The sequence below is a fragment of the Clarias gariepinus genome, chromosome 5 (genome assembly GCF_024256425.1).
Source record: "Clarias gariepinus isolate MV-2021 ecotype Netherlands chromosome 5, CGAR_prim_01v2, whole genome shotgun sequence".
Classification (NCBI taxonomy): Eukaryota; Metazoa; Chordata; class Actinopteri; order Siluriformes; family Clariidae; genus Clarias; species Clarias gariepinus.
Window position 1 is genome coordinate 33,495,354 of NC_071104.1, and position 144,179 is coordinate 33,639,532.

At 38.0% G+C, this 144,179-nt stretch overlaps 3 protein-coding genes across 8 annotated transcripts; 1 reads left to right on the top strand and 2 right to left on the bottom strand.

Moving 5' to 3' along the window:
• Window positions 1-4,740: 4,740 nt before the first annotated feature.
• frzb (frizzled related protein) lies at window positions 4,741-17,235 on the bottom strand. 2 transcript variants are annotated; one of them, XM_053496845.1, is made up of 7 exons: window positions 16,603-17,234; window positions 14,655-14,693; window positions 12,174-12,230; window positions 8,272-8,334; window positions 7,990-8,194; window positions 7,771-7,834; window positions 4,741-5,685 (listed from the first exon to the last, which is right to left on the bottom strand). In XM_053496845.1, the coding sequence occupies exons 1-7, from the start codon at window positions 17,069-17,071 to the stop codon at window positions 5,623-5,625; spliced, it is 960 nt and encodes a 319-aa protein (XP_053352820.1). In that variant the 5' UTR covers window positions 17,072-17,234; the 3' UTR covers window positions 4,741-5,622. The 2 variants fall into 2 exon arrangements, with proteins under 2 accessions (XP_053352820.1, XP_053352821.1); XM_053496846.1 differs by lacking the exons at window positions 12,174-12,230; window positions 14,655-14,693 and having other exon boundaries at window positions 16,603-17,235.
• Window positions 17,236-24,728: 7,493 nt separating this feature from the next.
• nckap1 (NCK-associated protein 1) lies at window positions 24,729-85,890 on the bottom strand. Of its 5 annotated transcripts, none has more exons than XM_053496169.1 (32): window positions 85,552-85,890; window positions 75,002-75,019; window positions 70,714-70,824; window positions 64,436-64,522; window positions 64,239-64,295; window positions 63,364-63,506; window positions 62,393-62,483; window positions 61,000-61,137; window positions 60,109-60,157; window positions 59,718-59,874; window positions 59,526-59,582; window positions 58,230-58,326; window positions 57,968-58,074; window positions 57,745-57,877; window positions 56,217-56,298; window positions 54,982-55,040; window positions 51,096-51,241; window positions 49,829-49,961; window positions 43,990-44,109; window positions 41,157-41,296; window positions 40,594-40,725; window positions 35,809-36,027; window positions 35,409-35,539; window positions 35,142-35,239; window positions 32,421-32,514; window positions 32,043-32,125; window positions 30,252-30,332; window positions 30,082-30,175; window positions 29,372-29,488; window positions 29,101-29,210; window positions 26,342-26,431; window positions 24,729-25,764 (listed from the first exon to the last, which is right to left on the bottom strand). In XM_053496169.1, the coding sequence occupies exons 1-32, from the start codon at window positions 85,657-85,659 to the stop codon at window positions 25,648-25,650; spliced, it is 3,399 nt and encodes a 1,132-aa protein (XP_053352144.1). In that variant the 5' UTR covers window positions 85,660-85,890; the 3' UTR covers window positions 24,729-25,647. The 5 variants fall into 5 exon arrangements, with proteins under 5 accessions (XP_053352144.1, XP_053352143.1, XP_053352146.1 ...); XM_053496168.1 differs by having other exon boundaries at window positions 64,436-64,528; XM_053496171.1 differs by lacking the exon at window positions 75,002-75,019.
• A 2,976-nt stretch (window positions 85,891-88,866) lies between these two features.
• Window positions 88,867-95,478, top strand: dusp19a (dual specificity phosphatase 19a). Its single transcript, XM_053497282.1, has 4 exons — window positions 88,867-89,089; window positions 92,643-92,689; window positions 93,076-93,228; window positions 95,257-95,478. Exons 1-4 carry the CDS (start codon window positions 88,867-88,869, stop codon window positions 95,476-95,478), a joined length of 645 nt encoding a protein of 214 aa, XP_053353257.1.
• The last annotated feature ends 48,701 nt before the right edge of the window (window positions 95,479-144,179 follow it).

Genomic DNA, 144,179 nt, shown 5'->3' on the forward strand with positions numbered 1-144,179 from the left:
GCAGTTGGAAATAACTGCAGAATAATGATCATGGCCTTGGGGGTCAATGAGATGTTTTTGTTAGAAAATAACTGTGTTAGGATTTTTATCAAGATACGTGACGACTCTGGTGTACAGCGAGCACAGGTTTTTATACTGTATGTATAAAGTCAAAACACGCTTATCGGGGTGAAATCTAACCTTAATTTAAAACCCTAATTCAATTTGCAGTGTATATGATATTTGATCGAAGATATGCGAGAAACATTGGGTAAGTTTTTTCAAGGGGAAAAAGGGAAAAAAAAAAACATTTCAGAGAAGCATTCTGACTTGAAATGTAAGACTTACTTTAAAACAACCTACGCTCGATATATGATCATCATGAAATTACAGGTTTGGGCTTCACTGCACACCTCAACTCCGAGCCCAGGACTCTGGCACATTTCAGCATATGTTTCTGATTGTGGCTGCGCACTCATGAAACCACAGAAAACTGAAAATCTCAGAAGTGCACGTCTTTAAGAGCTGTGTGTATATATATAGCTACTTATGGAAAGGTCAGGTGTGTTATGGTTGGGTCCTGGAGTGCCAGAGTGAAGCAAAATTGGAAAATACTTGAGGTTTTAGGTGAGCAAGGTGTTTAAATACTCGGTGTGTAAATGTATTTGTCATGTATAGTCCTGTATAGTGATTAGAATAAGAGAGATTTATGCAACGTTAATGCAAAAACCCTCCCAATAAAAAAAAGTTAAACTTTTTGAATTAAGACCAAAATCTAAATATCGACTTCATCTTGATTGCTTTCTTTTAAATCCATTGTGATGGTGTGCAGAGGGAAAAAGTAAAAGAAAATTATGTTGTTGTCCAAATACTTATGGACCCTACTGTATGAAATAAGATTTATTTATGCCTGGAGCAAAAACAGCGCAATTTTTTTTGCACCTTTGCAATGCTAGTGCTTGCACTGAGAGCATCACAAAAAACAAACAAAGCAAAAAACTAAACAATGCATGTCTCACAAGTTTGCGGACAAAAATCTTCTCACTACTGTTTGTTATCCGTCTATGATGAAATGATGAGGATTTCAAAACAGCTGTTGTTCACTGTTTGCGGATGCCACAAGAAAATAACAATAAAAAAACAGCAAACAGATGATCCTAGAGTCTATTATTTTGTAAAAGTTCTTTGTGATGCAAGCAAATACCCAATAGACCCATGGTTCAGAGGGAATTCTTCTGTGTTTGACTTCAGTTGCATTGATGTAGTATTTTAACAATAGACATTGTCAAAAAGTATCTTTATCTTCATCTTCTATACTGCTAAATCTGTATGTCTTTGGACTGTGGGAGGAAAGAAGAACACCCGGAGGAAACCCACCAAGCACAGGGAGAACATGCAAACTCCACCCACAAAGACCATAGGCTGGAATCGAACCCGGAGCCTGGAGGTGCAAGTTCCCCAATCAGCCCTTACATTAAACATGTATCTGCCCAAAATTGTGTTGGTCCTACTTTTGCCACCAAAACATATCACTCTGACACATTAAGGCACAAGACTTCTGAAGGTGTGAAGGTCTGGCACCAAGATGTTACCAGGTTGATTCTTTAGGTAACGTAAGCTGTGAGATGGAGCCTACATGGATTGGCTTTGTTTTTCCAGCACATCCCACAGACACTTGACTGGATTAAGATCTGGGGAACTTGGAAGACAAGTCAACACCTTAGACTCCTCAAACCATTCCTGGGAATTAAGTTTCCATGAAGTGTGGTACTTGGACAGAAACAATGTTTAGGTAACATCCACATGAATGGCAGGACCCAGTGTTTCTATGTCTTCAGACATCTAACTACTGTATCATATCCAGCATAACTCCCTCAGCAGATTGTGCTCCACCAGCTGTTCTGTTGGATTGGACCAGATGTGAGTCCCATGACCCTGTCGCTGGTTACCCGCTTTTCCTTCTTAGGACCACTTTTGGTAGGTACTAACCAAGTTCGGACAGGAACACCCTACAAGACCTGCTGTTTTGAAGTTTCTCTGACCCTGTCATCTAGCCAGCACAATTTGGCAAAGTTGCTTAGATCTTTGAGCTTGCCCTGCTCAAGAGCTGAATGTTCACTTCCTGCCTAATATATCCCACTCCTTACCAGGTACCATCAGAATGAGATAATCAAAGTTATCTTCTTCACCTGTGACTGGCTTGTTATGAACGTGGTTTAGATTGAACTTTGTCCTTAATAAGCAGCCCTGAAAAAGTCACAAGAAGAAAGAGGAACTCTGAGAGAACCCCACCTTACCAGGGTAACACTGGATAATGCAATTATAGCTATTACTTATAAGCTTTATTATATCACTGTGAACTTATTTAACGGGTTTGGTGTTTGAGACTTGATAAAGTGAACACAGGCATTAGGACCTACCCTTAGGGTACCCAAGGCGACTGTGATTATGACTCCCAAACGAGCCCAGAATCAGACCTAGGTGAAGATCTGAAGCAGATTTTATTAGGTGCCTAATATCACCTTCATTGAAGACACTTCAGTTTAATATGTCCGTAATATGAATCGGTTGGATACAACATTTTAGGATGTCCGGGAAAATAATCTTGCACCTTTAATACCATTTCGAAATACAAAGAGTACAAAGAGTAATAAGAGTTTATGGAGTCGTAATAAGCGTCAGGACGCTAGTGTATGGAGGAGAGAGTGTTGAATCCTCCGACCTCTGAAGGAGAACAGGAAGGAAAACAGGAGGGGTACACTTCCACTGCGGCCTTTTTGCTTACGTCCCACATTCAGCGCGTTAAACAGATTGATGGTGGAGGCTCTTCGCCAATAAGGCACGGTGGAGAAAAACATTGAGGTGATCACTTACCAGGGGAGCCATGAAACGAGGCAGGACGGCCAGTTAAACGCCGTAAATCCTCCATTTCGTGTTAATTCTCCCATAAACTCTGCAGTAAATGATTGCACTGGCTGACTTCCTCGTCACATAAATCAGGTGGGGTATAATTTCCGAGCCATCTCTCCGGACGGATAAATACAGAGCATAAACCGCAGCTCCTTTTCCACGGTCAACACAGGCCGTGGGAAATGCATGTCTTAGGGAAACAAATGAAAGCAGGATTTTTTTTTTGAAAGAGAGAGAGTGAAAGATTGTGGAAGCGGATTCATGTCCAGGTTTTTTGTTTTATGATGTTTTATCACTGTTTTTTTTTTGTTTAGAGCGAGCACGTACACAAGGTTCTGGATCTAGGTTAATAGGACGCTTACCAACGCGACCATAAATGGGCTTCTTTTTCGTGTGAAGGGTGCAGGAGAAGGCACTCAGGATGTGTTTATGTAAAACCCCCTGAGAGATTCTGAACAAGACTTACTGTGCTGGACACACACACACACACACACTCAGACTGTGTACAAGAAATATTCCACACATAATGAGCATTGACTGCAGGTCCACAGAGAAAAAAGGCTATTTGTGTATTTCTAAATTAAACTCGGAATTTAGCAAAAATATCACGATAAAATTTCAGATTAATCAACCACATTCCTAAAACATGCAAAGCACTTACACACACCCACACACTCTTCTGTTCTTTTCTTAGCAACTCTTCTACTGTACGGACTCTAATAAGGTTTTTGATCACCGGGTTAGTTAAAATGATTCACTTCTCAAATATATACATATGTACATATACAATTTATGGCGTGGATTATCCTGCACAGAGCTCTTTGGGATGGAACACCGTGCTTTGAAGTTTCCATCACTGGCCAGATCCTGACCTTGACACTAGGTTAGTATAACTAACTAAGAACCATCAGTCAAACACTGTTGGGAAGGTTTTGTGTGTTTGTTTGTTTTCTTGTTTGTTGCTGTCTGGACAACTAGAGGAGGTTTACTCCAGCACGTTGGGCCCAAAACAGAAAACCTCAATCCCTGAGAGATGGTACCATAGGACCAGGCCAGCAGTGCTGGAGGATCGGAGAGAACGTAACGCAGTGCGCGTTGTGATTAGAGCTGAGTAGGGTACACGGGTGCTGGGCCGCCTTTAGCATTGTACTGTAGGCAAACATCAGTGTTTTGAATTTGATCCAGGCAGCTACAGGAAGCCAGTGCAGAGAGCGGAGAAGTGGGGAAGGTTAGAAAACGAGACGTGCAGCTGCATTCTGGATCAGCTGCAGAGGACAAACGGTGGAAAGATGCAGATCTGCCAGGAGTGACTTGCAGTCGTCCAGTCTAGAAATTACAAGAGACTGAACAAGCAACAAAGCATCACTTTGCACCTCCAGGGTTTGGGTTCGATTCCCGGCCAGGCTCGATTCCCGTCTCTGAATGCATGAAGTTTGCATGTTCTTCCTGTGCTTGGTGGGTTTCCCCTGGGTGCTCCGGTTTCCTCCCACAGTCCAAAGACATGTAGGTCAGGCTAATTAGCGTTGGTAGTGTGTGTACAGTATGTGTGTGTGCCCTGCGATGGATTGGCACCCTGTCCAGGGTGTGCCCTAAGCCTCCTGGGGTAGGCTACAGGTCCCAGTGACCCAAAGTGGTATAGACGATGAGGGAGTAAGAGTGAGTGACTGAACAAGCACCTAAGTAGCCAATGTCGGAAGAAATGGATGAATTCTTTTGATGTTGTAAAGAAGATGATATACAGTAACTTCAATGTAAAAAAGTAAACAAACATCACACACCAGGCATGTTTTGAAAATTTGTAAAATTGGGTAAATTTATCCAACTCCATTTAACACACGTTTAACATGGAAGTCAGTTCACCAGTGCGATATGTTTAATAGCGAATGTAAATGTGATAACAGAAAAGTTGAGTAATGGTTTGAGCAAGGCTAAATCATCTTGTATCAATCAGGCTGATATAAAAACAGCTGTCTTTAATGAACTATGGCATTCATGCTATGTATTATGCATTCGTTCATAAACGGCATTCTAACGATGATGAGTATCAACTGTGTGCCTAAAAGTTACAAAACCAGAACTACAGCGATATTATGCAGGAAAAAATATATATATATTTATGTATAAATTCCATTTAAATGAATGTAATTCATCAATGCTCAACATTTTTGTCTCTGTCACTGATGCAATGAAATCATTTCAGCGATTCAGTTATGTCCTTGCGTTTGTGTCACATGCCAAGTGACACATCCTCCCTCCGTTTAGTTTTACATCCAGCATCAGGGAAGCTTCAGGACAGATGCGCGTTCACGTAGAAGGCTCGAGGGCGCGCTGCGTCGTGTCCAAACGCTGTTTCTCATTTTCCTGCTCCTTGAAAACAGTCATCTGCTCTTGTATAAGCTCCCTCATGCCTCATTGACTTCCCATCATCTTCCATTCCAGCACAATCATGAATCAAGTCCCTTAGCCCCCCCCTCCCCCCCCCGCCAAAAAAAGTCCACACAAAAACACACATATGCAGCAATGTTGAAATGAACATTTTGTTCGTGCAAAGGCAAATTAAAAAAAAAAAAAAAAAAAAGAGAGAGAGATATTGTTAAAAAAAAATTATATTACAAAGCAACAACTAAAAACATCTCTGCTACAACTCCTTACACATTAAGATGAACGTGCATTAGTGCAATTTCTTTCAGGTTCCTCCGATACTCCTGTGTGTTCGGGATCGGCCCGATGTGGTCAGGGTCGAGGGCGTCTGTCCATTTCCGGTTTATTATTTTTGCTAGGGAGCGTATTCCAGCGCTGGAGAGAGAGAGAGAGAGAGAGAGAGAGAAAAGGACCACAAGGTTATGTCACTCAGACTCGCAGCACACATGCAGAACACACTTTGTCTATGTCTATGTCAAGTTCCCGAATACAGCAAGCTTTTTGTCTTCGCACAACAGACCATTAGCGTATACTTCAGAATGTTTTTCCCAACATGAGCACAAAATTTTGCACTAGTTTGTCTCCGCCAGTACTCGCTCTGGGTTCTCAAGGAATAAATTGTGCCGCGCACGAAGAGAGCGGAATCGTTTATAAAGGCTCCGGCACAAAGCTTTCTCTGACAGACGATTTCATTTCCCACCCAGCACTGTGTCACCGGACAGAGAAGAAGTCATTAATATCCGAGCGGAAAACCCGGAGTAGCTGTGGGGGGGCTGAGACTTTTGTAGGCTGTGAAAAATGGCTGTCCATCAGTGAAGGACAACAAAATTAGTGTGAGAAAGCACTAATTTACTTTGTGCCTTATACCTGTTTATTTCTTGGATGGACAAATAACTGATACAGTAGTTCTCTTATTGTTGTTGTTGTTTGTGGCTGTTCATGCAAGCCAATGTAGCGGGACATTTGATTAATAAAGCCTTACCACGCTATAGCGGGGGGGTAGGGGGATCTACATTAAAAATCCCCAGCTAGTGTAATCTGATTATTGTCCCTAGAAATTAGAGGGCCCTAAACAAGGAGACTAGATGAAAGCATGGTTCTCTCTTAGTAATTAGTCATGGGGTGGAGGCATGTGGTTCATATTCGTGCAGTAGCATCTTGAAGTCCTGAAGTGATTTACGTTACAATGGTATGGTTACAAATTATTTCCATTAAAGGTTGGGGACAATGTGTTTTTAATGTTGCACTCCCTGTGTTCTTTTATAAAACCCAATTTCTCTTTATTTCTCTGTAATGACAAAAACTAAAATGCAGAAAAAAGAATCTCTCCTAACAAACCCATCATTGTTAAATTTATTTATTCATCCTCTATACCACTTCATCCTGTTGACAGAGTCACGGGAGGCCTGAAGCCTATCCCAGGAGACTTTGAGCACAAGGCGGAGTACACCTTAGACAGGGTGTCAATCCATTGCAGGGCACACGTACATACATCAGTTAGCCTAATCTGCATGTCTTTGGACTGTGGGAGGAAACCGGAGTACCTGGAGGAAACCCACCAATGACAGGGAGAACATAAAGACCCTGGAGGTGCGAGGCAACAGGTCCACCATGCTTTCCTAAGTATACAAATAATGGTCAAAATATTTTAATTTAGAATTAATTATCCTGTGATTCAAACTAGGGTAGAGTACTGCAATTAAAGTACTTTATACAACAACAAATGGTTCTCTTGATCAGGAAATTATCAAATCATTCCGGTTTAAAATATCAGCTTTTCTGAGATTCTGGTGTTAAATCCGAAACAGCATAAAGCTAGTACACTATGTAGTGAGTTGAGTCCCTTGTTGCACAAGTAGTTCCCTTGATCAAGGGTTAAAGAGGGATTCAGCCTTGGCCAGGGGTAGCTCAGTGGTTAAGGCATTGGACTACGGTTCGGAAGATCCCAGGTTCAACCACCAAGTTGCCACTGTTGGGCCCTTGAGCAAGGCCCTTAACCCTCAACTGCTCAGCTTAAGACTTGCTATAATCAGATGATTTTTTTTACACACACACACACACGCACAATCAAATTAAAGGACGGGGCACTAACTTTTACACATGACTGTATAACTGAATTTTAAATGGCATCATAATGGCATCATTGCATGTGCTGGCAGAGCAAAATAAATAGTTAAATGAACAAACAAATCATAATCTGTTGATGATAAATGCGGTTTGTAGAGCTGTTGTAGGTAAGCAACGTCACCATGCTGTTGTAATGAATATAAGCACAGCTGTGATATTTTCAGCATTCCGGGTACGCCCTCATGCTCACAGCCATGCTGATGTTCAGTAAAGCACCCTTACCTCTCATGTCATATTGCTTACTTACATACTTATTCAACATCTTAAGATGAATGAGTTTTAAGTATTTAACAGAAATGTGGTATTAAATACAATTGAAGTATTTTGTGATACCTTCACTTTGCGTCCAACTCGATCTTTCCATTTCTGGGCAATGGACCCTTCAATAAGAAGCAATCTGAATATGAAAACAAAAATATAAAATGATATTTAAAATGGCTTCATAATCATTTTTACTATGATTCCTAATATTACAAACAGTAGCTAGTGTTGTTGTTGCTGCTGCTATTATTATTATTATTATTATTATTATTATTATGAAAGAGGCAGTACCGTGATCGTTCCTCGTTCTCGTATCCCATGATGATGTACTCCTCATTGGGCCTGAGTACGGGACAAAGACACCCAGAGCTATAGTGCAGTGTCACCGTATCTCGAGGAATGTGAACCAGAGACGACTTCAGCACATCCTTCACTTCCACCACAGCACTGAGGTCGTGACTGCGGCTTTTTATCTCTTTCACCCGTGCACGTATTACTGTGGAAGAATATCAGATTTTAGCCTTTCATTTGCTTTCATATATTATTAAAAATCTGCTTGTATCTGAGACTTACCATAATTGTAATTGTTCTTTATGTAGGTCTTTTGGCAAATTTTTAAATTCTTGCACTTGCAATCTGAAACAGCAAATACATGAACCACATGAATACATGACCTACAGTATTGGGTGCTTACACACAGTATAAATATATTAGGGCTGTCAATATTAACGCATGTGATTAATCTAGAAATTTTAATATGTTGCTATTTCCTCAAGGCAGATTAATTATATGCCCAAATTTGACCCTAATGGCTTCCCATAATCGAATTGCGGTTAGCCGGCTGTGTGCGATAATGTCACATTTTGCCTGCCATGTGAAAGGCCTAGGTTAAATTCTCAGCCAGTGCCAAAACCCTAGCCACTGAATGCAGTGCCGGTCCTAAGCCCGGATAAAACCGAATGTCCTTCCTGCATCAGGAAGAACATCCTGTGTAAAACCTGTGTCTAGCTAGTATGTGCGGACTGGATGGTCTGCTTGCCTATGGCGATCCCTTGCCTAGGGATCCTAGCATAGATGTATGTTTGGATAAAACCAAAGTTGTGTGCTCAAGCTACCTTCAAGGAGAACTATTTTCACATGAAATACATTTAACATAAGATGTGGGAGTGGTGGCTCAGATGGCTAAGGCTCCGAAAGGCTGAGCGAAAGCGTCCGAAGCGACATGGGCAAACTCAATGACTGAGCGATGTGCCGCGCCATCTTGTCCCCTTGTATGCTTTCTGGTTCCCTAGTGCCGGTCGCAGACCGAGTGTGCATGACACAAGTTTGCCGCAAGGCCTAGTCATTTAAGCGCGAATGAGAACCGTTTCGCAGGGATTGATGGTCACGGGAATATTCGAATCTCAAAAGGAAAAATCGAATGCCATCCCTCCAAATGAATATTCAAATATTCGAATTTTCTAGTCCAGCCCTACATATTACCCAGCCATTGCATCCCATGTTAATGTTTAAGATATTGTAAAACTGCATACTGTAATCTCTTTCCTCTAGCCAGTTCGTCATGCATTTCTTTATTCCAACATTGCACATTTATAATACAAGTAAATCTGAGTATTTTTAAATTGTGATTAATCGTGATTTATCAAAGCCCATAGCTGATTGACTGGATGAAACAATTTAATCGATTGACAGCACTAATATATATACTGTAAATTATATTCTATATTGTAATATTATTCAAATAAATGGTTAATAGAAGCTGATAATTTCACGTAGGACATAAATCATCTTACTTTGATTAAACATGCTTGGCAAGCTCTTTTTATTTTTATTTAGAAAAGCATCAGTCACATCATTAATGACATTAATAAGAGTAATGTAATACAGGGAGTCTGCAAGTGTCCTCAGGTTAAACTGAGTATTTTTTTTTTTGAGTAAAGCTTAAGACAAGATTTTAAGTTGTGATGCGCCAAAAACATTCATCTGAAAAACTTAAATAAATACTCAGTGCTTCAGAGCTGTTGACAGGCCAGTTTGAACTAGTGATTTTTTTTGGCTTTGTCCAGCCACTTGTGGTTGAAGATGTGCAGTGCTTAAAAAGTTCCATTACTCACTGTTACTGGCATTTCTGTATTTCAGCTGTTTGAACTCTTACACTAGGGATTTCTGGTTACTGACACTAATAAGCTCAGGGTTTTCCACGTCACCCATGCTAGCCACTTGAGTGTAATTTCTGATTACACAGTAACTCTGGATGGCCTTTCTGGTTCAGTATGAGAAGCAGTAAAAGACCTTGATGTGATTATCTTTTATTTGAAGGTCATGTAGATTATATTACAATATTCTTTCATCTCAGAAATATTGCAAGGATAACAAATATAATGTCACTTTATGATGCAGAAGAACTGCTTTCATTACTTCTAGGTTTGATTACTGTAATACCTTACTATCTAAATGTTATACTAGGTGCACCGGAGTCCTTACTAGATCTCACCAGAGTCCTTACTATCTTATCCAAACTGCATTTGCTCCAAAAGAAATTTTACATTCATTTTAAAACACTACTATTGACTTATAAACCACTGAAAGGTCTTGTGCCTCATTATCAGCATTGGTTGCTAGTATTTTATGATCCAAAACACCTATTCAAAAGGTGTAGGCTATTTGTTGGTACCTCGCATAATTAAAACTACTGCAAGGGGCAGAGCTTTCTCTTACAAAGCCCCACAATTATCGATTAGCCTTCCAACTTCAAAACGCTACATTTTCTTCCTTAATCAAGCTATTTCTGAATATTTTTTACAAAGGTTAAAGAGCAGACCTGAGTAGTTCATGAATGTAGAGGTTTATGTAATGTTCGAATGCTGTCTTCCAAAACTCCTACGACTTCACTCTGGTTTGTTGACGGTGAAGTAACTGGTTGTTTCCCTTCCCAGGGTGCCCTCATAGTTAGTTTGTTGAGCTACTTCTAAGATACCAGTGGTCTTGACCACTTCTGCTCTCCAGAGTTACCTGAAATGATCTATCATGATACCTTGGGCCTCCTAATGGCACAGTGGTAAAGTGCTCGCCCTATCATCCGGAGATTACAAGTTCGATTCCTGGGTGATGCTGTAACCTCTCGCAGCCGGAGGTCTAGAGCGAGCTGATTGGCCGAGCTCTGTCAGAGGGGAGGGATGAGAGGTACTTAGTGCTTCCACATTAATTAAGGCTCTACAGCCAATCAGGGGCGTCTGTGAGCTCACGCAAGCAGAAGGAGCGGATAGCACTGTCCTCCGAGTGTGTTACTCCACCCCAACGATGCGTAAGCGAGCAGTTCGAAAAGATGCGGTCGGCTGGCGTCACGTGGTTCGGAGGAAACACGTGATATTTTTCGGCCCTCCCGAATGAGTGGTAGTGCCTTTATGCGGGAGCCCCCTAGTGGCGGGGAGGAATTGAACATGGCTAATTTAGCGAGAAAATTGGGGGGGGGGGTGGAACAAACGTGAAGATGGCTTTGGACTGTATTGATTCTAAATGTTTTGCTATGATTGCTTATGACAAAAATTGCTCTGGTATTTTTAGAACTGAAATCGCAGTGAGCTGTTTTTTCTTAATCAGCAATCGGCAATCATTTTTAACCTTGACAAATGAAACTCATATTCATCCTCGTGTTGACATTTAAAACATTCCGTTATACAAATGCAAACTTCACCATATGCAATATGAGTTGCATTTTGAGTCTGGTTTGTCTCAGCTTGTTTTTCCTTGCCATAGTCACCACTGGCTTGCTCAATAGGGACAATTTGATAAATCTATACATTTATCATTATTTTTTATGTATATTTATTGTACATTATTTCTGCAATTCTGACCGCTATACACAATAAAATGTAATTAAATTAAAACAAACGTCAACATGACAAAAAGGACTTTTAAATGTTTTTCAATTCAAGCACTGATTGTGTTACCATACACACCAAGTGTTACCCGATGTTTGTATCAAGTTGTACAAACATCAGATTTTCATTAACTCAATTTCTAATCGCATGCAAGTTGAAATTTAAAGCAAGTTAGTGAGTACAGTGAAACCTTGGATTGCGAGGTTTGCGAGTGTTCCGCAAGATGAGAAAAATTTTTTAACTAATTTTGACTTGAAAAACGAACAAGTCTTGGTTTATGAGTACCGAGTATCATGTATCACGCATGGGCTTATTGTTTTTTACGCCGAGCGTCACATGATCAAATGGGATTTCATATGGGAAAATTCAATTTGGTTTACGAGTGTTTTGAAATATGAACCTGCTTCCAGAACGAATTATGCTCGCAATCCAAGGTCTCACTGTACTTTAGATCTACATGTAATTTCAGAAAAGGCCGGTAAAGGACCCACAGACACCCTGTAATACACACAGTATTTCTGCTACACAGTATGATACTGCTAGGTATCAAATGCGCATGCAAAGGTGATAAAGAGAAAAAAATTTTCGAAGTACCACTGACTCCTTGACAGTTGCCACTGTTCACCTCTATCTCGAAGTCAGGGTTCATTTCTACAATGAAGAGAAAAAGTGAGCTTTTCACTCAAAACCTGAGATTTTTCCCAGTTTAATCCTAAGATTTTTCTGCAAAGTTAACCTGTGATTTTAGCCAGCATGAACGAAAGATTTTACCTGGCACAAAGCTGGTTTTCACCGAGCGTAAACCTGAGATTTCTCCCAGCGTAATCCTGAGATATTGCACAGCATAAACCTGAGTTTTTATCCAGTGTACACGTTAAGATTTTGTGCAGTAAACGTCTGATTTTAGCCAGGATTATTCCGAGATTTTAGCCAGTATAAACAATATTTTAGCCAACAATTGGCCATAATTTTGCCCAGCATCAGCCTGACATTTTGCCCAGGGTTAGCCTGATCTTTTTCCCATGCATGAGATTTTATCAAGAGAAAGCCTGATATTTTATGCTGCCTGAGGTCTTGTTTTTAACCAACCCTATTCCTTATTGCCGGTTGTCATCTCACATCTGCCATGTGTTATCACTAGTAAATTTACTGCTGTTTTACTGCACTGCTATTTTGCAACTTCTCTACAAACAAACAAACAATAAAATGTCACGAATGTGAGTGTATCCTGCAAAAGGACATCCATCCACTGACTTTACTGCTTATCCTGTGTAGGAACTCTGTAGCCCATCCCAGTGTACATGGAGCAAAAGTCAAGGTAAACCATGGATGGTGCCAACCCACTGTAGGGCATAAACACACACTCACTCATCCAATTACATGCAACAGGAAATTTGGAAACGCCAATAAACCTAGACTGAATCTTTGGACTGTGGGAGGAAACTGGAGTACCCAGAGAAAACCCACTGTGAGAACATGCAAACTTAACTCACACCTACTCTGGGCTGGATCCAAAGCCCCAACCATTGAGGTCTGAGGCGCACTAACACCTAAGAGAACATTCCACCAGACAAAGTTTAGGCAGAAACATTTCATAAAACTGAATTTTAGAGTAAGAACGTGAGGAAGCGAAGACTGATCAAACAATTCCAACATGTAGAACTGCACCCATTGCATCCCACATCACTTATTATAGAGCATGCACTGCTCATGTGTGTGTATACCACCGACCCTCCTGACCCAGCCAGACACCTGAATATATTACACATGTTATAACTGAATTATGATCAGATTTACAAAACTCTATTCCATGATTTAAATTAATCTAATCAGCATGACATCACGTTACTTTTTTCTGACTCTTTTCTTCCATGCAAGTGCAACTGATGTACAAAATAGACCTACAATTTTTCTCTTGATTCTTTTTTTAATCTTTCAAATTTTATATTTTAAATTTTATGACATGCATTACTAAAATGTATTCTCTGTGAATCATTTTACATTTGCTCATAGGTTTTTGTTTCCTTTTAATTATTCGAGTGTCTAGTTTTAAATGTATACTCAATTATTATTATTATTATTATTTTTTTTTTAGAAACTTCCTTTATTTCTCTATATAATCCCCTGCTAGACTACTGCACTTATCCCAGTGTTGCACTGGTGCTTGGATACCATCAGGGTATTAAGTTTTCTCATGATCAGACTGCTTGCTTCATGTCTGAAACCCTGGCCTCCCAGGAACTCCAGTGGTCCAAACGTGTGGAAATGGCTTGGAGCGAGGTCAGGACTGTATGGGACTGAGGCCAGACTGAGGCAAAAATTCCAAGCCGAATTCCTGTAATGTGAAAGTGATGTTGGTGAATGATTGTGTGTACAGTTCCCACAGACAGGTGCGTCTCTTTCGCAGGTTGGCCACAAATTATCTGTTGATTTTCAAGGATCAGGCGTTTCATTCGCTGAATGTTGCCACCCGGCCGAGATCGTCATTCACGGATTCACGGATCATCAGATGTTTTACTGCGGCAAAATATCTCATCAAAGTACTGCGCGTGAAGTGAATGTCAATCAGTTTTATGCTTTCGTTCACAAGAAATTTCATCACGGGTCCCGGTTTGACTAGAACTCTCCTCGTACACATGCGGCTGCTCTAAAAATTTTACTTTTCTTTTTGAAGTTTTCCTTCCTTACAAGTTGTGTGACTTTTATTAGGAGAAACTATAGTATCTTCCCCAGTCCATCGACTGGTCAGAGTTCACCAGACGACAGTAGGGTTTTGAATATCACTTCCTATTAAGGTGCCCAATACTTTAATGTGATTTTTCTCATCATGGTCGTTCTCAATAACCTACACTCACAGAAAAAAGGGTAGTAAAATGGAGTGGTTCCCATAAGTAAGTAATTTACCCACTTTTAATATCTGTCTTTACTAAGTAAGTATCTTTAACTAACCTGGGTGTGTGAAAATAGCATATTTACCAGAAGCTATGTAATCACCTTAAAAACCATTGATTACATAATCACACTGTGTCAAAAAGAAAATTAATTTCAGGGGAGGAAAAAAGCACTCTGTCTTACCAGGGCTGCATATTGATGGGTCTTGAAAGTAAGAATTATCTTTAAGGAAGAAATAAAAACAGCTGTAACAATACGAATGAAAATAATAATAATAATAATAATAATAATAATAATCATAAGGCAGCACAATACCAATAAATATCTTGCTTTAAGAAGAACCTTAGTAAAAATCCATCTGCTTGGTGGTTCTGTAACCATTTATTCATACCACAAAGAGCTCTCCTTGTCTCACTAACAAAAATGGTTGAAGAAACAAATGCCAGCATGGTTACATGGCATTGCTTTACCCACTTTTACAGTCTTAAGACCCTGCAACAAAGAGCTGCAGCCAAGTTGACTTCTTTAGAAATCTTTTTTATTTTAAATAATACTCACTCACTCACTCACTCACTCATTTGAGGGTTCAAAACTCATCTTCATCTTTTATTTCACCTTATCCTGTATTCAGGATCGCGAGAGGCCTGGAGCCTTCCCAAGGAGACTCAGGGCACTCAGTGCTGATCCATTCCAAGACACACACATTCACACACTACAGGCAATTTAGGAACGCCAGTTAGTCTGCATGTCTTTTGGACTGTAGGAGGAAACCGGAATGCCCGGAGGAAACCCACCAAGCACATGAAGAACATGCAAACTCCATGCAGACAGGAATGGAACCCGGACATGGGAGATGCAAAGCGACAGTGCTACACCACTCACTACACCACCGTGCTGCTTCTTTGGAAAACATTTTATTTTAGATAATACTCACTCACTCACTGTTTCAATCATCATCTATACCGGTTTATCCTGTATACAGGGTTTTGGGGTGGGCTGGAGCCTATCCTACACTGTAAACCCTAAAGCTCAAAGTAATTAAACATATTGAGTACTGTTAACTTAAATAATTACAATTAGTTCAAATTAATAGACCTTGATGAGTATTTATAACTTTTTGGTATTTATGAGTTTGTAGAAATGACACTTTTCAAGTTAGCTGAACAAATTTGATATTTTAAGTAGCTGTAAGTACTTAAGTAACAGTAACTGGCATCCTTAAATTTCCACCAACTTAAAATCTTTCTAGTGATGTCATCAGGGCAAACTGGTGGCTCAGTGGTAGGTGTTTCGCCTGCCATGTGAAAGACCTGGGTTCGATTCCCAACAACAATTGGATAAAGTGCCTGTCCCAAGCCCAGATAAAATGGAAGGGTTGTGTCAGGAACAGCATCTGGTGTAAAACCTGTGCCAAGCTTGTGTGCAAACCGGATTGTCTGCTGTAGCGACCCATTGTCGGGAGCAGCCGAAAGACCAACAACAATTTATTTGATTTGCAACAACTAAAAAAAAAAAAAGATAATTGCTATTAAATAGTATGAGTTAGGCTACTCGATAATGCAAGTAAAAAATCGATTAATATAAATGAGTACAACAAACTCAAAAACTCATAGTTCTGTTTAGTTTAAACTGGAAACATCATTACTTAAAAAAAGGATGTAACTGTTTACACAAATTTTTTGAGTTTCGCCAACTTATTTGGGATTGCAGTGTAGGAGACTTGGGACAAGAGATAGGGAACACCTTGGACTGGTTCACACATTCCGGGCAATATGGGAACAAAAGTGTGGGAGGAATCCGGAGTATACCAGGGCGCACAGGGAGAACATGCAAACTCCATGCAGAAGGAGGTGCAAGTGCTTACCACTAACACCACAGTGTCGCCTTCAACACTTGAATTATTATTATTTTTTTAAGTGTTCCTTTGATGATTCCTTTAAAGTACACTTAGAAAATGTGAAAGTGTGATTATTAATCTTTTTTTTTTTATGTAAAAAGAGTGCAACAGCCAGGGTTAATAGATTGTTAGAAATGCATTAGATGATACAATGAGACAGGTGAGCCCGGGTTTGAAAAGTAATGAGAAGGTTGTGTGGTGTGTGTGTGTGTGTGTGTGTGTGTTTGTGTGTACCTGACGGATCGGCTTTAACGATGGCTTCAGGTGAGATGCAGACCGCGCGGTCGTACACCGGCAGCTCGTCGCACGCCAGGCTCTCGGGCCACGAGTGGTTGTACTTCTTGAGCACGGGCTCGCAGCCCGACTTGGCGCGCTCGCACACGGACTTGCACGGCTTGATGGGGTCGCGCTGGAAGCTGATGGTGCAGATGGGCGCGTACATGGCGCACAGGAAGAAGAGCAGGTCCGCGCTGCAGCCGGTCCCCAGCAGCGCCTCGTACTGCTCGATGGCCAGGATGGCGTTCGCCTGCGTGCTGTGGTGCAGGTGGTTGGGCATCTTGGTCATGTTCCACGGCATCGGGCTGCACAGCGGGATGCGCACCGCCTCGCACGAGCCGGCCAGAGCCTCTCCTCCACTGGGGCACCACACCAGCAGCACGCACGCCACCGCGTGCACCAGCTCGCGCATGAACACGCGCCACATCTTCCTACCTTCCAGATAGAATCGTCTTCGGAGAGGCTCGTGCTCTTACTCAGCTCCAGACGTTCAGCCGAGGGTCTGCATCGTCTCACTATAAAGAAAGAAAGAAAGAAAAGCTCTCCAGGAATAAGAAGTGGTGATGAAGATGGGTCGGCTGTTGCGGAGTGCCTGGTGTGTGTGTGTGTGTAGGTGTGTGTGTGTATAGGTGTGCGCTGCGCTCCACCACAGACCCGCGCGTTAAGAAAGCCCCGTGCACGAGTGCGCACGCAGGTGTAGTCTCCGAATGACGTCACTGGGCAGGACCTGGGGAGTTCAAACAAGGAGTTCTCCACTCCTTCTCCTTCTCCTTCCCCTCCCCTCTTAACTCAACTCCAGCATGACATCACACATCAGCATTCATCCAGGATCTCTCTCTCTCTCTCTCTCTCTCTCTCTCTCTCTCCAGAATATGGTATTACAATATCACAGCAACAAGGAGGCCAAGATCAATATGAGATCATAAATCAGAATTTGAGGTTTTACAGTATTTATTTATTTTATTTATTTTAAATGTTTTGAACCCTCCAAGCTCCATCAGGCTTTGTGTGTATACTACTCAAGTTCTCAAGTACTTTTCTCAGTACTTGCATTGATCTCTCTCCATAAAAAAAAAAAAAAAAAAAAACATTTTTCAACAGTTTTTGACTGGAACTTAATTATCAAGTTAGTAACCCAATGTAAGGATTGTGTAAGGATTGTTGAATCTATCCAATAATGGAAACTTAACAACTTTTGTAAGTCCCTCTGGATAAGAGCATTTGTCAAGTGTAAATGTAAATGTGTGCATGGAGTTTGCATGTTCTCCCCATGCTTGGTGGGTTTCCTCCGGGTACTCCGGTTTCCTCCCACAGTCCAAAGATATGCAGGTTAGGCTAATTGGCGTTCCAAAAAATTGCCTGTAATGAGTGTGTGAGTGTGTGTGTTTGTGTGCCCTGCAATTGATTGGCACCCTGTCCAGGGTGTACACTGCCTCATGCCCTAAGCCTCCTGGGATAGGCTCCAGGCCCCCAAGACCCTGAATACAGGATAAAACGGTATGAAAGATGAAGATGAGTTTTGAACCTTTCAGACTCCATCAGTCTCTGTGTGTATACTACTCAAATATTTTCCTCAGTACTTGCATTAATCTCTCTCCATATAAACAAACAAACAAACAAACAAAAAGGAAACCTTTTCCAACAACGTTCGACTGGAACTTAATTAGTAAGCTACTAAGTGTGAGGATCTATCCGAACTTTTGTAAGTCCTTCTGAATAAGAGCATCTGTCAAGTGTAAATGTGTGCATGGAGTTTGCATGTTCTCCACGTGCTTGGTCAGTTTTCTCCGGGTACACTGGTTTCCTCCCACAGTCCAAATACATCTAGATTAAGCTAATTTGGTGCATGTTTTGTGTGAATAAGCATGAGAGTGTGTGTGCCTCACAGACTCCTGGGATAGGCTCCAAGCCCAGGTCCACCACCCTGTATACAGAATAAAGTGGTACAGTATACTGTAGATGATGAGTGAGTGAGTTGAACAAACTTGGGTCCCTTGATTCAGCTAATATAAGCCATTTATTTTGGCTAAGGTCAGAATTCAGATCCAGTTAAAACAAGCCACCTTAGTCTTAGCTAAATTAAGCCACATCATTCAGCTCATTGAGCAATTTGATTCAGTTAAGATTAGCCACTCGATTCGGCTCAACAGAGTCATTTGATCCAGCTGTGCTGAAGCATTTCATTCAGCTAATATAAACCATTTGATTCGGCTAAGTTTAGCATTTAATTCAAGTAAGACGAGAAATTTGATTCGGATAAGATTAGCCATTTGATTCAGATTATTTGAGCCATTTCATTTAGTTAAGAACTTACTGACTTTAAGCAGGTTTTCTATTGAATTAGACTTAAATTCAGCTAACATCTGTCTTCTTCTCTACTTCTACAAAACATTCACAATGAATGATTGAATGAATTAATGCCGACAGAAATGGCATTTCTAAGTTTATCTTTTACTTTTTACCTTTATTAACTCACTACTGAGTAACTGCAGAGAGAAAACCTCTCTCCCAGGTATGGAGTGTGACAGCCCTGCCCTGTAGGGGACCTCATAGTGCTATTAGGATACTTTAAATTCCTGAAACACTTCTAAGGTCAGATACCAACCCCTAAAGGCTTGCCCCTTCAACACGCACACAAACACACGCCTTGTTTATGTACATCAGAATGAAAGTTAAGCTTTTATAAGTATACACACATTATAATATTCAAGCTGCTTTGTATAACAATATTGTTTTAAAAAGTATTAAAATGTGTTCATGATGTAAAAGGTAATTAAATTTGCAAAAACAAATTTGATGTACAACAAAAATAAATGGACCAAATGTATTTTATTTAGATAGTTCTATTATTATTTATAAGAGTTCTCTTATAAAGATTTCGTTTCATGCAACTGTTAGATTGATATTTTATACAAATTGGAGAAAGCAAGGAACGGCAAGAAGTAATTAATTTAAATCTAATCTTTAAAAATGTCTAAAAACAGACTACATGATTAAGAAAGGAAACATTTAAAATCAGTAATTTGTATTTTTATGTATTATTAGAGGCATTATTAATGGAACATATTAAAAAATTGACAGCTGAAAACAAAAACACTATTCTGCAGAAGTCTGAGCTTACTCTCGTGTTAAACCCCGTCCTCTAGTGACCTGTGGAAAAAAACAAAAATACTAATGATGTCACATTTTATTAACTTTTAGTACAAATCAAAGCTGTTTGGACAAAGCTTTATTCATCATAAAACAGAGTTAACAATCAAAAGGACAGGCTCTGTTTTGGCATTCCTTACAATTTACACACATTTGTTTGGCTCACTTTATAAATGAGAAGAAGATTTACATGAAATAATAGAGTAGATTTTTTGTTAGAGATTGTTTGGACAGAAATGAAAAGTTTTTCGGTTTTGAATGAACTCAGTATTAGTTTGAAGATTAAAAATCTAATTTATGATGTAAGTAATGGAAGTTTATACAAGCTGCTTAGGTGGCATAGTGGCTTAGTGGTTAGCACCATCACCTTGCACCTCCGGGGTCTGGGTTTGATTCCTGGCCAGGTTGGGGGAAAAAGAACTTTTCCAACAGTGTTTAAGTGGAACTTGATTAGTAACTCAGTGTAAGGATCTATTCAATGATGGAAACTTAAGCACTTTTGTAAGTCATCTGCCAAATGTGTGGATGGAGTTTGCATGTTCTCCCTGTGCTTGCTGGGTTTCCTCCAGGTACACCAGTTTCCTCCGACAGTCCAAAGACATGTAGATTAGGCTAATTAGCGTTCCCAAAATTGCCCATAGTGTGTGCCTTGCGATGGATTGGCACTCTGTCCAGAGTATACGCAGCCCCGTGCCATAAGTCTCCTGGGATACGCTTAAGACACCCTGCTACCCTGAATACACGACTAAGCGGTATAGACGATGAGTGAAGGAGTGAGAATAACTGCATGCTTAAAAAAAAGTGCAAATTGCAAACTTTTAGGACAAATTATAAGATAGCACAGCTGACTTCTCAAATCTGATTGGTGTGAATTAATATTTATTATTATTATTATTATACTTTTTTTCAGACAGAAACAAATGTGAGGTTTATATTAATATGCTAGTTTTAATAAATTATTGTTCCGGCCAGTATAGCAGATGCTGCACAAGAACTAAGACTAATAATTTTTATATAATAACAACAACAACAACAACAACAACAACAACAACAACAACAATAATAATAATAATAATAATAATATTTTTATTTCCATTTAATTTATGGATTAATGTAATGTTTATAAATTATTTATTAATAACACTCAATTTTAGATTTAAAAGTGTTGAGGTTAGGCATTTGACATGAAAACCTTTTTACCCCAAAGACCACATCTAATTCATATGGACTCATCAGTTTCTTTTGGTGTTGAGGTTAAAGCAGCAGGTGAACACGTTAAATCCACATCCACACCAGCTGCACCAATTACTGTCCATTAGCGCAGGAGGTGTTTTAACAAGGTGTTAACCGTTCACATCTGTCAGGAGGTGATAAAAGGATTTGGCCTAATGAATGCAGGTGTAAATAGAGAACACGCAGACTGGCTAGCACAATAATGATCGAATTAAGATAAAGCCTGACTGAGGTGAGAAAAAAAGAGGACGAGTAATGTTTGTACCTCAGAGTTCATTCCAGTGTCTCAGAAATCAGCTGCGGCTTAAAACATACAATAAACTATTATCAGATTCTTGATTATAGTTTTTTTGTTCAGCTAAAATGTACAGTTGAGGCCAAATGTTTACACAAACCTTCGGCAAGCTCTAATTTACACCCCGACTCTTTAATTAATGGTTAATTTAATAGAGTTGTTAATTCAATTTGGAAAGTCACTCAAGCTCAACAAGAGTGCAGTCATGTGACAATCAGTGAATTTGTGAAGCCATGATGTCTTTTCCAAAATGATAGTGTGCCTGGGTAGCACATGTGACATAACTACCTAACTGACTAACTAACTAAATAGATAACGTCACTGAAAGTTAGTTTATTCCTATTAAACAAGTCTGCATCATTTAATACCTCATATGTTATATTTAACCTGATCTGACTGTAAACAAACTGCTATAAAACAAATTAAGAAAATACTGCAGTGACATATCATGTATACATTTTAACCCTAGAAAATGTCTTTCAAAATGTGTCCCATGTGGTCTGTTTGGTCTGTGTTACATTCTCCATAATGTCCCTTAATGGAGAAAAAGGCCTGGGCTTAACATTAAAATCAAAATCACTTGGAATAGCCTGCTTCACCCAACGTAATACTCAGAATCAGAATGTTATCAGAATATTTGCCCACTCCTTCTGACAGAACACAAACCGTCCAGGATTATTCATTTGCAGGAATAAACCTCATTATATTTAACAAAAGATTAAATGCTTTAGATTTAAGAACTTTCAATGTTGTATTTAAAACAAAAAGGATGTAGAATTATTAAAAGAAAATTTTTAAATAATATTTTATTTTAAAATAAAGTTTCTGATAAAATAATGTCAAGCAGTTATTCTGAATTAATAAAAAGATACTTTTCCATGCAACCCTTTCTTGACCTTAAAAACATGACCATATGAGCATCATCGCTTACAACATGTGGTATAGACCTACTCAGTGCATGTCTGATCGCTGTCTCATGTCGTGCATCTGGCTTTGATTAGATGTGATTAAAGTTTGATCAGGTTTTGTGGACCATTTTGGAAAAGCCATCAGGTAAAACCCGTCACCAACAGGCTGTGGAAGCAGCACGAACCATCTCAAGGCTGTCAGGCCAACAAAGCACACACAACTGATACCATCAACTACAGGGGAAGTTTCATCACTCTGCTCTGCTGGGAAATGGCTTTTCCCCCCTCCTTTCTTCTTGAAAACAGAAAACATGGTGTAATAAACACTTTTTACCTTTTTGAAAATCTTTTTACCACAGATGAAAATGTTATTGTGTAGGATTGTTTACATCAAAAGGGTACATTTGGTAAAAAAAAAAAAAAAGTAATTACGTCCCTTTTGTGACATTTTGTTCTTTTGGTCATGTTTTTCTTTATTCTCTTACTTTATTATATTTTTATCTGTTTTGTGTACTGTTTTGGGTGCTTATAAATTATCATTAAAAATCTGATTAGCAAGTTGCTGCTTCAACCACGTCTCAGAAGCAGCTTCAGGCAGAAAAAGCCTATGCATGTATCTTTAGCAAAGCGGCACAGACATCCACCTCTAGATGCTTCGGAAACGGCAATATCAAGTGAATGCAACATCACCGCTCCTGGTGGAACTGGAGGAGAAATCCACAGTATATCTGATGTCAAATAAAATTAAGCAATATCACATGTAAGGGAGTGCTGTTGTACTGAATATTAGCATTAGTGATGCAGTCGTACGCACAAGGGCGCAGGCAAAGTACTAAAGTTATTACGGATAGGAGTCACGAATGGGAGCTGATTTGGTTAAAGTTCCAATTCCATACATATAGAATGATTTTATAAATATCACAATTTAATATTACATATTTCCCTGATTTTGTTATAATTTTAAACAGTTTAAAAAATGTCTAATCATAAATAAAATCTAGCCCGTTCCTTATACTCTTAGCTTTCTCACTTAAAAACCAACAGCAGCGTTAAAACAATGCAAACTAACTTTAAATACAAGAGTTCGACATTTAACTGAGCAGCGTGCATCTGTCATCCGCCATAATTATTCCTATACAAACCTATACAAGCAGATAATTCACTCCTACCACATTGAATAAAAATGTGTAAATAGTCCAGAGTGGACCATCTGTAGGATTATGAAGTGACGTTTTACTGCCTCAAATGCCTAGAAATTCTCACAACTCAACATGACAGTGAGTGCACGGGGCCATTCAGCTACTAACGTGCAGGAATGTGGCTTCTATTGCAAACGATTTACGTCTAATTTGCGTTCGATGTGTTTTGAAGCTGGTGTAAGCGTGCGTAATGAGTGTGTTTAAGACCAATTTGCTTACAGAGTTTGGAGAAAAAGACAGATCGGAGGCTTTTAACGCACGATTTTTGATATGCCATAAAAAATTTTTTTGTTACGCCACCCAGAACCTTCTGCACTGATCGGCCGATAACCGGTAGCAGCCAATCAAACTTAAAACCAAACAATTCTGATCACGAGCTGACTGACAGGTTAATCTCTTTTTTAAATATTCAATTATAAAAATAAATAAATAGTTTATGATGTCAGTGTGGCAATACAAGAATTAGTGGACTAGTAACAACACCAAAAGCTAGTGTGGCGCTGGTGAATGTGTAATTAACAGGGGTAATATTAGTTTTAAATTCGCATTATGTAGCCAAAAGTCGATGAGAATTAACCATAGAGGTGTTGGACAGTCCTGAGGAACTTCTAAGATTTAATTTCCATATCCACTCATTCTGCTGCAGAATATCAACTAACTTCCTGGGTTCTGGGTTTAAATACTAAATAGCAAAAAAAAAGTAAGTGCACTATGGTGTACAATACCTCGTTTCACACACCTACTCGTGCCATGGATCAGAAGTTAGAGAGAAGGATTTGGGATTCAACCTTTTGTTAGAAGCTACTTAACTTTGTAGCTTGCGTTAGACGTGAAACAGATGGTTCAGAGACGATGTGAGATGTCTTCGAGGCGAGTTATTGAGGAGACAGCGTGTTAAGATAAAACGTTATCTGATGTGTTGTCTTGCTGAAAGTGCTTCATTGCCTGGTTTTAAATGTAGGTTTGGGCAGGCAGCTGCTCTCACACCTAGTAAAACGTCCCAGTGCTGTTATGCTCGATATCACCACTCATGGAACGCCTCTCGTCCAATCAGATTACTCGATCTGAACTCATTTTTGTATAATTGAGTATTCAGCCTTTTTTTTTTTTCATGGCCTCTCCACGGCTCTGATTGTTCATTTTACAATCAATCGTTTTCATCATGTTTATGAGACAAGATTGTTTTATTCAAACTGTACATTCTACTTGTAACCTTCATGACCGTTAAATCACATTATGTTGACCATAACCCATAACACACAGTGGGGGGAAAAAAAATAAGATGTCTTGAAGCAGAAGGACGGCACACGGGTCAAATGCATATGACCCAAAGTTTATTTAATGTTGTGGAAGATACATGGTCATTTCCAAAAGGAAAAAAAAAAAAATCCAGAACATAAAATTGTAAAAGGGCAACGGGGAAGAGAGGGAGAGAGTGTACAGCCAACTTATAAACATTCAATAAATATGTACGAATGTTTATCATAACCACACAAAGTTACAATGGAGTCTTCTGGATGCTGCAAGGCATCATGAAAATTAGTTAAAAAATTATAATATGCTTTATACAAACATCACCATAGGCTTCTTTTAGGACGCGTAGTTACCCACATTTCTGCTTAATCAAATGAGATGTTATATGTAATAGTGTTATTTTGGCAAAAGAACATGAATCTGTGATAAAAAAAAAAAAGGAAAGATTTTTAGAGAAGGAATGCGCGCATTAACCCACACAGATTAGAGCTAGGACGACACCGAGATAAGAATCACTGTGTTTCTTTTCATAGTGTTTTAGAGCGTTTTTAGCATAACGTGGTCTTTTATTACTTCACCCACCCTCACAACACACACACACACACATCCAAATACTTGTGTTTGGTTTATGTTTTTTTTTTCTTCTTTGTTTTTTTTTTTTAAACCATTGCAAATTCCCTTTTCCACATCCACTCTTTGAAATAATAATAAAAAATAATAATAATAATAATAAAACAAATGAAAACAAGAAAACATCAAAAATTAGGTTTTAGTGTTACTAGGCTTTGACAAACAAAACTTGTAGTTTCTTCTACCTGGTCGATAACGGCTTTTTTTTGTTTTTTTTTATTCATTTATTTTTTTTAAAGAAGATTTGATCCCATATGTAGTATTGTGCCTGTTAAGACTGAGAATGGATAGAGAAATTTTGTGTGTGTGTGTGTGGAATGTGACTGGTCAGCTCTCACGCAGAAGCAGATACTGACTGCTTGTAGACGGCGTGGTAGGCGTTCCGGAGCAGCACGTACGGGAAACACGACTCCAACAGGTCCATGGTGAGGAATGGAGACTCCTGGACAATCTGGAACAAACACACAAATTCATGTGAGAACAGATTTCAGGACTTGGCGGTGGGCTTACCAGTCTGGCTCGGTGCTCTGTGTGTGTGTGTGTGTGTGTGTGTGTGTGTGTGTATATATGAGACAGCTCTGGTGCTGGGTGGAGGACACACACGAACACGTCCACAGTCTAATCAAGACGGACTTCACTTTCCATTACCCACCAGCGCCCGGGCTGCCTGTAGATTAGACTTCAAAGCACTGCTAATCCTTTAGACAAATCCCACACGAGCTCCACAAGCTAACAGATACAGTGTGTGTGTGTGTGTGTGTGTGTGTGTTTGTGAGTGTGTGTGTGAATACAGATGGCTGATCAAACTGAAATCCCATAAAGCTGTGTGTGGCTATTTCTTTTAAATAATACTACAAACATCTGTGATATTTCACCTCTTATTTCAAGATGATGACATCTGTAACGTATACGGTACATTAGTACATCAAAAACCTCAGCTAGCCCAAAAAATAACACTTAAAACATGAGGAGTAATGAAGCGGTAGGCCGGACGACACTCAGTTGGTAGCGGTGGTGAAGGATCTCACCATGTCCAGGAGAAGATAAACAGACTCGCGATTCCTGGTGGTCGTCTTGTCCGTCTCTTGGCCGATCTTCAGCAGACTGGAGGAGGCGAGCTGGGGAAGTGAAGAGAACAGCACAGATGATTAGAAATGTTTCTCTTTCGCAGTCAAATTTATTTATAGCATGTAAAAAAAAAACAAAAAAAAAAACAGAAGTTGACCAAAGTGCTGTACAATGATAAGACAAAAAAAACTAACAAAGCAGAATTAAAATTATAAATGAAAGCAGCTAAAATTAACTTTGACTATGTACAAAAGTTAATAAAATCATCAGTTAGTGACAGTTAATAAAAACAGCAATCAAATAAAATCATATTTATATCAAAATAGTTGAATTAAAATAAGAAATCAATAAAAGTAACTAAAACGTAAAATGAATAACAAAGCGTATCAGATGTCTCTACTCCACTGAAAGAAGCTCCGCCTACATTTATAACCCAATCAATCAATGCAAAAATAAAAAAAGATTTACAACAAGGCAATGAATCCTCATTTAGATCCTCAGCATCATCTACAATGTGATGCTGCCTTTGTACTATACTGATCTCTTTTCACTCTGATATTCATCCATTAATTATCTACAGTATAAACTGCTTATACTTTACAGGGTCGCGGGGGCCTGGAGGCAGGAGACTTTGGGCATGACAGGGGTAGGGAGGGTGCCAATCCATTGTAGGACAAAAAAAATTGTTACAGCCAATTCGGTAACGGCAATTAGCCTAATCTGTATGTCTTTGGACTGTTGGAGGAAACTGGAATAAACCTACCAAGCACCGAGAGAACATGCAAACTCCATGCACACAGACCCGAGGCGGGAATCAAACCCTGACCCTGGAGGTGCTAGGTTACAGTGCTAAATCACTACACCACTGTGCCAACTCATTCTAATATAAAGAACGGAAAAAGAAATAATTAGTGATTTGTTCAGTTGTTTCTGTTCTTTTTTTATGAATAAAAGTGTAGAAAAAACACTTCAAACAGGTTTTCCTAGATCACTGTATAAACAGTGCTGTAAAAAAAAGTAATAATTTAAAAAATAGTAATAATGCATTTTATTTATATTGGCACCTTTCTAGTCGCTGAAGACCACTGTTCAAAACTTAAACAAGATAAAAGATAAAAAGTCTTGTGGGATTAACTGCTTTTGTATAAATAAGTCTTACAATGTGATTTGAACGTGGTTGAATAGTCTCTATCACTGATATTTTCTGGGAGGGACGAGGAACAGTGTGGCTACAGGCTCTAGAGCTTATGGTGGTCAAGCAGACAGGAGGAGGCTTGATGAGGAAGAGTGAAGAGTGTAAGAGAGAGAGAGAGAGAGAGAGAGAGAGAGAGAGAGAGAGAGGGAGTGTAGACCTGTATAAACTATGATCGATGAGGAGGAGCGAGATTATAAAGTGCTTTAAAAGTGATGAGAAGGAGGAGGGGCAGAAAAGTCTTAGTTTCTTCCATTTGTGCATATTTGTCAAACAAAGATACAGTACAGTTTGAAAAAGATTACATGGTTAAAAAGCGATCCAAGACCATCTGGTCCTGTGCGGGAAAGCATAATTCTTTTCACAGCACATGCAAATGAATGCAACTTTAATGTGATCCGAGCACTTTTTCAGCCAATTTTTCATTTTCTTACATCATTTTTAGTCACGCAAATCAGGTAGAAGGGAGAAAAAAAAGATTAAAGCAGACAAAGAGAATGTAGTTCAGAGAGACTGAAAGAGATCGACAGAGCTTTAGAAAGCTTTATAAGCATTTCACTGCATATCATACTAAGTATGACTGTGTATGTGACAAATAAAATTAGAATTTGAAAAAAAAAAGTTATACTATGGTTAGACAAGGTGCCTTGTCTTGGTGATAATGTGCAATGTAAGAGTAATGATGGGGGAAAAACAAACAAACAATGTTTTTTGCTCCGTCAGAGCCAGTAAAGCTCAGGACGTTTACAGCTGCAGGCCTGAGTAGGTTCTGGTTCTGTTCTATAGTGAACTTTACACATTGGTGCAACATTTTGGCTGTGGCTGCCTGCCTGTTCGTCCGTCAGTGGCTGTCTGCCTGCCTGTTCGTCCGTCAGTCTGTCCGTCCATTCATCTGTCAGTGTCAGTCTGTCCGTCCATTCATCTGTCAGTGTCAGTCTGTCCGTCCATTCATCTGTCAGTGTCAGTCTGTCCGTCCATTCATCTGTCAGTGTCAGTCTGTCCGTCTATTCATCTGTCTGTCTATCTAATATATGAAAAAGAGAGCAGAGGGCTAAAAAGCGCTGGAGAAAAGAAATTAAAAAAGGTAGTACTGTAAGACTTATAGAAAAAAGTCAGGCAGAGAGTTTTCCTTTCTTTTTTAAATCCATGCCAGCTTCTACGGCTATATTCATGATGAGAGTCAGTTTTGTTACTCAATATTAAAACTAAATAAGATGTTCAATTAACTAGATATAAATTTCAATTTACTTGTTTAATTTTTTTTTAAAGTATCAATGGAATAAAACTCCTCAAAGGAGTAAAAGTTACAATCAAATAAAATAAAGTGTCCTATTCTGCACCTTGTAGTTGAGAGTTTTAGAGAGAGAGAGAGAGAGAGAGAGAGAGCTAATCATCTTCGCATGTCGAACTGATACGAGTTTGTGCCAGTTCAGTGTCAAGGCTATGACCAGCTGCAACAAATAACCATAAAAAGTTCATATCTTGATGAAATAAAGAAACCAGGTCACATAGAGGTGATGAACTTACAGCTAGGAACTCCTTCAGACGGTCCTCGATGCTGCCCTTATGAATGGTGAAGAGAGCAGCAGCAATCTGGTTAATCGCCTTTGCCAAGCAGTGGATGTTGTTGCAGTGACCTGAAATTACCATCGATATTAACACAGGATTAAAAGATGGCCTGTATGTCATGACAGATGAATATACACACTAATATGGTGGTGCACACTTGTTCACTAACAAGCACCATCCTTATGTCATAATCATAATAATTTAAAACTATTCTTTCCATCATGTATACCTTCAATTGCAGGGCTGTACTGAGACATGACGTTACTCGCCAGGGTCGGCAGAGACACGGCCACAAACACCATCAGCAGACAGGCAATCTTGTACTCCTCCTCTGGGCTGATGTTTTCTGTTATCGCACACAGACACACACACACCCAAAAAATAAAAAAGCGGAATGACTCCAACGATTCTTCATAGATTCTTCCTTGGCTTCGGACACGACAAAGCAGAAAGCGCGAGGAGAGAAAAAAAAAAAGTTCCTTCTCAGCAGGCCTTGAGTTTGAGGTGCCAAGAAAAACGCTGCTAATGTCCAACAATTAACTTGTATTTGTATTAGAACAACCCTGTGGGAGCAAGTTGGTGATGTGGAGTTTGGCTCTGACTCCCTGTTTTGACAGTAAACAGTGGAGATCTTTCTTACGATGATGAGACTCAAATCGGGCCAAGCCAAAAAATATTCTTGTACGGACTCACAAAACTGACGTTTAAATATTATAGTCATTATTATAACGAGACAGACCTCCAGAGTGAAACGGAGTTGACACCTGTCTGTCTAAGAGTTCAGTTTCTCGCTTGTTGGAATTTTACAGCAATGGATATCTATTTTCTTTAAGTTCCAGCTCTTCCTACAGACATCTGTAGCATATCACTGGAATGCTGTGAACGCTAATATAAAAAGAAGAAGAAGAAGAAGTAATGCTGCTTATAAATCCTGCCTACCAGATTTCTGGGAGGACAGAGCAACAACCAGAGCAGGATCAATCTCACAGGGCAAACCTGCTGCTGAGGAAAGCTCGTACACATTCATGGCCACCTAGGAATGAGAAACAGACCGTCACCCTCTGCTGTAACAGTGTCCGAGAGTGGGCTGACAATCGACGGATTGTTACCTTCATATCTGTTTCGCGGGGAATGTGATCCTTAAAATCCTCCACAGAGCTGACCAAGAAAGGAATGTGGCAGGAGAGAACCTTGAGGGGACAGAGACAGACATCATTTTTTTTTTTCAAAAAAAAAAAAAAAAAACAATTTTTTATTTTGGTTTTTAAAATATCACATTATTACTGCTTGATCAACATTCATATATGTATATACTGTATATATACACACACACGAAAACACTTTAAAGTGTGGAATCTCTTGTAAACTTCTTTGTTTTTGTTTAGTGATTTATTTTCTTCATTCTATAACAATACTGGGGATTTCAAAACTATGAAATAACACATATGGCATTAGGTAATCATGAAACAACAACAACAACAGTCACTTGTTATTTTAAGACACGAAGGTCAGCTGTTTTGGAATAGTTCCGCAAGAACAGGATTGTGTCAAGCGCTTTTGCAAAACCCATCAAGCTTCATGATGAAACTGGCTCTCATGAAGAAGATTCCAGGAAAGCAAGACCAAAACCTACCTCTGCTGCAGAGGAGTTCATTTAGAGTCACCAGCCTCAGAAATCACCAATTAACAACCAGCACCTCAGATTAGAGCCGTTATGAAGGCTTTACAAAGCATGAGGAGCAGATACATCTCAATATCAACTGTTCAAAGGAGATTATTGTACATCTTTGAGGCCTTCAGTATTGTTTTACAATGTAGGGAAATCAAAAATGACCATGGAGTGAGAAAGTGGCCAGGCCAAAAATAGACCAAAAGCTGGTTGCAAGATTAGTGCTAGTTGCTAGAATGAGAATTTTGTCCACTTTATTCAAATTAATAACTCGTCAAGGTCAGAAAGATGAGAGGGTAAATAAATCTGACAAGCAAATTACATATTAAATTATATGAAATACACTGCCTGGCCCAAAAAGAAAACAAAACAAAAAAAATAAATAAAAAAAAAATCACCTCTTCAGAAGGGTCAAATTATTGGCAAGCATCAAGTACAAAAAAACATTAAGAATATTTGAAATTACTGGAATGGGGTTAAGAACTGTTCAAAACATTATTAAAATCTGAAAGGATAGTGCTGTGCCTTCAACTTTTTGGAATAAATGTGGTCAGAAAATGAATCCCTAAACGGAAACCACTTAAATGCTTAGTAAACATGCATGGTTAAATTTTTTTTTTTTTAAATGAAGATTGAAAACACAGCTATGTTTATTATATTAAAAGTAAGAGCATTTTCACACACACACACACACACACACACACACACACACACACACACACACACACACACAATGTGATGAGAACTCAACTTTGAGTGAGGTTACTCATGGGAGAAAAAAAAAAAAAACATCTAAATTTGCTAGACTTTAAAGCAATGGAAAAAGGTCATGTGGTCTGTTGAGTCCAGACCCTACTGCAGAGCCATTTGGTGCATTTGGGAATATTATGATCTTAAATCTAGAATAAGTTAAGCCTCTATTTTTGTCAGATATACACTTTTTACATATTTTATTGCACAGTAAAATTCTTACTTCAAGTTTGAAGGCTGGGGTCAGAGATTAGGGTCAGCCATGATACAGTGCCTCTGGAGCAGACAGTGTCAAGGGCCTGGTGAAGCTGGGGTTTAAACCACTGACCTTCTGAACACTAACCTTTACACCCTGCCGCTTTAGTTACTGCTATTCGTAATACTGCACTAAAACCCAGTAGATAAGAATCCAGTTATAAGGTCACCCTGCTGCTGAGGGCTCTGTCCTGTGATGGAGATTAGGATGTGAAGTCTCACTTACATCCCGGAGCGCCTCCTGTGCCAGCGAGCGGAAGGACAGAATAACCCCGATGATGGTCATCCTCTTGAGTACGCTGTCCACAGCTGAAGAAAACAAAAGAAACTTGATGTTAACGGACAAACAGTACTGATCTAAATTGGCACTCTCTTTTAGAACAGATGCCTAAACGACTCAATCGGGTACAAGGAACCAAAAGTGCAGACTTTCTAGACTAAAAGCCATCCAGTTGTAAAGAAAGCTGTTTGGCTTGGCCCATGAAGCACACCATTTACAAGTTTTCACCTAGCGCAGAATTCTGTCCCCGATGACCTATAGGAGGTGTTAAAGCAGAAACTCTATGAGCAAGTGGCCCAGACAAGCAGTTCCAGGAACACTTACATGTAAGTCTCTTGAAGAGCGCTGCCATGTGATCAGGTTTGTCAAAGCTGGTTCTCATCTGAGTCAGAACCTCCACATTCTCCACCACCAGTTTCTGAAGAACAAAAACAGGACTGGTAAAATTAGGCAAAATATCCATTCTTGAATCTCACTGGATCAGAGATACTTGTACTATTTTACACCTAAGGTAAGCACAAATACATTATATGTCCTAACTACAGCTTAAAAAAAAAAAAGAAAAGAAAAGGAGAAGAATATGTTCAAGGGTCCAGATCACACATCATACATTTGTTTACACTAACACCCATGAACAGAGCACTTGTGTTCAAATATGTTTCATATTAACTGAACACAGCATGGTGTAAAGGTTGAGACCATGAACAACAACGAAAATAAGATAGGCAAAACTATTCTTTCCAACTGTAAATGATTTTCAGGTGGGGAGAAACGATTGCATGTTAGAAGAGCATAAATCTTTCACACGTTTCCACAGTCCAGAGGGAGAAGATATGATTATGACATTACGTTGTGGCTTAAATTCTTTCAGCATTTTGACACTTAACCAACAGTTTAACATATCTTTTCCTGCACCCATAATACATACTCACACACACCAACACACAGAGCACGTTATTATTTAATAAAGGATCTCTTTATTAATGAATACCAGGATTGTGTTGAGAGTTTTTGACAGTCGTAATGTGTTACCCAAGGAGTGAGAGAAGGGGTAAATATAGAGTAATAAATAGAGTTACAGGTACACCACTCGTTCTGGCTCAAGTAATAACAAGGAAAGCTTTTAATTGCTTCCAGCCAGATGGAGAACTCTCTCAGCAGCTGGAAAAGCAAATAGAGAGAAACAGACCAAATAGTACTGCAGATCGTTTTTGGACGATTAATACCTGGGGAAAGCTCACTATAATCTTTAATATCTGCAGCACCTGAGAAAACAACACCTGTAACACCTGCACATGTTCAGTTCAGACCTGTGACCATGACTGTTACTACCTAAGAGCACATGATCAAGACCTTTATTACCTAGAGACACCATCACTATCTCATCGTATCTGGGGACACCTCATTTTCAGACTTGAGAACAGATTAGACCACAAAAATGCTGTTATCTCTATACATTTCAAACTTGAGGACACATGGGAAGAACATTTATTGTTTTGAAAAAACCTGACCAGTATCTTTAAAATTTGAGAGTACATCCCTGTGACCTTTAAATGTCCTGGGAATACCTGACCATTTTCTTTAAAATCTAAAAATACATGTAAAAACACATGAACAGGTCCTTTTTTGTCCTGGGAACATCTGTCTATTACAGTGAGTCCCCAACTTACAAACGAGTTCCATTCCAGGAAAATGTTCATAAGTCAAATTCGTTCATAAGACTGTCTCAATAAGCCTTATACTCCTTTGACAAACACACTATGTAAAGCATGACAAAACCAAACACACAGGTTTGGTGTTTTGGTTCCGCATTATACTCTCGCGAGACTGTGCCTTTAAATCGAGGAACCCTGGTGACACAGCAGGGTCAGCGGACCTCGTTTAAACAATGCAATGCACTTGCGTTTAGACAATGCAAGTGTTAACTGCACGCTTGAATGGATAACATTTTGTCTCAGAGCTGTTTCGGACAGTGAACTGTGAGTTTTCCGAAATTAGAGTTATTCACAATCATGACAGCTTTACAGGACAGACATTTTCTATCATTGTGCTTCCAGACTGATTCTTTTAAACCGGTGAGGCTGACTCATTTTTCCCCACCCACACGCATACAATATACCAGACGTTTTGACACTTTATACATTCACTTACACACTTAAAATACTGTACATTGTAAATACTGGCATGTGGTGCACTGCAGTATGTATTTCTTTATTTTTTGAACAATTCTTGTGAGCTACTTGCACGACTTGTTCGTAGATCCGCGGTCCGTTCGTACCTGCGGAAATTCATAACTTGGGGACTTAATGTATTTTTAAAATCTTACACCACATGAACATACCCCTTAATGTCCTGGGGATATCTGATCATTAACTTTAAATATGAGGACGCTTGGCCATGACCTTAAATGCTCAGGGAAAATACATGACCATAACCTTTAATATTTTGGGAACACCTGACCAAGACCTTTAAAATCTGACAACACCTGAACATGACCTTTAAAATCTGACAACACCTGAACATGACCTTTAATGTCCTAGGGACTACTGATCATTACCTTTCAAATATGAGGATACTTAACCATGACCTTTAATGTCCTGAGAACTCATAACCATTACCTTTCAAATATGAGGACACAGCACCAAGACATTTAAAGTCTAGGGAGTACATGACAATTATCTTAAAATATGAGGACACAGCCATGTCCTGGGAATACCTGACCATTTCCTTTCAAATATGAGGACACTTTCCCATGACCTTTAATGTCCTGGGAGTACCTGACCATTTACCTTTAATATACGGGGACATATGACCTTTCTTATCCTTGAGACTTTATTATCTTTGTATTGACAATCCAGTAGACACAGACACCGAAACAAATCTCAGTGGTCCCTTTAACATGGCGGAGTAATTTTACCTGAGAGGCTTTCGTGAGCTTTAATACCCGACAACACCTAAACATGCCCTAGGGACACTCCTGTGAGACATTCGTAAACAAGGCGCTTCTAAATCCTCTATCAGCTTCATCACAGATGACCTCCTCACCTTGAGCTCAGCCACCTGGGAGGAGATGTGCCACATCAGGCTCTCGCTGAGAAACTTCATTCCGTATGGACCCAGAAGCTCAGAAAGCGATCGCATTTCTGAAAACAAACAGAAGAAAAAGATTTCAGACAATCACTCAAAGCAGAACAGCAAAACGACACATGATAATTGCGTCAAGAAGGATAGAGAGCAGGACGTTAAAATTGCACAATTATATAATAATTTGGAATGTTAGTAGTTTTGAATGAAGCATTTCGGAGAGATTACCAGAAATGTCTGAGTACTCCTCTGCATTGAAGGTGAGCTCGTTCTCAGTCGGAAGATTGACGAATGCTTTCATGGCAGGAAAGTAAGCTATGTGCCCGTTGCTTACCTGCCGAAGCAAAGTCTCCAGATACCTGCGAGGAGAGACATCACATCTTTAACTTGCCAGAAAAACTTTATCGAATTGTAATTGTACAACTATTTGCGAATGTTAATAGACTTTAATAGTTTAAATAGTTTAGTTCCTATCCCAACTCCACTTTCATCTACTTGGGCTATGGTAAACTATTAACCCTTGCATGCACTTGTTTTTCAATCTCTTTGTTTAGTGTAGAAGTTAGTTCTCTTAGTTACAGAGTATAACTGCATATACTGTGGCTATAAAAGTGTATGATGTCCTTACCAGTTAGTATAGAGGCTGGTGATGGTCGGCTCTCCATGGCTGTCCAGATGTTGTGTCTGCTGCAACAGCACGTTGTTAAACACTCTGGTTATGTCAATCTGGACATAATTCTCGATGGACTGCAGCACTGTCATGTAGGCTCTCACGCTGGTTAGGAGCTCTGAGGGCTTTGCAATCTCCTGTGTGGCCTGGTTATACATGGTCATTCCCACTATGGACCTGAAAGGATGACAATATTGTTTTTAGTGATTATTTGCATCATACCATTCCTTAGAGAGATAGGCCAAAAACGTTTAGCATTCACGTCAAGTACTGACCTTATTAATGTCTAGTATTGACCTTATTCGGTAAGTAATCTTTCTAGCCGAATTAGTTGAGGTAATAATCTGTTGCCTGGATTATCTTGTTTATTTTTTTTTCAGATCTGCTGGAAAGCAGTGTTGGACACTGCATAAGACACATTACGTTTCCCTAAACACCTGTCCCTAGGGTTAGGTTATTACTGTAACTATTACTGTAACTACTAGTTTGAATAAACATTGGGTAAGATTTGACAGCTCGATAGTTTAGGACTGGAATTTCCTACAAGTCTACCCGAGTCTCCAATAACTACCTGGAATCCATATTAATATCAATTAACATCAACTGTCTAGCTGAACTGGCTGCCACCTAACACACAGTATGAATGCAGATCAAGTCCTGCTTTCTGTTTCACCCAGATGAGGATGGGTTCCCTGTTGAGTCTGGTTCCTCTCAAGGTTTCTTCCTATTGCCATCTCAGGGAGTGTTACATTCCATACAAACTTAAATAATTATTTTAATTAATTGTGTAAAGCTGCTTTGCGACAATGACAATTGTTAAAAGCGCTATACAAATAAAATCAGATTGAATTGAGATTTGTGGGGATAAAAGGTCTCAAATTAATAATTTGCTGAGTAAAATTATTTTCTTTTTTACACATTAACCCTGCCTCAATTTACACCGATGTGCACAAAGCTTTGCCACCCAACCCCCCCAAAACCAACCAGTGTTGCCGTCAACAAGGACCGTTCAAGTGCACTTGGAGATTCAGCTGCTAAGAAACCAAGTCATAACTTTATACACACAGATTATAAACTTACATTATTGATAATTGTGACAAAATTGTAATTGTGGGAGTTGTGCAAAATGAATCGCAAATTGGAAGTTTAGAAAGCTGGAGTAGTTTCTGGCTGACTTGCTGTCTCTACACTGTAAAACCTCACAAATTCTTAATAGAGTGAGTTCAGGGGACAGTTTTTGATGGGGTTAATTATTTTTTTAAGCCAAAACGACTTTTTCCATTGGAGTAGAGATTTTTAAGCATTTTCTACCAGGTCAACTTTTTCCATACTGTTTAGGAGCCACAGCTGAACTTTGGGGTTGCATGCAAAACTGAGGGAGATATGGGGCTGTTGCATTTTGGGAAAACCGTTGGACCAATTTCTTAGAAAAGTAATAGTGAGCAATTTCTAGGTGGTGCAACAATAATAGTAGGGGCTTCTTATGTAATCAATGACATAATATATACTGTATACTATCCTTAAATCACTGTTTAATCCTTTTTCCATCATTTGTTAGTGTTTCTAACGTTTCTGTTTACGCACATTTGTTAAACAATGGCTGTATAAATTTGGTCTTCCTACGTAGGTAAATAATTTGGCTTCACTGCATCATCACGGTGAGGTTATCTGTGAAGTTATTAAAACTGTGGATAACGAGAGTCCGGCACGGGAAATCTGGGAAAGGATCTTGCAGTAAAACGTTTTACTTAGCGCGACCCACGGGAATGTGGGGAGAGGACATAGCAGGGAGCGGTGCTAATAGAGCCTCATCGACAAGAAGCACGAGCATTTACAAGGGTTCACAGACACGGCCAGCCTAAACGCGTCAGAGTTTCTGAACCCTGCAGTGGAAAATACCTGTTATTCCTCAGCCCGTGTTTATGTGCTTGGACAGGGCTCGGATTTGGAGCCACGTCAAAAGTGAACTCTAACCCAAACTCCTGTCAGCTGCACCAATAAATCACAGGTGGAACAATAAAGCCCGAATAGACCCTTTACGTTCGTTTTCCAATCCGTGGTTTAATTAAACAACGAGCTGTAAGTTTCTCTGAAATAAAATGTAGTAAACTATGTGGTAAGCAAAAGAAACAGACAAACAGTGAGAACAGGACGACATCAAGCACTGGGATAGATTAAAAAAAAAACCTGTGTGCGCTAACAGGCTGTTGAAGTATATAAAAATGGCAGTCGCATGTATATATGCAGTGGGGCAAAAATTTATTTAGTTAGCCACAAATTGTGCAAGTTCTCCCACTTAAAAAGATGAGTGAGGCCCATAATTTTTATCACGTGTATACCTCAACTATGAGAGACAAGATAAGAAAAAAAAAATCCAGAAAATCATATTGTAGGATTTAAAAATTTTTTTTTCGCAAATTATGGTGGAAAATAAGTAATTTGGTCAATAACAAAATTTCATCTCAATACTGTTATATACCCTTTATTGGCAATGACAGAGGTCAAACGTTTTCTGTAAGTCTTCACAAGGTTTTCGTGCACTGTTGCTAGTATTTTAGCCCATTCCTTCATGCAGGTCTCCTCTAGAGCAGTGATGGTTTAGGGCTGTCGCTGGGCAACACAGACTTTCAAATCCCTCCAATGATTTTCTATGGGGTTGAGATCTGGAGACTGACTAGGCCACTGCAGGACCTTGAAATGCTTCTTACAAAGCCAGTCCTTCATTGCCTGAGCGGTTTGTTTGAGATCACTGACATGCTGAAAGACCCAGACACGTTTCATCTTTATTGCCCTTGCTGATGAAAGGAGGTTTTCCATCAAAATCTTACGATACATAGACCCATTCATTCTTCCCTTTACACGGATCAGTCGTCCTGGTCCCTTTGCAGAAAAACAGCCCTAAAGCACGATGTTTCCACCCCCATGCTTCACAATAGGTATGGTGTTCTTTGGATGCAACTCAGCATTCTTTCTCCTCCAAACACAACAAGTTGAGTTTTTTCATCAGACCATATGACATTCTGCCAATCCTCTTTTGGATCATCCAAATGCTCTCTAGAAAACTTCAGACGGGCCTGGACATGTACTGGCTTAAGCAGGGGGACACGTCTGGCGCTGCAGGATTTGAGTCCCTGGTGGCTTTGTTACTTTTGTCCCAGCTCTCTGCAGGTCATTCATTAGGTCCCCCGTGTAATCGAGGGAGATTATCAGTGGCCTTGTATGTCTTCCATTTTCTAATAATTGTTCCCACAGTTGATTTCTTCACACCAAGCAGCTTACGTATTGCAGATTCAGTCTTCCCAGCCTGGTGCAGGTCTACAATTTTGTTTCTGGTGTCCTTGACAGCTCTTTGGTCTTTGGTGGAGTTTGGAGTGTGACTGTTTGAGGTTGTGGACAGGTGTCTTTTATACTGATAACAGATGCCATTAATACAGTTAACGATTGGATTACAGAGGAGCCTCTTAAAGAAGAAGTTACAGGTCTGTGAGAGCCAAAAATCTTACTTTTATGTATGATTGATGGTATGATTTTTTTCTTATTTTGTCTCGCATAGTTGAGGTATACCTATGATGAACATTATAGGCCTCTCTCATCTTTTTACGTGGGAGAACTTGCACAATTGGTGGCTGACTAAATACTTAGCCTTTAAGATACGAGTAGTGCTTGCACAAAGAGGGATATGATTCATCGAGGGGCAATGTTTCAACAGAACTGTATGCTTTACTTAATGTCACAGATAAGGCTGAGACTGGAGTTAGACCAGAGGAGACTCTTAGTCTATTCTTTATTCCTTTTTTAGACGCATGATGCATCAGTTAACCATGTACCTGTGTATTAATTAAAAACATTTTCTTCAGGCCTCTAAATTTTCTACTTGGGAATATTTATCTTCTCTGTTCATGGAAGGTCACAGTTAAATCAAAGTCTTTCTCGCTGTTGTAATAATATCCTCTCTTCTGTGAAAGCTTTCCACAGATACACGAGGTACAAGAGTGTTAATAAAAATGAGCAATGATGTTTGGTGAGCAGGCCTGAGGTTCCAGTTCATCCCAAAGGTGTTCAGTGAATTAATCGACTCCAAACTTGGCAAACCATGTCTTAATGAAGCTCACTTTGTGCACAGGAGTATTGTCATGCTGGAACAGGTTTCCACTAAAGGGAAATTGTAATGCTACAGGATCACAAGGCGCTCTATATAACTGTGCGGCTCCAAGTTTGTGGGAAAGACCCATGTATGAATGTAATGCTCAGGTTGACAAAGTCACATCCCTATTACTTATGGTTGGACTTTATGGCTGGTTGTTGTTAATGACGGGTTTGTTACGGTTTCACATGCTCACAGTGTATGATATGTTTATCTGGCCATTGGACATTGACATTGAATTTCATAAACCTCCCTCCCTGCTGACTTAAATCATACTTACATCAACCTCGATTTTTTTGCAGACCACTCTGAAAGCCACTCTCTCTTTCAGCTTAGCAACAAAATAATGCTGGGACATTTTATGGAAAAGTTATAATGAGGAAATGAGGAACAATTGGGGTAATTTCTACGTTTATCATGTTCTTCCTGTTACTAAAACATTCGCTTAACATTTTTGCACAGCCAACACTTTTTTTCCTTTTTTGCACTGTTATTTTCTTTGGCTGTGCTGTAAAGAAAACAATTGTGCCGCTAAAGCGAGCAAAGTCTAAGCTCTAAAGGTTGAAACTGAATACTAAGAAGGGGAAAGAGAGACTTACTTGGTGAAACGAATCTCCAGGTGGGAGGTCAGATACTCGCGTGGGGTGAAGGTGTGCTCCCAGACCACCATGTTGGGTACATAGTTGATGGAGAAGCAAAGCTCTGACAGCGCTGTGTGCAGCTTATCCAAGCTAGGAACATGAAATAAAAGCCTTCTCAGACAGCAGCTAGCATTAAAAACTAATTTTACTTAAATTAAAAAGAAAGAATGAAGCTTAGCCTTGAAGAAAGAACATGGCTAACATTGTTTGAGCTCATTATATATTAATGCTTCAGTGGAAATGGGATATTTGAGTCAGGGATCCAGGTCTATCCTCTTTCTATTAGCTGCGAGTATGTGTGTGGCTAGGTTACAGGGAGGGCTGATTAAGTAGCAAAGACCACCATCAGACTGGATTAAGATGACCTGATACTGGCACACAAGAAAGAGTTTTTGAAGTGTGTAGTAATAAGTGTTGGAAGTTAGTTATGCTTCTACATGCTGATTTCAACAGTTTCCATGCAAGTAGTGGTGATGATGATGATGATGTGTGTACTGTATGTGTCCTCGAGTCCTGCTTACTTGGTGACGAGCAATCTGTTCTTCCTCATGCTCTCCACTCCGGGTTTCTCTCGCTCTGGCTCTCCTTTCTTTCCCGTCTGCTTCTTGGACTTCTTGTTCACGGCCTGACTGATGGTTTTGGCGCAGTGTTTTGGCAGTAGCTGCGTGGTTAAGGGGGAAACAGGAAAAAGGGCCCCTTCATTTTTATACCAATGAGCAAGCAAAGAGACAAGAGCAGTATACTCTCGAAGAGTTACGAGTCCTTGTCCAGTTCGCTTATATTATTACAAAAACACAGACAAGAAGAGATCGCCGCGCATTATCTCAAGAGGTTGGGGAGAGGGTTGATATATGCCCCTGGCTGAGGAGAGAACATCTGGGGAAGTTTTGCTTTCCTAAAGCTCCACAATTTTTGGGGAGAATAAGGTGAGGTTGCCAAAGGGCACATTTGTTCCACATAAGCAGAAGTCCTCATAAGTCAGCACATTTCTCATCTGGTAAGATGCCACTTAAATAAGAAGACAATTGGGCATGAAGGACAACCTAGGAGTTTGAGTCCATTAAAGGGGACGTTCAAATAAAAATAAAAAATACTAAATGTCTCCTTTACCCCAAATTTAGCTAATCAGCCAAGACATATTTGGTGTCTAAAGTTAAGTTTTAACTTTTCATTAGCTCTAAAGCTAACGTAGCTAACAAATAAGCATATACACTTACAGCTAATAAAATAGACAAAAATGTTTGTTTTTTTTTAATGGTCAGGCTCAGGGTCTCAATGTTAATAGGAGGTTTTGAAACAAGAATTCCTCTGTTTTTGGGTGAGGTTTTAAAGTAAGGGTCAAAACCATAGTGTTCATGGGTGGTTATAACTAAGGATAAGGACCACAGTGTTTATTTTACATAAGGGTCAAGGGTGTTGTGTTGTTAATGGTTAAGAATGGAGTCATCTTGTTTCTGGGCAGTTATTAATTGAAGATTTGTGGTCTTAATAGAACCTAAGGGTCTTGATGTTTATTTTTTAAGGGTTGGGAGGTTAAACGTTAATGATACAGTTTTAGGTGAGGTTAGAAGATATTAATCAGTTTCGTAGTATTTAAGGGGTAAAAGTTAGGGCTTAAGAATCAGGATGATGGTAGTTAAACAGGTTCAATGCTAAGAACGCCAAGATGGTTGTGTTTAGGGTGAGGTTTGAGTTTAAGAATAAGGCTAATGAAAGGAAAGGAAAAGGCTGGCTGTAAACGCTCAAGATAGTGGTGTTTAGTGACAAGTTTGAGTTTAAGGATCAATATTATGGTGTTTAGAGGTGGTTTCTAGGTTGATGATCAGGATGATGTTTTGGGTGAGGGTAGAGATTAAGAATCAAGGAGATTATGTTTAGAGTGAGGGGCACAGTTAAGGATCAGGACGATAATGTTAAGAGAGAGGTTTGAGTTTGAGGATCAGGATGATAGTGTTTAAAGGGGGTTTCCAGGTTATGAATAAGGATAATGGTGTTTCGGGTGAGGGTAGAGGTTAAGAATAAGGGTAGTGGTGTTTAGTAAGCGGTTAGCACTAAAGGATCAGGATGATAGTGTTTGGGGTGAGGGTAGAAGTTAATAAGAATCAGGTTGATGACGCTTAGGGAGAGATTTGAGGTAAAGAATCAGTGATGTTTAGAGTGAAATTAGAGGTGAAAGATCAGGGTGGTGATGTTCAGGGAAAGATTGAGGTTAAAGATCAGGGTTAAAGTTCTTTTGGATAGAGATTTGAGGTTAAAAATCAGGATGATGTTTAGGGAGGGATTTGATGTTAAAGATTAGGGTGATGATGTCCAGAGAGAGATTTCAAGTTAAAGATCAGGGAGATGTTGCTCAGGGGAAGATTTAAGGTCAAAGATTAGGGTGATATTGCTCAGGGGGAGATTTGAGGTTAAAGATCAGGGTGGTGATGTTTAGAGAGTGATTTGAGGTTAAAGATCAGGGTGGTAATGTTTAGGGAGAGATTTGGGGTTAAAGATCAGGGTGGTGATTTTTAGGGAGAGATTTGAGGTTAAAGATCAGGGGGGTGATTTGAGGTTAAAGATCAGGGTGGTAATGTTTAGGGAGAGATTTGGGGTTAAAGATCAGGGTGGTGATTTTTAGGGAGAGATTTGAGGTTAAAAATCAGGGTGATGTTGCTCAGGGGAAGATTTAAGGTCAAAGATTAGGGTGATATTGCTCAGGGGGAGATTTGAGGTTAAAGATCAGGGTGGTGATGTTTAGAGAGTGATTTGAGGTTAAAGATCAGGGTGGTAATGTTTAGGGAGAGATTTGGGGTTAAAAGATCAGGGTGATGTTTAGGAAGAGATTTGAGGTTAAAAGATCAGGGTGATGTTTAGGAAGAGATTTGAGGTTAAAGATCAGGGTGATGTTTAGGAAGAGATTTGAGATTAAAGATCAGGGTGGTGATTTTTAGGGAGAGATTTGAGGTTAAAAATCAGGGTGATTGTTTATGGAGAGATTTGAGGTTAAAAATCAGGGTGGTGATGTTTCAGAAGAGATTCGATGTTAAAGATCAGGGTGATTATTTGGGAGAGATTCGAGGTTAAAAGATCAGGGTGATGTTGCTCAAGGAGAAATTTGAGGGTATATGTCAGGGTGATGTTTATGGAGAGATTTGAGGTTAAAGATCAGGGTAATGATGTTCAGGAGAGATTTAAGTGTTTAGGAATCCTAATAATGGTGTTAAAGAAGAGGTTTGAGTTTGAGGATCAAGGTGGTGGTGTTTTTGGTGAGATTAGGGGGTAACAATCAGGATGATGGTGTATAGGGAGAGGCTAGATGTTAAGAATCAGGGAGGTGTTTAAGGAGAGGTTGGAGGGATGGGTGATACTGACCTGGTCACTCAGAGTGCACTGCTCTGTGCAGATGTCAGTGATGAGATTTCGAGCCTGTTTGGCCATCTCATCCAGAAACATGTTGCACAGAGACAGACTGCGATCGCCAATATGGTGCCTCTGTACAGGGGAAAAATAGGGAACAAGATGTTTTAAACTTCTCGAAATTGCAGAGAACTCACAGTTCTTTGTCCCAGGCATTTGTAATGCGCATCAACTTTTATAGACCTCTCCTTTTACCCCCATTTTATCTTTCTCTCATGCTTGCAGGATCAAGTAAAACTCAGTAACTCAGCAGCTTGTCTCCCTATAGCATGCCACCACACTATGGCGAATCTGTAATCTGTAAAAGAAAAATTACAATTTCTCCTTCACTTGCTTCTTATAAAACTGCATTAGGTTGGACGCCCGTTGAAGACCTGTTCAACTGGAGTTACTCCAAAGTCTGACCCTCATAAAAAAAGATCTAAAAAAAAAAAAAAAAGGTTCCTGTGTAAGGATGGAAACATTTCTGGAAACTTTTAATGCCTTTCCAACATAAACAAAAGCTGCAGCTGTCCAAAGCTGTGAAGTGGCCATAGGAAGAGGCACATTTTAGAGCTGCTGAGAGAGGGAGTTTCATGTTTGAACAAGGGAAACCCAAGCCACCTAACCCATCGTAAATCTCTTTTATTCTTCTAAGAGCTCTGGGACAGTTCGGCCTGCCCGGTCCTGCCACAGTAATCGCATGGCCTGTGTGCATGCGCATTTACACGCTCATTTAAGCCCATTTTCCAATGAAAAAAAAAAAAAAAACACGCCTGTTTACCAGATCAGATCTGGGATGAGGCAGACTGGCCAATCTCAAGTCCACCCAATGGAACAGGAAGATGTTGAAGCTTGGTGTGTTGAGGGACGTTTAACCCACGGGAGCGCTCGTAACCCCGCCAGTGTACGCTTCAATTAGCGACAAAATAAATCAAGCATTTCAGCATGCGTTTTCCACATAACCGTTCTACATGTAAAAGTTCAGACAGACTGATGGAAAGTAAGTAGAAAAAAAAGAATAAAGGTAATAGATAATGTTGGAGACAAAAGAGAAAAGGAAGGCAAGGAAATCTAGAGATGGCAAAAAAAAAAAAATAGCATAAGATAGCAAAAGATAGAGAAAGAGAATCTTTGCTTTGCTAGTGCAAGTAATGGTGCAGGATGGATGGCATCACAAATTCTACTTAGTGCCATGACGTTGCAGCCGCAAACTCGGTTGCTTATATCCGTCGATGGGCTTTTCAACAAGATAACCCAAAAAATACATTACAATCAGTTTAATGTGATGGTTGTCTCTGGATTAAAGCCTTGATCGCTCAATGGACTACTGATCATTAGGTCATGAGGTCAAATCCCATCTCTGCCTTGATGGGATTACTTAATCAGTTGTCAAATTAAATAAATTTAAATGTGATGATTTGACCAGAACAAAGATGATCAGTTTGTTAATGTTTGTTTCCCGTCCCACAGAGAAAAATATTTAGAGACTGAGGTTACTCACACGGGTTGGTCATCATTCTTGTGATTGTTTATTGTGCGTAACACTTAAGGCAAATTATACAATTTGAAAATGAAGCACTCAAATATGCACTGGAGTCACAGAAGGCGCATATTAAGACATTACTTAAGACACCAGGCATAAGTTCTACTGAACTGTGACATTCTCAGTACGTCAGCTGAAGATATGTCCAAAAATATATCCGAATCAAGAGGGAAACGAACTAGAGTTTGATTTAAATGGACTAAATCCTGTAATTTACTTGAAATCTATACACATGACCCTACATTTAGCATCTTTCAAAAGTTAAATATTTTTTTTTAATGAATTCCAATTACAACACGTTCAGAGTGAAAACTCTATTTGCAGTGTTTCCAGAACAGGAGAAACAATTAATCTTGAGTTGTGCATTGAAAGAAAAACAAAACAAAAAAAGATGCCTGACTTCTTACATACCTTAGGAAAAGCTAGTTAGCCTTGAAGTATAATAGGGAAGAACTGGCTCGTCTGTAGGAATCGGTGAAGTCAGATAAACGTGTAAGGATACCCAAAACCACACAGCGAAATCTTTAAAATAAGATACACTTGTGGCCCTGAACTGTAGACGGTGCTACTTCAGTCATCCTGAGCTCAAGCTGTTCAACACAGAGCTAAAAATTTATGCAAATCCCTAAGTGTGGAAACAAACCAAATCTGAGCAATTCCACAGGTGATTGTGTAATGCAGCTAGGGATGGTGTTTGGCACTTTAAACGCCAGGATCTGGAGCTCTCTTAACAAGAGTGTGTCCTGTGGCTTTATAGTGATCATGTTACTCATATCCCTGAGTCTTTATTGCACATCCCTGTGACTCGTGAATTTTCTTCAAATGAAGTAGCTTGGTGTTTTCTTTGCCTAAAGTTTACATTTTGGCTGATTTCGAGCTTAACTCACTTCTTTGCATGGCGTGTAATAGGCATCATGAAGAGTTTATAAGATTTGTTTGCTGTTGTGGAATCAGCCATCGTTTCTGTGGAGTCCACACACTGGCACATTATCCATGAGAAATTACGGTTTCTGGGCTTTGCCATCTTGAGATCAACAGGATTCATTTCTGCAAAAACCCTGTGACTTACTATACTGGAAATGATAGAATATGATGTCATTCCAACAACATAACTGGTTGTCAAAATGGTTTCTATTCCAGTTCTGAAATGCCCTTAAATGGCTTAAAGCGTGTTACATCACACCCATAGGTGATTCTCTGACAAACAAAAGTGTGAAGCACACAGCTGTACAGGATATCTTTGTGTGCTGTACAAATCCAATTTCTCTTCATCAAAAGCTAAAAGAAGCTATGGTGTTCGATTCCTGAACACATGCTGTGTTGAGTTTGTAATGGAAAAACTTTGGCTTTGAGTCTTGACCTCGCCCCCACTGAACACTTTTAGGATGGACTGTAACAGGGGAGCTACTGCTCTTGTGTCTGAACAAACACACATCACCACAGCCTTACTATAAGATCTAGTGGAATGCTTTCCCAAAGAAATAGAGGTTATTATAACAATCCAGGGACCCTGGATCTGGACTGTGATGACCAACAAGCGTATGAATCTAATGGTCCAGCAATCTTGTGCTACGTGGTGTACAAAGACTGTCTGGAAAAATCCAGCCATTGGTAATATAAGGGAAAAAGCTTGTGGGACATTGATGTAACCTGGAAAGCCAAGACAGTGGACTTGTGTGAACAGCGACTGTCCTAGTCTGTGGAGTGCTAGACACCGTTGAGTGAGAATGTGTACCGTGAGACAGTCGCTTTCAAAATGACTGAACGAGTAGAGCAACGATAATGACAACGCACCAGCCCACGCATTAAATCTTGTGCAAAGTTTTCTTTGGCGGAACTTCAAATCTCAGCCCACTCTGCACCGCAGATTTGGTTGCCCTGTGACTTCTGGCTTTTCCCAAAAATCTCCTTTGAAAGGAAAGAGATTTCAGTTCGTCGGTGAGATTCAGGAACAAACAACGAAGCACAAACGAGTACAACATTTTTCTTTGTACGTTGAATCTTCTTCAATAAATGTCTATATTTTTCAAATTACATGGCTGGACAGATCTTATATAATGTAACAGCTATGATGTGGATGGCCAACCCCAAAACAAATGCTCACTGGTTTTAAACTCAAACGTCTCTTAAAATGGTATGAACATCCTTCTATATTTCGTCTTTTGGAGGTTGGTTAGAACAGAACATGGGTTTTGCAGGAACATCAGGACTTTTGGTGAAATTCCCACAGACACTTTTTTATACCCGAGCCTCCAGTAACGAAAGTGGACTCCATATTAACTTAAACACATCTCCTGTTATACTGACCTTTCAGCTGCCCAACAAACAGTATGACTGCAAAACAATCTCCTGCTACCCATTATCACCCTAATGAGGATGGGTTCCCTGTTGAGTCCGGTTCCTCTCGAGGTTTCTTCCTAGTGCCATCTCAGGGAGTTTTTCCTTCAGCTCGCTCATCAGGAAAATACTGATCATTAGGATTTATACATACTGTATTTCCTTACACTTTTCAAACTCATTTCTGTAATTTTCTTTTAATTCTGTAAAACTTTTGTGGCAATGACCATTGTTCTTGTGATATGGATTCTCTGAGGACTTGACTTGGCTGTAGTTGCTCGATAGTTTAGGACTGGAACTTTATTTCCTACAAGTCTACCTGAGCCTCCAATAACTAACTGGACTCCATATTAACATCAACTGTTATACTGAACTCGCTGCCACCTAACACACAACCTGCTCTCTGTTTCACCCAACTGAGGATGGGTTCCCTGTTGAGTCTGGTTCCTCTCAAGGTTTCTTCCTATTACCATCTCAGGGAGTTTTTCTTGCCACTGTCGCCCCCGGCTTGCTCATCGAGGACAATCTGACCATTTTGAATCATACACATTCACATTACATACAAATTTAAATAATTATTTTGATTGTGTAAAGCTGCTTTGCGACAATGACAATTGTTAAAAGCGCTATACAAATAAAATTGAATTGAATAGTTAAAAACATTAAATAAAACTGAACTGAACAGAACTGGGTATTTTATGAATGCTGATAATGCGGACCAAACAAAACTTGAAGTGGGACAAATTTAAAAGAGACTTCTTGCGCTGTACAGTACGGTATGCATTTGCTGTATAGCGCTATAGGCAGACATAGAGAGAGACATCTAGAGATAAAGATTTTTTTTTTTTTTTATGGTCCACACGGACCATATTCACTTAAGGAATATATTTGGAGAGGTATAAAATGCCTCTTTACGAAGAACACAGCTTCCTTCACTCACCCCCAAGCAGCAGTCTGAGCAAACAGTATTATCACGGCCGTATTAAGTTAATTAGCTGTGCATGTGCCCGTGTGTTTACGGCAGACTGTTTTGCTTGTGTCTACCAATTAAGCAAATGAGTTCTGACTTAACAAAAAAAAAAACACAATAATTGAATTCACTATTGATTATTTTTGCCCTCTGGATGTAAATGTGGGCATTTAGGGGTTTCGTGGCAGTCGCACACTGAGCGGTTTGTTAAAGCGTCGGAGTCCGTGTAAGAGGCACACCGATGACCTTGGTAAACAAGCTGAGAGTAAACGCTACTGCGAGTTAATTATCCATCATACATGAGGTATCAGGAAAAAGAAATAGATATACGTACCTTGCTGTGGATCTCATGTTAGATCAGATCAAGTTTAGTTTTTTTCTTTAGACCTGCATGGCTATTTCCAGATATCTGTTGCCTTTATTCACACAATAAAATAATTATAATATTCCTGAGTTGAGGGAATTCAGTGGTTATGTCACTCGATGAGGTCTGCTGCCGTTTTTTCCTACGGCCGGTGTGTGTTGATCCGGGGAGGTAAAATCGGGACGTGTTCGAGAAACAGCACCAGGATTGTATGTGTTTTTTTTTTTTTTATTAATAGCTGTGTATAAAAATTGACCCGAATCATCATTATGGATGAAGCCATCACTTATTTAGCGCCAATCACAGCTTGACAGGGGGGTGTGATTATAATAAAACAAGGTGGGGATTCAACCAGGGGATAGCGTCTGGATGTGTGTGTATCTGTCTGTGTGTGGTAAACAGACCCATGGTGTGTAATTAGTCGCTCGTAACGCCACCACACTGTGGGCCGTGATCGACAAATCAAGAGTTCACTGTAAACATGTCGACTGTGTCTTATTCCACAGACCGAACAAAGCCAGTGTGTGTGTGTGTGTGTCTAATCGAGGAATTTCAATGTGAGTGTGTGTGTGTGTACGTGCGTGTCTGTGTCAATCACCTCCTCAGGACAGAGCTCATGGGTGCAGCTCATGAAGTGGGTGCAAAGCAGAGGGAAGCAAATAGAGTAGCGTGACTGAGACGGCAACTCCAAGCACTGCTGGAACATCTTCTCAAACGCGCGGCTGTAGAAACTGTAAAGAGGAGATAAGGGGGAAAAAATATACAATGTTAAAAAATAATAATTATTAAAGAGAAAGCACAAAAGGAGAGTAGAGTAAAATAAAAAGCAATATGGATTAAAATGTAAATGATAAGAAAAAATAGGAGAAAGAGACTTCAAGGATAGGACAGAAAGTGAGCAAAGAGAAAAGAAAATGAATGATAAGAAAAGTAGTAAAAAACAAACAAACAAAAAAAGGGTGAATAAAATGAATAAAAGTAATTTTGAATAAAGGGACAGAAATAAATAAAAAGAATGAGTCAGAGAGAATGACAGAAAAACAAGAGGAAAGAACAACTAGAGATTGAAACAGATAAAGACAAAGACACGAAGAGGAGAGAGAGAGAGAGAGAGAGAGAGAGAAGTGGTACATGGTGAAGGCAAAACACGGAGGGATAAACAGAAAAATGATTCCAAGACATCAATAGAGTAAAAAAGAAGGACAAAAAAAAAACACACGACATGGAAACAATGATTTAAAAACAATGAAATAAAAAGAGAACATGGGGTGAGGAAAGCCAGAAAGTGAGTGAGAGATAAAAATTGTGGGAATATGAAAACAAGTGGAAAACAAAATAAGAAAAAATAGTGAATGACGAAGAGCTAAGGAGAGAAGGAGCCACAAAGGGGACAAGGAAAAACAGAAGAAAAAAAATAAACATAGGTAAAAAATAAAAAAAAAAAAGAAAGAGAGAAAAGACAAGAAAAAGAGAAGAAAGTAGGGATTAAAGGAGAGACCGAACAAGAATTAAACAGAGGAGCTGAGGAAAAACAGGAAGGGGCGCAGACGTCAATAACAGATAAGAGGATGAATAAAAAGGGATGAGTTCAAACAAGACAAAAAAAGATGGAAAAAAGAGAGGGAAAAAAAACAGGAGAGTAAAATACGTGGCAAAGGAGAAAATCAGAGTGAAAGACTGGACACACAGTTTGAGGTTCCTGTGCTTCTGTTAAAGTGATATCTAATCAGTCCACACAAAGCAAAACACCCAAACAACTTCAAACACACTGTTGCCCCAGGCAACCACCGCCGCCATGTGGATTTTGAGTCCCAGGTGGGACGTTTAAAAAAACAAAAAAAAAACAGGACATGCTTGGACTGTACCAAAAAATGGACAGGTCTGATGTCTCCACCAGCATCTCCACTAGAGAGTCCACCATCTTGGTGTGGAAGATGATGGTGTTCATCATTTTACCCAGCTCGCGGTGATCTGCAATACCCAGAGACGCCTTGGACACACTGGTATAAGCCTGAAACACATTCGTCCACACACACACACACACACACACACACACACACACACACACAGAAACAAGGTCATTTTTTATTTATTTTTTTAATTCTGACAACCCAGCAAAAACACGAATGCGTGTTTAAAAAGAGACAGATGGAAAGCCGAGCCTGGCGATGGAATGTGCGGTTTTTTCTGCGCGTGTAGCTCTGAGCAGGATTCTGGGAAATATTCACACAAATACGATACTGCTGAATCACAGCATGGCTGACCGACCGACCGGCTAATGGACACACGCTCGCATGGGATCAGACGCATGAAATGCACACACTGTGCTTCACCGCGGGGCCGGCGCACACGCTGCTTTGAAGTGAGAAACACGAGCATCATCTGGCCTACACTCAGCGCTGATCGAAATTTCTTAGGTTTGGAGTCTTTCTTTCTTTCGGTTCCAGACCAGCATCAGTGAAACAGACTCTGAGACCACAAGCATGCTCGCTGAGACAGGCACTTGTGGGACATGCGCACATCATAAACAGATTCTGATTTTTCTTCTTCTTTTTTTAAAGGGGGTTATTAAACCTTTATGAAAGGAGCGGAGAGAGAAGAGGCTTTCGACCTCTTAGTCGGAGCAGGGGTGAAAAAGGATAGTCCCTAAAAAACCCTGAGGATTATTTTTAGAGCTCTTTTTGTTTCCTTTTTCAGACTACTGCTGCTGGCTTAATCAACCATAGCAGAAAAACGGTAGAGCAGCTCTTGGAACGACAAGAGAAACAAAGTGAACTGGGTGAACTCGGGTCGGTTTTACAACAACCTCACACACTTCGCTTCGCTAAGAAAGATAAACGCAGAGAAGGCTTTGAACCTAAGCGGGCGGACGGCCGTCCCTAGGCTGCTTTCGAGAACCAGGCGAGCGCTGCCCAAAAAGGGCCTGGATGACTCTACGGCCTCGCTCCAAATCAAACACAGAAGACCCAGATCGACTGGATTGTCCGGGATAACCATGTGTGTATGCTGGTGATTAGCGTGATATGTTGGATAAATGATTATCAGCAGATGGCTACACACAATAGACCACACAAACTTGAACCCCACGTCGATGAACAAAAGAGTCCGCCGTCCCCCCTAACCGAATAGCTCTTCGCGAAACCCTTTGACTCAGTTTTTCCATGTGTACGTGAAATACATGAATATGATCACTTGTCATGCAGATCGCGGTCGTGCACCAGACGTTGTGCGTCTTCCAGATTTATAAGGTCACGCATCTATCCAGAAATAATGCAGTTAGGGGTTGTGCAGAGTCAAAAACACTAATGTGTTAAGTCATGGCCTTAGCAAAAGTCCTTCAACTGCATTAAGCCAGCGGACGGAAGATCTTATGTTCAAGTGTTTCTCGTCCATCTACCATGTGTTAGTCTCTCGTTCCTTCTTCAGTGTCAAAAGACACTTTTTAATCAAATAACTTAGCGGTCTTAAGTCCCTTCGCAGAGTGAGGTCGACACCCTGCGCAGGACAGATGAGCTGCAGTGACGAACGGTTAACCTTCCGAGTGGACATTCGAAGCTTATAAGGTAAACATGAGAACAAGGAAAAGTGGCCAATGGGTGCATGATTGCACAATTATGCATGTACACACGCACAAGTTTTCATTTTATTTCATACTGCTGTGCGAGAGCTGCATGTTGTACAGTTCAGAGGTTCTTTGGAAGCACGGTGTCATCTATACACACAGAGCCACCTGGGATCTGCATTACCTTACTTAAACCTCACACTAGTCTCACTATATCGCCTTGTTTATTGATTAAACAGCAACAAAGAACTTTAAACATATTTAGGATTTCTCACTTCTTATGATCTGGATTCTTTACCCATTAATATCAATCTATCCATACCATTGGCCCATCCACTTACCTATTCATCGACCTCACAACCTATCTCTCTATCTACTTCATCTACTTATCTATTCATCTAGTGTCCAACCTATCCATGTACAACATCCATCCATCCATCTATCGATCCCAGCTACCTCTGTATCTATCCAACTCCGCAACCAACTATTAATCTATCCATCTCCCTACCCGACCATCTATGCATCAATCCATCTGTCCATGTATCCGTCTATCCAGCCCCCTCCAATACTTTGTCCACCCACCTTCTTATCCGTCTACAATTTCCCTGTGGGATTAATAAAGCAAATCTATGCACCCCGTCCGTCCGTCCGTCCACCTAGCCCCCTGCCCACCTGTCCACCCAACCCCCTGTCCGTCCGTCCATCCGCCATCCCCCCGTCCGTCTAACCCATCTATCCACTTACACATCTTTCCATCCACCCACCTATTTCTCTGTCCTCATTCCTTATACTAATTTTTCTACCTATGCAGCCAACAGTCTATGCACCTAACTATCTTTCTACTTATCTAAACACACATCTACCCATCTGTGCATCTTTCTACCCACCAACCTACTGAGTGATCAAGAAGTTCAAAACAGTCAATCATTTATTTAATTAACTTAAAATTACACTACAGTGGAAAATTAAAAAAAAAAGCTAGAGAATTTATAAAGAACATGTTCTTACAGAGAAAAAAATGAAGTCTAAATAAACTGTAATCTAAATTACGTTTTGGCCAACAAGTATCTAGAATTCTCATGTTCTGCTAGTTTTTTTTTCTCCAAAGCAACAAAAAGCGGGTTGTTAAGACCAGATGTCATTAAAAGTGTGCACTCCTGTCCCACTCATTTTTCATCTCGCAGATGTTAAGTGTTTTTTTTTCAGTTTGTTGTAAGCTCTGATTAAAATATTTTTTCTCCCTTGAGTTGAGTAATCATGCCTCCAACGCATACAGTCCGGTGAACGCTCGCCCGAAGTCTGGCTTTTGGGAATGACCGACCATAGTAAGTAATAAAAACAAACAGATAATTAGAATATAGACACATCTAAAGCAATCCAACAGGATGAAGCATTAACACTTACACATTTACCCAATGTGTGCATGCCTGTGCATTTATTAACAACATAAAATATACATTACAGAACTGAATTATTGTTTGGCTATAGGTATTTTCTTTCCCTGTTTAATCAGAATTTCAGGGGGAAAAAAAGAAAAAAAAAAGACCACAAACAAACTAAAACCACTCTCATCTGTGCTTGATTTATTATGCCTAATAAGAACTGTATAAACAGGAAATGATAGAGCACCAGTACTCAGCTTGAAGGCATTTAATTATGCTTGTTAAGGTCAAGAACTGAAACTCAGAATTGAAGTGCTCAGATTTTAGTGTTTGGATTAATTGTACTCAACAGGAGTCAAATGAACAACCATTAACCCAGATATATTCATTAATTTTACAAGATGCAACACACCACAACTAAGGCTTAATTAATTATGCCTATTAAATAAACAGGATGTGACAACACGGCCTTTTCGGTGCCAGGTGTTGACTAATTCTGCCTGACGGAGAGGTCAGAGGGACAGAAGATACACCACTGGCATGCTTAAGGCTTGATTAATTATGTCTGATAGACAGTGGAGACACGGTATACACCGGCAGTGGTCAATTCCCGGAGCTTGATTATCTTTTTATCTATTGTTATCTGATAGATTATCAGAACTGCTGAGGCTCACAGATACACACTATTATATTACAGATTAACACACCAACAACTAGCTACATTAGGTCTGTTCGATAGAGCCTTAGGAAAAGTGTTGCTACCCGATGTAGTGTTGAAAGGGGTCAGGTTACGTTTACTCTGCTTACCTGAAGTCGAAACCAATCTAGCCTCATGCCTCGGAAATCGAACACCTCTCCGTCCTCCACTGAAAGAGACAGGGAAAACAAGAAATCTTTCTTTTAGTGAGTTTCAGTGACTGGATAGTCAATAGGTGACCAGTCAGTCTTTTTCAGTCCAAGTTTCAGTCTAAGACACTGTGCTTCTATTACAGTTCCAGGACCAGAAAACATTTGTAACTATTTTTATTTTTTGGTCTTAGGTTTTTTTGCACTTAATACTGAATTCTAATACGAAAAATTTGCAAAACCAGTTTTAAATGACTGACTCCTATAAACATGTCCTCTGCTGTGGAAGGTATGCTGTTTCAAAAATTCTTATCTCTCTAAATTCACATGCTGTCAAATAGTTTTTTCATCTTACATTTACAGCATTTGGCAAGTGCATAAGGGCGACTTAAATTTTTTCTCATTATACTGTTTTTTCTGATTAAAGTCCCAGACATCCGAATAAAGTTCCATCTCGGGAGCATGTTCATAAGTCCGATTTGTTCGTAAGTCAGACAAAGTAAGTCCTATACGACTTTGACACGAATACACAATATAAAGCATACTAATCCACTTGACAAAATCTCTGTCCACTTTCCCCACATTGCCATCATGTGGCCAAAAATTGCATTTGCACATAAGTAAATGAGTCTCACAGTGAAATGTTGCCTCTGTGCTTTTAAATTGGGAGGGGAATCCCTGACCTACATTGTCTCAGAGCTGTTTTCCACTGTATTAGACTGTAAACTAAACTGTTTTGCTGAAGACCTTCCAAAATTAGGATTATTCAGCATGAGGACATGCAAGGGTTAAGGGCTTTGCTTAAAGGCCCAAAATGGCAACTTGATCGGGCTGGGATTTGAACCTGGGACCTTTTGATCAGTAGACAGCAAAAGGAGCATCCGCTACACACACACAAGAGAGAAAATCTAAGCAGCAATTGGTCACCTGCTAATGTACACGTGACTGTATAAACTGATGCAACATACAGACCAGGCAAAATCATGTCTTATAGTTTGGTCATGTCGGTCATGTGCATGCAACAAATGTTATCTAAAGCTATTCAATATAAGCAACATGAGTAATGGGTTGGTGGTTTATAAAACACTAATGAGTTCAACCATTAGTATTGAACTAGTACAAAAAAAGTCAGAAATTCTAGAAAATCAAGACAGTTTCAGTCTAATTAAACAACTTCTGGCAAGAAAATTAATCACCTTGTTTTACACTGAGTGAAGTCATTGTGTTCACGAAGGAAGACATGATGATGGACTCATCCTCTGGACACACAGAGAGGTTCTACAAAAATCCAGAGATAAACCAAGATTATAAAAGGAATTTATTTATATAACAAATTGCACTAAATCTTACATCAAGCAACTTAAAAAAAAAAGAAGCAAAAATATATATATAGCTGTTTGTCTCCATCTAGTGGTTGTGATATTTTAGCCCTTATATTTTGAAAACAGACAACTAATGTAACTCCTGAGATCCTGATTGCATTGACTGCAAAAATATCAGAAAGTACTGAACATTTTCTTGTTCAGTAAATTGCTAATAATTTTAATTAAGAACATGTTTAACCTGTCAGTAAAATACCGTATTCTGTTTCGTTCTGACATTAGGCTTAAACATCAGCATTTTGCTTACAACATACCTAATGTTTAAACATATGAAGTAATGGTGGACGGTTTTGCTTCCTCAAAATTATATAAAGTTATAATAAAATTGTATGAAATACAGGTGCATCTCAAAAAATTAGAATATCATCGAAATTTATTTATGTATTTCAGTAATTCAATTAAAAAAGTGAAACTTGTTTATTATACAGATTCATTACACACAGGCTGATATATTACAAGTGTTTATTTTATATTTTGATGATTATGGCTATTAGCTTATGAAACCACAAGATTAAGTATCTCAGAAAATAATTTATTATAAAAAAAAAGTTAAATATTGGAGACTCATGGTGTGACTCAAAGCACCTGCAGGTTTCCTGAGCCTTTAAATGGTCTCTGAGTCTGGTTCATCAGTAAGCTGGCTGTTCACAGAGCACATTAATGCAAAGTTAAATGGAAGGAAAAAAATGTGGTAGAAGAGGCTGTGCAAGCAACAGGTATAACCGCAGCCCTGAGAGGATTGTAAAAAAAAGCCCATTTAAGAATTTGGGAGAGATACACAAGGAGTGGAATGCAGCTGGAGTCGGTGCTTCAAGAGCCACCACGCACAGACGTATCCAGGACATGGGCTACAACTGTCGCATTCCTTGTGTCGAGCCACTCTTGAACGAGAGACAACGTCAGAGGCTTCGATAACACCTCAGCGGAGCCACAGACCGATCGCCCCCATGCCACGACGCACTGCTTCAGAAATTCATACAAATGAAGCCCAGACTAAGTACTAACTGCTGTATATGTTCATACTTTTCAGTAGTCCAACACGTTTGTGTTAAAAACCTTCTTTTTCTCGATCTTGAGTAATATTCTATTTTTTTGAGATACTGAATCTTGGGTTTTCATTAGCTGTAAGCCATAATCATCTAAATTAGAAAAAATGAACACTTGAAATATGTCAGTCTGTGTGTAATGAGTGTATATATGAGTTTCACTTTTTGAATTGAATTACTGAAATAAATAAACTTTTCGATCAAATTTGAATTTAATTTAATGCACCTGAATTTATAAAAACTTTTCATATATACAACCACTGTATATGCGAAAATCTATGCTGAGATACTCTCACCTGCACAAGCTCGTTGAGGACGACTGCATCGAAGCCGGAGAGATACTGCACGTAGTACCTCTGCATGACGGGGCCGTACTTCCTCACGTGGGCTCTCAGCTCCTCCATGTAGAAGATCAGCTCAGCAATGTGCCTAAAAACAAACAGCATGTTATTAGAAATAAATTGTAGGTAATATAAAGACTAAATTAATTTGTCGTTTTCTTTCGTTTGGTGCCCTTACTTGTCAATGAAGTCATCTGTGCTTTTCTTTTGGATGTTGTCGGCATGTCTGAGCAGCCACATGATCTCATCACGAGCGAACGAGAGAGCCATGAAGACAAAAAGCGCCTGGAGGAAAACAAAGAAGGCAAAATTATTATTTCTTTTTTTTATTATTTATAAGTGTTGCTATGTGGGCATGCACAGACTCGTATTACCCGCAATGTGAGAAAAAAGAAAGAAAAAAAAAAAAAAAAGAGAGCGGAGGGTTCAGAGGTTATCACCTTTGGGCCGAGCAGGCCTGGCTGGTCTGCGAGCACGGTGGCTAGTTCCTTCAGTGCAGAACGCAGGAACTTACGCCTCTCCCTGTGCATCGAGCCTCTGGACAGAGCAAAAATATTCGAGTTCAGAAAGGGAAATTAAATAAACAACACCATGCAGCTGAAAACAGAGAATGATTATGTTTACTGAAGCCTGATGGAGCACGCTTGTGTGTGTTTTTTTTTTTTTTTTGAGAATGTTTGCTGAATTGAAAATACTGAAGGGCTGATGGAAAATGCTGATGTTTCCTGATGTCTGATGGAAAATGCTGATGTTTCCTGATGTCTGATGGAAAATGCTGATGTTTTCTGATGTTTGAAGGAAAATGCTGATGTTTCCTGATGTCTGATGGAGAAGGCTGGTGTTTGTTGGGGTTTGGTCAAGGACGTTAGAGTTTATTGGGGCCTTGTTGAAAATGATATATTTTTTTATTTTTTGGTTGTTTATGACAAACTCTAGTGTTTGTTGAAGCACGATGAAAAATATATAGATTTTTGTTGGGGTACTGGTAGAGAATTTGGAGTGTTTACTAGTGGACAATGCTGGATTTTTTATGGGTCCAATGGAGAACACTGGTATTTGCTGGGGTTCCTTCTTCTTTGTCTTTCGGCTGTTCCCTTTTAGGGGTGGTAAAAGCGAATCATCTGCCTCCGTCTAACCCTATCCTCTGCATCCTCTTCTCTTACACCAACTAATTTCATGTCCTCTCTCACAACATCCATAAATCTTTTCTTTGGTCTTCCTCTAGACCTCCTGCCTGGCAGTTCCAACCTCAGCATCCTTCTACCGATATATTCACAATCTCTCCTCTGAACATGTCCAAACCACCTCAATCTGGCCTCTCTGACTTTACCTCCGAAACATCTAACATGGGTTGTCCCTCTGATGAACTCATTCCAATTAAGAATATGTTTGGGGCCCGACGGAGAACGCTGGCGATTGTCCGGGGCCCGACGGAGAACGCTGGCGTTTGTCCGGGGCCCGACGGAGAACGCTGGCGATTGTCCGGGGCCCGACGGAGAACGCTGGCGTTTGTCCGGGGCCCGACGGAGAACGCTGGCGTTTGTCCGGGTTCTGATGGAGAACGCTGGTGTTTGTCCGGGTTCTGATGGAGAATGTGATGACTGTATGATAGATGCTGAAGTCTGCTTAGCATTTCTTGGTGTTTATTAGAGAATGTTGATTAACCATGGAGATTTTTTGTATTTGCTATGTTTTGAAGTTTATATTTTTAGAAATTTTAATGTAAATGCACATACGCGTGTGACAGCGCGGATTCTTTACATTCACGGATGTCGTTGACGCGCTTGTTGTATCTGTGACAGAAACAGATGGGAGAGAAAAGAACAAAACAGAACATAAGCAAATTAATCCACTAAAGACTTTATATAATCAGATATATTATAATAATAATAATACAGGGAAAATACTATGAAAGAGACGATGCTGACCCGCGGAGGTTGACGAACAGGTCCTCGGCAGCTTTGTGGATGTGAAAGACCTCGTCTCTGAAGAGGCAAAGACAGGAGCTGCTCTGTAGGGCCAGTTTCCACAAACTGAGGGCGGTGGGATCGCTGTTTAGAGCCGCGTGGCAGAGGATAAACCCAACTACACGCAAACGTAATTGCACAAAGATTTCTTTAAGAGAAGTCACTAGCGCAGCTTCACAAACACAGAATATCATTAGGAGGGGAAAAAATATTTACAGAAAAACTGCAGAGAAAGGAAACTGGAAGGGACTCGTGCATGATGTGGAGAATGTAACGTGGTATGCAGTCTGACCAGAATCACAGCATTATTAAAAAACAAAAATAAAAAAAATAATAAAAGGGACAAACTTACACACTATCCACTTCTCCATAGTGTCTAACGACAGGTATTCACATGGCATCTGGAAAACAGGAAACAGCTCTGTTAATTACAAGAAAGGGACTCGATAATCCAGCAAACACACAGACTGATTTGGTCATTTAGGCTATTGCTAACAATGTTTTTGTTTATCAAAATTATTATGAATTTCAAATGCCTGCCTTTTTGTTCATTACAGCAAAACACTAACATTTCATTTAAGGATCTCAGCTTTTCCCCCTAAACTGAGCCTGTACACTAGAGCCTGCTGGAAACTACCCTTTAATTTATAAGTGCTCATAAATTGTGCTGGACCCGGATCGTTTCAAGTAGCTACGGGAAGGTTCTGCTTCTGTATACCAGACAATGTCTATAAAACATAAAGCATCACTTCCAGGACCTTTAACAGTACCCTAAAATGTGTTGTCAAATCAAAGTGAAATAGAAATGGACTCCAAAGTCCTAAAATATGCAGCAGACAATTTCCGGTAGTATAATACAGTATTTGTAACATTATTGTCGGCAGCCTGGACAACCTGGACAAATTTGACTGATATTTATTCTGTGGGAGTTTTTCAATACACAGCTGTCGTACTGAATTAAACCTAATGAATACATTTACAAATTAGCTGTTTTGTATATACTATCTAACGTTAGCTAGGACGATAGTGAAAAAAAAAAAAAAACAGCTTGAAAACATCACGTACAGATGACCGAAAGGCATAGTCGGTATAAAATTATTTAATTTTGATAAAATAATCAAAATTCTTAGTATGAGAAGCCAGTTTTACATCTACCTGCTAATACATAAACAAGCACGCAAAAGATCTTTAAAATATAACCTTAAATCTAAACATATTTCCCACTCACACACTTTTGACCCACCGTATCAGACTGCGCTGGGTTGAGCATGGTGCTCGGGGCGCTGATGAGACTCAGGAGCTGAGCGTTTCTCCACTGGTCGGCTGACAGGTTACGGCGTGGGTAAACCATTTGCAAGGAGATCAGCGCATCCGAAAGGGACTGTAGAGAAGGAAAGGTTAGTAACCATTTTAAATGTCCGTACGACACATGGATCCATGTCTTAGTTTGTACCATTAAAGACAAAAAGGGAGTGACGCAATGTATAGCGATGCACAGACATAAAGGCATCAAACAAACAAAAAAAAATGTAATTCCCATCATGGGTGTGAGAATTCCATTAATTACACATCTGATGCAGTTGCACTGTCTGAACACCAGAGGTCTCAACCTGCACAACTCAGAGTTGAATTATACAGGGTGTCCCAATTTTTTTTTTAAACAATTTGAAATATAAATAACTGAGTAACTAGGTCCTAGGCAAACAAAATTAAACAAGCGTCATGTTAAAGAATAAAAGATTAATTTATTAAAAATTTCAACAACATATTCAAACGGATATAGATTTAATAACCGATTTCACAAAGTTTCACAAATATTCAATATGCGCACGGTCCAAATCCAAATTCACTTTCGTCGAGTCCCTCATGCTCGACCATGGAGGTTTTCTTCCTGAGAACATTATGCATGTCGACTTTGCCATTTGTCTGAAATGTGGCCTCATCACTGAAAACAACTCCTCATCTGTGAGTTTCAGCAACACAGAATAAATGTAAAATGTTAAACTTACTTGGTTTTTACATATTTCGTTAAAATTTTAGATAATTTTAGGGAGAATTGGGTACATCTTGGGTACAGATTACAATGACAAGTCATGTGAGGAACTCTTCAGCTTTAAAACAACACCAGCTCCACGACGATGTACTTTAAGGTGGCCAAGAATGAGCCTTTTTAGGCAAATTTGGAGCTCTAAGTGTCTAAAAATGTTTAAAGGTCACAGGAAGTGCTCCAAAGCTTATTATATTTCAATCGATCATTTTTACTCAGTCAGAGACTTTAATTATTCAATCAAAAAAATGTATCTATGTTCAAGAGCTGGTGACCATGTAGTCCATTTTGTTTACAATATTAAACTGATTAGTTTTTGTTCATTTCATTGAAAAAAAAATGCATTGTTTTGCATATATTTTCATTCAGAAATAAAAAAAAGGAGTCTTTTCAATTATATCTTCCATCAAATAGTTTTTTTTTATTTTTTAAAGCTTCTAAGATCCAAAATTAATTCAATTGTCTTTTTGTTTGTTTGTGTGAAATGTACAATCACTTTACTGCAAGCTAAAAATACACTGCTGAGCGGCTCGACAGCACTAGAGCAGGTTAAAATAACCTGGATGAATCAGCTCGTGTGAAATTTCACCTTTCCATGGGGAACAAACTCCTCCATCATCTTCTTCAAAGGGTTCTCGTAGTCCACGATCATCTGTCCGAGGCGAGGATATTCTCGATCGCTGAGGAAAAAACAAATAAAAATCACTTTTTCCATCAGCACAATTAATTTTTTCTGAAGTTAGGCTCTCTTAGTGGCTGTAAGATCAAATAGTCAATTAATATCTCGGTATATCTAAGTATACACGGTATACAGTATACATATATCTCTGTATATCAATATACACAAGTTACATTTACTTGCATTACTGTAATTGTGTGGTTTTCTTGTAATTTTAATGTAGTTTTTTAAATCTGTAATTTCCCTTTTACTTAAGTATGTTTTGTTTGAAGTATTGTACTTCGCTACATTTTAAATTATTTTCGTTACTGAGTAAAAAATAAATGCATTTAAATGAAAAATAATTTTAAAAAACAATGCAACGGGGGGAAAAATATAATAATAATTAAAAAAAATAAATCACACCCCGGAAACCACTGCACTGATTGATTGATGGGCGGGGAGAACAAACGAGCTAAATTCACAAGAACGATAGAGACGGACAAAACAGAGGTCAGTGATGCAGACCCAGCTAAGAGGGAAATGCCATTAAATTCTTATGAAGCAAACCCCTGGCCATATGTAATTGACCACTTTGATTTCCAGCACAAGAAAGGCAACAGCTTTATTATGCAAAATAACTGGCTAAAATAACACTAACTTTGCTCTGAGTAAATTTTTAATAAGCTATTTTTTACTTTTACCCAAGTAGACTTTTATTATGGTAACTTTACTTGTACTTTTACTTGTACTTTTTGTACAAAAAACAGAGCTTGTACTTGAGTACAAATTTTATATCTCTTTCCACTTCTGGTTTTTATTAGTAACTTTGCGTGCACCATCACGCTATTTTGCTCACTAGACCAGAGTCACACTTTGTATCTCACTGTGTTTGGCTGTACCTCGCTCCATGTGTCATCTCGTGTGCGTAGTTGTAGAGGCCGATGATCGCTTTGCGCTCTTCGATTCGAGACAGAAGTATCATCAGTGTAGTGTAGGTCACAACGAGGTCGAGGTAGTTCCTCGTGAGGTCAAAATTTACAGTCTGGAGACGAGAGAAAAAAGAAAAAGTAAAAGAAAAGCATTTATTACATTTAATATAGTGACTTGTATAACCTTTTTGTAATACAGGGTGTCCCAAAACATTTGACATCGTTTTGTTGTCTAACAACATCGCCAATTCTTGTTCAGGTGATTTCAGATTTTAACAAAATGTGTAACTCATTATTATAAGAGGTTGAACAAATATGTTGTTGTAATTTCGATATATAAATATTTTATTTTTCAACATGAAGTTCGTTTTCAGATATTCATATTTTAAATGATGTGACACCCTGTACATTATCATTTCTAAAGCAAGAAATAGCACTTAGAGTTATATTCTGCATCTAAGGAAGGAGTCTCCAATGCCAGTGCTTTAAAACCAGACATCCTGTCACCAGGTTAAAATAAATTAATGCATAGCTATATTTATAACCTAAAAAAAGTAAATAATTTAATTGCTATCTATTTACATTAACTGTAACTACAAATTTAGACAGTGTAAATGCAATTTCGAGCCTTTATGGGGGGGAGGGGTAGTTTTAACAGTAACTACCAAATAGTTGACTTCTGTCATCCAGATTATCTTTGTCATGTTTTATTCCCAGTGTAACGGGCCAACATATTTACAGCAGCCCTGCTCCCTCATGAGAAAATTCTCATATCTCTTCTGTCTTTATCTGCTACAAAAACGCAGATGCCATGACCTGACCCGTGATACATTTTTTCAACTTACAATATCAAAGAAAACTTGGCAAGCATCGACCGTGTTGAGCAGTTCACACACATGGTCCTGCAGAAGAAGGGGGGGAGCACATAAAAATGCAGATTACAGTGATGTGTCAGTACATGCCCAGAGAGAGAGAGAGAGAGAGAGAGAGAGATGGGTAAAAAAAAAAACACTAATTTAAAGCAAGAGTTTGTGTCGCCTACCTTAAATTCCATAACATCCACAAACGTGAAGTAATATAAAGCGAGATTCTTTAGTATTTCTGACTTTTCTTTTTGAAGCTGTGCAAGCTGTTGCTGTAATAATGAAGAAGAAACAAAGAACACAATTGTTGACAAACAGATTTCTATAAAGATGTTCATTATAAAGTCAGAGGTATTCATTCTGACTCTTCAGCAGGGTTCGTAATGTGGAGGGTCTTAAATCTGACCGCTTTTTATAATCGAGTGAACAAGAGCTACTATTATTGTTTTTATTTTATTTAAACAGATAAACTTTTTTTTTTTTTGTATTCACAGTTCACAGTATTATCACAATACGTCTGATCAATTGACTGCTGTTTAAATCTTGTCTCTAAATCCATGTTTACTGTGTTGTTAATGCTACTTCAAAAGCGTCCCTGCAGAACAAACATCTCCTCACTGGCAATATTTAAGAATATCGACAATGTTATTATGACAATTGTAACATCGTGATATAAAGACCTTTTCCTCACAGATTTGTTCAACGTCTTTACGTACACGCTTGCTGTATAACGTACTGTATAACGATATTCTGCATGTTTATCATGAAAAATTTTAAATTTCACTTCCATGTGTGTCAAAGTTTAAACACTTTCTTTCCTATCTTGCCCAAATCTCAACACACAACTTGATTGCGTCCTTCTTGATCATATAAATCTTTTGATGACATCTGAGCAACGTAACAGTTTGATTCTTATCTGTTGCACTGATTAAGGAATAACAATTAAGGAAGCAGCAGAGATCAAGTGTAATAATTAGGCATGTATTAAGTCTTAAGTCTTGTCTGACTTACAATACTGGGTTTATGGTCCAAAACCTTTGGAATACAATCGACCCCCCCATGAAGTCATGGTTTAGAGTTTCTGGCGTCATAAGTTTGTGAATTTTTTCCTTAAGAACTTAATTTATAATTGTTCATGAAAACCCTGGCAAATTTGCAAAAAAAAAAGTATATAAATATCCTCTACAAATTCTTTTTATTACTTTTTTTGTGACAATATGCATTTTAACATGCATTTAAATTATTAAGCGCGAAGTTTATCACGAGTCTAAAAAGAACACAAATCAACCGTAGAGAAAAACAATGAATTATTACCATATTTACCCATAAATTACAGAAATGATTTAGTTAAATTTTTCTAAGGGTAATGTATTAAGCTGAGTTTAAAATTCAATTAAAATATTTTTAGAGCATAACTAGAGTTTGAACTATAAAAATTAGCATTTTTTGACAATATCCAAAATTTGCGGTTTTCCATAATTCGCAGGTGCCCCGAGAAAGTAACGGCCATAAATTTGGGGGGTTGACTGCATGTTCAACAAAATTATTTTTATAGTTCAATATTTCGGAAAGACATCGACATCTATAATACAGAACGAATCACAAACAGAAGTTGTTAATGTGAATTTTTGCCTATATAAAAGCAGTGTACATCAAACTAAAAGGTGCTACAAATTGTAACTTCTTATAGAAACAAAATGCACTACAGGTCAGTATGTTTTAAAATAATAAATAAATGCATAAATCCTCTAAAATAAACTAATCAAGTGAATAAAATAAAGTCTTTATCCTGGAAACAATGATTTGAGAACTAGAGCTCCAAAGGTGAATAAACACCCATGGCCTTCTTATTAGTCATTGTAATTGAGGTTGCGACTGCATACCGTGTACTAGGCAGTGTATTTCATATCTAGTCGATCCATCTACTCTAACTGTATAGAGTCTAGTCACTCTATACATTTTTTTTGGACTGCGACGTACCCCGTCCTGATGTATCGCTACATTCTTGATGATACTGTGAACTGTGAATTAAAAAACATGGCAACTGCTCTTGGCCGCTTAGATTTAAATTAAAAACACTTTCAATAAAATTCCCTATGAATTGACCTTAAAAATAACGTTTTATCTTTATCCTTTAATACATCTTCATTTCTACTTACAGGGTGACTAAAAATATTAGGAACCAAAGCGAATAAAACTACACATGCTGTTTAATTTCTTGTTTACAGCATAAGCCCTACATGTTCGCCCTCGTTGCTCTGTGTATTTCTCTTTTCTGTGAATTTCGCCCATTGGTTCCTGACTTTTTAGTCACCCTATACAAAGAAAAACAGCCATATATAGTGTGAACTTTCGTTGCTTAAAAACAGCTGGGAGACTTTAAATCTTGTGCAGTGGTTTCAAAATCCGGAACTGTTTGAGTGTTTGAACCCTGCATCGAGTCTGAACATGCATTAAGCCTTTCTAGCTTAAAGCTCAGCTTCCTTACAATTACTAGAGACTTTACAGAAAGTATGCATTGCAAAAGACTCACACCCAAATGCTAGAGAAAAAAAAAACGTTGGTGATAATATGGGTTTAATGTAAAACTATACCACAGCGTTTGTGAATTAAAACTCACTCATGGTTTAGAAACTAAGCAGCAGCTCAGATAATATTTTTGGTTCTGAGACAAATAAGGGTGTTTGTACTAATTCGCTATAGTTCTATAGTAACAACTTCTGTGGTAAATGACGTTATTTAACAATAAATAAAATGATTAAAATGGTAAAGGAGATTTAAAACAATAATAATAATAATAATAATAATAATAAAGCTGCAGTTGTTACTTGTGAGCAAATGTCTGGATTTAGGAACTAATTTCCTTTTAGAAGCTGCAAGATTAAAAGGTACCCGAGTTAAATAGAATTAAATTTGATTATTAATAGATAAAATCTTGTAAAAAAAAAAAAAAAGTTTAAAAAAATGTCTCTGGTACGAGGGGAATAAAACACTTCAGGATGATCTGTTTCAGGAACATACTCATCACTGTAAACCCCCGTTGTTGATTATTTTCCTGTAACAACATGCCCCATGAGTGTTTTTATTCCTTACCGATAATTAAAAAAAAAATCATACACACGTATCCTATACTCTGATCGGATTATATTATGGTATAATATCTGCTTTTTAAAGTCTTGTGCAATGCAAACCAGCTCTAAAGGCATGTTACTAACAGACTTCCAGTAATCTTATAGTTGTATAACTTATAATAGGCTTCTTCAATACATTAACAGTATTTAGAATGTGAAAACTGTCTCTAAAAAAAAAAAAAAGGTGATGATATCCCCTTACTAGCCATAACAGCTAATGCACTGCAACATGTAATCAATACTAGTGAACACTTTACTACTAACCAGTACAGTGTTTACTAGTACATCACAACCGCCACCGTTATCACTTGTTACTCCTTACAAATCTATTAAAATGCAGCACAGCATTTTAACTGTGATGTTAAACAGCCCCGTGTATGATACAGGAAAACAGCAAGGATGGAGAGAGACCACCACAAAACATAATAATAATAATAATAATAATAATAATAAAAAAAGTGAAAATTTGCATCATCATGTGCAAATAAAGGACGTTGTATTAAATCATTATTTGTAAAATAAAACAATTTAGGAATCATTATTATACAAAAATTCGACATGAAATGAAAAACGGTATATAATAAATACATAAGTCATTAAAAATATCTTTAGAATTATCTTTGATACACGTAATAAATTAGCATATAATACATTTATAATAAATGCTTATTTTAATATTAAATGATAAAGTAAATAATTATTATTAATAATATTAATAATAAAAACAATACAAATAAAGGTTACCCTAGTAATAAAATAATGCAAGTTTTATACAATGTTAAAATAATTTTTTTAAAAGAATGTGTTTTTAATTAGTTAATTAACTAAGTGTATTTAAAATAAATGTTACTTTTTTTTTATATTAAACCCAAATTCAAAAATTTAACTAATAAATGTTAACTCAATGACTTCAAGTTAATAGACAAAATATTTAATTTGATTAAATAAATTAAAACATACATTTAAAACATTCAGATTTAATGAAAAGTTTCCATTTTATTCCAAAATCTCACCATCCTTGTTATTCACCGTGAAGTGTGTCTATATTTCGGTGTGTACACACCCTGACCCTGACCAGTATGTATTTTGGTGTTAAGTTAATGGACAAAAAACCTCTATAGCAAGCAAAGACCCATGCAGTTACAAAACCGAGGAACCTCAGAACACTTTTCTGAGCATTACTATAAACTGTAATATGTGCTGTAATAGGGACAGTGTTGCTGCAAACTATTTCATTTTTTATTTTCTATTTTTTCAGATTTTTGATGACAATAAACTTCTCATGATCTTTACTTTTCATCTCTCGGCATTCCGGACATGCGCGAAAAACGACGACATGCAGATAAACATCAGCGGGGCGACTGGTATGGGCTGTTCGGCTCGATGAAAATCTTTCTTTCCTGACTCATGATCTTGAGTCCTGCAGAATCCTCATTTATTTTTAAACTCGTCTGAACGATTAGAGTTGCCCGAGTTGTTGTCATGGCAACAAAATGGCCATGTCCTTAGATCTGTATGATGCTGGATGCTCGGTTCCAAGCAGCATGTAGGAGAGAGGAGAAATCTTCTAGCTTTCTCTATAAAACTCTTAAAGCACATCTAACAGCTAATGTCCTCTTTTAGGAGAACACCAGGGACTTTGTGTGTAGGAGGAGGACCGGATTCTACACTAGAGACGATTATAACGTATGAATCTTTGCATTTTGGACATTTTGTCGTCATGAGTCGTAAAAGATTGGACAGATTAAAAGACCAGCTCTGCTCAAGAAAAAAAAAATTATTCTGAGGTTCCTTCAGTCCAGTTGTGAGACTAGACACAGATGTGAGTACAACAGAAAAGGTTAAGACTACATAAAAATGTGTGTGAGCTCTAAACAAAGCAAACGGGCTCCAAACTTACCAAAAGAACAATCCAGAAAATAGCCGTGTTAAGCATGCAAACAAATGCACAAACAACAAAAAAAAAGACACACACACACACAAAAAGAAAGAGACATATATAAACAAACACAAAAATCAAACACGAAAAACAAACATGACATGTCTCGACATTGGTTTAAGAAGCAGTTAAACATCTTGGACGTTAAATGAGAGGAGAGAGATAAGCTATGAACGCAGCATCTGAAAAAAACAAACTTTTTTTAAATAAAACAATAATGGTTATTAGAGAAACATAAAAAAAAAAAAACCACACAATACACACACACAACATACACGCTGTAAATACACAGAGCTTTAAAACACAAAGGAGCCCACGAAATGTCCATCTACATCGAACTTAAACCTGGCACTATTGTGTAATGAAACTGTTAGTGGAGTATTACTTATGACTGGAGATCACGATGACTAACACACACACACACACACACACACACACACTCTGACAGACAATGACGAAAAAGCCGCTTTCTGTTGGAATGTGAGCTGACAGAATTGCGTGGTTGTGAGTTCCACCCACATTCCTTTTCACACACACAACTGGGGCAGGCAAAGTAGGCCTCACTGATCAGCCAGAGTCTGATCTGCCCTATAACTGTTCACTCGATCCTTTTTTTAATTACACGGATATAACACGACAGCAAAATTATTTATCCATAAAAGTTTATTTATTTATTTTTGCTATCATGATGGATTTGTTTAACACACTTAATTAAAAACTTTTTATGAGTTTTCCAATGCTGTTTGTGAAATCAGATTCACCAGAAACCAAAAGTAAAGGTTTCTCTAGATGGGGGGAGTATCCTCTTTCTTAACCCTGTCAATTGCGGCAGAAAGGATCCAATCATGGGTGTCTGAGAGCTTGTGTATGCATGAGAGGGCAGATAGCACTTTCCTCCGAGTGTGCAGGGAGAACTAAAAGCTATTTTTAAGTGAAAAATGTAAGCAATAAAAGTTTTGGATTTGATCTGTTCTCAAATAAACAGAAGTCACTAAGGAGTTATGGTTTAGGTTTTAGGGTTTTTTAAAAAAACTCTTGCGTTAGTTTTATAAAAGCTGCATTATATGGATAAAGAGCTGCGCAGATTTACATTTCAACCCAGTTCCATAAGTTTGCTGTTAATATTTCCATGATGAGCAGCTAGTAAAAATTACGGGATAATTTTTAATGTTAATAAAGATGTATATCTTGGACTGATGATGGGCTGAAAAACAAAAGACACAATTTATTGTGAAAAACACCACATCTAGATAAAGCGTGAGAAGCTCCACCTGCAAAATGACTTCCCACATGTGATGGTAACGACAATTCACACAACAAACTTATCAGCATCAGCACATAAACAGACATATAAAGGTTTTCCTCCAGTTAGCGCACTGAGTCTTACGTTATTGTTGCGGGTTTCCACGGCTGGGAACTTTCTCAGGATAAACTTGACGGCTGACTCGAGATTTTTGTCGATCAGGTACGAGGGCTTGGCTTTGGGATCCCCGCATGCCTGGAAAAAAAAGAAGCACAGGAGAAGACAGAAATATTCAAAACCCTACTGCTTCAAATGGACTTTCTGTAAAACTATGACAGTGAGGTGCGGTGATCAGATACACAACAGGAACAACAGTTAGACACGAGTGAGAGGACGAGGAGACTGAAGTGCAGGGATTTGGCCATAGCGAAAAAATGCAATGTAGAAAAGAGAGGAAAAGCGAGAGAGAGAAAGAGAGGGAAGTGAAACAGCAGAATATGGCAGCAAAGAAGGACAGGCAGACCGAGACCAATTAGTGTCAGAGAGAAAGATTAAACTCTCAAAGACATTAAGAATAAACTAGAGCCCGGTCCGGGAGTCAGGTCACAGAGAGAGTCCGGGACAGGTCACAGAGAGAGGGAGTCAAATGTAATTTATGGACAGATTCAAGAAATTACAGCACAAACTGGAAAGAGTCAGGGATCAGACTGTCAGTCGCAGGATGTCGGTCAGGCATAGAGAAAAGACCACTGGTCATAGAGACGAGGGGACTGGCACAGGGCAGACAGTCGGGCATGAGTGATATAGAAGAGAGTCGGGTTTAGACTTGATCAGGTACAGATCAGAGGGAGGCAGTTGTAGAGCAGAAAACACTGGTCACAGAGGAAAGGGGGCAAGGGCATATGGGGAGAGGGACTCAGGCAAAGGACACAAAAAGTCAGCCACAGACGAGTCCGTATCAAAGCAGAGGGAGCCAGGCATAGGAGAGTTGACCATAGAACGAAGGGAGTCAGGCAAAGGGGACAAGGAGTCTAGCACTAGGAGGGTGAAGAGGTAGTCGGCCGCAGGGCACAGGGAGCTGGCCATAGAGAAGTCGGTCGAAGGGTAGGGGGAGCTGGGTATAGAAGAGTCAGTCGAAGGGTAGGGGGAGCTGGGCATAGGGGAGTCGATCAAAAGGCAGAGGGAGCTGGGCATAAAGGAGTCTGTCAAAGGGCAGAGGGAACTATGCATAGCGGAGTCAATCGAAGGGCAGAGGGAGCTGGGCATTAGGGAGTCGGTCGAAGGGTAGGGGGAGCTGGGCATTAGGGAGTCGGTCGAAGGGTAGGGGGAGCTGGGCATTAGGGAGTCGGTCGAAGGGTAAGCGAAGCTGGGCATAGGGGAGTCGGCTGCAAAGCAGAAAGGGGGTTGCTTGTAGAGTAATGAGCAAAGGGGTTGGGCACATTAGAGTCGGTTGCAGAGCAGAAGGAGGAGTTGGTCACATAGCAGAGCAGAGAGAGTCGGGCATAGGAGAGTTGGTCACAGAGCAGAGGGTGTCCCGCACAGTGGGAAGGGAAAAGAGAGTCAGGGGAGTGAGTTGCAGATTAGAGTGAGTCAGTCGCAGAGCAGAAGGAGCCGAGCACATGGAAGTCAGTTGAAAAGCAAAAAGGAAAGGGGACAGAGTCCTGGGAGTGAGTGGCAGACCAAGAAAAGCATGGCACATGGCAGAGGAAGTTGGGTGCAGAGCAGAGGGAGACAGACACAGTGGTGATGGTCGGGGACAAGCTAAAAGGGAAGGATGGACAAAGATCAGAAAGCTGAGAACAGATTACATGGAGCCAGAGTCACGTTTGAGGGAGTGGCAAATGCATCAGCGAGAGTTGGGGAAACTTAGCTTTTAAGAGGCCAGATTATCGTTGACAGAATACAGAGAGTCAGAGACAGGCATCAAGCGCAAATAAGAAAAGTACCAAATTTGAGTAGAAAAAGCCCAAAAGGATTAGAGTGAAAAGTGACACAAGCAATGTTAGGAAGATGAGTGAGCTGAAAGCGAGATGAAAAAAAAAAAGTACAAAACAAGTAAAATAAGAAATAGATTATTGATATAGGACAGGGTAGGAAGTTCCAAGACAAACTAGACTGTTACAAGACAGATTATAAACTGATTAGAGATTTTGGATTAAGTTTAGATTTGGATGCTAACGAACAGATTTAAAAGCTAAGGGACAGATTAAGATAAAAGAAAATTTACTTAGATTATAGTGATGAGAAGCAGATTAGAAAGTTAAAATACTGATTAGAGTATTAAGACACAAATTATGATGTTACGTGATGAGTTAAAACAGATTAGAGAGGCAAGGGACATTTTTACAAGTTGAAAAGTTAAGAGACAGATAATAAATATGAGGTCAGATTAGATAGGGTTGGAGAATTTAGAATTCAGAAAGAGTAGTAAGAGAGAGAGAGCAAAAAATTATGAGAACGAGAAAGCAGGAGGTGTTTCGGAGGGGTGCTGCTCTGTAAGTGATGGGCATCTTACAGAGATGCAGCGGTTGCAACAGATCAGTGTGTGCGTGTATGTGTTTGTGCATGTTATGGTCACATGACATCAGCACGACATTTGCACATGCACCTGCCGGTGAGACGTGTTTGCACAGAACAGCCCTCGCGCGGGAAGGAGATGCAGTACGACCCCCCCCGCCCCCCCAACCTCCAAAGCTGAAACATCCACAGGCTGCGTTCACATGCGGCTACTCGCCCTCTGTCCACACAAAGCCGAACGCTCGAGTAAAAAGGAAAATAAGAAAAAAAGGAAAGAAAAAAAGATGCACTCGGACTAAACACCTTCCCAGGCCGTCAATCATTTCATCGTCCAGTCCTCCGTCTTTACACTGGCAATGTTTTTACCCCTGAGCACATAAGCACCTGCCATGTCATAGCCTTTAGTGAGAAGCTGTGGCTGTTAGACTGATGCAGATTAAGCCAAAACCATTTAGATGCACTGACAAATAAATGAAATATATATATTTTTAAAAATCAAAGAAATAATGCCATGCAGTTGATGACGTTAAATAAGAAAATAAGTAAATCACAAGCATGTGCTGACATATCAGGATAATTGTACACCCTTCACTGGCAGCTCCTTAGAAACAGTATATAAATGCTTAATTTTCTTAAAATATATGTAAAAATGTTTGTTATTCTCATAAAAGTCACTAAATCAATACGATTATTGATATTATATTGTAAATTCGAATAATGACGGGATGCCATCGCTGTATTGACGTCAGATCTCATTTTCATGACCTAATATGTCATCCTAATTCCATAATGCTGTAACTGCATAGCATGGCATCGTAAATAAACAGATCTTAGTGAACGACATCACGTGTAACGGTAATGACATATGCAAATGACATAACCCTGTCTTAATGGTATACCATCATTGTGACAATGTCATCTTAACGACATAACACTGTAATGACTAAACATGGTGTCATGAAATCAGAACACGCTGTCTTAATACAGTACCCTTATCTTAAATGACTTGTCATGATGATGACATAATATTGCACATGAAACGACGTCATCGTAATGACATTGCGTCTAAATGATGATTCGTCTTGACATAACATCTTAACGTATTGACACAAGATCAATTATACAATACTGTAATAACAAATCAGGGATTCATAATGACCTCTCGTGTCGCAATAATGGCGTCTCTAAATGACAATGTCTTACTGTCATTGTAATGATGTTATCTTACTGACATGACATTAAAATGTCTTAATGTGTCTTCATAAAGTCAGAACGTCATCATGATGTCAGGACACGTTGCTGTAATGACATATCGTGATGATAGCGTTGTCTTAATGGCATAAAATGTCACTGTAATGACATAACGGTTTAATGACAAACGTGACACTAGACGTGATTTAATGAAATTACATGACGGCAAAGCGCTTTAGTAACATGTCATGTTAATGTCACAAGTCACAGTCACTCACTACCACAACTAATCTCACTTCTTCCTTAGTTTTACATGTCCACCAACTTGCTTCTTGATTGGTTGAGCAGTTAAGAAATGCCCAACTTGTTTATCAGCACATGCCTTGAATACATAGCATAATACATTTTGATGCAATGGGAAAAAAATCGGCCATGTTAAAAAAAAAAAAAAGAAAATGAATGAAAGATGAGTTAAATCATGATATGCAACAAACAAAAACAAAAAAGCTGTCTATCTGAGGTGCAGTTTGGGAACAAGAGAGCCGTGTGTCTGTGTGTTGCATACGGAACGAGAGAGAGAGAGAGAGAGAGAGAGAGAGAGAGAGATTATGGGACATGAGGCTGGCAGGAAAGCAGGGAAAGGGTTAGGGAGACGGAACGGAGAGAGAGAGCGGGGGAACGAGATTTTAGAAGGGGGGGAGGAAGGTGGAAAAGCTGTGCAAACCTTCCAAACTTGTCCTTGCTGGGGGGGAAGCAGTGTAACAGAAAACAGAGAGAATTACACAATAAAACACAGAAACGTTTCCAAATTCTCTACCATGCACATCTACGGATCCACGTTTGAGACAAACAATTAAAAAATTAATTAAAAAAAGAATAAATAAGAATTTGTCTGTATTAACGAATTTGATCTAGTTACAGAAAGAATGGCGTGCGAGGAAAGAAAACGAAAACATGAGGCCAAATAAAATGGATCGGTAACTAAAAAAAAAAAAAAATAATAATAATAATAATAATAATTGAAAGATTAAAAGAAATGCAACAATGCCACAGAAACAAAATGTGACTGAAACTGAGGAAAAAACTTTTTAAATGTTTATTTTGTGACTCGAGGTCGCCTCACATGCACAGAGATGTGAGAGACGTGACCTGCTTCAAGTCTGAGAATTCATTTATTTAAAAAAAAAAAAAAATAAATAAATAAATCAGTGCATACAGGGTTTGTTTTTTTCTTTTTTGTTTAATACTCTGGCAAAGGTGCATTGAAACAGGAAGATCATTAAAGAAACAATCTGGTCATAAAAAATTTTTATTTCTCAAAAACAGCTCAATAACACAGCAGACCAAATTCTGTGATTAAAATAATACATGCAAGAATCATAAACAGCTTTTGGTCTCAACAGTATTTAAAAGCGTGATAGTCACTGATCAGCCTTCTTTACACGACTGATGTAGGACGCACCCTTCTGCGTGAAATAATTTCTCTCCTCTGAGGATTCGCCCGTTTTCAGAGATAAGCGTCGACTTCCTGAGTCTCTTCGCTTCCTGCTGCACATTAAAGCCACTGCAGCACCCGGAGTAGTGGTGTGTGTGTCTGCCTTTATGTACTTTCATTTCATTTCATATGCAATCTATCCAACTCTACATCAATCCTTTTATCGGTTCATCTTTTATCATTTCCTTTACCCACCAGTCCATCCATTCCACATCCAAACCACACCTTTATAACAAGAGGTGGTCCAAAACCCTAAAACCACTAGTGAAAATGCTTGATTTGTATTTCAAAATCTGAACACTGTTTTTATCATTTTAAACAATTACAGGACACTTACTAAGACCCACTTACTCACCCACACACCCATTCAGACCCCACCTGTTCAGCCAATCACCCGCCAACTCACCTACCGGCTCAGTCGCCCACTCACACACCTGAATTCTTATAACCAATACTTAAATAATAAGCATTATTTAAAAATAAGTCATATTTAATACTTAAATATTTAAAATCCAATAAAACAGAATGTATAAATAAATAAAATAACACTTATCAGTTTCAATCTCTGCTGATGGTTCAGTTAATTGTTCTTAAAACATTTGGTTTGTTTGACCTACCTACGAGGGGTCCTATCCACTCAGCATAACATAGGACAAGAGGAGTCTGATCCGCTCTGATCTGCTCTATATAAGCTATCAGTGGTCTGATCTGCTCTATATAAGCTATCAGTGGTCTGATCTGCTCTATATAAGCTATCAGTGGTCTGATCTGCTCTATATAAGCTATCAGTGGTCTGATCTGCTCTATATAAGCTATCAGTGGTCTGATCTGCTCTATATAAGCTATCAGTGGTCTGATCTGCTCTATATAAGCTATCAGTGGTCTGATCTGCTCTATATAAGCTATCAGTGGTCTGATCTGCTCTATATAAGCTATCAGTGGTCTGATCTGCTCTATATAAGCTATCAGTGGTCTGATCTGCTCTATATAAGCTATCAGTGGTCTGATCTGCTCTATATAAGCTATCAGTGGTCTGATCTGCTCTATATAAGCTATCAGTGGTCTGATCTGCTTTATATAAGCAGTGGTTTGATCTGCCCTATATAAGCAGTGGTCTGATCTGCTCTATATAAACTATCAGTAGTCCAATCTGCTTTATATAAGCCGTGATCTGATCTGCTCTATATAAGCTCTTTATATAAGCAGTGGTTTGATCTGCCCTATATAAGCAGTGGTCTGATCTGCTCTATATAAACTATCAGTAGTCTTGTCCGCTCTATATAAGCTATCAGTGGTCTGATCCGCTCTATATAAGCAGTGGTCTGATCCGCTCTATATAAGCAGTGGTCTGATCCGCTCTATATAAGCAGTGGTCTGATCCGCTCTATATAAGCCATCAGTAGTCTGATCCGCTCTATATAAGCCATCAGTGGTCTGATCCGCTCTATATAAGCCATCAGTGGTCTGATCTGATCTATATAAGCCATCAGTGGTCTGATCTGATCTATATAAGCCATCAGTGGTCTGATCTGCTCTATATAAACTATCAGTCGTCTCATCTAATTTATATATGCTATCAGTACTCCAATCTGCTCTATATAAGCAGTGGTCTGATCTGCTCTATATATGTGATTAGTAGTCTGATCTAATCAATGTAGGATATCTGTGGGTTAGCTGCTGACTGTTTATTGAACTGTCCTGACAGCCTGTCACATACATCACAAGTCTCTACAAGTCAGACTCCCTTACTGGGGGATTGGGCGGGGGGAGAGGGGGTTTACATAGATCTCATCTCGTCCCTCTGCTCCTTGCCTAAAGGCACAACAACGACCACAAATTCCACATTCACGCCATTCCCAAGTCATTCCAAGGCAAAACACCGGTTCGATAACAACTGTACTTGAGACGGTCGCAGTAATGAATCTGACAATAAGACAACCTTGTATCTAATCCACATTAAAAAAAAAATCTAGATACGGCATCTAGAAACTAATTAGACCTCTGCTGAAAACATATTTTGAAAACATCAGAAGTTTCCTAAATCATTTTATTTCAGCCACAAAACCTGGAATTTCCCGAAACTTTGATTGGCTGATTGAATAACTTCATAAATAAGCAGGTGACCACATGTTCCTGCAAAATTAAATGGTGTAGGCTGTATAAGATGGTTTTGATTAATCTAATTTTCTCATGGAGTGCCTGTTGTGTGCTTAAGTAAACAAATACTGATGATGCAGCAACAGTTAAAACATCTGTGACGGTGATTGCACATCTACACTCCAAGATACAAAAGAAATCAGGAAAAAATTGTCAAATTTAAGAATTTTAACTTGCCATTTTGACAAAATGAAAAACAGGACTGACAAAAGGAACACGTTATTCTCGTAAAGTGACGTGACGTCGATTATTGTAATACTGATATCCTGTAGTCGAGCTGCCAAGCTCTAATTCAGCGCCAGTCCATTGTGACTCAATAATCTGACTTTTATTTGATTTGTGGCTCCTCGTTTAAAGCCAGTGAAGCTATACATACGCGCGCGCACACACACAAACACACACAATAAGGAATTCTGTCACAATAAAAAAAAAAAAAAAACTCATCCACACTTTAGAAGGATTTTGGGGAATTCCTTTCTAGCATTACTTTCTCTCACACACACACACACACACACCTTAAATCCTTATAACGATTCTGACTCTTTCCCATCACAAAAAAAATGCAGAGATTTTTTTCTCCCCTCCTCACTGCTGATGTCACGGCCGGCTAGTTGCTAAGCAACAGGACTGCTGAAAGCATGCAGCAGTCGAGTGTTGGCTCTGATGAATGAACAAGATCAGAAGTACAGAATTAAATAAACAGATTCGTGAAAATTTAATAAAAAACCTTTATTCGTTCAAATGTTTATCATTTGTATTAAGTGGCCTGGACCATGACAGTGGACAGATCACGTAGAAGAATTATCTTCATTTTTAAAATGAAAGAGACTGCCTACTGAGAGGGCGAGCATAGGCCTTGTTTCATGATATAGAACAGTTAATGCTAATGTGGATGATTTAAAAACTCGCCAGCAATTGTGTTTAATAATAAATTGTAAAAAAAGAAAAGAAAAAAGCTTAAAAACGTAAAAATTTTACACAATTTCACACATGAAGAGACCCGCTAGCAATTAAACCCTTTAAAACGCAGGTAGTTAATGTACTTTTCATCTTTTCTAAGGCTTAACTAAACCTGGTTCGCATCCCTGGACCAGGTTTAAAAGTTTCAGAATTCTGTTTCTATTTTTTTTTTTTTGTAGCTTTTCTGTTCTTGCATAACTTCCTTTTTTTTTTTTTTTGCAATATTTCAAATTCTATCTCAATACACCAAGATGAACATACACACACGTATGGGAGAACTGGAAGGATGAAGATGAATTAATAAGAGAGAATGTGTGAGTGAAACCAAAAAAAAAAGTGTGTGTGTGTATACGGGGGATAAGATTATACCAAAATGAATGTGGACCAGAGAAGACGGTCCTCAAGGTCCTACAATTCCCACCGTACAGGAAACTGGAGCAAATCCATGACCAAACCTTTCAAAGCAGCACAGGGATGGCTGTTCTCTCTCTCTCTCTCTCTCTCTCACTTACACACACACACAAACACACACCTACATGTTGCATTAGTGTCTACAGATCGGGAGGTATGAGTTGATCCACTAAAGCCAGGATACAAGACCTCATGCTTCATGAGTTTATCTGGTGATACTGATATGACACAATGGTACATTATAAAACATTTATTTTATAAGGACCACAAATCAAACCACGACACAATTCGTATACACAGCAGTGTTTCCCACGCATGGAATATACTCGGGCAGGCCCGCCCAAATGTATTCGCCCACCCTTTTTAAAAATCTGTCTGAGAGAACAACGCCATCCATGATTAATTGGCTAGTTAGCGGACAGTTTCCTCTCGCGATACTGCTCCTGTTAAATATCAAAAGAACGTCATGTAGAACAAGTTATCATTACACAGACATTTTACTGCTACCGGAATACGAGAATGACTCAGCAAAAATTTAGAACTTTCTAAATGCAATTATTATTATTATTATTATTATTATTATTAATTTCATTATTAATTAATCTATTATTATTACTATTAGGTCACACAAACAAATTGAAACAACCATAAAAACATGGGATCTTATAAATCTACACTATATTGTCAAAAGTATTTCGCTCGTCTGCCTTAACATGCATATGAGCAACTTGAGGAACATCCATTTCTTAATCCATAGAGTTCATTAATATGATGTTAGCCCCGCCTCCTTTGCCGCTATAACTGCTTCGACTCTTCTGTAAAGGCTTTCCACAAGGTTTAGGAGTGTGTTCATGGGACTTTTTTATCATTCTTCCAGAAGAGCATTTGTGAGGTCGGACAATGATGACGAGAAGTCTTACATTCTCCGTTCTAATTCATCCCAGAGGTGTTCTATCAGGACTCTGTGGAGGCCAGTCAAGTTCTTCCACACCAAACTCGCTCATCCATGACCTTACAGACTTGAGTGTTGGTGAAACAGGAAGTGGTCATCCACAACTAATCCCACAAAATTTAGAGCATGAAACTGTCCAAAATGTCTTGCTGAAGCATTAAGAGTTCCTTTCACTGGAAATATGGGGCGGGGACCAACTCCTGAACCCTACATCAGTTCCCAGTTTACACAAGTTGGAGATCTCATCACATGGATGCCCCATGTGGTCTGCTTGTGACAAATGTGGTGACTGGGGATGGTTCCACTTTACCATGAAAACGGTCCTGGCCTCGACTGATGCTGTTCTCTGATGATCAATTGTTCAGGACTGAAATTTCCACAAACTGTTTTGTACCTTTTTGGGCCTTTAATAACGAATCTGGACTCCATATTTATCTCCTGTTATACTGACTTTCCAGCCTCCTAACACTGCTGCCAAACAATCCCTTTCACATCATCACCTAAATGAGGATGGGGTCTGGTTCCACTCAAGGTTTCTTCCTACTGTCATTTCGGGGAGTTTTTCCTTGCCAACGTCACCCTTGATTTGTTCATCAGGGACTATCTAATCTTTCCGGTTCATACACGTGTCCATAATTTTCTTTTGATTCCATAACGCTGCTTTGTGACAATGACCATTGTTAAAAGCGGTATACAAATAAAATTTAATTGAAAAGGAATATTGAACAGATCAATCATTAATATCTTATATTATTTCAGGATGTTCGTACAACCGCGAGTATATCTTAGACCTGTGGGAAACACTGCACTGTACTCCAAAAAAAAAAAAAAAGAAAAAAAAAAGTAGATCATGATTTATAAGGTAACAATTTCCTTTCATTAATTATTTTACTCGTTTTACCGTCCTATTTGTAGCTCATGACAATGTTAGCTCTTTTGGAGGCAGACCATGCCAGATTTGTCTCACATTTACCAATTTACCTGTGCAGAACCACCGTCCTACACTACTGACCTGCTGTTGATTCTGGATTAGTATGGAAAGTATTGAGTTGGAGGGAAAGGGGGTGGGAGGGGGTGGCTGTATTTTTAAGGAAGGATTGGCTGTGTCTTTATTATTTTATTTTCCCTGCACTGATTCGTTTAGCCATGCAGCCAATCAATCACAGGAAATCCTCTGACTTCCAGCACTAAAACCTAAAAGTGGCCACAGACACCCAACAACGACTGACATTAGACTCTGAGCTTTCATGCCTGTTAGAGCTATTATAATTGCTGTTAACTACATGTGTATGTAAATGACTGGCGCAGATATGCTGCTGAACTTGACACATGTTGCTTGTGCACATCCGTAGAAAACTTATAGCGTGACTCGTCCAACGTAAAAAGTAAAAGCATTATAGGATTAATGATGTTAGTACTGTCGCCTTGCACCTCCAGGGTCAAGGGTTCGATTCCCATGGAGTTTGCATCCGTGTTCCCAGATTGCCCGTTGTTTGTATGTAAATGTGTGTGTGTGCACCCTGCGATAGACTTTTAAACCAGGCACTGTGTAGGCCGAAGATGACCACTGTATTTATTTCTATGCACACAGACCCTCCACGGGGAACAGAATCCAGGACCTGGAGGTGCGAGGCGACAGTGCTAAGTACTAATAATAACATTGAATCTGGATATTTACAAAATCGTAATACTACAGAATTGCAACGCAAATCGAATCGTCACCACAGTATCGTTAAATCGTATCAGGCAGACCCTAAGAGACAGTATAGCACTGTGTCTGTCATGAACCGAAATCATGTTTACTGAGCAAATACGTTATCGCACACACACACGCACAAGAAATTTGATTCCGGCTGTCAAAAGTCATGCGTAACAACAGTGTGCATTTTGTTTATAGACAATGCACTCTCCACAATAAGTACACAACATTCAAGTTGAAACCGTGTGTATTAATCCAGCACTAACACTATTGGATATTTATTATAGACGCTCTTAAACTTGCCGAAGATCTGTTTGAGAAACAGTGTTCAGGAATTTCTAGATTAATGAAGATTTTCCGATGCACAGTCCTTTTCTTTTCTCGTTTTACTTTGGAGGTAAGGAAAATTCCAGCAACAACGTTTTGTGACTTAGGAAGTGTTTCATATCTAACAGAGAAGCAGTGATACTGATGTACATGCACAACCAGGCAAAACACAGCAAGAGCAGCAAGCAAAAACTTTTTTTTTTTTATTAAATAAATTAAGAATTTAAGGAGTTATTTCTGTGTTTAAACTCGCGTATGAGTATACAGAATAAAATTATTGTATGACAAGAGTTTGGTGGAAAGGAGTAAAAAAGGACTGTAAAAAATTCACACTGCAATTCAGGAGAAAAACAAATACATGATCTGAAAGGAAATAAAAATAAAATCATAAAGGAGAAGCAGCTTGACTTTAACCTCATGTACATGTAATCCTGCCCACATAGGGTTATTGTCACAATTCTTTAACATCATGAGATTATGAGAATCGAGGGAAAAATCTATCATCACTCAATAAAAAACAATATTATTTTAAATATTAGGCGTGCATATCTACATTAAATTAATTAATTTTTTGTAAATGACAGACCACTCATGACACACATTACCGACATTAATGCCCACCATAAACTAATTCATTCTCTCTCTCTCTCCCACACACAGACATACAAAACAAACCCACTTGTGCCATAAAGGGGTCACAAGAAGTAGAAGAAGGAAATCCTGCACTAACACGCACTCGCCTGCACGCCCATTTCAGCCTCGTGTCCGGTCCTGTGATAAGAGCGTTAGTCAGGATGGCCGTCTGGGCCGACAGGAAATCATTTTTAATACGGATCTACGGAGCGCGGCTTCTCTTGCAGGTTGCAAAACCGCATTGGGCAAACCGCAACGTCTCGAATAAACTCCTGTGAAACCTAAAATCTTCATGTGTACCAAACGGGCGGCAAGGGAGGGCTCAGTAACGCTACTGACATTTATATGCAGCGCAGAGTAACACGGGCACGAAACACACACATACACACACAGAAACAACAGAGCACAAACCCACGCATTCACACAGTACTGAAGTGACGATACAGCTCAATACTCTACAGAGGCTGTGTCTATCTGTCTGTCTGTCGTTCACATTCAATAACCACACTTATCATTTGTATCATGAGCACGTCAAAGAAAAGACACCCAGAACTACCAAGACAAATGTCCTCAAATATAAATGATTTAAAAATAATGTAACCTTTAGCCAAATAAATGTAAATTAATTACATTTGTAAAAAAAAAAAATCTGTAAAATCAAAAACAGTCAATGATTATTATTCATGAGATAGATAGACAGACAGATAGATAGATAGATAGATAGATAGATAGAAGGATAGATAGATAGATAGATAGATAGATAGATAGATAGATAGATAGATAGAGTAATGGATGAATAAATAGATGACAGACAGACAGAACAACAGACAAATGGACAGAAAGAGAGACAGATAGATAGAGTGATGAACAGATATGGTAACAGATGAATACATGGATGACAGACAGACAGATAGAAAGAAAAACAGACAGACCAGATAGACAGACAGATAGATAGATAGATAGATAGATAGATAGATAGATAGATAGACCAACTGATATGGTAATGGATAAATAAATAGATGACATACAGAAATACAGATATATATTCTAATGGATGAATACATGGATGACAGATAGACAGATACGCCAATGGGTAAACAAATGGATGACAGACAGACAGGTTCCACACACACATAACGGCTATTGCTGTAAACCATAATGTTTCATGGCATTTTTAACGTGTTATGATGTCCAACAATTTGCTGAATTTAAAAAAATTACATTAAAAAGTAACAAAAAAAGGAATAAAGAAAGAAGTTCCAGCAATATAATAAAATCTAATGATTGCCCATGTAACATAATTCATAACTAATAATGCTAAACAATTAAATATTGTTATAGAAATAACTGTGTTTCATGTAAAAACACCAAAAATCATTTTAATACCACCATCATCCCTTTAATGAGTAAATATAATGATAAATAAATATATAAATAAATAAAGGTGATCAATTATTAAATAAACAAACTAATAAATAAATGTAATTTGACATGAACATGTGGTAGTATTTCTACCTTGTCTGTACAGGAAACAAAAAACTAAAATGAAAAAAAAAAAAGAAGGAAAGGGATGAAAAGAAAGAGAATTACTAAACACCTATTATACACTTGTAATAAATACATTTAATAATCATAATTACATAACCGTCCCAAATAAATCCTTGTTCATATAAAATATTGTTGATTTATATGAATTTTACGTAAGTCAGCTACGCGTTTGTGTGACTGTGAAATAGTTTAAGACTAAGTAAATAGATAGTGTGTATAGAAATATTATTATTATTATTATTATTATAAGTAAATAAATCAATTTTGGCAATTATGGTTCAACTTTTATTCCTTAAACATTTGTTATATTTATATTAAATTAAAAATATTTGACTACTTTATTATTTGTCTCTTTTTGTTGGTAATTGTCTCAAAATAAAAACGAATCTGTCAAGAGCAATTCCTTATTATTTGTATAAAATAAACCAGGATTATTCATAAAACCAAAAAAACAGTACTAGTAGTAACTTACTGGTGTAAAATATAATATTGTTTTCTTTAAAATATTACATTTTATAATTATTTTAATAATACATGAAGCAATATAAGATGTAAAATCTGATGTTCCTGACGTTAGCTTTCCTCGAGCCGCAGCTTAGCCTGCTAGCTGTAGCTCCCTAGCGACCGTAGCTAAGCAACCTCGCTTTGCTAAATCTATCAAAATACTGAATATTCGGTCATAAAATGTGATCTTTTAATAAACGTGTAAAAGATTAAACTCAACATTTCCCTAATAAACTGTTCATTAAATGGTTCATCCTGAGTTGAGCTTCCACACCGTTAGCATTGTGCTAGCGTTAGCGTAGCAGAGTTAGCATTAGCTTAGCTGCTAGCGTCAACGCCGGAGTTATTAATGACAGAGTGTTTATTTATTTATTTGCTTATTTATCATTTATATTCGTTTTTGTTTAATGTTGGGAGGGAGGGAGGGATGTCAGGGATAGAAACCCAGCGAGCGAGTTATTTACACATACACTCACATCAGCAGCGCGTTTCTATTAAAACACATTCAGCCATTTTAGGAGAGCTGGCACTAAAACCCTGAGATTAGGAATAAGATTTAGATATGATTATAAACATATTAATTATTACCTTTTTGATGTTGTAGATGCGGGTGAGCATGCCGACCCCGCGGTCATTCAGGATGGTCAGTTTCTCCGCCAGTTTCTGCTGGCTCGGCTGCAGCACACCCCGAGACATTTTCACTCCCTGTCTCTCTGTCCCTGTCTCTCTATCTTATATATTAATTCAAAGCCCCCAAAAAACAACACCTGGTAATAATACTAAAAAAAAAAAAAAACAATCTCCCGGTTTTATCCGTAGTGTCAGACAAGCCCAGTTGCGGTGTAGTGTTTAAATCAGGTCCATATTACAGGCTACAAGGCTTGGTCGAGCTCGTCCGTAGCCTCCCTCCCTCCCGCACGCTCTCGTCTTTTTTTTTACTAGGTGTTGCCCCGTCTATCAAAGCTCAGCCTGGTTCTTTTCCTGCAACACCAACGCAGTTGAGCCGTGTCCCAAACCGCAGCCCTGCTCATCCAGTCCTGCTCACTCAGCAGTGCTCACTTCACGCCGCCATTTTGAATTCCTGGATTTTTTTTGGAATCTCACGGGCCGCGTCTCAAATCACGCGCTGTTGTACAGAACACCATGCTCTCCTGAAGAGGGTCTGGGGCAACACAGCAAACAGGGTTATTATCCATATGCGTGACAAATCCAACATAAAAAAAAGCATTGTGAAATGTGTTTGTTTGTTTTATGCTGAAAAACACATCTTAACAAATTTAATGAATAATTTGGTATAGTCTAAGAATGTTGTAATGCGTGGTGGGTTTCCTCCAGGGACTCCGGGTTCCTTCCACAGTCCAAAGACATGCATATTAGGCTAACTGGCGTTCAATAATCAGTAATGCAATCATGTAGTATAGTTTTTTCAGTTCAGATTGCTTCATCCTAGTGAGAGTTATTACAGAATATTCGGGGCCTCTTTCGATTGAATCACCCTGTATTTTCCATAAATTATTTTCCCTTCAGTACATACCAGTAACACACTAAGTGACTAAGTGTAATGGAAGTCCAGGGGACCCTGAATGTTCGCTTTGGATTTAACAGACAATGATCCATTTTATTGTTTTAGCAAGGACACATGGAAATATTGATATTTTATTAAATACTGATATACAAAGCTCAAAGTTAGCATAAGGATGCATTACCTAGGCTGATTACTGCACTGCAGTCAAGAGTGCATAAACACATGAAGACCATTAGAACCCTAGATCATGATGGAAAAATCTTCCCCTGATTTATGGTGGCGGACAGGAACAACCTCGCTGTCCCCATCTGCTTGTAATCTAGGCCTGACAGTCCCTCTGTGTATCCATGTATTATTCAGATGGACCAGTGTAAAAAATCCACTTCCACTGTGCCAAAAGGAAGAAGACACTTCTTTTCCAGTGGTTCTAGAAACTCTGCCTCGCAACCAGCTAACATCCGAAGGGTACGGGTTACAGATTCTGTAAAGCTGCTTTGAGGCGATGACCATTGTTAAACGCGCCATATAAATAAAACTGAATTGAATTGAATAAAAATGTACTTAAAATTACGAGTATGGAGGCAAAAAAATCAAACTGCGTGTAAGAAAAAAAAAATCATCGATTATTCATACTCAGATTTCAATAGTTTTACTTGGAGAAGTGAGCTGACCACAACTATATTAAGTCTATTACTAGTTAGTTCGCTAAGTGGGCAGTCAGGAGAAAAATGTTCTGCTAAAACAGACTAAGGTTTCTAGTTGCCTTAATCTTAACAGCCCTTTTGGAAAGAATGCTTATATTTTCTATTAGCAACAAACTTAAATTTAACTACTTTAAGATGGAGATTGTTTAATAGTTAGTTTGGCTAGTTAGCCAGTTTCAGTAGTTAGCCTATGTCTATATGCCTAGCTTAAGGGAAAAAAAGAGTTACATTTGTACTAAATACATAAATAATATGAGTCTAAGGTTAATTTTGGAATGCATTTTTGCACAGAACAAGAGTTGTGGAATTTGACCCTAATTACTTGTACAGTATTTGTATTCTAGGTAACAAACTGCCCAGTCGATGTGCAAAGCAGGAAAATTTATAACAGCCATAACATACCACATATTGTAATGTGCAATATTGTACTGTATATGCACCTCAATTAACTGTTCCTTTAAGAAGTTAACTATAAGCATTTTTAATTCGCTATGAAATTAAACAAGATAATTTGCAAAACTTAACTAGTTAACCAGTATCATGCACTGTAAACCCTAATGCTCTAATTACAATTAGTTCAAATTAATAGACCTTGATGAGTATTTAGAACTTTTTGGTATCTATGAGTTTGTAAAAATGACAATTTTTAAGTTAGCTGAACAAATTTGATATTTTAAGGATCTGTAACAGTAACTGTCACCTTAAAGTTCCACCAACTTAAAATCTTTCAGACTAGCAATTTTGTGTGTGACGTCATCATGGCAATAGGGCACTGGTGACTCAGTGGTAGGTGTTTCGCCTGCTATGCGAAAGGCCAGGGTTTGATTCCCAACAACTGGATGAAGTGCCTGTCCCATGCACAGATAAAATGGGAGGGTTGCATCAGGACTGGCATCTGGCGTAAAACCTGTGCCAAGCTTGTGTGTGGACCGGATTGTCTTCTGTAGTGACCCACTGCTGAAAGACCAACAACAATTTATTTGATTTCCAACAACTAAAAAAAAAGATAATTGCTATTAAATAGTATGAGTTAGGCTACTTAATAATGCAAGTAAAGATCGAATAATATGAATGAGTACAACAAACTCAAAAACTCATAGTTCCGTTTACTTAAAACTGGAAACATCATTACTTAAAATAATTTGATGTAACTGATTTTTGAGTTTTGCCAACTTATTCGGGTTTACAGTGTGAGTCACTATGCAAAACTTAACTAGCTAGCTAATTAGACAAGCTTATTATCAGGCATAGCTTACTAGCTAAATGACCTAACTTAAAGTCAACTTACAGTAATACACTTGTTCCATGGGGTAGTGAAAGTCAAAAGCAGAAAGAGGATTTTTTCATTTAGCTTTTGTATTTTATGTAGCTTTATGCTTAGAGGTCAAAATAAAATGAACTGCTTGTTTCTGACCTTAGAGGATCCTTCAGGTTGGTCACCTCTGACCTCTGATGGGATGAGCTCCTCTTGGTGGCACTATTGTCCCGAGCGCATCAGGTATTTGTGTCCAGGTAATTTGCCTTCTCAGCTTTCAGGCTGTAAGAAAAGCAGGTTCCGATCACTACAGCTACTGAAGCAGTAGTTAACAGGGATCACACTGGGGGATCTGGCTACTGTTAGACAAGTGCAGCTTGTTAGATTTCGCACTGCTGAGGTCCACATCCACACATGTGATGCACTCACTCGCCCAAGAAATTAAATCGTTCTCTAAAAACAATCTGCGGAAGCAATGCACCCGGGTGACGACTCTGAGCGGGAGGAGGATTATTGAGACATGGAAAGGATCCACTGTTCATGTGGTTGAGGACACAGTCCAACCTGAGACGCCGTGTGGATACATTCAGGATAATACATGGGATCTCCAAGTTGGATGTATTAGACCTTACTTATTACTGGGTAAGACTTTAGGTGATCATTTATATTTTAATAAAATGTGCATGCTTTATATTATATTTATATGTGTGTGGATGATGATGATGATGGCTCAAGATATTTTAAAAATGCATTTAAAAATACATAGATATGTTACAACCTTTCACATACTGTACATCTACTACATTTATACATGTTATATACTATAATCTATAATGCTATTTTATAACTTTATACTTGATAGTGAACTTTATAATAATACTCGACACTGTGTACCCCCTAAACCTTATACATAGAATGTAGAATTAAGTAATAATCTAATACTGTAGTAACACTGTAATGCATTTACTATACAGTCATAGTGTTTAGGAATAACAATAATATATGGACATTACACTTCTATTCTGTATAATATGTTTAATACTCAGTAGTGTATTTTCTACCACTTAATATTATACTGTTGATTTCAAACCTCCTTGCTATTGTCCATAATATTACTCTTTACTCTTTGTTATATTTGTATGCTCTATTTAATATATTATTATTCTTTTACTATAAGCAAAATATAATTCTATAATTCTTATATAATACTATATTTTCTCTGTATTGCAAATATGTAGAACCTCAGTATTTTACATACTCTATTATATAATCTATAATAATATCGCATGTTGTAGCCGAAATCATATATATACTGATTGCACATGAAATGTAGAATAAAATACTACTCCCTATTACATCTATACTATTGCACTGAATACATAATATGGGGACATTTTAACTGCAGTATTTTAATATATACTGTGCATACTCTCTCTTTTTTAGGTACTTCTCTATTAATATACTGTATATGTATATACATACTCTATTCCAGCAATATAATGCACACTTTAATGTTATTTTACTCTTTAACACTATATACTGTGTCCTTACAGTATATAATATCTGTACTGATTATACCATATATTTTAATCCATATTGTATGTTCTATGTAATGCTACTCTACTCCATATAAAGTCTGTACAATATTTCTGTGTGTACAGTATGTTACTCTCTAGTAGTATACGCATGACGCTACTCAATACTGTGTACTGTATACTGTATGCATGGGGAAGATTATGTGTCATTGTGTTTAGTAATGATAATATGGGGTCATTACATGCATAGTAATTACTTTATATTGTGTATTTTGTACACCTACTGTATATACTCTATTGTTTGCATGTCATGTACTATTGTCTCTAATGGTATTCTACAGTTTAATACTTATATACAGTATGTTCCTTATACTATTCATCCTTATACTGTTCCATATTATGTCACACTATGTGGACACTACAACTTACATTAATAAGTTTTATAAGATATACAGTATTACATTAACATATAATTTTACTTTCTAATTTAGGTGTTTAATACTGTATTCTCTTCTATGACTATACAATCCTGCTATATTCTTTGCATATTATACTCCTTACTGCACTGTATAATGCTATTTTACACTTTAATTCTAAATACTGCATATTTCCTGTACTCTATATATTACTTAAAATTATATTTTATTCTAAGTAGTGTATAATGCTTCTCCATACTTTATATATTTTTTATACTGTACTCCTTAATGTGGACACTATATAATTGCTTAAAGACTTTGCATAAACTTCCTGGTCACACACACACACACACACACACACACACACACACTTTTCCATTTTTAAGCTCCCTTGCAAACTGATTAGTCTAACTGACAAGTGGTTTTCTAACGGGCACACAGCTGATTAGTCTCAATCCTGTGTGTTCTCATCACATTGTGTGTGTTTTTGTGTGTGTGTGTATTGTTGATTTGTTTAATGTAACTTCACCAAGCATTTAAGGTATCACCATTCATATTTTTTTCTGGCCTTGATATTGATATTTTTTATAGATTTTATAAGCGTTCTTTAGCTCCACAGTCTATAATCTGTATGTGTGCTACTGTAATATTGGTTATAAAAATAACAAGATGTAAAACACTGCTCTATACAATTTGTATCAATAGTTTGGTATAAATGATATATTATATATTCATAATGCTACAGTATCCTGTATCTATTGTATAGCACTAATCTGGCCTGTGTAGTTTTAGCAGTAATCTTAATGCACTTACAGTATCCTTAAGCAATGAGAGGGAGTGCTGTTAGGCTGAATATCAGCATCGCTACGATGCGGTTGTAAATAGATTATGATTTGTTTGTTGATTTAACCAGGACTTCGGTGACTGTTTGCACTAACGAACAATGACTGGTGGAACTGGCGACCAACAGTTGGTATAATTAACAGGGCTAAAAGTAGTTTTAAATTCTTATCGCTACTACGTAAGCAAAAAGTGAGAAGAATTTACGCTATATATCCACCTTAGATAATCCCAAACATAGTTAGCTGTGTAGCTGTGAACAGAACATCACGGATGGTTTAGATGCAATTCAGAAGTGAGTAGTTACTAAGAAGACGAAGTGATGTTTAAGATGACAGAATGTTATCGGTGTTTTTTTCTTGCTGAAAGTGCTTTCGTGAATGCGAGCTTTGGCAAACAGCTGCTCTTTTCTTTTTCCAGGACTGCAGACTTTCACCCATGCCGCGACAGACAGTTAATGAAACTTTTGTAGAACACGTGTGACGAGGAGAGATATGTATATTTAAATGTCTCAGTTCTGTTATGCGCTATATTAAGAGTCGTGGAATGCCTTTCTTCCAATCAGATTACTCGGCTAGAACTAGATATTGTATAATATACTATTTAACACCAGACTACATGTACAGTATAGTATAGTACGGTATGGTATAATTCTACTTGATATAAATTTTAACCTGACTATATTATTATTATTATTATTATTATTATTATTATTATTATTATTATTATATGTCAATTAATACTCTAATATGCAGTTCTGTTTTTTTTTGATCCCTCAATGATGATTATAATCATCAAACTATTTGTACTTTTTTTACACAACGATAACCCAAGTAAATCCATTTAGTAAGGGAAAAAAGTTTTCCAAACTTAACTGCCTTCATGTAAAAAAGTAATTGCCCCCATTGATAAATCCATAGCCATAGAATTTCTTCACATATGCTAAGACTTTTGCAAAATAATTTGCACCAATACATGGCATAATTACTCTGTACTTTTGACAGGCTTGTGGTTGATGCAGAGCCTATTCAGTGAGTAAGTTGGGAACAAACATTAGATGGGATGTCAGTCTAATGCCCCAGTCATACAATAATTTAGATTTAGGGCCAATTTAATCCAGCCTGCTGGCATGTTTGTAAATGGTGGGAGAAAAAAACAGAGAACCTGGAGGAACATGCAAAGAAAATTCACATTGTTCAAAATCCTGAGCTCTGGGTGTGATTAAAATACAAATATATTCTTTTGTTGTCTCAAATGTATATTAAAATTGTTAGATTGATAAATGGGAATCACATTTGAATAGTATTTTCAATAAAATTCATATCCAATATTTCCTATGTAAATGAGGAGAAAGAAAATATAGAAATACAGTGATTTTGATGTGTGTGCTGTAAACATTTACAGGTTCCCAGGATGCTGCTCATGACTTTGGAACTTTAAAGAAATACCAGGTATCATATTTCTTTTAGTATAATTACTGTATTATTATCATATATCTGCAAACGTACTTGGCAATAAAGCTCTTGCTGATTATTATTATTATTGTTATTGTTATTATTATTATTAGTAGTAGTAGTAGTATTAATGTTATTATTATTATTATTATTATTGTTATTATTATTGTTGTTATTGTTATTATTATTATTGTTGTTATTATAATAATAATAATAATAATTATTATTATTATTATTATTGTTGTTGTTATTATTATTATTACCTTCCAATAACCTCTCCATGAAAAGCAAATATTTTACACACTCTCTTTTTCCCTAATTGACGTTTATGTTCAAGCTCTACTTAAAAAAAAAAAAATTTATTGTATTCCCTTTGATTTCAGGTCACTCATATACTGAATGTGGCTTACGGTGTAGAAAACACTTTCCCGGATCTCTTCATCTATAAAACCCTGAGCATTCTGGATCTGCCTGACGCTGACATCATCTCACACCTGCATGAGTGTGCGCTGTTCATAGACCAAGTCAAGGCGGAGGTAAGTGCTTTAACTCACACACATATCACCAATGGCAGATTTATGGTTAAAGAGAACACAACACTTGGTACATAACAAAAGTCTGAGTGTAATTAGGATATTACATTTTGCCAAAGTAATTTCCTGAGTGTCGATTTTACAGCTTATCTGATACGGGACAGTCAGGACAATGGCACGTGGCTCTTAACCTCACCAGCAGCGGCCTTAATAATAGACGGCGAGTTTTCGCCATGCATTATTGACGCCGTTGTAGAAAGATCATATCGCTGTCAGGGCCATAGTCGGCCATACAACCTCTTTACCGAATAGTAGCGCCGGTCACCCTTAACCTGACACTGCCACATGAGGCAAAATTCGTGAAAGGGTTTATGATTACAACGGCCACTGGAAATAAGTTTCCAATCCTGTGTAAAACGAGCATGTAACGCACAAAACAGAGTGACTCGAGCCACGTTAATCAAGCCGTGCTCCCATTAGACTGCCAAACTTTCATTCCTTCACCTTACACCTTGTAATTGTGCCATGAAGAGTGATTAGCCTCGTATTTGTTACATGAAGCATGATAAAGCACGTTATAATGTGTAAGTGATATGCCTGGATGCAGGAAAGATGAGCACTCAGGTTTGTTTGTCCCTCACATCCACGTATGGGACGGCATTTAAACCTGATGACTTCTGTTGTCAAGTCGGAAAGTCAAGATAGGGGTGAGTGAACAGGAAGACCAAAGAGTGAGGATCATAGACAAAAAAATGTGCAGGAGAATTACAGTACAACTGTTTGGGGCATAGCATGGGAAAAAAATCTATAGATTTAGGTATGATGAATTGAAAACAAAAGATAACCTGAGGTGTTTTTGTCTTTCGGTAGACCATCTGATCCGCACAACAACATGGCACAGGTTTTACACCGGATGCCTTTCCAGACGCAATCCTCCCATTATTATCCAGTCTCCGATGTCTGAGGTTTCGACATTGCGTGGGAATCGAACCCATGCCTTCCTTACGGCAGACAAGAAACCTACCACCGAGCCACCAATGGGTCACGTCAATCCAGGGTCACTGGAGCCTATCCCAGGAGACTTAGGGCACGCACCGGGGTACACCCTGGACAGGGTGCCAATCCATCGCCAAACACATATACACACACCTATTCACACACTACTAGCAATTTGGGAACGGCACTTAGCCTAATCTGCATATCTTTGGACTGTGGGAAAAAATCAGAGTAATAAAAAGAAACCCACCAAGCATGGGGAGAAAATGCAAACTCCATGCACACAGAGACGGGAATCGAACTCAGAGCCTGGAGGTGCAAGATGACGGTGCTAACCACTATACCACCGTGCCACCTGGTCTAAATCCAAATAAAAAATATTCATTATCATCTGAATATTTGGCGTTAGTGGTTAGCTCGCATCTCCAGACTCGAGTCCTGCCTTCAGGTCTGTGTGTCGTGGAGTTTTCAAGTTCCCCCCGTTCTTGGAGGGTTTCATCTGGCTACAATCTAAAGACATGGGAGGAAACCAGAAGAAACCCACCAAGTTTAAGAGGGAGCTTGCAAATTCCATGCACACAAACCGAAGGTAGCTTTTATTAATCCAAATGAATAGAAATTATAATAAATGTATGCTTGGGTTTGATTCCCAGACAACGCCCAAACCTCCAAACCTCAGCCACTGGATGCAGTTCTGGTCCAAAGCCCAGTCAAATGGGAGGGTTGTGCCAGGAAGGGCATGTGGCGTAAAACCTGTGCCAAGTTGTATGCTGAGCGGATGGTCTGCTGTGGCGACCCCTTTGGCCGGAGCAGCCAAAAAGCTAACACACATTGAATGTTTGGCTTCACAATCTAATACACAATCTAACACACATTGCACCATGTTCACCAAGTGGCTCCGATAAAACTGGAACAGGTCTACATTCACGTTAGACGAGATCCCGATATCTATCCCAGGAGACTTCGAGTACGAGGTGGAAGGAAGTGAAATGATGAAGCTGTATAACACTCTAATCTGTAATGTCCTCCTAACAGAAAGGCGTAGTGCTCGTCCACTGTAACGGCGGTGTGTCTCGGTCAGTCTCTGTGGTCATCGGATACCTGATGTGGAGAGAAGGCCAGTCATTCGATGACGCGTTTTCTCAGGTGAAGTCATCGAGGCCACCGTCGTGTCCGAACCCAGGGTTCATGGAGCAGCTGAAAAACTTCAAACCTCAACGCGGTGTTCAAGCGAACGGTCTGATCGGTCATTCATAAATCCTCTAACATGGTGTGTGTTAGTAGTAAAGGCACCGGTGCTTCCGATGAGGTTTCTGACACGGCCATAACCATGATAATCACAATCTTCTTTGAATAATTTATGAGCTTCAAAATATACAGAAACATAAAGGAAAACTGTAAAACATTTCTTTTCCAAATCCAACTTTGTGATATATTTAGTTATGATTATAGTATATACATATTCTTAATCTAACTACTATTCATGATATTAAAACTTATACCAAAGAAGTAGTCTAATAACTCATTCATCTCACAGGAAACCACCTGAATCTAAATGCGTTTATGATGTCTGTACTTTTTCTTTAATTAATTTGTTTCATTATGTTATTATACCTGTTATTATGCAACATGATGTAATTTATGCAAATATGAAAAAGATTAAACACCTCAAATACCTCTGAAATAATTAAAGCAACAATTTCTGGCATATGTGTTCAATGAAACTGATTTGACAAATTGTCAATTTGTAAATCTACAAATATCAAAGGTTTGGGTGTAATAATATATTTTAATAAATTGCATTGTTGCTTCGTGGACTCTGTGTGTGTAAGATTCCTGTTTTGTTCTGATCAGCAATATTGTGATCAAAGCCATCCAAATCTTTTTTATGCATATGTAACTTTCTCTACTCATTTCTCTGAGCATAATGTTTGTGATGAAAAAAAAAAAAAAAGCACCAACGTACTCCTGTGTGGTTTGTTTTTGCTCATTTTGGGTAAAAGTGTAAAAAAAAAAAGTTAAAAAAAAAAAAACATAAAATAAAAATAAAACACAACAAACATATTGCTAGAATCCCGTAAGGTTCAGTCTTCTGATGTTGCTCCTAACCGAATGTGGAGACGTTTGTGAGAAAATGGAAATGACTGGCAGCTCACTGTGATTTTAATAAACACCAGCTGGAGTTTTGTTTGAGTGCTGCAAACTCAGATGGTTGCCAAGGCAACGTCATCAAACTCGAAGCATTATAACTGGATTCTTCAACATGATGTGAGAATAAAAAGGGGATTATAAAATACTGAGCACACCTTTATAAATACAGGTTCTGATCAAATCAATTAGACGATGTATTATGCTATTTAATCATATTTAATGTCAGCAGATGATGCTTATATCATATTAACGTCCTAAATAGTGATTATTTAACAGAATGTTTTAAATGGAGAAACTGACAACAGGATTTAAATAGGAATTTTGTGTATATAATCCATTATACAGTACAACAGTATAAGTCACATGGTTGTGGATAAAAAAAATAAAACCAAAACCTATCCAAAGATGAAGCATTAAGGATTCCCAGGGAAAGAAGGAGCCTTTGTCACTGACCTTTTTTTTTTTTTTTTTTTTTAGTAAAAGGTTGAACCCTACATTTAGGCAGTTGCAATTCCTAGATTTTTTTCTTGCAAGCTGTAGAGGTAAGTGAATATGCATAAAGCATATGATTCGATGCTATAAAATAAACAATGATTACCTACATAATACAAAATACAGGATGCCTGGTAGTGTGCAAATATCTTAGACACATGTAAAGAAATGCTGTAAAGCAAACATGTACTACTGTTAAATCCACATGATTTTTATTTCTTTCTACACTGTAAATCAATGCTGAAAGCATCCAAAATATGCAATAATCTCATTTGAACAGTTGATATTGAGATGTGTCTGCTAATCATGATCTGTAAATGAACTTCTTCTCTGCAGCAGATGTAAGTTTTGGTCTTAATTTTTTCAGAAGTTCTTCATGAGAGCCAGTTCGGTTTTTGCAAATGCACTTGACAATACTGATCTTGCAAGAACTAATTCAGAAGCTGACCTTCAAGTGACTGCCGTTGTTGTTGTCGTTACTTAATTACCCATTTCTATATGTGTTATTTCATAGTTTTGAAATCTCCAGTATTGTTGTAGAATGTAAAAAAATAAATCCAAACTTGTGTCCTATCTTTTGACTGGTACTGTATTCAAGTTCAACTATAGATCTATGGTTCTCCTTAAATTTTTTTTTAATAATTCAATTTTAAATTGAAAGCTTGGTACTGTAATATATATATATATATATATATATATATATATATATATATATATATATATATATATATATATATATATTACAGCATATATATATTACAGCATATATATATATAATTTCGCAGTTTGTATATCCAAACTGCATAATTAGTTGTACATTGCTTTGGACATTGCGTTTTCAATAACAAAATCATAAATATTAGGCAAAAAATTTTGGCTTTGAAACCAGACAATTTAAGTGATACAGATGAACTAATTTAATCTCTTCTTCAAAATCGTCGACCGGTGAATCTATCCTATATCAACACATTTTCTCAAGCAGATAATTCCAGCAATAACAGAACCCCTGTTGAAAGTAATTAACTGTTTACTCAGCAGTGGGTATGTTTCCAAATCATTTAAATTAGCAGTTATTAAACCGCTAATCGAGAAACCTGACCTTGACCCCTGTCAGCTTTCCAATTACAGGCCGACACTAAACCACCCCTTTATCTCCAAGATTCAGGAATAGATAGTAACACAGCAGCTATGTTCATATCTACATATAAATAGCATAAACGAACTGTATCAGCCAGGATTTAGGCCTCATCACAGCACAGAGACAGCACTCGTTAAAGTAGCAAATGATCTCCTATTGGCCTCTGATCAGGGTTGTGTCACTATATTTGTGTTACTCAACCTCAGTCATAGTATTCTTCTTCACAGATTAGTAGGAGTTAAGGGAATGGCCCTCCTGTGTAGATTATCAGTTTTTTAGATTTAAATGGTGACCATTCTGCATGTTCTCAAACAGAGTTTGGTGTTCCACAGGGTTCAGTTTTAGGCCCACTGCTTTTTTTTCTTTACATACTTCCTCTGGACAACATAATTCGTAAGCATGGTATTAGTTTTCGTTGTTATGCTGATGACACACATTTATATTTCTCAGCAAAACCAGATGAGAAAAAACAGTTTACTAACGTTGAGCAAGGTGTGCAGGACATATGAGATTGATGTTAATTAACTTGCTTCTGCTTAATCCTGATAAGACAGAAGTTCTAGTCATAGGACCACGAGCAGATAGAAGTAAACTTTCTGATCACACTGTATCTTTAAATGGCTCCATTAAGTGCAACAGTGAAAGACCTTGGTGTGATTATAGATTCCAGCCTTTCATATGAAGCACATGTAGATAATATTACCAGGATAGCATTCTTTCACCTCAGAAATATTGCCAACTTAAGAAATATATTGTCGCTAAACGATGCAGAAAAACTAGTTCATGCTTTTATCACCTCTAGGTTAGACTATTGTAATGCCTTACTGTCTGGTTGTTCATAAACAAGCTTCAGCTAGTCCAGAATGCAGCAGCGAGAGTCCTCACTAGAACCAGAAGATACGAGTACATCACCCCTATCTTATCCACACTGCGTTGGCTCCCTTTGAAATTTTGCAGCTATTTTAAAATACTACTATTGACCTATAAATACTCGAGCGAACTGCTAATGTCTTATGATCCGCCACGCCTACTTCGATCAAATGATGCAGGCTGCTTATCAGTACCGCGTATTATGAAAACTACAGCAGGGGGCAGAGCTTTTTCTTACAAAGCCCCAAAGTTATGGAATAGTCTTCCTATTAATGTTCGGGACTCAGACACAGTCTCAGTGTTTAAGTCTAGCATTTAGCTAAGAATTTTTGTAAATAGATTTGCCTTAGGTGAAGAAGCAGATCTGGGGGACTCATGGACGTAGAGCATTATGGTGAACTGGTATGTTTAGATGCTGTTTTCCTCACTCTCATTGATCACTCAGGTTTGTTGACGGTGAGGTAATTGGTCGCTTTACATCTCAAGGAGCCCTCATGTCTGTGTTTCCTTCTGGCTCTCCCTTTTAGTTATGCTGTCATAGTTAGCCCTGCCGGAGTCCCCGCTTGCACTCTGCACTAAATATACATGTACTTTACACTGTACATTGCTTGACTGTGACCAACTGCCATCTCTCCTTCTCTTCTGCTATCTCTTCTCTTTCTTCTCCTCTGTCTCTCCCGCACTCTTTTTCCCTCTACTTGTCTCTATGTCGAGCTAAACATGTCATTCCTGAGCTGTCAGTGATCCAGACCACCTCTGCCCTCTGGAACTGTCTGACTCGTCCTGGTGTCCTGCTTCTGGTTGGAGATCTTGTCACATGGAATGTGTGGTCTGCCTGGGATGCATGTGGTGACTGGGACGGTTCCACTTTTTCACAAAGACAGTCCTGTCTTCGGCTGATGCAGACAGCTGTTCTCTGAGTACTTGTGACTTCAGTCGCTTGATAGTTGAGGGCTGGAGTTTACTACAGTCTACATGAGCCCCAGGAACGAACTGGACTCTATTTCAATTTTAACACATCTCCTGTTATACTGAACTTCCAGTCTTAGACAGTATGATGCTATCCGTTATCACCCCAATAAGGATAGGTTCCCTGTTGAGCCACTGTCGCTGTCGTCCTCGTCTTGCTCATCTGGGACAGTCTTATTCTTTTGATTCATCCACATTCACATTTGAGTACAAAAGGTCCTTCCACAAACTGTTGCCACAAAGTTGGAAGCATAGCATTGTCCAAGATGTCTTGGTGTGCTGAAGCATTAAGATTTCCCTTCACTGGGGATAAGGGACCTGATTAAAACACCTTAATTAATAATTAACAGGTTTGGTCAAATACCTTGTAATTGCCGTGTAATGAGATCCAGTACATAGGAAAAATACAATAGTTCACTAATAATAATTACTATAGTATACTGTAGTTTTCTACACTATACTGAAGTAAACTGTCATATTTACTATAGTACTTTTTTTTTTATTGGAGTGGACGTTATTCAACCCTGAAAGGTGTTTCTTTCTTTAAAGTTCCTTTTCCTTCATTAAAGTTCTTTAAAGAAAAATAAACATTTTGAGCCCTGTACTGTATCTTGACACACAGTCCCCACACTGCCACCCAGTGGTCAATGAATAACACCTGGTCCCCAGTGGGCATGGAGTTTCAGCAGAGGTGTGTATTGTCTGTGCGAGAAGAGCTTCATTAGTGACACTTTGTAAAAGGGATAGACAAGTGCTTTCCTCCTTTTCCTTCGTTGTGTGTTTTTTTCTCATGTTGTTGCGGTTGTGCGTGGATTTTTGCGTCCTCTCCATGGGTACCGTGTCCTCCGTGCTCTCCCGGCACAAAGTGGCAGCGGTGCAGAAGGAGGAGGAGGAGGAGGAGGGGGAGAGGGACATGGAGCAGCGGCCAGCCCTGAGCAAACACACCGGACACACAGAGGGACAGATCATCACCGAGACCAATCTCACCACCAGGCAAGGCAAGTCAACATTAAATCACCCAACCTTGAGAAAAAGAGAAAAAGAGAGGGGGGGGGGGGGATTCAGGGAGAGTTATATGGACAGAAGATGGACAGAAGACTCAGTTTATTACTTTATTTGTCACATATACAGTACATTAATGCACAGTCAAATTCTTCGCATATCCCACCTTTATGTTAGTAGGCTGGGGTCAGAGTGCAGGGAGCAGACAGGGTTAAAGGCCTTGCTCTGGGGCTTGAACCGCTGGCCTTCTGATCAGGAATGCAGAGCTTTAACACACTGAGCTGAGTAAAGTGGAGATAGAGGCAGGGCAGTAGTGAAGAACAATAGAGTGTATAAGACGTGGTGGTATAGTAGGGTGGTGGGGGCATAGGAGTAGAGAAAAGAACGGTAGATTGAATGACAATTGGGTAACGTTGGGTAAAATATGATGAAATGGGTGAGAGTAACGTGCCAGGTTGGTAAGGTAAAGTGTTAAGATAATATGTTAAAGTGGGAATGTTAGGGATTTTAGAGCAAAGTGAGGACACAGGAGAGTTTTTTTGGGGGACTGTAGGTTAAAGTGACTGGGGACACAGATTGAATTGTAGGGCAAAGTGGGGACATGGTAGAGTAAATTAGGGGACTGTGTGGAAATTGGGGTAATGTGGATCAAGGTGGGGACACAGTAGAGAGAATTGAGCAGAATAGGGAAAGTGGGTCACAGTAGAGTAAGTTGGAGGAGTTTAAGGTAAAGTGGGGACACGGTAGAGTAATGTATGGTATTGTAGGCTAAAGTGGGAACATAATAGGGTAAATTAGGATAAATTGAGGACGCAGTAAAGTAAATCAGCTACTTTAAGGTAAAGTGGGGACAGGGTAGGATTTGAGAGGACTGTAAGGGTGGACACGATAGAGTAAATTAGGGGATTGTGGGGCATCGTGGGGACACAGCAGTGTAAATTAGGGTACTGTAGGGTGAAGTGGGGACACAGTAGAGTAAATTAAGTTTAATTAAGCTATTAGAGTAATTATGTGATGGGGACAGGGTAGGGTGAATTGGTTAAGGGTTGGGACAAGGTTGATTCAATTGGGGGAGTGTGGGGTAGTGTGGGGACATATTAGCATTAATTGGGGTACTGTGAGGTAATGTGAGGACATTGTAGAGTGAATTGGGAAAAGTGGGGACACGGTATAATACATTGGGGGAGATTAGGGTAAGTAAGGGTGTTAAACTAGGGTGCAGGCAGTAGGGTAAAATTTTGACACAACAGGGTAAACTTTTAGGGTAAATTGGAGGAGTGTATGGTAAAAAAACATGGTAAGATGGGGAAAATAAGGGGTTAAAAAATGGGTAAAATTGGTAAAATAGGGTAAAAGCATAAAGAGAACTACATTGGGTTGTAGAGGGGAACACAGAAGTATAAATGCAAAAAAGATTTAAAACTGAGATTCATAAATCTGTTTAAAACTTTAGATTGCTGATAAAGTTTATAGTCTTTCAGGTTTATTGCTGTTATCTTCTGCTTGTGTGTTATGGAAGGCTTTCTTGGGATTCATTTGGTTTGTTTTCAGAGTGAGACGACTGAAACCAAACAGAAACTCTGCTAAACATATTTTCCCTCCAGACCATGACGTGTCTCCTGAGATTGTGCTCAGGTGCATGAAAACCCCAACAGAATGCCGTCATGTTCTGAATAATAATCTTTAAACTCACACTGTATTTACGACATATCGTCAAGGGGGAATACGAAACTTTTGCTTTTTTTTTTTTTTTTTAAATACACGTTAAATGCCTTTGCAGTATCAACATTAAATTTGCACAAATAAAGTCGTAGCTAAAGCAGCTGGTAAAGTATGTTGTTGGCAGTTACAGCTTGTATAATATGTTGACTGTAAGTAATATTTCGCTTTGTGCAGAATTGCATTTCAATTTGGCCTATTCCTCTTGATAAATCAACTTCAATTCCCCGAACTTATGAGGGTCCCTTACTTTTAAATGTCAAAATCACTTAAGTCAAGTCAGGAGATTTCCTCGATACTTTGGCCGTATGTTGCTGTCATTATTTTGTTGAAAAATCCATCTTCTTCCCTTATTCAGTTTCTTGACTGATGAGATTAAATGCTTCTGTCATATCACTTTATTCATGTTTTTACTTTTTTCCAAAGGTTTATGTTGTTCCAAGGCTTTTTGGAGAGGGTGTAGTGGTTAGCTCTGTGGCCATTCATCTCCAGGGTCCGGGTTCGATTCCCGGCCAGGCTTGATTCCCAGGGTTCGACTCCATGTGTGCATGGAGTTTGCATGTTCTCTCCGTGTCTAGTGGGTTTCCTCTGAGTACTCTGGTTTCCTCCCACAGTCCAAAGACATGCAGATTAGGCTAATTGGCGTTCCCAAATAGCCCTGAGTGTGTGGATGTGTGTATGTGTGTCCAGGGTGTACCCTACTCATGCCCAAAGTTTCCTGGAACAGGATAAAGCGGTATAGAAGATGAGTGAGTTCGTGAGGCTCCAGGCCCCCTATGACCCTGAATACAGGATTAAGCGGTATAGATGAGTGAGTGAGTATATTGTCCCCAGGTGGCACAGTGGCTCAGTAGTTAGCATTGTCACCTTGTATGTGTGTGTGTGCCCTGGAATGGATTGGCACCCAGTCCTTGTTCCTGAAGTCTCCTGGGATCGGCTTCAGGTCGCCCATGACCTTGTATACTGGATAAACCGGTGAGAGTGAGTGTATTGTTCCAGAGCTATTTGCATATAAGCTGCGTATTATTATGTTGTTCCCACCTTCATGCTTCACTGTATGTAAAGTGTTCCTGGGCTCATACACACAAACTTGACAAGCTGAATTATTTGCTCCTTCTTGTATTGTATCATATTTATTTTAAAGCACAGGGATTTTGCATGAGGTCTAGAAATGGAGATAAATGAGGTGCAATTCACTGCTAATTGTTTCCCGTGTAATTGTTGTTCCTGCTTTGGTCACTTTTACGTTTCTAATCATTAGTCTGAGAATGTGGTGTGAAATCTTGTGTGGCATACCCACCCTGGGAATATTAGTTCTGCTTCTGTGAACTTTTCACCTGCATATTAATGAGTATGTGTTTAAGGTCTTTGCGTTGGATTTGGAGCTTTTTTTCATTTGTGCGTTACAATAATATCATTTAGGAAGTTCATTCACCATCTTTATGGTAACCCCATGTCTTTACATATCTTCTGTATACATTAGACATATTTTAGTATCATTTTAATACTTAAAAAAAATCAATTTATATTTAATAACCATATTTTGTAAAGCTTTTAAATCCATGATTTTTGTTATATTTACTTTCAAGTACAAAGTCAAAAAAGTGTGTGTAAATTAGAATTTTTGCTTCTATGCGTGTTCAGTTCACAGATAGTTGTCCAATATAATTTCTGTTTGAATAAGGTAGACAAAAACGGAAAGTGGCTTTTTTTTGGCTGCTCTAATGTAAGTGATAATAGGAACTTCCTCAAATTATAGGGTCAAAAAGCACGTTTTGTTCTTTAACTACTAAACAATCTTGCATTTCTTAATTATTTAATTTGCTTACTTAGTAAACTATACAGTACACTCTAATACACTGTAAAATGAATGATTATAACAGTTCTAAAGAATTTTTATCTGCTATAGATTTTTTTATCTCGTTATTATCTAGAAGCATTTTTCTCACACATACACAATTTATTATTATTATTATTATTATTATATATATTATATATATATATTTTTTTTTTAATGAATTTCTTTCATCTTTGTGAAGCTGCTTTGAGACAATGACCATTGTTAAAAGCGCTATATAAATAAAATTAAATTGAAAATTGAATTAAATAGACTATAGCGACTTTCTAAACATAAGTAATTAATGCACTTCTGTGAAGCAACCAGAAATCTTCAGCTACTGTACACACCTATAAAACATATTTCCAGTGCAGCAATAAACACACTAATTAATGATACAGACTTGTGATAACTTCAGAAGTATCTAATTGTGTTTATTTCCTCACTCCACTCTGCACATGATGACTTTTTTCCAGCTTGGACAGCGATATGAACCTCATGTTGAAAAGCAAAGACATACGGCGTATCAAAGATTAGCATGATACAATTAGCTGATGCATGATTTCTTACATTCTGTTTGCTTTAACTCCATGAACTGCTTAATTAGCCATATAAGAGGAGCTATTAGTTCAGTAAACATCTCAGTCTGCCTCCTGGGATCCTTCAGTCCTGTGGGTGCCTTCTAAGGGAGTTCATCTAGGGCCTTAGTCAGGTCTGTTAAAACCATGGAACAGGAATTATTATTATTATTATTATTATTATTATTATTATTATTATTATTATTATTATACACCAGTTATAAACACAAACAGTAATGATCTTTTTTGAACTCATTCTACTTTTAGTTTTGAAACTATTGGTCATTTTGACATGACGTGTCAAATTTTAAACAGAAAACAGTGAAAACCTGATTTTTCCAAATTCTTTAAGAGGAACAAATACAAGAACACTTCTGATTTCTTAAAACCTTTTTCATTTTTGGGTGATATGGGCATTTTACAATATACTACAAAACACAAAGAAATAAAAAAAGGTTCATTTTTGTAGAAATATAATTTATTAACTGACTAGTAGATAACCTAAATTCAAAAGCCTTGGGTGATTCACAGTCCCACCTTTTCTCCATTTGTGCAATGATACAGATATCTAGAAATCAGCCAGTATACAGTATTAGACATTTCATGTCTTTGTTTTTTTTGTTCTTGCTTGAATTAATTAAAACATACAGAAATTCAAGTCAAACTGGAAACTGTGATGAAAAACGAGTGACATTTACAGAAGACTTCAAGCACAGTACAGTGATGAGACACTTACCCACTCAATCAAAAGTCCTGGTTTGACTTGAACACCCCCCATACATCCCATTCATGTTAATGAGTTGGAAGGGTTGTTCTGTTAAGTGTCAGTGTTGATACTGTGTTGATCTGATGTGTGTGATAACAATCCAATGTTTTAAATGTTTTAAGTATCAAATACTGATACTTACTCCGGTTTCCTCCCACAGCCCGGAGACATGCAGATTAGGGTAATTGATGTTCCCAAATTGCCCGTAGTGTGTGATTGGGTGTGTGTGTGTGTGCCCTGCCATGGATTGGCGCCCTGTCCAGGGTGTACCAGGTCCCTGTAACCCTGAATACAGGATAAAGCGATATAGACGATGAGTGAGTGAGTGAGTGAGTGAGTGAGTGATACTGATACTTATCTGATAGTACACATGAAAAAAAAAAATTCTTAACCCATTTAGCCTTAGCTTCCTGCTTTGGCCCTTGTTCTACAAGTTATAAAGTAATCAACAAAGACGTGATGACATTTACATTTGAGCATCTGAACAATTGAGGGTTAAACTTCCTTGCTCAAGGGCCCTACAGTAGTAAGTTGGTGGTGCTGGGGTTTGAACCTGGGACCTTCTGATCAGTAGTCAAATGCCTTAACCACTAAGCTACCCATATGTCATGTGATGACATACACAGTTACTGTTACCATCGTAAAGTGATTATTTTCCAAAAGCAAAACTTTCTAAAATGTTTTTTTTTCACTCATATACAGCTGTTAGTTTCGCCCAAGCAATTTCATTAGACGAGAGGCATTCCATGAGAGGTAACAATGGATGGTAACATCACTGGGACATTTAACTACAGTTTATGCATCACTCTCTGTCCCAGGTGTTCTACAATCGTTAATTGGAGGATGGCTCAAAATCCCTGAATTATAATGAATTATTGTGGTCTACAACCAGGCATTTTTAGTTTCATTGTTCAACCACTGTATATATATCTCATGTATATGGTAAGATGGTATGGTGTTGGACTGCTGACCTACAGTAGGTCTGTCACCCCCAAGTGCTCAGATACAATCAGGTGCTGAGCTGGCAACCTGACCCTGTAAATAACTGCCACACAAACAAAGGATATATATACCCCTGTTGACCACTGTGGCAGTCTGGTTACCAGTCTGTGTCTAGGGTGATTGAGGTCTGTGTTGATTCAAAGAGCCTTTCTCACACATTGTGTATGGATTGATAGATGTAAGTCTGGGAAACTGCTACTAATGAGTTCCATAATAAGTCCGCTAAACCAGAGAGTCATGTACCCTGTCACAATGCTCCCAATATGTCTGAGTGTTTTGGGGAAGAAACCAAATTTACTAAATCCCTGCAGGAAGGAAATTCACTGACAACCCGATTTCACCTCTGTCTTCGTGTAAAGGGACTAGATCAGGTCAGGTCATTGGTGAGGTGCGGATCTTTGATGGTATTAGTATGGTATTTAAACTTGAAATGTCTAATTAAGTAGTTATGAGTAAACATGGAGTACAGGAGAAGGTTGAGAATGCATCCCTTTTGGAGATACATGTGTTCAGAGACAGTGTGGAGGAGGGTTTGCAATGAGTTTGGATGCAATGATAGTATTAAAGCCAGAGCAGCGGTGTCGCCTGCTGAGCTGTTTTCACGGTATACAAATTGAAAAGGATCCATAATGGACCGGAAGGGGGGTATAAATGTGAAGATCGACTAGCTGCTCAAATACGCCATGGTGTTAAATTCTGTCCAGTGGTGGATTTAAGACATGCAAAGTATGCTGTCAAAACTTACTTCTACTCAACTCATTTAATTTAATTTATGGCACGGGTTTAACTTCAGACGAATACCAAAGTACTAGCAAAGTTTCATTTAATTCTGTCCAGCATAATGATGTGACCAAATCTGGCTGGACAAACATACAGACAGACATCCAGCCAGAAATTTTTTTGAGACTGGTTTCGTGTCTTCTAATGTAAGAAACGTAAAGATGTCATTGAAAAAGCGTGTTCTAACCGATATACAGACAAAACCTTTCTTTTATTTATACCTGTGGGCTTCTTAAGGGATGTGGGAATCATGGAAAGACCTAGTGTGAAATGAAAGAAATCTTTGTGGCATCAGAACCCAATAACTTGCATCAGCGACTGTACTGAAGGATCTGATTACATCAGGCAATGATATGGTTAGTGCATAGCTGTTACAGTCCACCGGTGCGGGAAAGGTGTTCAGCTCATCAGCCGGTGAGAGGGATAGTCCCTCCTGGCAGATTGTCCCACTTTTGTAGTCTGTTAAAAAAGCGCAAACCATTCCACATCTTCTTGAGATCCTTGCTAGGTCGGCACAATCTTGTCCCTGCAGCCTCTCTTTCAATTTCTGATGGTCTCCAAAAGGTCAAACCTTGCTTTCCTGTATGCCACCAAGTCCCTGAAACTGTAGGCTTTAGTTTGAACTCTATGTTTGTCCCATACATCAGCATTAAACCAGGCATTCTAGTTTTCGAGCTGCTCTTTGCTGAATCCTTATATAGAAATCTATATAAAATAAAAGAAAGGTTTTATCTGTACATTATTTAGAACTCACTCTTTCAACGATATTTTTTATGTTTCATTCATTGGAGGACAAGAAACCAGTCTCAGAAAAATTTCTGTCTGTATGTCTGTCTGTAAACTTTGCTAGTACTTTGGTATTCACCTGAAGTTAAACCTGTGCCATAAATTTTAATCAAATGAGTTGAGTAGAAGTAAAGTTACGAGCAGTTATGTGCCAGATTACTGAATGCAACCGAACTGGAAGTTTTGACAGTGTACTGCGCGTGTATCAAAACTGTAGACGCGTCTTAAATTGACCGCTGGACAGAATTCCTTGAAACTTATGCAGTACTTAGATATCTGCCTAAAGTTTAACCTGCACCATAAGTGAAATCAATATGTTGAGTAAAAATGATGTTATGAACAGAGTTAATAATCTACTTTAAAAATAAGTTACTAATAAGCTACTTGCTCAGTGTAAACAAACACCTGCACTAATAGATATTAATTAGAAAAGCTAAACTGGCAATTGTAACTGGGATTAGTTTATATTTTCACTGCTGCAAAAACAGCACTGAAGTGCTTTAAGTGAATTTTAATGCGCTGAAGTCAGTAAAACTTAATCCTTATCTGATTTACTTTTTCAAGTCCTTTTCTGTGATTCACTTTCCGATTACCGAACAGGAAGTGGATTTGGCTGACCATGGAAAAAATACAACTTATCGTAAACAAGGTGTAAAAGACTCAACATTACAAAATGTGATTTTTTTGTGTTAATAAGTTAAACAGAGAGTTTTGCTGTACAGAAAGACAGACAGACATGTACGTGGGCTTCAGCCTGAAATAATAATAATATCACGGATTACATTAAAGCTGATCAGATTATTTTGAGCTTTAACCTTTTAACTATTTCTACAAACTCATTAAACGTCAATGATGCGTACTTACGGTAGTAGTACATGCTAGTTAAATTAGCAAGTTAACATCAGGTGCTAATGATCGCAGTTGCTTAATTTAGCTTAATTTCTAGTTAATGCTAAAACAAACAAGTCTATTATTTACTCCATATTGCTGCATTGACACTATGTTGGCTGCATAGTGATTTTCAGAGATAATGTACAGACAACATTAGCCAGACAGCAATTTTTTCTGTCATCTCCCTATTGATGCTAGGAAACAATTGTAAGATAATCGCATCTATATAAAGTCAAGGTGCTAAGAGCTACCAGTAACATACACGTTTTACAAATCAGGTTCTTAAATGAATGAGATTTTCTGCCATGTGATTTTCATTTATTCATCGTGTATTTTTAGTATCACCGTAGCAACTGTGCACTTTTGTAAATATTTTGTTGGCTAATACTCTGAGCCACAGCTAACATCTTCGCGTGTGCAATCAACAAATATATAGCCTACTGTGTTTGTTTTGTCAACCCTATTTTTTTCTAAAATACACTAACATTTGCAATGTTGTCTTGTTGCTTTTCAGAATGCATAATGTTCACAGAATCTTACTATTTAATTTCAAGCCTCCAGCACACATGGGGGTTGAGTGGGCAGAACAAAGGCGGTGGAATTCATTACAAGGCCAAGTGGGAGCCACGCATCAGACTCTAATTTGGTGGACGACTGCATCGAAGGCAATTAAAGATTTTTGTCTCCTGGCCAAAGCGGTGCGCAATTAAGAGGAATGAAATTCAGTCTCTTTATTTCGCAATCACGTTAAGGGCTGTTAGCGGCTAGATTAGCGGGATTGTTGGAAGGACAATCAATGTTGAGTTTTTTTCCCCCTGTTATTGTTATATTTATTCTAAAAGCTTTATTTTAGACATAGATTTTAGCCTTATCTTTTGTAGACTATTAATTCTCTACAATTTCCCCTAAAACATTTTATATTTGCTTTCAAAATCCTGCAACAGATAACAGGGCTGATTTTAATGTTGGTTTTCCTTAAGTGTCCAAAATTTACATTGGTTTCACCTACAATCTGCGTGTGTTATGTTGAATGACACAAATATCTTATTATTATGGTATATTTAAGTATAATTACAAGCAGTTCATAAGTGTCAAAGGCTTTTATTAACAATTACATTGGATTTATGCAAAGAGTCAATTTCCGCAGTGTTTTTCAAGTCCTATATCATACCAACAATAAAGCCATTCTGAAAAGCCATATGTAGTGCTGCTTCTTACAGTAGCTAACCGTGGCTCATGCACAATTTTGCCTAAGAAAACATGGTACAAAATGATACAAAAACATTTTACGAGAAATGAAACTTCTTTCAACCATCCAAGAACAGTTTGGTAAACAATGCCTTTTCCAGCATGATGGAACACCTTGCCATAAGGCGAAAATTATAGCTAAGTGGTTCGGCGAACAAAACATGACTAGACCCTAATCCTATTGAGAACTTGTGGTCAATCCTCATGAGATTGTTAGAAAAAAACAAAAAGGCCACAAATTCTAACAAACTCCATTTGATTATGCAAGACTGGGCTGATATCAGTCAGAATGTGGCCCAGAAGTGCCTGGATGAACTGCAGACGTCTTGATAAGGACAGGTTGACACTGAATATATTGACTTTTTGCATAAACTTTTTTTATGTCAATAAAAGCCTTTGAACTTATGAAATACTTGTAATACTGTCACCATGTGTATACACATCTGACCAAAAAAGATCCATAAGATCTAAAAACACTGAAGCAGCAGACTTTGTGAAAATTTTGAATTGTGTCATAAAGCTATGGCCTCACCGATTTAAAATTATAAATATAATGTAAATCTGTTCATTATTAATGACTCGAAAGCCCTGTTAAAATATTAATCTTGCTCTGATTAGCCTACCATCTGCCGAAACACAGTTTTTACTGTACTGTACAAATGAACCATTTAATTTATAAAATATGGCTTTTAATGAAAATGTAAGAAAGCTTATTATTTAAGAAAATGTTTTTACAAATCATCCATAAAATTAAATCCTATTAAAGCCCTTGAACTGTAGTGTCATGGATGTCAGCTACAACTTGCTGTAAGTTGCAAGGTGAAGCCTTTATTGATCAGACTTGTTTGCCCAGGACATTCCACAGCTGCTCACTAAGACTGAGATCTGAGGAATGTAAAGGCTGAGTCAACTAGGGCTGGGCGATATGGCTGAAAACTGTATCACGATATCAGTGTTTCATATCGGTCGATATTGATAATTATTGATATTTTTATGACCCATTTAAAATAAGGACCAGGAGAAAATTAATATACTACGTTTAATTATACTACAATAAAATATATTACATTTAAACATTTTTATTTTAAACTTAACCTTCCTCTGATCATAGTCCCCTCAGTTATTACGACAGAAATGTCAATAACCATGGAAAACTCAAATAATTAAAATGTAAACATAAGTCTAAAGTCACAATGAACACTTAACAATTATCTCTTAACATTTAAGGTGCAAAATGAAAGAAAATGTAAGAAATGCTTAATAAAGTGTAATAAAATAAGTGCATTTTCTGCTTTTGAAGAGGAATCCAGCAGACCAGCATAAGACAACGACATGGCGCAACTAAACGTGATACCGTTACATGATTGACGTTAGTGTATCACTCCCTACGTTGCTAGGTTACCAGAGAGCGAGTGCCTTTGTTAATGCAACTGTCACGGGCAACCGGAAGCGGAGCAGAAGACTAGCAGTTATCCCTTGTAGCGTGGACGGTAAATCCAAATGCGGAAATAGCGCGAACAAACGTGATAACCACGCGAGACATTGTAAGAACTCTCTCACGCCAAGAGCAAGAGTTTACACATTTATACACGCTGTTGCGGGAGAGAGGTTGATTTCACGGCAGCTGTTTATGGAAGTGTAGTCCAGTGCGGGCAATGCTTTGTGGGTAATGCAGTCCAATGTGCGTGAACGCGTAAATGTGAGATGAGCTGGAATATAGAGCCTGAAACTGTTTTCTTTTAATAGTTTTTGGTTTGATTTAAGTACGGAATCCACCTGGAAGTTTGTAATATCGCCTGACAACGCAGAAAATAAAAGAATGGACATGCATCGACTCGTTTGTCTTTCTCATCACTGCATGGGCATTAATTAACGAGCTGTTGCGCTGCCGCGAGAAACGACAAAATAAAGCGGGGAAACTAACACCGCGTTCTAGCAACACACACTCAATCAGGAATTGGACCCAAAATCACAAAGACTGAGCGATGTGAAGCGCCATCTTGTCTCCTTTTATACTTCCTGAATCGCGACCGTACTACTTCATGGTCCTAGTGCCGGTCGCCGAGCGAGTGCGCATGACAGCAACCAAACTAGCTTCGCGACCTCTGTTTTCTTCCGACAAAAACGTTTTATCGAACACAATTTTTATTGATATCGATCACGTGTCTATCGCGATACATATCGTTATCGTTTTATCGCCCAGCCCTAGAGTCAACACCTTGAACTTTGTCATGCTCCTCAAATCATTCCTGAATATATATATATTTTTTAGGTGTGCCAGGGTGCATTTTTCTCCTGAAAAAGACAATTGCCATTGGATGGGTGTACTTGGCCTGCAACAATATTTGGGTAGGTGGTAGGTGTCAAAGTAACATCCATGTGAATCCAGAACCTAAAGATTCCCAGCAGAACGTTACCCAAAGCATCACACTGCCTCCACTTTCTTCACCTTCTTTCCATAGTGCAATCTGACCCCATGCCACCTCTTTCCCAGGTAAGCATTGCACAAGCCTATCAGATGAGGCCACCTCCTTCCATTAGTCCTTGGTCCAGTTCTGGTTTTTATGTGTCTGCTGTAGGTGCTTTTAGTGGTGGGCTTGGGGGTCATGGGCACGCTTATCAATCTGGATCACGGTTATGGTTTCCTTGTTATAATTTAAATTATTATTCATGGCAGCAAGGAGAAAAGATACAGTATGATGTCTTTGTGGTGATGCCCTTCCTTAAATTGCTTAGACCAGTTATATATACCATACGTGATGGTGTTGTACTTGAGCTCCCTGTTGCAGTAATGAGTTGCTGTAGAGATATAAAAGCAGCCAGGAGCGGTGATGAGTCAGCGTGAACTGAACACGATCTCTCTAAACCTCCAGTACACATGAGACACAACACTAACAAGGACACTTGTCTTTTCCTTGCTGAACAGTGGGGCTAATAACCTTTCACCTGCCGTTGACTTCATCTGTTGGAGAAAATGGAATCTGAACTAATTTCATGTTTCAGCCAGGCTCTGTGACTCATTTCAGGACGTTCATATAAATTTGCATTGGACAAGGGGCATTAAGTTCAAATTGGGGCTTCTGATGAAATGTATTGTGAATGAAGGCGTGAAACTGATTGATGTTTACAGAAGACTTCAAGCATACAGTAGTACGGTGATGAGACTCTTAACCGCAGTAAAATATTTTTAAGGTCTGTGAATGATGATTCTGAGTCTTTCCCATGAACATTCCGTGAGTGGAACACCTGATTCTTAAAGATCGACAGATAACTTGTCGCCAACGTGCGGAAGAGATGCGTCTATCTGTGGGAACTGTACACATAATCATTCACCAGCACCACTTGCACATTACAGAAACTCGACCGGGAGTTATTGCCGCATCTCCTGTACAGTCCCGAGATCACTCCAAGCCATTTGCACATGTTTGGGGCATTAATGGAGTTCCTGGGAGGCCAGCGTTTCAGACATGAAGCAGACATTTCAATCATGGCTCTGGCGTGCTGAGGAAACCTTCTACCTTGATGGTAGCCAAGCACTAGTGAAACACATGGATAAGTGCAATAGTGTAGCAGCGGATTATATGGAGAAATGAAGGATGTTTTTACACTCATTTTCATGTATGTTCTGTTTTTTATACATATAATAAAACTTGGTGTGTCTGTACTTTGAAGATATTTGCAACAAAATTATTTGGGGGAACAAAAGATGAGTAATAGAACACATCAAAACGTTTTATCTGTCTGTTTGTCTGTTTGATTTATGTACACATTATGTAAAAACTACTAAACCAATTCTAATTGGTTGAGCTTGAGGTAACATATACTATAGATTCTGTTTCATCGCAATCGACCCATGGGCAAAGAACATTAAATGGAATTTTAAATTTTTTATCTTAAAAGAATCAACCTTGGAAAAATCATTAGTTCATCTCAAAATTCAACAGATGGCGCTGTACATTTTTTAATACGCGCTTATGAGTGTGCAGTAGACATCCACTTAATAAACACGATCTTACACCTTCATTCCGCTCACTTCCCGGTAACACGTAAAAATTTTTGTTTATTCCAAAATTCAACAGATGCCGTCAGTTGCGGACACATTTAGTTCTGAACCATAAATATTGCCCTTCATACTTTTTAGCTGTTTATAGTTACGTTTAATGTGTTGTAATTTAATGTGCTACAAAATTTTGAAATTAGATCTTGTTATAACTTATGCTGTAACATCTGTAGCCAACTACTTTTCTGTGATGCAAAACTAAGTTCCGTAAAGCACTGCCACTGGAGACTCCTTCCATAAAGTCATAATAAATAAATAAATAAATAAATAAATCATCTCTTTACAGAAAATTTCACCATATCATGAAACATACAGTACCAGTCAAAAGTTTGGACATTAAAACTAAATGAAGACTTTGGAGTGGGCTAGTCATCCAATTGGGATGCTGTGGCATGACCTTAAAAAGGTGGTTCATGCTTGAAAAACCTCCAATGTGGCTGAATTACAAGAATGCTGAAAAGATGGGTGGGCCTCCACAACGCAGTAACAGACTCATTGCAAGTTATCGAAAAACGCTTGATTGCAGTTGTTGCTGCTAAGGGTGGCCCAACCAGTTATTAGGTTTAGGGGGCACACACTTTAGATTTTGTTTTCCCTTAATAACAAAAACCTTCATTTAAAAACTGAATGATGTGATTACTTGTGTTAATCTTTGACTAATATTTAAATTTGTTTCATGATATGAAACATTAAGGTGTGACAAAAATGAAAAACAAAACAAAACGAGAAATCAGTAAAGGGCGCGAACACTTTTTCACACCACTGTATGTGTTATTTATACAAATCATACATAGTTTTAAACAAATCCAGTATTGTTCTAGAATGTAGAAAATAAATCTGAACTTGTGCTCAAACTGTATGCTTTTCTTTCTTTCTTCTTTAAATTTAACATTTACTAATAACCTTATAATAATGCTGAATATCCAGTATAAAACAGTTGTTACCCTGGAAACAATAATGCACTTACTGTATGCTGCCCTCCAAGATCCGAGCAGCACTGTGGTACAGTATGTGGCATAATGTTAGACATCTCATGAACATTCAGGACGGTAATGACAGACATAAGGAATAAGTTGTATTACTGTAGGTGTCTCATGAACAACATGAGTTCCATACAGAGTTTCAGTTCCGAGTGCCACAACTCCTAAGCGCCAATACTTTACTAATCATTTTAATTGGAATGATAATTAGAACGTAAAAGTAAACAAAGGATGACCTCGATCACACCAGGGACTATTTCATCAGCCCCATTCACATGTTCATGTCTAATGAGCGTTCTCATTAGAATGAAAAAACAAAAGCCCAAGTGAGTGACGAGATGAAAATGTTAATAAGAACTACCGCTCCGTGCTCCTCCATGGCTAAGAGCTGCCCTTTTAGACAATAGTCACAGCAGTTGTGCCCCGTTGCCGGGCTGCTCAGTATTACTTCTGCTTCTAATTATGCAAATTTTCACCCTTTTTCTGCTCCTTTTTTTCTCAAAATGACATGCTTGTACTGTTGTGTTCATTCTCAGTCATGATAATGATATTTCAGTGATTATGTGCCGGTTCCTGGATAGGGTTTCAATTAAGCCAAAAGTATGCGCTAATTCGGAATAATTAATCAAAGCTGTTTATTTGGATTTATTAAAAAGGCGGCCTAATTACTTCTAGATAATAAAGTCCCGTTCTAAAATCAGAATGTGTACAAAAATTGCTCCTAAAACTGGGAACGGCCCGATAACCTTGAAAAACTTTGTAGGAATGGAAATCGGAACTTCAGAAATGTTTGAATGAAATACTTTAGCTATCAAACAAAAAAAAAAAAATTAAAAAATATTTTCAAAGCACCTCCTAATTAAATATCATCATACAGTAGCATGCACCAGCTGCATGAGCCTGGAATTTGTAACGAGTTCAATGGAGATGAAATGCTCACAGCATTTAATCATTATTTACATGTTTATGAAACTGACAAGGCATATATTTATTGATTGGGTCTATTGTGAAAGAAACTGAAGGTACGTCTAAAAGAAAAACTGGATGTCTGTGGTGATCCAAAAATAAAGTAACTGATCCATTAGGCTTTCTTTTTTGCCATCAACCACTGGTGCATGTTCATTTTAATTATTATTATTATTATTATTATTATTATTTACTTACTGCTTATCCAGGAGGTCTGGAGCCTATCCCAGGGGACTCAAGCACTAATCATATTATTATTATTATTATTATTATTATTACTGGAGTTACATAAGAGAAATAGTTACATAGTTAAGATTTCAAAAATTCCCCCATATTGAAATCCCTAAATTAGTAAATTTCTTTAAGAAACCTGGTTACAGTGTTCAGTGCAGAACTTTCTAAAGAAGAATGACATCATCAGTAATGTTAACAGTAGCAAACTTTGCACCCATGGGGTTTTGCCCCCTAGTGGAATAAAAGTGACTAGCTCATATTTGTCTAATCTATCCTTTGAAAAGTGTTGGTAGTGGGCAGGTTTACTCAGCGTGGAAGGTTGTGAGTTTAAATTCCAGAACTGCCACATTTGGGGCCTTAATCCTCAACTTGAAATAAATAAATTAAACACATGTATTACTAACTCTAAATAAATTGTAGTTAATTTGGTTTGGAATCACTCATGAATACTGTGAGTGCAAGATACAAGAAAAAACTAAGTAGAAGAGAAGTAAAAAAGTTGTATTATATAAGAAATATAACATAAAGTAGTATTATTACAGGAAACCAGTACCAGGAGCAGTGATGGATGCAGTAGAACAGATATAACCGTGTTAAACAGTACACCTCTCTAATGGCAAAAGGGAAAGAAGGTGGCTTGTCTTTGAAATTTTAATTCCATAACAGTAGAGCGGTTGGTTTTAATGTAGAACACATTTTGGAAATGTATTCAATGGACTCAGCCAGAACCTATTGGTACCATACTGTATATATTTTTTAAAGCCATAGATCTAAAAATGTATACATACCTATACTGGATAACAAAATATACTGTATAAATACTACATTAGCTAAAAGCTTCTAAACACTTCTATATATGCTTTTTTTAGTGGGGAAAAAAGATGTGGGCTAACTGTGAAACTCTGGAGTTTATCCCAGGAGACTAAGGGCACAAGGGAGGGTACATGCTGGACAGCATGCCAATCCATCACAGTGCGCGCGCACACACACACACACACACACACGCACACACGCGCACGCACGCACGCACATACATACACACACACACACACACACACACTACAGGCAATTTGTGAATGCCTATTCGCCTAATCTGCATGTTTTTGGATTGTGAGAGAAAACCTGAGTATCTAGAAACCCACCAAGCACGGAGAGCACACGCACACATGAGGTGGGAATCGAACCCTTGATCCCGAAGGTGTGAGGACACAATGCTAACCACTATGCCTTATGTCTAAAAAAAAAAAAGTTTAAAAGTTTGTAGCAGTGCAGGAGATTAATCTGTTTAGAGGAGTGATTTCAGAGTGTTTGTGCATGCACGCGCACACACACACAAACACACACACACGAGTGTGTAAAAGTTCCCCTGCTCTCGTCTAACACCAGTCACGATTATTTTCAAAGGTAAAGTGCAGATTATAATTTTTTTATTTAGTTTTTATTATTTTCATAGAAATATTTTCGGGTTGTGGAACGAATCATCAAAGTTTTTATTATTTCTTATGGGGTAAATTCTTTGATATACAAGTGCTTTGATATACAAACATGCTTCCAGAACAAATTGTGCTCACATACCATGGCCTGGTGGCACTGGTGGCGTAGGTGGAGTGCATCCTCCTGGGTCTGAGTTTGCCCCGGGGTCTGTGTACATGGATTTTGCATGTTCTCTTCATGCTTGGTGGGTTTCCTCCAAATACTCAGCTGTCCTCCCACATTCGTGGTCCCAAATTGCCTATAGTGTGAATGTTGACCGGAGGTCCTACCATGGTTGTAAAAATGGGAATAAATACATCGGTCACCATTGGCCTACACTGTTACTAGTTGGACTACAGAGGTTCCTAGATGGATGACATTCACTGAAAAACTAAATTGTGATCTAGTGTGCTGGGATCATTTATGGGAATAAGGCAACCTGTAACTCTGTAAAAAATTATAAGATTAGAATAATTAAAGAAATGTAACTTGTTGGTAGTCTGAGCTTAAGCATCAGTTAACATGATGCGATTAATGTTTCTAATGTATTAAATTGCCTTGCAATCTTTCTAAAAACAACAACAACAACAATAACAACATAAACAAACAAACAAAAAAAAAACTTTACATACTGTTGATTTACAGGTTGCACAAAACTCCTTAGCTTCACAATAAAATCTGCCAAATAACCTTTGTGCAAACACCTTTAATTTAAAGGAGTCAAGGTGGAGTTTTTTTTCTTGGGGTCACAGATGAAAATTTGTGTTTATTAAGAAAACTATTTTGTTTAGAAGCATGAAAAACAAGAAAAGTAATATAAAAGTTGTAGATCTGATGACGCAATTTATTGACAAAGATCAAGACTTTAGGAATGAAATCTGTTTTAAATCTACCATGGTCTGGCTAGAGCGTATATCATCTCTATGTTCAGGTTTATAGAGTACACAAGAGAATAACTGTCAAACCGATGCTTCATTAAAGCCTTAAGTTATAACTTATCACATAAACCTACAGTACCAACCATGAAATAAAAAAAATTCTTACCCTTGAAATGTTTATTAGTCAGATTATTTATATCTTTGTTAAATAAAAATGTAGCAAGCACCTTAGTGGCATTTTAATTTACATCTAGGCCTAACCTCTGTCCAGGAAAACCCCTCTGTGTGTTTATCGCATGGTTTACTGCTGTTTAACATTCGTCGTTATTCACTCAGCAGATGTTTATCCAGAGTCACTTATACGTGAGACAGAATCCAGTCCATGTCCTGACCTGAGGGTGTGATGGTGACTTTCTGGCCGTGATGGGATTTGAATTTACAACCTTCCATATAACATTTATGTGACATATCTGATCCTGAGGAATAGGGAATTATATTTCCCTTTAATAATAATAATAATAATAATAATAATAATTATTATTATTATTATTATGTACATATGTGCTCTTAAGTTAAAATAAAATCATGTTTTTTTTCCCTGGTTAATTTTATTCCCCTTATCATGTGTTTACACATGACCACAAGAGGGCTCCCTTTAACCATGACTTCTGTTTTTTTTTTTTTACCAGCCAAAAACTGTTATAGAGAGAATAAGCAGATAGCATGCACACATGGTTCAGTGTGACCGGTGCTTATGGCACTAAACTGGTCATGTTAAAGTTTTTTTTTCTGATTAGTCTTACAAGTGGTTTTTCTTATGGACACACAGCTGTCTCGTCCCAACCCTGTGAGTTCTCACCACATTGTGTGTATATGGGAACGCTCTTTTTTCTATGCAACTTCACCAAGTGTTTAAGTGATCTCTATTCCTAATTATTTTCTGACCACATTTCTTCCACAAAGTTGATGGTTCGCATTATCCTTACAGGTTTTGATAATGTGTTGATGGGTTCTTAACTCAGTTCCAATAATTTTTAATTTTTTGTTGTTGTTTTCTTTGCGTCACTGTTTTCTGCATGATATGAGCTTACGTAAAAAAACAAACAAAAAAACACTCACTTACTGACTCACTCACTTATTCATTGCCTGTACTGCTTTATCCTGTGTACAGGGTCATGGGGGGCCTGGAGCCTATCTCAGGAGACTTGTGCCAGTCCATCGCAGGGCACACACATACACACAAACATACATACAAGTTCATTCACACTAGGGGCAACTAGTCTAATCTGCATGTCTTTGCACTTTGGGAGGAAAACGGAGTAATCCACCATTCATGGGGAGAGCATCCAAACTCCATGCATACAGTCCCCAAGGTGGGAATCGAACCCAGACCCATGAGGTGCAAAGTGAAAATGCTAGCCAGTAACCCACCATGTAGGAAATGGTGAATCACATGGTTTCCCCCACATTCCATAAATATAAGGTGCACTGATCATAATTTTTCTTAAAAATCTTTCCTAAAACGTTCCTACTACATCTAACTGAAATATGAGGTAATGCGTTAAATAAAGCCGGGGATATTTACTTTAATCGGGTCTAAAAAAGCAATCGTGTGGGACCAACAAAGACCATATATGTTAAGGTTTTTATACATTTACAGTGTTCATACATTTATCCTGAGCAACACGCAGTTGGGATGTTGGATCCTGGTTTGTTTAGGCCTATATTTTACGAAAAAGGAGCCAGCTGAACCAACTAATAATTAGAATACACAGGCAGGATTAAGAAACATCTTGACATGATAAAGATAAGGTCAGACACACTTAAGGATTTAACCTGACCACTGGTTAAAAAGAGCACAAAACACATGCACATATACAGTAGACACAGATAAAGAGTGTGTCACTGTATTACACACCTAGTGCTCATGGATGACGGATTGATGACCAGGGGGAACTCCTGCCTCATACCTACTAATCTCAGAAACGGCTCTAGATGTATTACAACAGAACATGAATCAACAGATGAATTAATTCTCTGCCATTTTTGACGTCTCCCTGGGTCTAATCCTGCTAGTGATAATCAGACGTGATCTAATGAGGAACATATAGACGAGCATGGAGATGCCGGTGTGTGTGTGTGTGGTCTCGAACATGGTGCATGTTTTACACTACTGGGCTTGGTGCAATGAAACGGTTGTACATTCTTTTTGTACTCTATTTGCAGATATAAGCTGCATAAATTTATTACGATCTTTTAAGAAAAATGGGTTTAAAAATGGGTTATGTAATGCTTATGTAAGTGCCAGTATGCATACAATGCATTAGTGTGGCCTTTTCATCTTTTGTCTTGAAACTACTTTAAATTTGGCTGCTGTAATATTTCTTATATAAGCCACTTTAAAAGAAAGCTGCATTTAAATTTTTATTATTATTATTATTTTTTTTTGCAGATGCAGTTAAGATTGAGTGACTAATTATATTGTTGATGTTCAAAACGGTTGCTGCTCTGCTTGATATGTGTATTTTATTCTGTTGATCATGATGGCCAGCACTCAATCAGACTGATCAATATACCAGAACATGGACAGATTGACAACAAAATGAAATGCAATGATTTTATTTTATTTTATTTTATTTTATTTTATTTTATTTTATTGTATTTTACGGAAAGTATTGCAAACTGATGAGAATATTTATCCATGGTTTGTTTGAGTCACTCCTGTAAGGTGTTTAAAAAAGGACAAATAACAAAATTGTTTTGGTTATATCGGGACGAATTATGTATAATTTTACAAAACACTGTAATGCCATTTGCCATATTTTTTTTTGCAAGGGATAAATGCGCCCGCAGTGATGTTTGTGCAGGGGCAGATGTGTTTCAGTGGTTAAGATGTGTGATTATGGATCAGAGGTTTAAACCCCAGCACCACCAAGCTACCACTGTTGTACAAAACCTTCAACCCCCGACTGCTCAGATGTATAATGATATAAATGTCAATTGCTCTGGATAAAAGCTTCTGCCAAATGGCACGAATGTATGCAATTTAGTATCAATAAAATACTTTTTTTGTGCGACAAAAAAAAAAAAAATAGTGGCAGCAAATCAGATCAAGGTAAAAACAATTGGTGAGATTTTGGGCACACGAAACATTTGAATTACAAAGATCATAAGAAACATCATACAAAACACATAAATGCATTTTATCAGCTTCTACTTCTTTTACCAGGTTTTTATGTATTCACTTCAGTAGCTAAATGCAGCGCCTCCTTAGGTACAGGTATACGCCATATAACATCCATACTTGCATCATTCGGCTACACTTACATTCTCAAATTTCAAATTGAGATTTACATCTTGAGATTACATTTTTATATCAAATCCCGATGCAGAACAAGAGTAGCGGACAAAAGCAGACACAGGGAACCCAACAGCTTCCCACACACAGCACAATGTCTCTTGTACACAATGATCTTTTAAATGGTAAAAATATTTCTATCATAAGTGTATCATGCACCAAATCAAATGCACCAAACTAGGGCTAGGGAAGGCTTGAGCAAGGGGAAAAAAAAAGAGATGATTCAATTTGGAAGTAAAACAGAAGGTTGCACTATAAACTAACTAAAAACCACAATGCATACACTTCAGTATCTCACATAGTTTTGTTAAGTATATTATGTTGTGTTTATACAACATCCAAATCACAGAATGTCTTGTTTCACTTTATTATTTACAGTATTGCAATGGCAGTAAAAGGGTAAACATCTTTTCCTGTGCTTCAACATTCTCTAAAAATCCATTAAACACATTTAGTTTGCTCACACTGACATGAACCTTGTATGCTTCACTGGTCAATTGACAGAAATAAGTGATTTGATTGGGTTTTCAGGACCTGAGAATCTCCTTTGTTACCTTTTTGCTGTGAAATGCGGCCCTTTACGTGTCGTGCTTTGTTTGAAGGTTGCCTGGAGATTCACAGTTTCTAAAGCATGGGCATATAGCGGTTTTAAAATGAAATATATCGTTGCCTGTGAACGTTTTCAGTCATCCAGATGAGGTTTTTTCCAGAAGTTGAATCATGTCAGCTGGCCTTCATTCTTGTTATGGAGAACAATAGAGAAGGTGAAAGTAGGAGGAAGAGTCGTTAGAGGGTAGGGAGGAAGGGAGTTGTTAAGAACCAGTAATAAAGAAAGATTAGGCAGAGCCGTTAAGGTGTAATGACCGGAGAGAGTATCCTGGAGGATACTTCCTGGAGGTGGAAGAAAGGGCAACATGAAAAACATAACGAGACAGGTTCTGCCTAAAACCTCCACCTTTACTGTGAGAAGAATTTTCTACTTGCACATACAGTACATGGCTCTCTATCCAAGAACTGAGAATCACCATCTTCGAATATGTGTCCTTTGTCCTTCAGATGAGGCAGCACAATGGTGTAGTGGTTAGCACTCTCCCCCTTGCACCTCCATGGTCTTGGTTTGAGTCCCGGCTAGGGGAATCAATCCCCGTGCTTTGGGCCAACGACCTGCAGATTAGGCTAACTGGCGTTCCCAAATTGCTCGCAGTGTTAGTGTTATTCGTAGTTAGTGAATGTGTGTGTGCCCTGCGATGATTTGGCACCTTGTCCATGGTGTATCCTGCCTTGTGTATCAAGTCTCCTGGAATAGGCTCCAGGCCCCCCCGCGACCCTGAATACAGGATAAAGCGGTATAGACAATGATTGAGAGAGTGAGTGTCCTTCAGATGAAGGTACACTGCTGATTCTGGTTCTGAGATGTTGTTCTTTCTGTGCAGGTACATCCTCTTATGTAAGGCTATTTTGTCTCACCAACACTGAGCTCTGAACACTCTTCACTGCACTGCATACCACATATAGTATATATAGTATATAGTATAGTAGTATACCACATATAGTATATTGTTTCCATCTTTGGATCGGACGAGTCTCAGTCTTAGCATGTTGGTTTGTTTGAAGTGAAAATGTTATATGATTGTTATAGACAACCTTGTGTACCAAAAAAAGAAAGTGGCCAAAAAGAGTAAAAGTCTAAAAACAGTGTTTTTCACGTTTTTGCTGTCAAACTGGTCATATACTGTACAGTTCTAACTTGTAATTTAATACACAGGCATACTAAAATGATGAAGTAAAATCACACTCCTGTTTGATACGCTGAAGTAAGATGAAGTGTTGTTTGAAAGATCTGCTACATCCTGTATAACACAGTTAGACAGGATAACACAGGGATAGTGGTGGCTCAGTTTATTGAGGCTCTGGGTTACTAACCGGAAGGTTGAGAGTTCAAACACCAGCAGCATCAAGATGCCACTGTGTAGCCCTTAAATAAGGGCCTCAACCCTATGTGCTTCCCACATTCTTCCCAGTTCTTAACTGGGATATGTGAAAAAAAAATCTTAATCTCTTATCAAACCAATTTGGCAGATTTCTACAGAGATTGACAGCTTGTTGGAACTTGGAGAGCATTGGATCAGCTGGGAAATTTGCATGGTAGCTTGAAAGCATAGATTCTAATCAGAATTCAGAGAAAAATAATCAAACAATTCACAAGAAAACTCTAAAATACTTTAAATTGGAACTTTTGCTGTAACAAGAAAGCTTCTAACTGGAAGCTCTAAAAGCTTCCCTCAAAACACTACACCAGGGAACCTTTGGACAGACCTGCTATATGAAACCTCTTCTACGTATACTCTTACGTTTGGCCTTTATTACGAATTTAAGACAGATTCGCCGACACCTGGTCAGGTGGCTTTAAAAGTGGAATGAGAGCTTTTGACGTGATAGTGACGCATGACGGGAGGAAGGACGTGTCACTGAGAGACTCTCCCTATTGTCCTGACACCATATAATATGAGCTCCTCAATTAGACGGCTATTTTTACGCCTCAAGATGTGAGATATTACCTGCACTAATGTGTCATATTTTATTCACGACTTACATCATCTCTGATAGATAGCAAGCTGGAGCTGCGCTGAAACTTCGATATCAGAGCGGATGTCATTAATCAGAGGTCATTTGGCATTACGCGGTATATTTAGACAATTATATTCTAGATGGTTTCATCTGGTCTTCATCACAGGAATGGGCCCGGGAGAGGGGTTTGGTTAAAAAGAAGGAGGGGGTGTTAATGGCATTTTAGATCTTCACAAGTTTGAACTGGAGATGGCTGATTATGATTATAATACTAGGATAATTACAATATGTTTTCGTCTTTAAGCCTATTTTCTTTTAATAGATTCCAAAAGGGTAAACTTGTGCATTTTGTCGTTGCCAAAGGAATTTCAGCAGGTAGCGTTGGCAGAATTACAGATGCAAACAGGATAAGATTTTTCTTTATGATGAATGAATGAATGAATAAATAAATATCAAGATAAAATACAATCTTATCTATGCAGGAATGGAGACCTTAGGCAGTAAAATGCAATGGTCTGCCATTTTTATTGCCATTATATTCCCCAGATGCCAGTTGTATGGGGGATTAGAGGCCATTCCCATTCTCCCATGATTGTGTTTTAAATGTGGAGTGATCAGAAAAGCTCTTCAATGATTTGAATTTTGAAGTCAGTGAAGTACCATAGCTTTTTAGTGGGTTGTGTCTTGAAACCTATGACCATCTTCTTGGTGTTACTGACATTCAGGATGAGGTTATTCGCCAGTAACCACTGAGCCAGACATTACTTACAGGCATACAGATTACTGTCAACGATTATATCGACTACTGTATTGTCATCAACAAATTGGATGATGGAGCTGAAGCTGTTGGTGGCCACGCATTTATGGAGAACAGCAGCAGGCTCAGGACACAGCCTTGAGGGGCATCGATGGTGAAGGTAAAAATATCTCTAGCTTAACTACCTGTGGGCAGACAGACAGGAAGTTGTGACCCCATTTGCAGAGGGGGGTGTTTGTAATTTTTGACCTTAATCTAGGCTTTTGGTTGCTTTGTCAGAAAATGTACAGCTCATTAAACCCTACTTTAATTGCAACTTTAATTTCTGTAACTAAAGTACTATCTGGTGCTGCTGTAATATAATGAACTTTAAATATTCATGCAACATTTTGTATTGAAATTGTACAGCACAGCAACAACAACGGACAAGAGACAGTAGCTAATCAACAAGTTAGGCAGCAGAAAATAATGAGTGGTTTAGCAACAAGATAGATGTACTGTATGTATACTAGCAAGAGGTGTGTTCCTGCTACAGTATATTGTTGTACAGAGTGGTAAAAAAGTGCTTGCCCCGTTTCTGATTTTTTTTTTTTTGCATATTTGTCACACTTAATTCAGATTTAAATCAGATCATCAAACAAATTTGATATTACCAAATATACCAAGATCTTTTAGCGTGCTTGACATTGACAGGCAGGTTCCATTTCACTGAATTCTTGACTCAACATGTGGGGGTGATTACTTTTTCACATACGATCAAGCGTTTTTCTTTTAATAAATAAAATTATCATTTAAAAACTGCATTTTGTATTTATTCGGGTTTATCTTTGTGTAATATTAAAATTTATTTGATGATCTGAATCATTATATGTAGTAAATATGCAAAAAAATCAGGAAAGATTAAAAACATTTTAACAAGACTGTACATTACAAATCAGAGGTTTTTGGAAGTTCTGCATTAGACATCTGAAGGGTTACCTTCAAAACTTGTTTCCTCAACTAATCGCCCGTTCTCCTGTCTTGTAGCTACACCTGTCGACATGGATGTAATGCAGTCACCTCTGTTATATGTTAATGTTATATTTGTGCCTCTTCTTCCCAATATTGACATATTAGCAAGCTCTGTATTGATTGTGTCTGTTAACACTGTTTGTAACATGAGGCTATGGGTTTGAACAGCTTTAGCATCGTTGGGTTGCAACAGTTGACACGGTGTAAATCTATAATTGGGGTTGTGTCTCAAAGTTCATTGTTTCTGTTGACTGTTAAAGTTAAACAGAATTATATTTATGACTGATTTGTTATTAGCGTTTATCCAAGTTTGAGATGTTTTGGAATTCATGCAACCAGTTACTGAATGATCAGCATGCTTTATGAACATGATCACACATGAACATATGGAAATAAATAATATGTGGAATATGTAATAGATTAAACATTTATGGATAATAAAAACTTTTATTTTAGAATTAATTTTAGAGATAAGTAATATTTTATTATATAAAGTAGAGGCTTTTATTAAAATGAGGTTTTCTTAGAGTAATTTTACAGTCCCATGAAAAGGGATTTGCCCCATCCTGATTTTATTTTATTTTTTACATTTTGTGTATTTGTCATGCTTAAAAAATGTTATCATTTAAAATCTGCATTTTGTATTTCCTTGAGTTATCTTTGTGCAATCTTAAATTTAGTTTGATCTTAGTCATTAAATAAACCTTAAATCACAGTAAAAAAATTTTTTTGGAATATTTCAGTTAGGAAGCTGGGGTCAAAGCACAGGGGCAGCCATGAAAGGGTTATATAACTTACTTAAGGGCTCAACAGTGGCAGCTTTGGTGGGACTGAGGCTCAAACCCCAGACTTTCTGATCAGTCACCCACGGTCCTAATCATCTGAGCCACCACTGCCTCATTATATTATGTAAAATGTAGTATGATAATATGACATTAAACTTAGAACATGATAAAAGAGTCAGACTTTTGGAATTGACTGTAGTGTAGCAGAGAAAGGATACTACGTATTGATTTGAACACTGTCAATAATGCTCCATGATCATGTCCTGATAACAACACAGAGAAAGAGTGCATGTGTGTGCAAGTTATATGTGGGTTGGTGGAAGGTCATATGTGTGTGTGACTTCTGTGTGTCGGTGTGGGAGAGATTGTGAAAGCATAAATATGCATATATGTGCCTTTGGCCCATCCCAACCTCTCCCACTCCCAGATGCTTAACCAGTCCCGGTTTAAACTCAAACCAATTCAAACCAAAGCAGGTGTAACTAGTATTTACTGAATATGAATTAATTAGTATTGGCACATCATTTAAACTGTATATCAAAATCCCTACACATTTTCCTTTTTATTATGGGAGCTCAGGAACGTTTCCATAGAGTTAGAACTGCCATGTATTTCTTGCATTATGGAGTCATACAGTAGGATCTTCACAAAAGGCTAAAAACCTCAACATGTATCTGCTTTCACTCCGAGACCATTCGCACATAGCTCAAGTCTGCAGATTGTACTTTAAAACACAGAGCGGCTCTATAAAAGGCCAGTTAGTAAAGGAGAAGGACAAGTGTGTGTCTGTGTGTGTGTGTGTGTGTGTGTGTGTGCTGAAGTGCAAGAGCACATAAGCAGTGTCCCCGTGACAGCCTGCCTGCTGTGGGCCATGCTTAACATCACTTCTCCAAGCTCTTTTAATTCATGCCAGAAAAAAATCTCCCATTTAGTCTACAACCTCACATCACTTCACACAAGTGTCTGTAACCTGACTCTTGTCTGATTGGTACCAGTCTGAATATGAAATATCAGTGTCAGTGTTTAATAGAATTAAATGGAAATAGTTAAAAGCTGTAAATAATTTGATCAGTTTTAATGATATTATTATTATTTCAGGTTGAAACCCACCTACATGTCTGTCTGTCTTTCTTTACGGCAGAACTCTGTCTAACTTATTAATACAAAGAAATAAAATGTTGTTGAACTGTAGATTGAGTATCTTAAGCCTTGTTTACACTAAGTTGCACTTCTTTCGTTGTCAGCCAAATAAACTCCTTGTTCGGTAATCAGAGAGTAAATCAAATATAAGAAATCGGAAAAGTGATCGGATAAAGAAGTTTTGTTTGAAAACAACTTCAGCCCGATAACATTCACTTATTTGCTGTTACTTCAGCGCTGTTATTTCAGAAGTGAAAATATGAACTAATCCCAGTAAAAATATTAAATTTAGCCTTTCTAATTAATATCTATTGGTGCAGGTGTTTGTTTACATTGAGCAAGTTTGTTAGTAGATTAGTTAGACTGGACTTCATGTTAATTTAAAGAATTTCTGTTATATTGTACTGTACTTTCAGCTGCATATTTTTTTTTTTTAATTAATTATAATTTTTTAATGAAGCTGTTTTGAAACAATGACCATTGTTAAATGCGCTATATAAATAAAATTGAATTGAAATTACCTTGAAGTGAATTATTAAACCCGCCACATACTGTAAATGTTCAAATCATCGCTTTTATTTAACATTTTGATTTCACTTATGGTGCAGGTTAATCTTCAGGCAGATATGTACTGTACGTACTGCAAAATGTTTAATAAATTCTGTCCAGCATAATTTAAGACGTGCTGTACGCCCCATAATCTGCCACATAACTGTTCATAACTTCACCTCCACTCTACATTTTGATTTAATTTATGGCCCAGGTTTAACTTCAGACACATACCAAAGGACTGGAAACGTTTTATAAAGTTCTGTCCAGCCAGTTTTACATGATGAAGTGACAAAATCCGGCTGGACAGACATACAGACATACAGATATTTTATTTATTTATTTTCATGCTGGTTTCTGGTCCTCCAATGTATGAAACATAAATATACAGTTTTATTAAAACAGTTAGGACTGACCAATGTACAGAACCTTTCTTTAATTTATATAGATGCTATATGTACATACAGTATATATTAGATACTTATGAATAGGCATTTTAGAATTTTGTTACAGGTGTCAGTACAGATTTTTATTTATTTATTTATTTATTTATTTATTTATTTAAATGTTACATTGTTCATTAATAACAGGTTTAGAGGAAAAAAATAGGACAGTTGTTTTAAGTCCAAAATTATAGGCACTCTATTTAAAAAAATGTGTCAAAATTGTTTAATAACATAAACATTGTACAAAATTGATTATATGAATAAGTATTTGCCCCTTCCCAATTTTTTTTGCAGATTTAAGATTTATGTGACAAATAACAAATAGAATTTCTTTCAACATTGGCTTTCTTCTTAACGCTCCTCCATAAAGGCCAGATTTGTGGAGTGCACTACTAATTGTGGTCAGATTCTTCCACCTGTGCTGTGGATCTCTGCAGGTCCTCCAGAGTTACCATGAGCCTCTTGGCTGCTTCTCTTATTAATGCCCTCCTTGCCCAGCCTGTCAGTTCAGGTGGATGGCCATGACTTGGTAGGTTGGCAGTTGTGCCATACTCTTTCTATTTTAAGACGATGGATTGAACAGTGCTCTGTGAAAAGTTCAAAACTAGTTATTTTTTATAACCTAACCCTGCTTTAAACTTCCCCACAACTTTATCCCCGACCTGTCTGGTGTGTTTCTTGGTCTTCATGATGCTAATCTAACTAGTTTAACTTACAATACTAGTTTTTACTTGTATAGAACTTTTAACAATCGTCATTGTCGCAAAGCAGCTTTACACAATCAAAAGAATTATGAAAGTTTGCATGGAATGTGAATGTGTATAAATTAAGGGTGACGGCCACAGTGGCAAGGAAAAACTCCCAGAGATGGCAGTAGGAAGAAACCTTGAGAGGAACCAGACTCAACAGGGAACCCATCCACATTTGGGTGATAACGAATAGCAGGGATTGATCTGCATTCAAGAGGCTGGAGGTTTAATATAACAGGAGATGTGTTTAAGTTAATATAGAGTCCAGTTCTTTTTTGAAGTCTCAGGTAGACTGTAGGAAAGTCGCAAGTCCCCCGAGAAAAGCAGTCAGCATCAGCCGAGGCCAGGACTAATGTTCTCATGGGAACTAATGTTCTCTAACAAACCTTCACAGAACAGCTGTATTTATACAGAGATTAAATAACACACAGGTGGACTCTATTTATTTATTAGGTGACATCTGGAGGCATTTAGGAGTAAAGGGGGCTGAATATAAATGCACGCCACACTATTTAGATCTTCACTTTTTTTTTTTTTTAAATTTTAAACCATTTATTATCTTCCTTCCACTTCACAATTATGTACCACTTTGTGTTTGTAGAAAAAATAAATAAAATATATATATATATAACATTAGTACTGGTTAATATGTCAGAAATAATTATTATAGTCGTGTCTAATGGGTCATACTTATGTTTTCGTTGATTTTCATGAAAAAAAATCTGTCTCACAAGTTATTTGATGCTTTTACACACATTAAACAGATATACTTATTTATTTTAATATTAGAGGTCATAATGTCACAAATATGTGAATAAATATGAGTAAAACAAGTTTTTAATATTATGAATACTTTTAGAATTATGGTTCATGCATGTCATGTCATTAGCATTACTTAGTTTAAACACTTATATTTTGAAAAAAACGTGGATAAGCACTTCCAGAGTCAAAGGTCAGATCACTGAGTAACCATTTCAACCAGCACTACAGTAGTATAGTTTCCCCTCCGTACTTTATAATCTATTAAATTAACTTTTTTGCTTAATTATGGATAATTTAAATGTCAGGGGAGTTATTTGAAAACAGTTAGTCAAGTTTGAGTTATTTTTTAAAGAAAATAAGGAAAGGATTTAATAGTGCATTTCTCGATGTGATTAATGATGGTTGTTGTCGCCATCTTAAAAAATACATCTTTAATGCAAATTTGTCACCGGCGTAATGCCCTGAGCTTGTGATACAAGTGACAATTAATGACACCAGTGACTTTATATAATTGCACCACTTTGATCATGAAGAATATTTTGATTCTCTTTTAACATATGAAAAAGAAGATAGGGAAAGAGTAGTCCTCAGTGGTCCTCAGATGAGGCTGTCACGAGAATATACACACTATAAAGATGGGAGACAATGTGATGTCCTTATATGAGTCTCATGAAGTTACATTTAGAGTATAGGAGTGTAATACATTTTATGTTGCAGTGGTGGCTCAATTGGTTAAGGCTGTAGGTTAATATGTTACAGATCAGAAGGTTGGGGGTTTGAGCCCCAGCCCAGCCAGGCTTCTACTCTTGATTAAGTCCCTTAACCCTATCTGTATCTTGGTTGACCCTGTGCTCTGACACACTACGACTGCCTTAGCTGCCTCCCTCTGACTCATCCACTGCCACCACTGTAAAAAGATTTCTGTTATATTTTATAGCATATATATTTAAACTCAATCAGGGTTTGTATTAGCCTAAAATTAATTAGCAGATGTTGCCATGAGGAGAACTTTTACCATCTTCAGCCCTGAAAAATCCATTAGATATCTCACTATGCATTGCGTTTTCTGGAATTTTACTGTAAACCAACGCACTGCTCTGATCGTCTTATCATTTACAGTGCTATCTGTACATATATACTGTGTACTGTACTTATTTAAGTGTTTAAAAACTACTGCATGGAAACGTTTATGTCATGAAGACAAATGATAAATATATACATGCTTCTTTAATTATCAATGTTAGTTACTGCTGAGACCGAATGGATAAAAGAAGTTTGTTTAACAAAAAGATAATGAACATTACACACAAATAGATTTCAGGCGGTTTGGGTGGAAAATGTTCCTCTGAAATTGTGTTATCTCGACACCCATCTGTAATATGCGCTATGAGCTAGAATCGAGTTCTTATTAGAATTTATTTCAACAAGTAGTTAATATACAGTACAGAGCCCGGAAGTTATATATATTGTTTTTTTTTTTCAGTTTGTTTGCTCATTTTACAAAAACATGCGCAGGAATTGATCAGAGCCTGAGAACAAATGTGCGCACAAACGAACCAAAACCAGAGATTGATTAAGTGCATCGAGTAAAGAAACTAAAAAATAAATTTTATTTATTTTAATGTATCTGCATTAATATGTGAAAGCATTCCATTTCCGGGTTGTTAAAAAGTTGTGGTAACGTTAATTGAGCAGTTGTTTATAAAAAGTTTACATTTATTTCATTAAATGCCATCGCAACAACATTGACCACATGACAATCAGATAATGTGGAACAGATACAATGTTGCAAAAACAACTTTCATTTATTCATTCATTCATTCATTCATTTGACCCTGGAGATGCAAGGCGACAGTGCTAAACACTACACCTCTCAACAATGTCACTTTTTCTTCTGTTAATATGACAACCTATCCACAGTGCACTTTGGGTAAGGAACATTTAAAAATAAAAGAATGGCCAACAAGGAGTCTTAATAGTGTAAACTTGTGTATGGTCTATTATTTGGGATGTTTCTTAAAATAGATGAAGGCTTCCTAAGGACATTAAGGAGACATGAATTTGACTACTGTATTTAAGACAGGAATCTAGCTGAGTGCTAAGTGAAGATAACATGATTAAAAAATGTCTTTGGGATTGATTTCCACTAGAGGCATTGCTTTTAATGGATGTTTTATGGATGGAGAAAACATCTGTTATAGTATACAAGATGTCAAATGTACCATGATTTTCACAACATGCTCCATTATGGAGTTAAAGCATTTTATTTCCTTTACCCTAAGAGTTCAATTTAGGCCTAATTACTCAGAGCTGCAACCAGGTGGATGGTTAAAAGCTCTCAAGTATCTCTTATGTTATGCGCTTTCTTCTTCACTGCCAAGGCAAAAGTGAGATGATCTGAAAATCCATTAAAGTTGCAATGTATAATCATCATCCTGAGGTTTCTAATTCTTGCCGTTTGTGGAATTAATGTGTGAATGCAATTTCACTGAAAGCCTGAAGCTCTGGAAGAAAGGCTTCATGTTGTTATTGCTTTCTGTCTGATTACCTGTTAGTTCAGGGTGTGCTAGCACGATAATGAGCCTCTGCATCATCTACACCATAAACGCGTGTGACGTTCATCTCAATCATTTGTTCTGGCTCTTAATGAGGATCGTTATTTCCTTCTTATGCTTTCCATTAGCTGGAAGAAATGAAATTAAGGGGAAAATAGGAACGGGTCTTAGAATTTGAGAAGGGTAAAACACGATATCTTAAATATTCAAATATTAAAGATTCCCCACTGAGTCACTATTTAAACTTGAAGCACACATATTATACACCTTTTTTAAATTGTATAATTAACGTAGGCTCAAAAGGACTCCAACAGGTGTCTGTTAATGTTCCAGCTGAAATCCATCTCAGATCATATTTCTGGCATGCCTGATTTTTCCTCAGTTACGCTCATTTATTAAATGTGCTGTTTTAGTGTCTGTAGCTGTAAATGTATGCCCCTTCCCAGAAACAACTGGGAAAAATACCTGTTTTTTTGTCCCACACATCCCCCCGGATTTGCTCCCCAATTGAATCATGTCCAATTGCCACCTGTCTTGTTAGGGCTCTCTTTCAGCAACAGCTACCAACCTGGGTGTGTATAGGCTATCACTTGCACCATCCACCACGTCCACTTTTGTGAGCTCTAAGACGCCCATGATTGTATAGTTTCAAGATGCTTTATTTGGGAGTGCAAGTATGCCAACCTCTTGTTCCCAAGAGAAAATAGCCAGAGCATAAAATACACCCTGATTAACCAACTCAAGATCGGGATATTGTAAGTGATTTCCCACTAGTTTTGAGGCTTTTTTAACCTACATTTCTGGCAAACAAAACAATGTGCAGAAGGGTATTTCAGGTAGCAACTGATTTATTCTGCGCAAATGATTGATATCTTGCCAAACAATTTAATTCTTACGCTCTTATATCCACACACAACGGATCTGTTGCTACTAAAATCTCGTAAAATTGGCTTAAAATTATTCACATCAGTTCTATCACCATTTGTCAATATTACTATCCTGAAGAGTTATCCTGCTTCAGAATGCAATACAAGCTAATGCTATCAACATTAGCCTTACAGTGTGTTTAAGTTACTTTCTCTTAACTTAAGAATAGCAACACTTACGGCATCAGGATATAAAGTTAAGTCACAGACAGTCAGAATAAAGCTACACTTTAGTATTATTACAAAACCAGCTTGGAATTTCTAATGTGAAGTGTTGAACAACACTGTAAAAACTAGGGTTTACTTAAAATTATGGCAACAAAGTGACACCTAACATATTTAAGGAAATTTTACTACTATAATAATGAGTAAAAGATATAGGATAAATTATTTAAATGTAAGACAAAATATTTATTTAATTATAAATGAAATCAAGTCTTTTATTGTGTTGGATTTAATATTAACTGTTAAAAATATAATGTATTTAGCATAAATATTTTAAGCTAAATGAAATCATTTTAAGGACATTTTACCTTAACTTAAAAAAAATGTGTTACATTCAATGAACACCTGAGAGAAATCTGGAAGAGATAACATTAATTATATATTACAGATAAATCTTCATCCGCACCTAAATACAGTTAAATTAAAAATCAAATCTACTTAATAATATTGGATGTCATTTATTTGAAACAATTGTAATATTTCTAAGTTACTTAAATGTTTGTACTGTGTTAACATAAAAACAACAGGAATAGCATTTAACATTTGTAACATTGACATTTATTTGCAGACACGATAAACATTGTCCAACATTTTTGCAGCATCAGATGGACAGTAACTGCATACTTCAAATGCAAATACTTCAAAACTGCATGTAACAAAAAAGAATATACTGCCAAATATGTTTCATCTGAAACATCAAAGGTTTTTATTTTAACATTAAAACTAGCAAACAGCATTATGAGACTTTTACAAAGGTGGGCCATATTTATCATAAAGAAACATACAATATTCTGTTACTACACGTGTCCTCTTTAATTTAATATTTTATATTGAGCTCAATTCAAAAAGGTAAATCTTTAAGTTAATTACTCACCTCTAGAGCAATGGTTAACTGCTGCAGTTAGACACTCAGGTTAGCTAATCACTCGTTAAAGTGGAGGAGGGGAGCCCAACTGCCTCTTTAAAGAATATAATATACAATATAAAGCACATTGTAATAAAATTCATACACCAAACTAACTACAATGCTACGTAAGCCCGACTTTTAGCTAAATAAAAACAGAGCAGACTGAGAGGACATCTTTGCTTTAGAACAGACTAAGAGGAAATAGCTTAACTGAATTTAACCACACAATAAAATTTGTATATTTCACAACTCTGTAAAAAAACAAAAAAAAAAAATTGCTACAAAATTATTTGTACATACTTATTACTAACTAAACAAATCTTACCTTAAGAAAAATGCAGATCCTGCAGCATGTGGCACCTCGTCTGGACGTAAAAACTTGGGCGGAAATTGTATGGCAGGAGAACTTAGTCTCTCTAAATGAGTACAATTTCCACAATTTCTTTAGTTATGACATGGCCAGGAAATGAAAATGAAAATTTCAACATTTTTTCCTTGCTGATTTAAACTGACAAAAAATGTACTTGACATGAAATAATCAGCAGTTGTTTAAATCAGCTTAATTAGACTTTAGAATGCAGTTAGTAAATTTTATTATGTGCTTGTCACTAATATTAATTTAACAATTGTAAATTAAGCCCAGTCCCACTTTTTACAGTGAAATGTGGCTGTAACTCTCTTTATGTTTAGTAAATGAAATAATAAATTCTCATGTTTTTTGCATGTACACACTTGAGACCCGAGAATGAGATTGTCCAAAAATGATCACGAATTAAAGTTTCATAATAGGTGCAAATTTGAGGTACTCCGGTTTCCTCCTAACGTCCAAAGACATGTAGATTAGATAAACTGGCATTTCCAAATAGCCTGAAGTAAGTAAGTAAGTGAGTGAGTTTGTGCTTGCCCTTACGTTCTGTATGGCCATACAGAACGTACCCCTTAACATTGTAATATTTATATAAGATAGAAAGTTAAAAAATAAAAAAGTGAGAAAGGAAGAGTTGATATGTGCATTCACTAATGATTGTGGATCAAAAGAGCAACTGAAAGTGAGAACAAGAGAGAGAGAGAAAGAGAGAAGACTGTTTATGCTTGCAAGAAAGGGTTGGAGAAAAATGAATGTGTGTTTGTGAGATATAGAGAGAGTGATGGAAATGAACACAACAAGAGAGGACAAATGTGAGTGTCAGAGAGTTTACAAGTGTTTATGAGCGAGAAGGAGAGAGAGAGAGAGAGAGAGAAAGGTGTGTGGGCGGTGAACAGCAGGTGTGACTGAAGTCGGCTTGATTAAAATTTCACTTCCCATTCGCATAAACAACTGTGTCTAATGGAGCCGTTAGAGACAAGATCGACAGAGCAAGCAAGTAAACTCCGTCCTCAACCACATTGAGAATGACAGAGACAGACAGAGAGAGATCACAATGCAAGATCAGCATTGGCAGGAGTGAAAGAAAGTAAGGAATAGGAGGAGAGAAAGGATAAAATAGATGAAAGGAGGAATAAAAAGACAGACGCGGAAGGGTTATGCTTTCTGACTGATTCCCCAAGGTTTAAACTTTGTAAAGGGGTTCTATGGGGAATGATTTGTGAAAGGAAACCTTGGTTCTGCATAGGACCTTATATGGAACCCCAAGAGAGACATAATTATAAATACTTTTTAGTACTGAGGAAAAAGCTGAGAATGAAAAAGTAGAATAAAAGAACTAGAAAGACGAGGAAGAACAGAAGTAGAAAGAAAGAATTGGAGCATAAAGGAGAAATGAAAAAATATGAAGCAATAATTTATTTTTAAAAAGAATGACATGGGGTTAAAAGGGTAGAGTAAGTAAGGGTGATAAAGATGGAAAAGAAAAAGATTGGGAGAACAAAAAGGTAAAAGGGGAATAAGAGTGATTGAGGTGAATTGTGCAAAAGGAAAAAAAAGGATATGAATGGCATAAATGGAGACACATAAAGAAAGAAAAGGAGAGAAATGTGTGTCATGGCATCGCAGATCTTGTCAAATCAGATTTCACAATCAGCCTGTATAAACATGTCTCCTGTTACCATGGAGAACCTGAAAAACAGATCCTCCAGCAACTCTCTTCAGGGGTGAAAATAAAGACTGACGCCTTCGTCCTCCAGAGTAAAGACTAATGAAACACACGGGGTTAATCCAAGGCCATGGCATTAATCCTCTGACTTAACCTGTGACAGTTTTTTCATATACACATTCATATTACAGAGATGGAGTTCAGAGCATCGTGTGGGTGTTGGTACCTGATCTGTGAATAAAATGAACATGGCTCATGTACTCAATCTGCATCCACTGTGGTGTTTCCTATTATGCCGTCTGTATCCTCTGTGATATCTGTTTCCTGGGTCCTTCCCTATTTTGGGCTCTGTGTTTAATCCAGATGTCTGGGTCTGTACCCTGCATTCCACGTATTATTAGTTGTTTCACATACTGTATATCTTGATGCTACACAGTGATTATTACTGAATCTTGGATCCCCACTGAGTTGCAAGTGTTATAACCCAATCTGTGACCCCTCTTCCCAATGTGGCTCAATATGGATTTCCCGTGTCCTTACCCAATCTGGGTTTCCTGTATGCTTACTAAGTTTGTATCCCCTTTGTCATTACGTAATATGGGCCCCGTCTCCCTACCCAGTATGAGTTTCCTATGTCTGTTCCCAAACACCTCTCCCTGTGTTCTTACACAGTGTACTGTACATGCCTTGTGTCATTACCTAATCACTACGGAGTCCCTGGTGTCATTATCTAAGCTGGGTTCATTGTGATATTATTTAATCTGTGTTCCTTGTTTTGATTCCCAGTTTGCAATCTGAGTTTGTCACTAATACATTACAGCACAGGTATTTTTTTTTATTCTTCACACATCTCATCTTGTTAGGAAGCTGTTGTCAAAGTGCACAGTCAGCCATGACACAGTTTCCCTTGAGCACATGGGGTTAAGGGCCCATCTCAGCTTGGCAGGGCCCGAGTCAGCTTGGCTGGGCCTTGGCTTGAATCCTGACCTTCTGATTGGCATCCCAGAGCCCCAAAAGCAAAATTCCCATATTGGCAGTTGAACCTGAGAGCATCCCCTGTTCTAGGTCCTTTGTGGCTGTACACAATTTCAGGATCAATTTAAATCCTCTGAGGTTTCTAGCATTATTAGCCAAGTTGATTTCCTGGTGTCATTGCCAGTCTTTTTTGTACAATGTAGAACTCCTGCTTCATTACCCACTCTGGGTCCCCTAATCCATTAACCCAATGAATTTAGTTACCCTGTCTGGGTCCTTTGAGGAAATATCTGCATGACATTGAATTGGGCATCAGTGCCATATAATGTTTGTTTAAATGTGTTTCATAAAATAAAAAAATCTGCATTTAGAAATGTCTTTAAAAAAAAAAGAAGGTGCAGTCTTGTTCCCTCCTTCTTTTATTTGACATTCCCCTGATGTGCTCACTTGCTGTACCAGCCATCAGGATAGTCTGTAAGCTTCATTCCCATCTTTATTGTTATATTTCTACCTGAGAGGAAGTCAAAATAAAATGCTTGACTATTGTAGCATTAGCCTGAGGCATTGGAACCTGTTTTTAATGTAAAATACTATAATCAAAAGCAGTTGCATATATACATGTGTTGATATGTAAATCATAGTAATGTTTATTTATCCTGGGTTAGCTGCTAACTGCATTTCACTGGGTTTTACATGTACTTTGCACAATGACAATAAAGTTAAATCTAATCTAATCTAATCTAATCTAATCTAATCTAATTTAAGTTAGAGTTTTAAGTGTCACTGCTAAAAGAAAAATCTTTATTGTTACGGTTTCTAAATAAAGGACTTTCAGTAAAACAAAAAGCTGTTTTTTTGACTTATTACTTTCAAGAGTCAAAGAATAAAGAGAGTTGGTAATAAATGACTGTTTATAGCTGCAATAATAGAAGCAGCAACTTAGAACTTGCTTCACAGGCATTCCAGAACATGAATTCCAAAACACTGTCATCCTTAAATGAAACAATAAATGATTAAATATAAACTGATCAGCCATAACAAAAAAAAAAAGAAAAAAAAAATCCATAAATAAATCACCTCTCTAACATTGTATAGGTCCCTCTTATATCATCAAAGCAACTTTGAACCTTCAAGAAATGGACTTCACAAGAGCTCTGAAGGTGTTGTGTGCTGAAAGTGATGTGGTATCTGGCACCAAGGTTAGATTCAGCAGATCCTTTAAATACTTTAAGTAGCAAGGTGTGGCGTTCGTGGATCAGACTTGTTAGTATAGCACATCCCACAGATCCTCAGATTAAGATATGGGGAATTTAGAGGCCAATCATCAACTTGAACTCTTTATCATGTCCCTCAAACCATCGCTAGAAGATTTTGCAGTGTGACAGTATGCATTATCTTGCTAAAAGAAGCCATTGCCATCAGGCTACAATTTTTTGGCTATGTGTCAAAATGACATTTATGTTAATGTCAGGATTTTAAGTAGAACATTCCCCTGGGCATCACACTGCCTTTGCCAACATGCCTTCTTCCCATAGTGCATCCTAGAGCTGTCTCTGGCACAGGTAAGTGAGGCACACGCAACACATAAAAGAAATGTTAAAGAAAAACTTTTACAATTGCTCCATGCATGTTCTGACATTTACATGTTCATTGCAAGGGCTTTCGGCAGTAGACAATGGTCTGACCAGTCTGTAGCTATGCAGCTTTGTCCACAGCAGGATGTGATACACTTTGGGAACTCACACCTTCCTATTATAGCCAGAGATAACTTTTTCAGAAAATTGTGCTACAGTAGCTCTTCCCTGTGATTGGCACAAACATGCTAGACTTTGCTTCCCATTGGGATTAATGAGCCTTGGACACCCTTGTCACAAGTTCACTGGTTGTCCTTCCTTGGATTACTTTTGGTTGGTATTAAGCACTGCATATCAGAAACTTCCCACAACACCTGCAGTTTTGGAGATGCTCTCTAACCCAGTTTTTAGTCATCACAACGTGGCCCTTATTGAAGTCTCTCAGATCATTATGCTTGCAGATTTAGAGCAGTAACTTTGAGAACTGACAGTTCATTTGCTGCCTAATGTATCTTACTCTTTAGAGATGTCAATAAAAAGAAATTATCAATGTTATTCACTTTACCTGTCAGTAATTTTAATGTTATGGTGTTTGATGTTTTGTTAATTTAAATTGAAACAGGTTGAGACTTTTCAGAATGTGTTATTATGAAAAACTAAATTTATTTCAGGGATGTAAGAATAGCTCGGAGACCATGACCATGCTGGTTGAACAGACAAACCAGCACCAGACGAGAACTAATCAGAACATACAGTATTAGCTCAAACCAGATTGGAATTCATACTGGTGTCAGCTGTTGTTTTCAGTAGGACATATTGTGTGGCCACATCCCTTGGTCATTTCGTCCATGTTCTGACCATCTTGTTTCTCCCTGCAGGCAATTTACTGCACTCCAGACCCCCAGTAGGAGCTAGAGGACATGCAAAGAAGGTGGTACAATGGGCCAAAGACGCCAGGATTAGGTATGAGTTTCCTATAGAGACCAAATGCCATTGGCAGAAAGCCTTAAATGAGAATGTGATTGTGAGAGTACGCACAGTCTTGGCTCAGTCAGGTAAAATGAGTCATTGGCACCAACCTTGTGGCTCTCCAGGGCTCAATCACTTGCACACACACCATATGCTGTTTTGAGCAGAATGTCAATCACATTAGGAGCACCAAGTGTGTATATATGACGTGTGTATGCATGAGGTGAGGAGCTGACCTTATGCATGCACACGTCAAATATAGCCTTGTCTTATTGTTGAATTTTATTCATGGTTTATTCATAGACTCACCAGTGAATCATATGGATATTCAAAATCCTTTCAATAGCACTAAAGTTTATTGTCGTTTATTGTATACATGATTTACAGTATTTAAACTACTGAAAGTATTTAATATGCATAGAAATGATGTGTCACTGTTTACTATTTAAATATCATGTCCCATATACAGTACATAGTGATTTGTGTTTTGTGTATATTTTTAAAGAATTTGTCAATTTAAGATCTTAAAATTTTTTAAAATTTAAGTAAATAATTTAAGAATTGCAAATAGATTCTGGATCAAAAATTGACCTAAGAGTTTAAATAATTGAACAGAACAACAAAATATAGATTAAATTTCATCAATAATGAAATTGCATAGATCTGACAGTTATAATATTGATAATGTATAAATCATAAAAAGCAAAATAGACTACCTATTAACTACCATATTTTTTTTTTCAATTGTGTGTTCTTGCATGATTTCTGACGTAGTCTCTGACGAGTGGACTTTTAGTTTATTAAGAGTTTTTAACTTATCACTTATCTGCCATGTGACCAGTAGTCAGAAAGTGAGCAGTATTAAAGAATTGGTGAAAATGGTAAATGGGGACATCCATACATTACAATAACACACTTTTGCAATGCATATATCATGTAAATTTTAATCATATTTGGCCATAATTTCATACACAGACATTCTTCCATACCTTCCATACACCAACAAATACATCCACACTACTTCCATACACTTACAAACATAGTCTACATTCTGTATGGTAGCACACACAGGCAGGTCTATAGGTATTGAAAATTGGAAAAGCTATTTTTTGTTTTAGCTGTCTACTACAGACATGAAATGAAACCACATACAGACTTTCAGCTTTAATTGAAGGGTAAACATCCAAACTGGGTGATTGGCCCTTAAATTATTTTTGGTTTTATATGTGCTCCTAAGTCTTTTTTTAATCAGGTACAGACACTCTACTGTATAACTTTCACATACTGTATATACATACTGTACTAAGATACTTCTCCATAAAGTCTGCATACATCTATTCCTACTCCACTCTAACTTTAACATTGATACAGACTTTCAGTATTTTACATACCATCCAAATGCAATCTCGTGCAAAAGCCTTGACCCCCCCTCCCCCCCCCCCCCATTCCTTTATGTTACAGTAAATGAAATGAAATTATGTATTAAATTAGAGGAATGGGAACAAATGTTTTCAAAGTGCCAAAATCTCTGCAAAGCACCTAAAGATACAATTTAATTGTATTACTGTAAATTGCATTCAGCATAACCAGTATACTAATTACTGGACGATCATCTGTTATCATCTGCACCTGTTTCTCATGCCTTAAATTAGATGTTTATACTGTATGTCTGAATGATTCGTAGTGTGTACACTATGTGGCTTAACAAACAAAGCTATTCGTCTGAAACAGCTCAGTACAGGGAATGGACTGAAAATGAAAGCCAAAATTCGCCAAAAATAAAAATCAAAAAGTTCTTGGGGAAGCCTAAAGAGAACTATTCCTCAAAACACCATTAAACATACAAAAACGCCTGTCTCTTTAGAAGCAAAATATGAAGAAAAGCAGGGTGAATTATAACTTTGGCATGATGTAAATACATGCTTTTTTATTTTAACATAATGCGCACATTCCTTAACATTATAGCAGCTATATACAGTAAATACATGTTTTTAAATTTCATACAGTAAATACATATTTTTAAATGTCACCAGAACTTTCTCCTATTTCTAAATATCACCATAAAGTACATACAATATAATTATAAATATAATATAATTGAAAATAAAATAAATTTAAATACAGTTTAAATATAATTCCTTTACTTCTTCGCTTCGTCCACGTTTTAATGCTTCACCATAACGTTCACATAAAAAAAAAAAAAATATATATATATATATATATATATATATATATATACATATACAATTCTGCATAAAGAACATAAAGTACATATGCTACTTTTGCACTTTAGTTCATAAAAATCCTTTAAGGATTTTTTAAATAAATAGCTGTTTTTAGCTTAAAAAAGACCTTTTTGGAACGACCCCAGAAGACATGAGTTCTGTTTGAGAATGCGTGCTTCCGTACTTCTTCATTACTCCATGCAAAGACACACTACAGCACTTTACCGTAACTCTCCTGTGCTCCATGCTTCTCCATTTGCAGATGGTCGCACTCACAGGAAGTGTGCAGCGTGAGCGTTTGAAAATGACGGTGCATCGAAAAACACAGTGAAATTTGGTGGGTCACCATGGCAACCTGCTAACTGAAGCATTTCTTCTTCACAGTGGAAAGAGAAGAAGTGTGACATGGCACAGATCTGTGACTCTGTGCAAACACATCCGAGGCTCTAAATGCCTTTTCATACATCCACTGTAATCCAGTGTTATACCAAAATATCAGGGTCCAAGGGTGCTGCAAGTGCAAGAACACACGCACACACACACTCTCGCTCTGACACACAAACACTCATCCTCTTTTATGTTTTCTCATTAAAAGAATCAGAGATTCAGGACGCATTGACATCC

Bases quoted from the DNA above. Each gene is read 5' to 3' on its own strand.
- dusp19a (XM_053497282.1), top strand. From the start codon at position 88,867: ATGCACTCACTCGCCCAAGAAATTAAATCGTTCTCTAAAAACAATCTG. The intron at 89,090-92,642 runs GTAAGACTTTAG...AAACATTTACAG, and splicing joins TAGACCTTACTTATTACTGG to GTTCCCAGGATGCTGCTCAT. The intron at 92,690-93,075 runs GTATCATATTTC...CTTTGATTTCAG, and splicing joins GAACTTTAAAGAAATACCAG to GTCACTCATATACTGAATGT.
- frzb (XM_053496845.1), bottom strand. From the start codon at position 17,071: ATGTGGCGCGTGTTCATGCGCGAGCTGGTGCACGCGGTGGCGTGCGTG. The intron at 14,694-16,602 runs GTACACACAAAC...TCTTCCTTAAAG, and splicing joins CGTTAAAGCCGATCCGTCAG to ATAATTCTTACTTTCAAGAC. The intron at 12,231-14,654 runs GTAAGACAGAGT...TCTTCATTGTAG, and splicing joins CCCATCAATATGCAGCCCTG to AAATGAACCCTGACTTCGAG.
- nckap1 (XM_053496168.1), bottom strand. From the start codon at position 85,659: ATGTCTCGGGGTGTGCTGCAGCCGAGCCAGCAGAAACTGGCGGAGAAA. The intron at 49,962-51,095 runs GTACAGTCCAAG...TCCTCTTTACAG, and splicing joins TCAGACCTGTCCATTTTTTG to TTTCTACAGCCGCGCGTTTG. The intron at 32,515-35,141 runs GTGAGGAGGTCA...TTTGTTCTTCAG, and splicing joins CCCAGGTGGCTGAGCTCAAG to AAACTGGTGGTGGAGAATGT.